This window comes from Bos indicus, chromosome 9, assembly GCF_029378745.1.
Source record: "Bos indicus isolate NIAB-ARS_2022 breed Sahiwal x Tharparkar chromosome 9, NIAB-ARS_B.indTharparkar_mat_pri_1.0, whole genome shotgun sequence".
Classification (NCBI taxonomy): domain Eukaryota; kingdom Metazoa; phylum Chordata; class Mammalia; order Artiodactyla; family Bovidae; genus Bos; species Bos indicus.
Window position 1 is genome coordinate 73,208,725 of NC_091768.1, and position 144,179 is coordinate 73,352,903.

General features: G+C 36.3%; 1 protein-coding gene across 7 annotated transcripts; it reads right to left on the bottom strand.

Moving 5' to 3' along the window:
* Window positions 1-5,134: 5,134 nt before the first annotated feature.
* Window positions 5,135-90,272, bottom strand: HBS1L (HBS1 like translational GTPase). Of its 7 annotated transcripts, none has more exons than XM_070796209.1 (18): window positions 90,090-90,266; window positions 84,498-84,563; window positions 74,313-74,441; window positions 71,321-71,515; window positions 35,140-35,236; window positions 28,263-28,525; window positions 27,631-27,796; window positions 25,672-25,789; window positions 24,616-24,762; window positions 22,679-22,753; window positions 21,870-21,987; window positions 21,413-21,481; window positions 17,971-18,075; window positions 14,917-15,007; window positions 14,392-14,500; window positions 10,363-10,463; window positions 7,665-7,809; window positions 5,135-5,803 (listed from the first exon to the last, which is right to left on the bottom strand). In XM_070796209.1, the coding sequence occupies exons 1-18, from the start codon at window positions 90,130-90,132 to the stop codon at window positions 5,792-5,794; spliced, it is 2,049 nt and encodes a 682-aa protein (XP_070652310.1). In that variant the 5' UTR covers window positions 90,133-90,266; the 3' UTR covers window positions 5,135-5,791. The 7 variants fall into 7 exon arrangements, with proteins under 7 accessions (XP_070652310.1, XP_019823030.1, XP_070652314.1 ...); XM_019967471.2 differs by having other exon boundaries at window positions 35,140-35,248; window positions 90,090-90,265; XM_070796210.1 differs by lacking the exon at window positions 5,135-5,803 and having other exon boundaries at window positions 7,662-7,809; window positions 14,917-15,024; window positions 35,140-35,248.
* Window positions 90,273-144,179: the final 53,907 nt, after the last annotated feature.

Sequence of the window (144,179 nt, forward strand, 5' to 3'; positions counted from 1 at the left end):
CCTCCTAATTACCTACATGTGCTCAGTTCTTTACACCCTCTTATTGTGAAGTACCTAGACTCCACGTTGTGTGGTCTCTGTGACAAGTGTCAATAAAATAATTTTGACTGTAGTTGTGTCCTGTGGCCTTTGATGACATCCATAAATGATGGGCATCAACACATGCTTGCTAAGGAATTGTCTACCATAATATCCCCAATCTAAGTTGTGAGGTACTTCTTTATGATCTCAGCATTTTAAATCCTGCCTCCCCAATCCCTTACCCCTCTCCCAGGACATCTTTTGAGATTCTTACCCGAACCTATAAATAATGTCATAGCTGAATAATCAATGTGGGGGTTACAGTCCCTTTAGTTTTATGTCTTTAGCTTCTGTGTCCTTTTTTATTTTGGAATTTAGTATTGTAGGAAAATCTAAGGCTAATTTTTTGTTTCTTTGAAGATGAATTTTGGGAGAATTTTGTATTGTTCCCAAGGCTTGTTTAATCTGGTTGTAATTCTTTTGTGATGTTTTACATAAAATATGGTGCAATCTTGGGTTTCTCTGTTCATTATTTTCACTATCTGCATTCTAGGAGTGGTTTTCAAGGACAACTTCTGTACTGTCAATTTTCCTGCAACTGTTATCTATTTTACAGCCTTTGTTGAATATTTAAATTTTACTATTATGATTTAGGCTCCATGTAGTCTCTTCTAACCTGTCCTGATCCTTTTCTCAACTCATCAATATCTCCTTACATCTTATAGACACCATGTACCAGTTACTGAAATAAAACTTTTGGGTCCTGCAATCCACCCGAAAGGTTTTTGTCTGCATGTGCTCAGTTACTACAGATTTTAACTGCAGGTCTGTTATATATTAAGCATGATTTTCGAACCATCTTTAAATAGAAATATACCCAAGCCCAGAATTGCAAAGTACTAACCTGTCGGTTACCCACACCACCTCACAGTCCCCCTGAGAGCTAGGAGAATCCCCAGCAGCCAGTTGATTGCTCATTATTACCTTTCTGAAATGCAAGCACATTAGAATCTTCCAGGCTCAAGAGGGTCACCCCAGTTTAGGAAAGGCATCAAATTTGGGCTGTGGTTCACCAGACAAGACGGCAGACAAGAGCAGCTTTAAAGTTTGCTTCTAACAGATTTTCTTTTTCCTTCACTATAAAAAAAAGCCCCTTCACACACAGCATTATAATAGAAATAAAAGCTTGTAATCCTCTGACAATACAGATGCAAAGAAATGAGAATCATTGACAACATTACCACCAGGATTAATTCTTTCATTCATTTAACAATTGCACATAAGAAGCACCACACCAGTTGCTGAAACAATCAGAAGGAAAACAGGTCTATTTCCTCTTGGAACTTACATTTCAGTGGAAAGAGAAAACAATACCTAATCATACAAACCAATATACAATTGAACCCTGAAAGTATCCTGAAAAGACAGGTCCCATGGAAGCACATATTAATAGTAACCCATCTTCCTTACACTAGTCAGAGGCCAGGGGCTCCCTGAGAAAGAGGTGATGAGGGGCAACACAGGATCAGGACCTAATGTTCCACAGTGCTCTGATTAATTATTATCACATATGGTTACATGGCTCATCTCATTCCTAGTGAGTCTATATATTTTTCCTTTTAAAAGTTTTGAATACCTTTGGAATTTTCAAAGAACCCGGCTATAAATTACTTGATCCATTCTACTTTTGCTCTGCAAGCAAGATCCCAGGCCCTCTAAGAAGGGCTTTAAGTATCTTCAACGAGGGTCATTGCTGGCCTCCTCGTCTTCCCACTTGGACCGTCCCTCACGTCAGTGTGGTTCTGCTGACCTGTGCCAGCTGTGGCCCCACTGTTAAGATTCTCACTGGCATGGCTCTTGTTCCTGGACGTGGGTGGGTTCTAAAGGATGGTTTTCAGTGTTGGTGGGATCTTAAGTTGCTGCTGTGTGTTTAAAAGCTGCATTCTTGGATGATTTTGCCAATGCAAAACATGACCTGTTTCCCTCCACTAATTGTGAACTGGTCAGAGATTGTGATTTACAGGTTGGATTACTTTAACACAAGAGGCTCTCTTATGTTAAGTACAATCTTACTTCAACGTTAACGGGCTCCCCTCTTCACCTAGTCCCTCCTGCATTGTCCTTAGGGTGCATTCCTCTTAAATGCCTTCATACATTAATTCTCACTTGCAGTTTGTAGTACCAAGACCCCCTGGCTGAACTGTCAGCCCCACAAAGACCTAAGCTGCAGAGCTCTCTTCTGTGCCTGGAATAAGACAAACTGACACCAGGGAGGAAAGAAGGAATGTTTTTGTATTTACAGATTTTTCTGGATGTTTTAGAGGGAAGTTGGAAAACAGTGACCCAGTGATTTTTATCGAGTCTTCTTATCTAGAAGCTTTTTATAACTTTTGACTGTTGCTGAAGCTCCAATACTTTGGCCACCTGATGTGAAGAGCTTCCTCATTGGAAAAGACCCTGATGTTGGGAAAGACTGAGGGAAGAAGTGGGTGGCAGAGGATGAGATAGTTAGATAGCCTTAGCAACTGAACGGACATGAATTTGAGCAAACTCTGGGAGATAGTGGAGAACAGAGGAGCCTGGCATGCTACAGTCTATGAGGTTGCAAAGAATCAGACATGACTTAGTAACTGAACAAGACCATAATCTTGACTACCTATACATTGATGTTTGTAATTTTATATTTTTAAATAATTTTTAAAGTTATATTTCTATCAAAAAAAATCTTGATTATAAAATGAAAAAAGCCTGACTAATGATCACAACTCCAAAAAAAATATGCATGAGAGACAGAAAAGAAATACATCAAAACGTTACCAGCAGTAGTATTTAGGCAATACTTATGGAGAAGGCAATGGCACCCCACTCCAGTACTCTTGCCTGGAAAATCCCATGGAAGGAGGAGCCTGGTAGGCTGCAGTCCCTGGGGTCGAGAAGAGTCGGACATGACTGAGCGACTTCACTTTCAACTTTTCACTTTCATGCATTGGAGAAGGAAATGGCAACTCACTCCAGTGTTCTTGCCTGGAGAATCCCTGGGACAGCAGAGCCTGGTGGGCTGCCATCTATGGGGTCGCATAGAGTCAGACACGACTGAAGTGACTTAGCAGTAGCAGTAGCAACTATGGGTCAATTTTATTCTTTCTTCTACTTTTCTTTATTTTCCAAATTTTCCAGAGTGAATGATTACATTTTAGCAATGGTTAAAATTACTAGTTTGTGTATTCACAGGAGAAAAAAAGGACTATGTCCAGAAGTTGTTTTCTAAACCAATATTCGAGTTTCTAAAATTCAAGAATGAATGTGTAGAAAAACACTATCAAGTCAAACTGTGGATCCGAAATCTTTTCAAGCCCGGTTACCAAACAGGCAACTGATCCAGTGGAGACCCATGAAGAGTTGAGATAAGAGGACAAAGCCACTTATGTGAAGAAAGAGTGAAGGAGATAAATAGGAAGGAGAAGCAGAGACAAGAAGTACCTGAAGCAAAATGACCCAAAATGAACATACTATTTTGTATGGGTAAATCTCAGGGGAAGGATTTCAGACCAAACCAAGCTTGGGCATGCTTGCTGGACACCCTGTCACTAACCTGCCACAGTGGGTCCTCTTAATATCACCACCCCCTCAACAACAATTCATATAAACACAATGTAAATAAAAGGATCACTCTATCACAATTGAATGAAGAAATAAACTCATTTCTACTACTGCTACGATTACTTGTTTTATGCTAAATTTTTACTTAGAATTCTTAATGCTATACTATCGTGCCCTTGTATGTGATACAGAGCGGATGTCTGTTTTTGCATCCCACCCCTCCCCCCGCTCCCCAATCCATTTCCCCTTCCTCACAGCATCCTGAATTTCCTTCCACCCCTTCCACAGTCCTCAGCTATGTGCTTTGGATGAAATTTACATCATATCCAAAGGATGCTCCAAGGAAAGAAATTAAACATAATTACAGTCAATGGGAAGATGTTTTTAGGTCTTCTGGGAAAGACATGTTTTAGCCCGTCTGTGTGCTTGGAGGGTCTGAGGATCTACATGTGGAACTACAGGGGTTCCGTATGGAGTCTGAGGGTAAAACCCACACTGGAAAAGGGAGAGTACAGATAAGTTTTTGTATGACTCTGTGACTCAAACAAGGCCAGGGATGAAAGCCAGGGCTACTGCTGAAAAACCAGGGCTCTGCTAGTCTTTCTTTTTCGCTTGATTCACTTAAAGTCAGGTTTCCATCCGACTATCCATACGGTGCTTAGTCACTCAGTTGTCTGACTCTCGGCGACCCTTTGGACTGTAGCTTGCCACGTTCCTCTGTCATGGGATTTTTCAGGCAAGAATACTGGAGTGGATAGAAATTTCCTTCTCTAGGGGATCTTTCCAACCCAGGGATCAAACCCACGTCTCTGGTGTCTCCTACACTGCAGGCAGATGCTTTACCTGCTGAGCCATTCTGTCAGATGTATCTGTTAAATGTCTGATTAACATAGTGTAGAAACAAAATACTTTCTTGCCTTAGTTAAGTTTACTCTCGTCACAGCTATACATATATTTTTCAGTAAAAAAATGTGCTCATCTTATGATGGTCCACCAAGCAGCACATTTATGGTCTGTACATCTTACCAGACTTACTCTTCAATTACGAAGAAATGCTATTGAATATGGCAAGCCATCGATATACAAATTACATCATTTCCCAGTTAAAAAAAAAAAAAAAATTCTATCATATTGTCCATCAGATCAGGGTCCCAGGCTCAGCTGAGGACAAAATCTACTCCAAAGCAATTGTACCCAGGAGGGAGCTCAACGAATACTTGCTCACTAAATATATCTCGGAGTCTGCTCAAACTTTAAAGAAAAACATGACTCTTACTCATAGGGGACTTATGATCTATAACATATACAAGATGAAGTCATTATACATGGAATTATGGAAGTGAGAATGGGAAAAATAAAGTTATGGTTAGAAATGGATGAGATTAAATTTGCTCTGTTAGGATAAAAAGCAAGAATTCACATGAAAGAGTTGGGAAACTCGTAGGCGAAAAAGATCCCAAGAAACCTAAGCCCTACTTGGAAATCTCATAAACATCAATGAAACCAGAACACGTTTTGTTGTTATGCTTAAACTAAGACATTTTATTAGCTAGCTTTACATCTTAAATATTATTTCTGTTACCAAAGGAACAATTTCCACTAATTCCAAACTAAGCTTTCAAATGGTTGCTTGCTGAAGGAAGAATACTCTTATGCTCAACACCAAATACCTTAATTATAACCTTCAACAAATCTTTTCTTAGAGTTAACTAAAAAACTATTCAGTTCAAATATTAACTACCTCAAGAATCCATTTTAGCTATTTGTCCTTAAAAACATGTCTTGTAGAGTTGAAATCAGAAGAGAAAACTGTAAACATTTGTAGTTGGGCTGAAAGTAGAGTTCACTTCATGATGATTCAATGTCTTCTAACATACTTCTGATGGCTTCCATAAATCTCAGTAAGGTAAATCCATTACTAATATTTCAAAGGAAAAAGCTAGTTTTTAAAATCAAAGTGCAGTATTAGCCTTTCTTTGTCAGTTGGCAACTTGAAATTTTTGTAGGGCTGATGAATACTTCTTTGTGGTTGATCATAGCTCTAATTTTCTCTCTCACTTTAAAAAAAATATCAATTGCACATTGTTGCTTTAACTGAGTAACTGGATTCTTTCAAAACGGAGGTTAGCTATCTCATTAAATTTAGAAACATGGTAGAAATTCTGACCCATCAATCTTTTATCTGTAAAAGAAAAAAAAGTATTTGCTATAATTTAACCAATCACATTACATCAAAGGAACCATCAACAACAAAACAAAAGGAAAACGGCAGTGGAGTAATCATTATATCAGATAGAACTTTTGTTTTTCCTGCAACTTTTCTCCTTTCCTAGTCATGTTATTTGAGATTTTCTATCTCTCCATTATTTTCCACAAGAAACTGCATCTTATTTTTAGAATGCTCTTTTATAAAGAATGTTTTGACAAATTAAATGACAAAGATATTAGGTAACATTTACTGAATTCTTTCTAAATGCCAATCACTGTGCCAAGTGTTTTATACAGATCATTTCATTTCACAACTCCAGAAAGTAGATTCTATTACCCTGTTTTCATAGATGAATCAATGACAGGAGAAATGCTATGCTTCTGCAGCTAGGAATTAGTAGAGCAATAACTCAATTTGGGCTTATGTTTAACTCCAGAGCCTTCTATATGACACAGGTATGTATAACTGAATTTTGATGCAACATGAAGCCCATGTCAAAAGTATCCATCCAGTTAAATGAGGTGAGTTAATTTTTATGCAGAAAACAATCATATGAAGTAATGAAGCCCCTTTTAAAAATACATGCGTACCTCAGAGATATTGTGGGTTTGATCTCAGACCACTTCAATAAAGTGAGAATCACAATAAAGTGAGTCATAGGAATTTTTTTTGGTTTCCCACTGCATAGAAAAGTTACATTTATACTATGCTATGGTCTATTAAGAGTGTAATAGCATTATGTTTATAAAAAAAATCTACATACCTTAACTTAAAAACACTTCATTGCTAAAAATTGCTAATCATCATCTGAGCCTTGGGTGAGTCATAATTTTTTTTTTTGTAACAGCAACATCACAGGCACCCATAACAAATATAATGCGAGTGAGTGTCGAAGTCACTGTTGTGTCCAACTCTTTGTGATTCCATGGACTGCAGCCCACCAGGCTTGTCTGTCCGTGGAATTCTCCAGGCAAGAATACTGGAGTGGGTGGCCATTTCCTTCTCCAGAGGATCTTCCCAACCTAGGGACTGAATTCAGGTCTCCTGCATTAAGGCAGATTCTTAACCATCTGAGCCACCAGGGAAGCTCAACAAAGATAACAAATAATGCAAAAGTCTGAAACAAGAATTACCAAAATGTGAAACAGAGACATGAAGTGAGCAAATGCTGTTGGGAAAATTGTGCCTATAGACTTGCTTGAGGCAAAGTTGCCATAAACCTTTATTTCTAAAAGAATGCAATATCTGCAAAGTGTAATAAAATGAGGCACGCTCATATTCATAAGATCCATATTAACATACCATACTGTGGAAGAAAATTAAAGTTAATGAAATTCTGGTTCATTTCTGGCTATCTTCTCCAAAACTCAGCTGTACTTACCTTATCCTTACAGATTAGGTATGTTTCAGAAACACTACTGGTATGTTAACTGAACTTCCTGAATGAATGCATTAAGAGCTAGTTATTTAAAGAAAAAAGTAAGGAGGGTGCTTCTGTTAAACAAACCACTACCCCCAATTAACTGACTCTTAAAGTCTATATTTTCATGATTTGTATTGCATACTTACAGATCTATTTTTCAATGGATTTCCTTTAATATTGAGCAATAATTTTACTGGTGGAGAAGACAATCTGGAAGTCTTATTATGAGAAAATCTAAGACCAAACATTTTCTTCTCATCATTCTTTTAATTTTTAATATAATTTTTAAAATGCTGTTCTAATATATCATAACTGTTCCCCTTAGGCCATAAAATCTCAGGAATCATTCTTAAAAGTAGAAAAAGAATAGACATAATAACCATGGACACATAATCAGTCACTTTAAAATACCTCAGTCACTACACCAGCAGCTATGGTAGAACCACTGTAGCGCAGCATAAATCTCCCCAGCTCTTTAAAGTCTTTGTAGAGCTCAAGAGCCACTGGTCTTTGTGTCTGTAGCTCCACTAATGCATTCTGGCCTTTGGTCAACAATCTATCATGAAAAATAAAAGAAACCAATGGATATCTAATAGAGGTAAAAAATGTAATTAAAATCTGCAAAATAAACATTTCACATTCCATCTATAAATCAACTTAGTTTTTTAAAAAACTTAAAAAGGAAAAAGGGATTTTCTTTAAATGAAAATATATGCTTTTCAATTTGGGGTGGTTAGTTGAAAAAAATGAGAAGAGTAGTTCTAGATTTAAGAATTATTAGCTAGTTCATACATGTGTATGCACATATATATACACACATACATACATATACACACATTTTTTATAAACAATCCTCCAAATACAACTCTCTACCCCTTCAAGGATCCTATAATCTAAAATGCTCAGGACCTCTGCACAAAAGCCTTCTCTTTCATTCCCTTATGAAACTAAAGAAAATGATGCATTTGCATTTTAAAAGTGGAATGCAATGTCCTATGTCTTCCCCAGTAAAGTCCTAAATGGTAGATTATGTGTTAAAAAGTTATCTTTAAAGAGGACACTTTCCTAGTGCCACCACACTACCTGAGGGTTCTCTCTCCTTCCCTCTTCTCTCTTTTCTCACCTGGGAAGAGTGGTTCTTTAACAGAGGTTCAAGATAAAAACACATAAGATTTTCCCACAACATGCTGTTTGTAGGAAATGAAGGCAGATGAGGCATGGGCCTGACCGTAAACAGCTCCACACAAATAAGCAAACAAATAAAAATCCTTGTGTGCAAGGGCCCCATCAGCTTACTAAAAGAAGTAGAACCCAAAGGGGACATTTTGAAACATTCTCTAATTCAATTTCTAGAATACTAGAAGGCTAGAGGACAGCAATCAAAAACTCCCCTTCTGAAAGACTACTTTAGGGACAGAAAGATAGAATAAACCAAGGTTTCCAAAAAAGTATGCAAAAAATTCTAAATACTGGTTTTGGGCAATTTCAGCTTAAGGTCCCATTTGTTAGGATGGTGAACATTTAACATATTCATAATTTGCAGTTAAGTTTGGTTCTAGAAAGTCTGGCTCCATCCCATGTAAGTCAATTGAGTCTACAACATGCCTGAAGTGGAAGAAAAGCAGAAAGCCTAAATGATGTTGGTGCAAAATAAAAGGACAAAGCTACAGATATGGTGATTGGAAAAACTAGCATGATAATATATTAAGACCTAGTGTCAGCATCACTGAGCTAGGACTCTGCAGCAGGAGCAGGGAGAGGAAAATTCAGGATTAGATCTGATGAGTCAGTATCAGATTGAGAACTTTCCAAATCACTTATATCTCAGTCCAACAGCCTGGTTCCTGCCAAAAAATATAATTTATGTGAACAAACTGACTGGATTAGAATCTTGAGCCTGCCACTTGCTAGCTTTATGATCTTGAACACGTTATACAATCTCTCTAGGCCTCAGTTTCCTTATCTGAAAAATGGGAAACATAGTAATACTTGATTCATACTGTAGCTGAGAATGTAAACCATACAAAAGCACTTATGACAGAACCAAGAAAAAAGAGGTCCTCAAGAAACATCAGTCATGATTAGTTCTATGACAATTCTCAGTACGTTATGGCAGGCGCTCATGCTAGAAGCTAGAGACTCAGGTTAAAAATAAAGAACTATCTTTAAAAGAGGCGTTAAGTAGGCTCCTTTTTCTAACTAATGGAGAACAAACATGGGTGTTAGAGTAGTGTGAAGTTCTATCTTCTACTTGCAACCAACCCTAAATTAACCCTCTAACCACCTTGGCCTCTTACACAGGTGCAAATGAGGAGGAATACCCCAGGACTTAAAAAAGGGGATTTTCGGTGGGACTCCCCATAGGGCTGAAGTAAGGAAAACCCCAGTGCTGAACCAGCCAAGCCAAACTGTGGTCAGTCTTTAGTTGAATTAGAGTAAGAAACTCAAGGTTCTCAGGAAGCACGTCTTCTGAAAAATCCCAAGCCTATCCCAGCCAAAGGGGAATTGTCCACACGTAGACACAGATACTAACGGTAATCAGAGGGGACCGACTTGTGATCACCTCAGCCCAAGGCACTAGGCGACTTTAAGGAGGAAAAAAGGATACTTCCCAGGTGGGAAAAAAACAGTGTGTAGGTCACTCTCTCCTTGAGGTATTCTTAGCACAGGGCATGATTCTCACGAGGGGGTAACAAGATAGTATAGAAGAACAATGAAGTTGGAATTTGGGACAAGTGGCTAGGCATAAATCAAACTCATCTTCAAAAATGTAAGACTGATTTTTTTTAATGCCTTCATTTTTACATCATCGGTATCTAAGGCTTGATAGTTAAATAAAAACTTATATTTACATTTTTATTTATAATTCACACCCATCACTATCATATGTAACAGAAATTATATCAAGCATTCCTACCTAAAATAGGAGCTTAAATATTTGTTTTTGTGTTTTCATCCAGTCCTTTAAAAAAATGATTTCTAGAACAAGTTAAAATAGACTTATCATAAAGAGAATTCACTTATCACAGAGAGAAATATTATACAAATGAATTCACCTGTAAGAAATGTACTTATATTGTGTTTGTTATTTACACATTAAAACACTTACTTAGGCTTTTTCTTTGTGACTTCACCAGTGCTTTTGTTTAAAACACTAATCAATCTTTTAATAACAGCGGGTTCACTGACGGTTTGGTAGTGTAACAGCACCTAAAAAAAGAATTGTAACACAAAAAAGTTGTTGGCTGCAGCATCTCTGGCCTTCTACTCTTGCACTCACACTGTATCACATCAGCCTCAGAACTACTGCCTGGAGTCACAGGATCTCCAGCTGCTTCCTTGAAGCCCTACCACTCTCATCAGGCTGTCCCTTAGCTCACGAGGGGTAAGGTCATGGGAAGCGGTTCCAATCGCTCCTCCACCACTATGGTGGAAACCTGGGTAAATTACATAACCTTCCTTACATGGTTATAACGAGAATGAAATAATATCAGAGACAGTGCCTGGTACAGTGGATGTTCAGCAAATGTGAACTATTTCATCATAAAAACAAGGGAAGGGAAACTGTGTAACATTCAGCAGTAATATCATTCATTGTTGGATAATGAGACTAAAGTATTAAATGGATGTTTAGACAGGCTTTGAAGTCAGGCAGACATGAATTTGAATCCTTACTCCATGCTTTCTAGGCATGTAAGCTGGGGCAAGTCCTGTAATAACCCTTCCCACCCTTCTACCCCCAATATCCCCAGCCTCAGGTCCCTTGTCACTAAGTGAGGAAAACCAGACAATGTTATTTCAAAGTGGTGCCCAATACATGGTAAAGCTGAAGTTAACTGATGACCTTATATATTAGCTATTATTTCTCATGTTTCACATGTAAGGAAATTAGTATCAAATAGGTTAAGCAGCAATAATGGTGCCAAAACCACTAACAGAAAAGAACAGTCTTTTCAACAAATAGAGCTAGGAAAATGGGATATCGAGATCCAACAGAATGAAGATGAAGCTTTATACCATATACAAAAATTAACTCAAAATGGTGCAAAGGTCTAAATAAAAGGACTAGAACTATGAGACTCTTAGAAGAAAACAGAAGGGGAGATCTTAGTGTTGGATCTGGCAATGACTTTTTGGATATGACACCAAAAGTAAAGCAAAAAAAGAAAAAGAGAATGTTAATAAACTGGACATCAGCAAAGTTTAAGGTTCTTGTCAATCAAAGGATATAAGAGTAAAAAGTAAACCCACAGAATGGAAGAGGGTATCTGCAAATGATACACTGATATGGAATTAAAACCTAAAATATATTTTTAAAAAATGAAAAGATGCTCAACATCAATAGCCATCAGGGAAAGACAAATCAAACACCACAATGATACAACCCTTCAAAATCATTAGTTTACCTATTATAAACAACAAACAAAAAGTCGTCCCCCCACACACAAGAAAGGAAAATAAATGTTGATGAGGCAGAAGAGAAATTAGAACCCCTGTGTACTGCTGGGTAGGAATGCAAAATTGGTACAGCTGCTGTGGAAAAGTTTAGTGGCTCCTCAAGAGTTAAACACAGAATTTCCACATGATCGAGCAACTCCACTCCTAGATTTATACCCAAAAGAATTGAAAGCAGGGGCTCAAACAGATACTTGTATGCTGATGTTCATAGAAGCATCATTTACATCTGTCAAAAGATGGAAACAGACCAAACATCCATCAACAGATGAATGGATAAACAAAAAGTGGTATATACTTACAATGAAATATTATTCAGTCTTAAAAAGAAACAAAACTCTGATACATGCTACAGCATGGATGAACCTTAAAAGCATTATGTTAAGTGAAACAAGTCAGACACAAAAGGACAAATATTGTATAATTCCACTTACACGAGGGATGTAGAACAGGCAAATTCACAGAGAAACAAAATAGAACTGTGGTTACCAGAGGATGGGAGAAAGCATAATAGCAGGAGTGACTGTTTAATGGGTCCAGAGTTTGGGAAAGGAAACAGTTCTGGGGGTGGATAATGTCAATGGTTATACAACAAGGTGAATGTACTCTAATGACACTGGACTGTATTAAAAATGGTTAAAATGGCAAATTTTCCATTATAAATATTTTACCACAATAAAAAAATAAAAATAAAAACATTAAGATTTAAAGTCTAATCCATTCGTATGTTTTTTCCTTCTTAAATATATAGAGTTTACCATATAAACAAGAGGAACAAAAAATATGTATTAAAGAACTAGTCCCTAAACAGTGATATTTTAATTGCTCAGGAAGCCTTTTCTTGGTTAAACTTAAAATTGTGAGTTTCTTCCCACAGAGAATGGATTATATGACAAAACATGACCATTGTTTTGTGAGACAAATTTCATCCTGGTATTCGTGAATCAACATATGTGAGTGCAATCTCATAAAGCGGCACTGAAAAACGTTTAATTCATAAAAAAAACTACAGCACACAGGAAGACAGTATTACTATTCAGAGTGATTACTGACTTCCTGACCGCTCTGCCTCTCCATTGGCAAAGATTATTGCTGCATGAGTAAAAACACAGGAACCAACCTCTCCAGCTTCTCCTCACTGGGCACGCTGCTTTCTAAGAATGAGTACAAGTCACTCATAGCCATTTCTTTCCTATCAACGCGTGAATTCTGAATATTTAAAAATCAAGTATTTGGAAGGAAACTTTTGCCTATTTTTTTTTAGCATGGCGAATTGAAATATGATTATAAAAGTAAAATGCTTAAATGATACCTTACAAATATACTTTCATAAGATCAAATTTACAAAAAAATCATTATAAAGAATTATAGCAAAGCATATATTTATCTCAAATAAAGGTGCAGAGGTATAAAATAGATTTAAATGAGCTAAATAAATTTATTCCCAATCTTTAAAATACTATCACTAATTTAAATAAAGTTTAAAGGTCAATTACTATTACTGCCTTACTTTTATTTCAGAGATGCATCAAATGGAGAAAATGATCTGTCTACATTTTCAAAGGCAAGCCATTTAATTCCACCGAGAAACATTTTTTATTGTCGTGGAGAACCTGTACTATATAAGCTGATCGAGAAAAGAAAGATAAGTCTAGTGGGAAAAATGCCCATTTGTTAAACAGCAAAAGAAAGGTACCAAACTATAAACAGAGCATGGTCCCAAATATCTGAAAAAAAAAAAAAAATTACACATAAAACAAAGACCTTTCCTGGATAAGTAACAATATAGTATCTTGATTCATGGTTTATATGCACACACACATGAGTGAGTGAAAGTCGCTCAGTCATGTCTGACTCTTTGCGACCCCATGGAAACCCTATATATACATACACACACATATATAGATCCATCTATACATATAAGATCCATATATACATAATTTATAGATCCATCAATATAATATATAAATCCATAGTAAGATCTGATTTTGGAGAAAGAAATGGCAACCTACTCCAGTATTCTTGCCTGGAGAATCCCATGGACAGAGGAGCCTGACAGGCCACAGCCTAGGGGGTCGCAAGAGTTGGACACAACTTAGCGACTACACCAACACCACCATCCCTCTTCCCATAAACGTGTATGTTCAAATGGTGCTAGTCAATGATGACCCTGCAAACCAACCTCACAGCTTCAGCATAAAGTTTACCTTATGTCAAGTATCCCCAGAATATACCAGATACCAATGTACACAAAAAAAAATACTCTGAAATGTAGAGAGTAGATATTTATAGGTTATGCAATTATAGAATGTTATTGTTTTTATTTTTGTGTTTTCCAAAATTTCAAAAAAACAAAGATGCAATCTAAGAAGTAATCTTTAGAACTCAGCAAAAAAGTATCTACTAATTTCCTTAAATGAATTTTTTTACTATCATCAGTTTGTATCCTATTGATTATTAAATTTCTTCTCACTGCCTCTTTGAAAATAAATGCCAGACCTATGGATCAAAATAAAAAGCAAGACATGATTTTCAAATTCTAATTTCATGTTTTTCTGGATTAGAGTAATACAATGGTAGCTGGAAATAACAATAGCATCATCAGTTATAAAGACAGTTACCACTTCTTAGGACAAAGTTACAGTGAATTTATAAAAACAGTAACAAATATTTTGAAACTTACGGGAAATCCTTTAGTGATAGGAATTTCAATATTAAAGATGAGGATTCGGGCTCTGAAACGAGTGCAAACCTTAATGGGTTCTTTGGGGACACAAAATATGCAGCCAACACTGTAACAACAACAAAACAAAACAAAAAAAGGAGAGTAGGTAGTTGGGAGGAATAATTAAATACATATCGAATACCTCTAAAACCATTTACAAAGTAAAACAATCAAGTAAATTAGGGACTGTTAAATATTCTCTTCTAGGTTAAAGCATGGCTTTACACCATTATTAACCTTATATCATTTTCACACACTACAGTTTTCCCTCAAAGGACATGTCAGGTATACATGCTGATGTATATTAATTTAAATTTTAGTAAATTTTACTTATTCTTATACCTCCGCAAGTGCCTGTTTTTGGCCAAAGGAGATTCAGAATTAACACTCATTCTTTCATTTGAGCTGGTGAACTGCAAACTTTACGTGTTTTGAGGTTCTATATCCAAAACAATGGCTGCTTAAACTCATTTTGTCACTCACTTGATTTTGATGATATCCATTCCAACCAATGTAAGACTAACATGATCTCCTGCTGCCGCCCAGTCGACAGGTTCATCGTGCAGAGTGATTCCTGGAAATGAGTAAAAACTAAAGCATACAGTGAAACACCTCAATATCAAACCATAACAACCAAAGGAGTCTGGCTGATCTGTACCTCATCAGTCACTACTCATCATTTTCAATATGAATGGATTGAGATTGAGAAGTGTTAACTGTGAGCGTTGAGGAAAACACACTTCCTCCAGACTTGACTCTTCTGGACCACCACCCTAAACATAGAGTGACTTGCATTTGTCCATAAAAGGCTGATTTCTACTTATTTAACCAAAATTTTAAAACTCATTTACACAACTAGTATACTCATTACATAGGCCCCACTGCAATACATTAATGGATACAGGCATAAAAGTACAGTTCCAATTATTTTTAATAACAAAAGATGAGACTGGGGGAGATGCTTAACAGTATTTTATTCTCCTGAGCACTGCTTTAGACAACCACGTCAACAATCTCCTGTGTTCTCTGAGTTACCTACAGGGTGTCAGCACTCAGTCAGATGGTGCCCTTAGCACGCCCCTTCACTATTCCCAGCTCAAGAGAACTGCTTCTCAGAGAAAGATCCACAGCAATAAACAGTTATATGAAAAGGAGATTCATAGTGTAAAAAATTTTTTTAATGATCCCAGTTGTGGCTATATGCCTTTATTACCTAGGGAAAATCCTGGAGTACAAATGCAAAGGGCAATAATACTCAGGTATTTAAATAAAGGCTTTTAAAAAGTTGTTCATATTTTCTGATTCTGTGGGGTAAATTCCTTTCCATTGTAACTTGAGTCTTCTGCGGAAAAAAGTATGTAGGCCAACCACTGGGGAATAGTTCTTGACTGACGTGTTTTTAGTAAATTACAATTCACCCATCTATTCCTCAAAGTACTTACTTTTCCCATGTAGCATCCTCTTAAGTGAGTTTCTTTGAGACTCTCTGGGAGTTCAAGGAGAACTTTAAGGGCTCTGAGACAACCTAAAGCTTTATTCAAAATTTAATGTAGGTGTACATCTGCATTAATCTGAGAAGAGGGGCCATAACTTTCATCAAGGTATCAAAGAGGTTCCTGACTCCAAAAATGTTAACAATTATTATATTTTTAAATGTTGGTTACAATTTAATTAAATTTAGTTTTTTTTCATGTAAATTTAAAATGACCATATGTAATTTTTGGTTTGAAATGTGGAATTGAAATCAGGAGCTACTCACATAGACTAAAGATTGCCTTCAGCTTAAGAGTTTTCATACTAGAAGTTCAATTATAAAATTTTCTCAAGATTATGTATTATCTGATTTCCTTCCCCCAAACATGTTATACTGTCCTATACCGTGATATTTACTTTCTTAAGAACATTTTTCATAGTTCTTTTTTAACTCTCTAAGTGAAAATGTAATTTAGAATTTCCATTTGTTAGTAGCAGATTCAGTCAGTTCTCTTTTTTAGAATATTACTGGTTAGTGAGCCACAGCTGTACCTAAAGTGTTCAGATAGAAGGTGCATTAAACAATCAAGTAAATCAAGCAAAAGCATTAGAGTGAGAAATTGGGTGAGAAGTGTGATTTTCACAAAGTGAAGTGGTGCTTCTGACATGGCTTCCCTTTAAGAACCACTGGATTAAAGATAAGTGGTTGGAAGTTTTCTGGTGGGGTAGAAATAGGATGGAAAGAACCAAAGAACATGGAACTCTCAGAAGTGATCAAATTATAATTTTGGAGTTCACAAAGGAGCCAATCTTTAAGGTCCATGACCATGGTTTATGACCATGGTTTGAATTCATGTCTAAATGATTATACAAAAAAAATTCCCATTCTTAAAAAGCTCCTTAACATATAAAGAAATCAGTATTTCAAAAGTATTTCAGCTCTTGATCACTTTAAGAGACAAAAGCAGAGATTTAAACTTGCAAATAACAGGATTATAAAAAATGATTCCTTTTTAAAAAGTGTAAAATAACTTTGGCTTTCATTCTCTTATTCATCTTTAAATTTAGATTAAACTCTGTTACCTAGCAGATATTCATTAATTTATTCTAATCCTTAAGGAAGCAGTTTTTAAACAGAGCAATTCAAAAAATATACATTTGAATTCATAAGCTAGTTAAGTACAACTCTGGTTATAAACTATAAATAAGAGTAACAGAAGGACATGAGCAACTGAACAACAACAAACAGAAGGAAAAGTAGAAAATTTTAAATTTTAACATTACCAGTAGGTTATAATTAGCTTAAAATTGTTACAAATATTTACAGTATAAAGATCTTCAGTTTAATGTTGAAGTCAGAGATTTAGTTGGAAGCTAGATTAAGGTAAGAACAGAATTATAAACTTAAAAGCAGAATTCAAAAAAGAAGAATATGTACATATGGTCAAATGATTAGAAGAAAAGAAACAGTTATTAGCTATCATGAAAGGTCATGTGTGCAAAAGCAATAATTATAGCATTTAAAACTAGCTCAATTTCTCTTTACAACATCAGGATTCTCTGTATTTGCATCTTATTTTCTTACTTAGGTCTTCCTGTAAAAAAATTTGGGGGGTATAAACATGATATAGGTTGATAACATAGTAATTCTGAAATACACATTTCAAAACAACAGACTGTAGCAGTCTGCTTTGCCACTGACTGTTCAGTGCCAGGATGGGGTCAGACTTAATTTCTGCTACTGAATACTACTTTAAACGTATCTGACAGGTGTCTATACATCTGGGTTCAGTCTTATCCAGGCTTCTCAAATCAATGTTAAGAAAAAAGAAAAATGCTACCACAGTAAGAATGTTATATGTACATTTATACACACACAGTCACAACTGAAAAAAAATCGTTTAATGTTTTCACATTTTTATCTTCAACAGTTAGTATCATTCTGACAGTCAGTTACAATTTCAGTAAGAGGTTATTTACTCTGGAGTTAATAACTAAACTACTTTTAAAAATCTGCTGTCTCAATATAGGGTTGTTTAACAAAAGAATTTTGCAGAGGAATACCTTTTGCAGTACAAGTTTCATTAGGAGGCATTGCTAGGAGTCGGTCACCAGTTTGGATATAACCAGCTTCAATTTTACCAGTTACACAAAATCCAGATCCTTGATCTGCAAAACATGCCAAAATTTTGTTATGGTTTACTTAACAGTATCATCTGATGCTTAACACTGCTAGCTATACTTAGTTCCCTGTATGCTGTGCTAAGTCACTTCAGTTGTGTCTGCTTCTTTGTGACCCTATGAACTGTAGCCCAGCAGGCTCCTCAGTCCATGGGATTCTCCAGGCAAGCATACTGGAGTGGGTTGCCATGCCCTCCTCCGGGGGATCTTCCTGACCCAAGGGTTGAATCTACCTCTTTTACATCTCCTGCATTGGCAAGTGGGTTCTTTACCACTAGTGCCACCATTTCCTACTAGTTATATGAAAGCAGTAGTTCAATGAACATTAAGCAATGATCGTTTCAGAATTTTTAATGTATCTACTAAATATACACCACATTCTATTTTCTTATAAATAAAAATATATTAGAAAAAGTAGGAATTCCTTCTTCAAATATTTATTAATGCTTACTAAATACCAGGCATTGTGCTAAACTCTGGGAATAAAGAGATGAAAATATAAGCCTCTACCTAGAAGGAGTTTACACCAGTGAAGAGAAAGGCAAAAACAATTACACTGTCCCAAGACAAAGTTATTTATAATGTGCAACAGAAACAAAACAAGGCACATCAAAGAATCCATGATAATGGGCAAAGACTACACTTACGCCAGGCACTTAGAAGAAAAAGAATCAGGAGTTTACCAGGCAGCCTGTATGCAAGTGCAAAGGCATAGTCATAAACGAATGTGGGCTGTGCTAAGACCCATGTGTCATTTATATGGAATTTCTAAGGGACCATATGGAATAATGAGGGAAAGCCAAGAGAGGAAGCAAAGGATGCAGACACGGAACAAATAATATTGGTGCCTCATAAATCATGCTTAGGGTTTGAATTTCATCCTCAGTTAAGTAACTGGAAACTAGTAAAGAATTATGAAATGGAGAAGTGACATGATGGTATTTCTGTGTCAGAGTGGAGAGGTTGACTGAAATGCATATGTTGACTGAAAAAAGAGAAGAAACTCAAGAATCTGAGAATAAGGTATGACAGATTTAAGGTGATAAGGTAAGTGGGGAATAATGGCAAAAATAAGAGAAATCTGAGATGATCTGTATTAACCATGAGATAGAAAATTAAACAAGATTCATTTTAGCCTTGGTGAATTTGAAGTGTCTGCAAGGCAGACAGGTGAAGAAGATGCATTCAAGGGGGCCCCAATCATACCAAATCCACAAGAATGGAACCCTGGGAGCACACTCCCTGTGGAGATGCCCAGCAGCAGTTAGCAGATGTATCTTCAGGGTGAGAATAGGTTTGGGTTGAAGATCTGGGGTGCATCAAGATGTAGGAGATAGAAGAAATCATGGCTGCTGGTCAAAAAGAAGCGTGTAGAATAAGAGAAGTGAAGCAACAGAACCCAAGCGAAAGGACAGAGGAAGAGGAGGCCCGAGGAGATGGAGAGAGGTGAGACAGCAGAGCAGGAGAGAGTGGGTCACAGAGACCGAGGGGGAAAAGTTTCAGGGTGGATGTGGCTAGCAGCCTCAGAAGAAACGCCAACTTCAGGTAGATGGGACTAAGACAGAACTGAAAAATGCATACTGATGTTGGCAACCAAGAAGTCATTTGATAATCTCAGTGGGAACACTGAGGAGAGCAATACAGGCAGAAACCAGGAAGCAGCCTGAAGAAAGAAGAGGAGGTAAAAAAGTAGAGTCAGCAAATGCTGTTAGTCAAAAAAAGAATTAAGCACATCTTATTTTTAAAATAGATAACAGTAGCATTTTGAAAAGCATTACCATCATTTCTCTTCTACTAGAATGCTGGAAGATGATAATAATAAATTTCAATTTCATTGAATGATTTTTGTGAAGCACCTTCATTTACTCATTTATTAAACACTTATTAAGTATGTGTTACGTGCCAACCACTGAGCTAGGTCCTGCAAATACTGAAATAGAAGTGACACTACTTGCTCTCGAGGAGTTCACAATCTAAAGGAAATAAACAGCATAGACAGGTATAACACTGCATGCAACGAGAGCACATAGAGAGACCATGGAGGAACACCTCAGGGTATGTGTGTGGATGACCTCACTTATCACCTCCAGATTATCAATTTATTGCTGGGACTTCCCTGTTGGCTCAGATGGTCTACTCTTTACTGCCCACACTGTGGTAATGAAAATTTGGGCAACAGCTGACATCTTTACCATACTGATTATTCCAACATATTAAGTACATTATATTCTTTTATTTATTAAGGCCTTTTATATCATCTCCATGTTATATTTTTTTATGTAAGGCCTTGTAAACATTAAATTAGATGTATTCTTAGATATTTAATACAATATCTCCTCTAACACCTCTTCTAAGTTTGTCCTTCCTTGGGTTCACTTCATCAGTCCTAGGGTGCCATATAGTCCCTGGTATCTTATAGTCACTCTTTTTTATCATATTAATAATTCTCTATATTAAACTTCCTATTTTACCTATTTGTCATATCTATTTCCTGACCGAAACTGCTACATATGGGTAGGAAATGAACAAGTGAAGAGAGAGAAGAACACAAGATGGGTAGACACAGTGGCAATAAAAACCCTGTATGATTAAGAAACACTGAATGATCCAGTTTGGCTGAAGGATACAGAAACTAAAGCAATCTAATGGGAGAAAAAACAAAACTACAAGGCTAGAAAGATAAAAGACTAGGTTTTTTTTACACTTGGAAGATGAGTAAAATATAAAAGTGAAAGTGAAAGTTACTCAGTCATGTCTGACTCTTTGCAACCCCATGGACTTATAAAGTCCATGGAATTATCCAGGCCAGAAGACTGGAGTGGGCAGCCCTTCCCTTCTCCAGGGGATCTTCCCAAACCAGGGACCGAACCCAAGTCTCCCGCATTGCAGGCAGATTCTTTACCAGCTGAGCCACAAGGGAAGCCTGAGTAAGATATGAGGAAATGGTAAGTAAATTGAAGATTTTTCTGGGTAGGGGCATTAAGTAACTAGAATTATGTACCACTAGTCCATGGGGTCGCTAAGAGTTGGACACGACTGAGCGACTTCCCTTTCACTTTTCACTTTCATGCTTTGGAGAAGGAAATGGCAACCCACTCCAGTGTTCTTGCCTGGAGAATCCCAGGGACGGGGGAGCCTGGTGGGCTGCCGTCCATGGGGTTGCACAGAGTCGGACACGACTGAAGCGACTTAGCAGCCGCAGCAGTAGCAGCATAAAGAAGGGAGAATCTGAAGACAAAATAATAATTTTGTCCAACAACAGAGGTCAAGAGAAAACGAAAAGGCAGGGGCTATACTAAAGAAGACCAACAGAGGTAGCACTTACCTTTGAAAACATCAGATACACATAGTCTAAAAGGCTTATCTATAGATCTTTGAGGAGGCTTGAAGGAGTCTGGGAAAAAATGGTAAAAATAGAAAGGTTTAATTTAAAAGTAATTTTTGATTCATGTCCAATGAGTCCACTATACTCCTATGTCTCCTAGAAAATACTAATAGCAAATTGACTGTGATTCATATAACACTTTGTAGTTTATGAAATGTTTTCACATGTTTCTTATTTAATGTCACAACAGTCTGTGAGGTAAGTGGAGTAGGCATTAATTAAACAAGAAAAATTTGGCACCAATTTGAATATTCATATAATTCTAAAACTGGTAATCTCACTCCTGAGTGTAAACGCTATCCATTTTCACATAAATCACTGCCCTCTATAAAGAACTCTAAATAATAATTACTATCAAGTTTATAATGTATTAAAATTAATATGATAGTAGTCTTACCAATTTGTTCTAATAAACATAGTCCTTTATACCATTTTGTTAGTTCACTTGATTGAGATCTTGTGATTAGATTTTCACCACTGAGACCACTTGTTGGGATAAAAGCTACATCACTTTCCTATAAAAAAAGGATTGAACACATGAAACTCAACACAACACTGTTTCTCCTTTTTTTGTTTGGCTGTGCCACAGGCATGTGGGATCTTAGTTTCACAACCAAGGATTGAACTCATGTCCCCTGCACTGGAAGCAAGGAGTTCTAACCACCAGACAGCCAGAGAATTCCCAATACAACACTATTTTTAAAAAGCTAAAAGGTTCACTATTACCGTAACTGTACCAAGTATGCAAAAGTAACAATGTACTTTTCAAAAAGTAACTTAAATCACAGAACTACTGCCCTGATGTTATCTGTTTCAACAGTTTCCAACCTTTTTTATTTTGTGGGAAACTTACAAGTCTGTTCCAAAACACTCAAGCATTTTTACCTAGTAACATAGGTATAGTTCATACTTTTGCTGGAGGAATTTCTCTCTACTAGTTTCTATACTCCTTGGTAACCTCCCTAAATCTATACATCTAATAAGTGGAGAAAAAGTCTTCTACTTATACTAAATCCAAGCCAATTTATGCAATTTTCTAAAACAAAGTAATCCAAAGAACATAAGATACATTTAAGACCAGGGAGAAATAAAAACAAAAAGAATTAAACATACTGAACAAGACAAGAATACCAAAGTAGCTTTTTCTCTCATATCAGTAAGATGAGACTTACGAAAAGTAACCAAATAAATTTAAAATGATCTTACCTTAAAACCTGCTTGCTTAAGAAAGTGCCCAAGTTTTCCAGTAATCTCTTGAAACCTTTCTTGTTGCCAATTAACCTGACAAAGATCCAATTTATTTTTAAAACTGTGCTTAAGACCATGCTATTTATAAAAATTTTTAATTTCTGAAATAAAATATAAATTAAGACTATGAAATATAATTATAACATCTATGAAAATATGAAATCTATTTAAAATTAAAGCTCAGAATGTCAGATCTCACTATTAAAATGATCTAAAAGTAGCTTTTCCTACAACAGAAAGCCTGGAAACAAACACCAAAACATAGAATTTTTTGTGTATGCTAATTTTGTTTTTGTTTTTCAGTTACTAAGCCATGTCCAACTCTGTAACCTATGGACTGTAGCCCAACAGGCTCCAGTGTCCATGAGATATTCTAGGCAAGAATACTGGAGTGGGTTGCCTCTAAAAGTAAATTCAAAAGTGAGGAGAAAAAGTGAGATACTTATTAAATTTGTGCTTGGACCAACTGCTTGACCAACTGAAATAAGATAAAATTATTGACACCTACTCAAGTCAACTAGACTTCTTAGTATATGTAATGTTCATATGTGATATGAATTCTAGATAACTATTCCCATGCTATAGTATTCAGGGGTAAATGTAAAAATAACTATAACTTGTAAGTTACATAGAAAGTCGTGTCAAAATAAGATGGATTAATGGATGGATACAGGGGTAGACAGACAAAAATGAGATCAAGCAAGGGGAAGAATATTATGTAGGAGGTATAATTTGGGTGTCTACTATAAAATTCTTCCATCTTTGCTTTATGTCTGAATATTTTCATACTAAAATGTTGGGGGGAAAATAAAAGGTATATGTAATGATGATACCATAAAAGAACCATGTAGAAAATTTAGGTGAATATGTATTTGATCCCAGGATAAGAAAATACCTAAGCATAAAGAAAGAAATTAAAAGGAAATGATAATGTCTTTATTTTGCTTACAAATTACTCAGTTTTAAAACTTAAAAAAATCAAATTATATAAATTCAAAAAAATACAAATGATAAATAAATACACAAAGAATGTGCGTTCATGTGTGTGTACTAAGTCACTTCAGTCATATCCAACTTTTTGCAACCATGAGGATTGTAGCCTGCCACGCTCCTCTGTCCATGGGATTCCCCAGGGAAGAAAACTGGAGTGGGCTGCCATGCCCTCTTCCAGGGGATCTTCCAGACACAGGGATCAAACTCACATCTCCTATGTCTCCTGCATGGACAGGCGGGTTCTTTAGCACTAGCACCACCTGGGAACCCCTTCTGATCATGTACAGCAAGACTTAAAAAACATATATATCCTTAGGCCCGGAAATTTCCACAGAATAAACTATTTCTAAATACACGCACAAAACTGAAAATATTCTAAAGTAGTGGGCTGTTGAATAAAGTATATCTTCAAAATATACTAGAATAAAGCTGTAAAAATCTCTTTACATAAAAATTATTAGTTACTTGGAAATAAAAACAAGAATATTGCCAATTTTTTGAAAAAAGTAAATAATGAAGCAGACGAGAACCCAATGTTATAAAGAAAAAGATTTTTATGTGCAAAAATAAACTGAATGGAAGTACAAAATGAAAAGTTAAAAATCTTCAGGAGGGGGAAGCTGGAAATATAGTTTATTTCAAGTTTTCCTCATACCAGAATAAATAAGAATTTTTATAACTAAAAATGATTTTAAGATTTATAAGTTAATTCTGAAAGTAAAAATTTATCTTCTTGCCTAATACTACTAATATCTCATTTAATATCAGCATCATGTATTTATTCTTTAAAATATGACAACTGGGCCAAGAAAATGTATACTAGTCACATCTGAGGTCATCAATATGGCAGAACATCATCTTAATCAGCATCTAAAATGAATACTCAAAAAGCTTTTAAATACCTGATCCATCTTATTGACTGCAACTGCGAGTTGGGTCACTCCAAGAGAACGAACCAAGAGTCCATGCTCTCGTGTTTGTCCCCCAGTCTCAAATCCAGCTTCAAACTCTCCCCTGCTGGCATCTACAACTAAAACAGCTACATCTGCCTAAAAAATGAAAAGAAAAAAAAAATCTAAGCTAGAAACAATGTCACAGCATTTTAATTCAAAGGACAGACTACTGAAGTAATTGTGTAGGTCAGATTTTAAAGGAAGACTAACTTGACACCAAACACAAGCAAATCAAAGGAGTCACACAGATGGATTAAAATTTTAAATAGAAGAAAGTACTAGCATGTGGTCAAAAAAACAATGACATAAAGAACAAAACCTTCCCATATTTGATTACATAACAATTATGATAACTGGGCAAAGGAACAAAAACATAAAGTTAAAACGTAAGTAAACAGGGACAAATAATTGTGTTATGAACTCTCCATATTTTCTAATCATCATCTATTATAGAAGAAATCAATGTTCCATATGTCTAATGCTATTTTCATTGTTTTAATTAGTTAAAGTTATTATCTTTGAATTTTTTTTTTAGTATCCTTATTAAGAATCATGTACATTTACAAACTACAATTGTTTTTTAATCCCATTAAGACCACAGGGGGAAAACTCCCAAGGTTCCCTATTTCTGTATAAATAAGCTCTTTAAAAAGATACAGGACTCGAATACGAATATAAATGCAACAAAAAGGCTTATGTTGAAATATTCACTCCAATTTATTAATAAATGAAATACAAAGCTATGCCTTATCAAGTCCCTACCATTATTTTTACTAAAGAAACTCGTGGCTTTTATACATTTGCTACTTTGTAATAAATTAGAATTCTAAGGTTTTATAAAGTACCAATAAATAGACAATGAAAAATATAGTATTTCTCTATTTTTTTAAATTTTTTACAAGGCTAGAACTTTAATATTTTAAGTTATAATCCTAGGATTATAACCTCAGCATCAGGAAATTTTATTTACATTCACTGTACTTTGGTTAAGGAAATATCTGGTACCTGGGCTGCTCCTGTAATCATATTTGGAATGAAATCCTTATGGCCTGGAGCATCCATTAATGTAATAACTTTGGTTTTGGTCTCAAACTTGGTCATACCAACATCCATTGTTACCCCCCTTAAAGAAAACATAAAATGGTTAGAACTATAGAAATAATCAAGTTTTAGAGATTAAGTTATTTAATAATATAGGAAAAATAACAGTCTAAATTCTTAATTAAAATTATTAATTATTCTAAGAAAGAGAAAAATTATTACCTCAATTGTCTGCTCAACTCACATATGAAATAAATTAAAACAAGCCACTTCTCACTTAAATGATACAATTCTCAATCTCTCTACCTAGTTGACAGATGGTATAAAGAAAACTAAAAAGCTATCTATATACTTCAATAATCTACTTGATATGCTGACAGGTAAAAATTATTTAGTCTCCTAAAGCAGATATCATACAAAATTCTACTGTTTTCCAATATTCATTTTTCCAAAAATCTATAACTGTCCAACTATTTTTTCTAAGTTGAAAAACAAGCTTGTCATACCGTAAAGAATAAAAAAGACAACAAGAAAAAACAAAACAAAATTCAAACCACTATGATGTAAAATTCTACTTATCAGAAGAGGTAAGGAATATTGTGACCAGCTTTATTGAAAATTATTTTATATATTATAATGTAGATTACCCAATACTCCAAGAAAATAAACACACATATTTTTAATACTTTCTAATCATATTCAAAATGAAGACATCACAGGACACGGAGTAATTTCTTAGTTGATTTATGACTTTCAGAAGGCTGTAGAATATTAGTGTGAGATGGTAGGTATAATTGCCATTTCACTTAATTATTAGGTATCCTCTTTCTTTCCAGACAAAGGTGCCATTGGGTCCCTCATCCTTAACAGTTCTAACATGAAATATATTACCACTCTAAAAAGACTTCAAAAGAAATACTTTGATCAGAGGGATATGAGTGGCCATATTCTCCTAGAATCTTCCCAAAGTTAGCATTAAACACAGTTACACATTCAGGAGCAATCCACTGGATTAGATCTGCATAGCAGGAGATAGGTTTAACTAACTGTTTGTTGACTGTGTCTCATAAAAACATAGTAAGAAAGTATAAAGATGAATTAAATCTTGTAATTGAATTTACTAGTCATTTTGATTTCAGACAGAAGATAGTATACTACAAAAAGTTACTTTTCCTTTATAAACTGATATTATAATAACTCTGCTGCTGCTGCTGCTAAGTCACTTCAGTCGTGTCCAACTCTGTGCGACCCCAGAGATGGCAGCCCACCAGGCTCCCCCATCCCTGGGATTCTCCAGGCAAGAACATTGGAGTGGGTTGCCATTTCCTTCTCCAATGCATGAAAGTGAAAAGTCAAAGTGAAGTCGCTCAGTCGTGTCCAACTCCTAGCGACCCCATGGACTTGAGCCTACCAGGCTCCTCCGTCCATGGGATTTTCCAAGCAAGAGTACTGGTGTGGGGTGTCACTGCCTTCTCCAGTAATAACTCTACATATATATAAAGAATATATATATATATATATATAACACTATATATACTAATTTTAAATTAAGAGTCTTTCTCATAATGTTAATTCAAAATCAAGACAATTGACATATACTCAGGGAGGTAACAAGCAAAACTTCTCCCACAGAATAATTAACTAAGAGATTTTACTGCCTTTTGCTGTGTATATATGTTTTTCTTTCAGTTTCTTTTAATAAACATACTTTTAAACTATTTCCATAGAATTTAAAGGAGTAAAACATTGTATGTAGATTACAACGAAAACTACAATAAAAATATTTCCCTGATAACTGAAAGTTTTCTAAAAATAGTGTCTAAAATATTTCATGATTTGTTTCATGCATACTCAACACATATTACACAATTTTTTAAAGACTATATACAATTTCAGAATGAAAATTTTATATATAATGACTACCTTTCCCTTTCTTCGCCAGTCTCATCCAAGACCCATGCATATGCAAACGAAGCTTTGCCAGCCTTTTTAGACTCTTGTTCATACTTATGCATAGTTCTTTTGTTTACATCACCCAGAAGATAAAGCAAATGTCCCATCAGAGTACTTTTCCCAGCATCAACATGACCTAAGGAAAATTGATTCAAGATTTAATACTAGGTACATTTTCCAGATGTTGTTCACATTGAGGCATAGCATGAATTTGTAATTCAATAGTTTAGAGCAATAAACACCAATTTTTATCAAATAATAGTTTGCCAAGTAAGTTGTTAAAATGGAAAAAAGAGCATATCTCTTTAGAAGGGAGGAAGTTTCCTTGATTTCTGGAAATCAAAATGATCAACAAGACATGCCATTTTCCAATATTCACAGAATGAAAAGGCCACAACCAAGTCTAAAGACCTCTTTGGCAACTTGGCATTATTTCACCCCAAGTGACCCTGACAACTCAACGTTATGGTACAATGCCCTCTTGCTTCATGTCTATTTACACACACACAAAAACTCAGAGTGGAGTGTATTCCCATGCTGCCACGAGACAATTATTGGGCTTGAGCAGCTGACTGACAATCCAGAAGAACAAAAGGCATTACCAATGACCACTAGGTTGAGGAGCTGCTTTCCTCCTTGCCGCTTCTCCAGTTCCGCTTTAATATCTATTTGTTGCCTCAGCTTGCCAGACTTTTTCACTGGTGTTGGTGTTGAACTCTGCTCTTCTGATGCTTGAATGGTGTGGGATGGAAGAGCTGATTTAGAAGCACTCTCAAGTGCATCAGAAGAAACAAGGCTGGTATCTTCACTAGAATGTCCTTTTTGAGGTGTATGGAAACTATGACCATTTTCTTCAGCAGTTACTCTACAGAAGGCAGAGACAGGAATAAAAAATATTTAAACCGAGTCTGGCAACCACCCTTGAAGAGCTGCTGCTTTCCCAGAGGTACTAGGATATTTCTTGGGAGTGTTGGCAGAGAATCTAAGTAGTGAAGTCACACGCCAACATAGAGAATAATCTGAGATCAAGCCCTGAGCCTTCGGAGTGGGAGCACTGATTCCAAGACCCCAGACTACCAGAGAACTAACCCTAAGGAGTATCAAATAGTGAGAACTCACAAAAAGGAAACCACTTGAATACAAGACCTGGCATCCCCCACCCACCAGTAGCACCTTGAAATCATCCCCCTAAGACCAGGGACAAGGCAAGGTGTCCACTTCTGCCACTGTTATTCAACATAGTCCTGGAAGTCCTAGCTACAGCAATCAGAGAAGAAAAGAAATAAAAGGAATCCAGGTTGAAAAAGAAGAAGTAAAGCGCTCACTGTTTGCAGATGACATGATACTGTACATGGAAAACCCTAAAGATAGTATCAGAAAATTACTAGAGCTAATCAGTGAATTTAGCAAAGTTGCAGGATACAAAATCAACACACAGAAATCACTTGCATTTCTATATACTAACAATGAAAATTCAGAAAGAGAAACTAAGGAATCAATCCCATTCATCACTGCAACAAAAAGAACTAAATATCTAGGAATAAACTTACCAAAGGAGACAAAAGAACTGTACACAGAAAATTATAAGACACTGATGAAAGAAATCAAAGATGACATAAACAGATGGAGAAATATTCCATGTTCCTGGGTAGGAATAATCAGTATTGTGAAAATGACTATACTACCAAATGCAATCTACAGATTCAATGCAATTCCTATCAAATTACCAGTGGCATTTTTCACAGAACTAGAACTAAAAATTTCACAATTCATATGGAAATACAAAAGACCCCAAACAGCCAAAGCAGTCTTGAGAAAGAAGAACGGAGCTGGAGAAACCAACCTTCCTGACTTCAGATTATCCTACAAAGCTACAGTCATCAAGACAGCATGCTACTGACACAAAAACAGAAATATTGACCAATGAAACAAGATAGAAAGCACAGAAATAAACCCAGGCACCTATGGGTACCTTATTTTTGGGGCAAAGACAGCCTCTTCAATAAATGGTGCTGGGAAAACTGGACAGCAACATGTAAAAGAATGAAATTAGAATACTTCCTAACACCATACACAAAGATAAACTCAAAATGGATGAAAGACCTACATGTAAGACCAGAAACTATAAAACTCTTAGAGAAAAACATAAGCAGAACACTCGATGACACAAATCAAAGTAAGATCCTCTATGACCCACCTCCTAGAGTAACGGAAATAAAAACAAAAGTAAACAAGTGGGACCTGATTAAACTTAAAAACTTTTGCACAGCAAAGGAAACTATAAGCAAGGTGAAAAGACAACCCTCGGAATGGGAGAAAATAGCAAATGAAACAACTGACAAAGGATTCATTTCCAAAATATACAAGTGGCTCATATAACTCAATGCCAGAAAAACAAACAACCCAATCAAAAAGTGGGAAAAAGACCTAAACAGACATTTCTCCAAAGAAGACATACAGATGGCTAACAAATACATGAAAAGATACTCAACATCACTCATTTTTAGAAAAACGCAAATCAAAACCACAGTGAGATATCACCTCACACTGGTCAGAATGCCCATCATCAAAAAGTCTACAGTCAGTCAGTGCTGGGGAGGATGTGGAGAAAAGGGAATGCTCTTGCACTGTTGAGAGTGTAAACTGATACAGCCACTATGGAAGGTGGTATGGAGATTCCTTAAAAAACTAGGAATAAAACCACTGTATGACCCAGCAATCCCACTCCTAGGCATATACCCTGAGGAAATCAGGGTTGAAAAAGACACATGTATCCCAATGTTCACTGCAGCACTATTTACAATAGTTAGAAGATGGAAGCAATCTAGATGTCTACTGACAGATGAATGGATAAAGAAGTTGTGGTACACAATGTAATATTACTCAGCCATAAAAAAGGAACACATTTGAGTCAGTTCTGATGAGGTAGATGACCCTAGAACCTGTTATACAGAGTGAAGTGAGTCAGAAAGAAAGATAAATATCATATTCTAATGCACATATATGGAATCTAGAAAAATGGTACTCAAGAATTTATTTACAGGGCAGCAATGGAGAAACAGACATAGTGAACAGACTTATGGACATGGGGAGAGGGGAGCAGAGGGTGAGATGTATGTAAATAGTAACATGGAAACTTACATTACCATATGTGAAATAGAGAGCCAATGGGAATTTGCTGTATGGCTCAGGGAACTCAAACGGGGGCTGTTTCAACCTAGAGGGGTAGGATGGGGAGGGAGATGGGAGGGAGGTTCAAAAGCGAGGGGATATATATATATGTATACCTATGACTGATTCATGTTGAGGTTTGACAGAAAACAACAAAATTCTGTAAAGCAATTATCCTTCAGCAAAAAAATAAATTAAAAAAAAAAAAGAATATTTAAACCAATTTGACTGACATTCTATAATGTCAGAAGGGCAGAGACATCTCTTTACATTCTTACATCTGCAGACCAAAAAATGATCTCCGCTAAGTGGCTAGAGTCTGTTAAGGTGGAAATGATAAGCAGTTAGGCCCAAACCACACAAATACAGACTTAGAAGATTCCAGGAGAAAAACAGACTGCTAAAAACTAAGATAAGAAGAAAATATCCCATAAAGTAACTGAAACTCAATGTCTAAACCCATAGCTTAGCCATACAGTCCTATCAAAACAGGTGGCATAAAGGAGATATTTTGTAAAAATTGGTACCAAATGTGTTCCAGCAGATAAATTCATAAAAAAAAAAAACAATAGCTTTATCAGTTTTTAATCCCTAACTCATTCCTCCAACAGCACAGAGACTTACAATCTTTTTTTGCTCAAACACTGTCCTTAAAGGAAGAATCTCTAAATGTCTACATTTTTACTACTTTTGGCAAAGGAGTTTTAATTCATTAATTCAATAAATACTTGATCCACTAAAAACTGTAACATACACTAGTCACTGCTGCTGAGAAGAAAAGATATAGAAATGAAAAAGTTATCAACTGATCCCAAAAGTTTACAATCTAGTGAGGAACTCAGATATGTAAAACAGAAATAAAACCATCTGGCTTTTTTCCTCCTTGACAATGACAGTGCCTCCAAAAGTAAACACTGATCTTACTTAGTTCTTCCTTAGCTCTTTGACTGTGCTCCATGGAAATCATACCAGTGCTATCCTGTGGATAGCTACGAAAGATGTAATGTAATCAAACAGACTATGATGTGCCTTACCTTTCCTTCAATGACACAAATAAACAGACTTAGGACAAAGAACAGGTTATTGCAAGTTATTAGAATGGACTTCCCTGGTGACTCAGACGGTAAAGCGTCTGTCTACAATGCAGGAGACCCGGGTTCGATCCCTGGGTTGGGAAAATCCCCTGGAGAAGGAAATGGCAATCCACTCCAGTACTATTGCCTGGAAAATCCCATGGACAGAGGAGCCTGGTAGGCTACAGTCCATGGGGTCGCAAAGAGTCAGAATGAAACCAATTATACCCATCTTAATGTGGAGGTGGCAGAAAAGAATTACATATAGAAAGAAGTTTACAAACATCACTTAAGGATTGTAGTGTGATGGAGATGTGTACGAACAGTAAATCTCTTTTCTTCCTGCCCAGAGTAACAAAAACAGATTCACTGTTCTTTCTCTTGGTATTTTTTAAATGCTCAACACTGATTCTCATCCTTCGCCTCAGGAAAGAATCACATTAGTTATATTTTCAACTTTATTATAAGCCTCTTATCCATTCCTGTTTTATTTTGCTTTAGCAAATCTCCACTAACCAACTTGAGCACTCACTGCTTAGACAGATTGGCTTCATTTCAAACTACAGGGAAAAAATTTAAGTATGTGGAAACTGTTCCCACTCTTAAAAGAGTCCAACAAACCAAGCTAAGTAAATCAAATTTAAACTGAAATTTTCAAACATGTATTTGAATGTCCACAATTAGTTCTCAAAAACAAAAACATGACAACTCTGTATTTAGAGGAGTAAAGAAAAAAAACAAACCCTACAAATTACAGTCAAAGTATTCAACCAGAATAACTAGTCATAGGCTCTAGTTCTGATCAGACCTGGGAAAAAAATCACAATCTCTGGCTTCAGATCCTTCTGTTTTTAGTGAGGCTTTTCTTCAAAGGAAAACTCATGGTAACTCCAACACAGAAAACAGACAAAAGCAGAACAGCTATGACTGACACAGTGGGCTCAGGGCTGAAGTTGGGCTCACCCACAAATTAGGCAGCCCTATTCAGGATAGGAAGAGCAACACAAAACACGGTCTGTCTTGATTATTTCATTTAAAGTTCAGTAACATGGAAGATTTGCTTTTCTCTAACTTTCACAACATTCTCTTCAAGTAAATTTTAGAAAAACTGCATTTTAATTCACTAACCCGTGCAGTGTTAGAGGAAAGGGCCAAAGTAGTTAGAAAAGCATTCTAGGTAAGTCGGTCCTTAGTAAAAACTTCTGCATATTATAAAGAAAAAGTTAATGTTTAATTAAGATTTTGAAAAATCTCTTAAGATGAGGTAAAGTAACTTTAGAAGTTCAGAGCTATAATTACTGACTGAAAGAAACAAAGTATAGAAGAATAAGTTTGTGAATATTTTTTCAGGTGCTTTATCATATAATTGTGCAACCGTATCTATTACTATAAAATGACTGGTCTGCTTTTTTAAACCATCTTTCCAAAATTGGGAATATTTCCACATGTATTGAGAGGCTTCATGTTTCTTTGCAAGTTTTTTAAATGATACTGGAAAGTTAATAATTTAGATTGAAGAGATTAACCACAGAGTTATTTGTTCTCTACGCAACGTTCTAATGACTTTTACTTAATTTTATTTCTCTGTGCTTTCTTGAGACAAAAACAACAGCCTAAATATTATCCTTATTATAAATTTCCCCAAAACCCTAAAAAAAGTATTTGATGTAAATATAGCTTGGTCCCTGAGCAGTATTTACGCATTTCTGAGTACTTTCCATCTGTACCTGTAGGCCTTTCACATTCTGATGACTTCTCCTACAGAGCCACATCAAAATACCGGCTCACAGGTCTGCTTTTTACTATTTACAGGTGTTTTTTTTTTTTTTAATGTATTTTCCCAAGGACTCTGACCAATAAATATTTAAACATCTATTCTATGAAAAGAAAATAATGATTAACATTAATGGTCCCTGTCCTCATGAAGCATATAGTCTTATAAATTCTGAAAAGCATTATACTTATAAAGCATAAAGGTAGTATTCTAAGAATTACTACTTGAATTAAGCATTTTTTCTTGATCATTAATTACTATATTAATAATTTCAATTAACAATAATTTAACAATAATTTTAATTAATTATTGAGTATTACTGTTATAAATACTCACAAACATAACTATGTATTTACTTCTAATATATAGTACCCCATGGGCTGTAATATATACACAAATATACATAGACAAATCTAGAATCAAGCCCATTTTCTCATTCTCTTTTCTTTCTACTAGGCTCATTTGCATGTTGCTTTCTAAGCCTCTAAAACCTTTTGCATAAGATTTTAAAATCCTTAGAACAAGGAACTGCATAGTCTATTTATTTTTTCCTTGCTCAATGGAAATAATTCCATAATAGGATTAAATGGCACTTAAGACAGGAGAATAAAAAGGTATTTATGATTCTGACAACCCAAATATTTTATTTATAAAATAAAAAATAAAATAAATAAAATGAACAAAATAATCATTAACATTCGTCCCAACACTCATGGATATTTCTATTAATTTATATAAAGAAATGCTATAAAGGAGAAAATAATGGCTGCTGAGTTTGTATTTCCTGAAATTGAAAAAAATATATATTGTTTACATTTGATAAGTGTTTCTTGTCTAACTGGTAGACAAAATATATATAGTTAAAGTTATGACTCTGCTGTTATGTCTCAAGTAACCCACTTTCCTCATCTATAGAAACTCTTGACAGAATTCTAAAGATTATGCAAAGAAAGAATAAATGAGTAATACCTACGTATGACTTATTATCGTTTCTCATTAGATATCTGCGAGTCTAGGAATGCTTTATTTTATATTTTGTCTTTGTTATACCGATCCATGTTATTCAGTATCAAAGTCTAAAAGAGTTTAATGATAATAGTAAAAAAATTTAATTAATGATTGCATGATTCACCAGCTACATTTAATTCCCAAACACTGCTTGTTTATGCCATCTAGTGGCATAAGGATGCCCTACCTCACAGTGCTAGATTTCACAAAATCATAGGCTTTTTACATTAAAGTAGCTATAATTTGTATGAGGAAATTGACAATGAGGGCGATTAACATACATATGAGTTCACAATCAAGCCTAATTTCTCATCCCCTTTTCTTTGCATTATGCCATACTGAGGACCTATTGTACTTCAATGATTATATTATGCAAAATTCAAATAGATTCTTATAGTCTAACAAGGAGACAATACTTATTCAAAAAAAAGGAGGAAGGGTTAAAAACCTTACCTGGGCACTTCAAATCCCATAGTTTGCTTCTTTCCAGATACAGTCATCTTAGTAACTTTTGGCACAATTTCAGATTCACTTTGAGATGACTGGGAATCTATTGATTTTCCTAATTAAAGAGTAAAATATAAAAAGCTCATTAATTCAAGTTGATTCCTAGAAACATTTATTGTATATTAAATATGTATTATGACAATTTTCACAGAATCACATCTTTAAACATATTTTTTTCCCTCTAAAAAAATTCAGTGAAATATTAAAATGCTGAAAGAAATTCTTCTGTCACCCTGTTCTGGGAAATCCCCTCTTGTCAGGACTCTTCTACGCTTAACCCTCCACCAAATCTCTTCCTAATTTTGAACTGACTCTTAAGTTTCAATATTAAGAGGTCACAAGGTGGTTTCTGCACTGAGCCTCGTTCTGACATTATACCTAGACCATCTCTTTCTCTCTCCTACCACACCCTTTCACAATACTAAAATTGTTCAGTCAGTTAGCAGATGGTTAAACTATTTTTAATCATGATACCTACAAACTGATGAGCAAGTTGAGAGTCTGCTGAATTGTACTACACACTGCATATATTTTACTTGGTCATTATACTAGACTTAGTAAGATACTTGATTTGTTGTTCAGTTACTCAGTCGTGTCCGACTCTTTGCAACCCCATGGACTGCAGCACGCAAGTATAGATACTTGATATCTATATAGAATACGGGGGAAGAGGTCAAAATTGAAAAATTAAGAACATGAAGGAAGATAAAATTATGAGCTAGGTCAAAGTAAGACTTTTATGCATCTGAACCTTTAAATATATATATATTTAATTCATGGAATTCTTTAGAATGAACTTTTGTTATTTTCAGTAAGAGTACCATTAGGATTTTGTCCACATAAAACTATAGAAACTGCACTGCTGCACTGGTAAGTGTATATACATAAATTCTGTTTAAAAGTTAGAAAAGGTAAATTAATGTATATAATTCATTCAAAACATTTGTTATCTACCTACTGTATGCCAAGCATTATGCTAGAAATATAATGTTGAACAAAAGCAGACACAATCCTTGTACTGAGAAAGCTTATAGTGGAGAAAATGTACTAACTGATCACAAAAATATAAGTAAAATTAAAACTGTCACTAGTGTTATAATCCATATATGATTTGGTGACAAGGCACATGAAAACAAGAGTTAAGATGCAAAAAAAAATGAATAGGAATAAACTACAAAGAAGAACATTTCAAACAGAGAGAGCAGCTTATATATAAAGGCCCTACTGTAGGAGGCACCGTGGTCTTCAGAGAGTGAGAGTAGAGGGGAGAGGGAGCAGAGTAAAATGAAGCTGAAGAAGGAGGCGATGGTCAGGCAATGCAGGGCCTTTAAGTCACAGCAAAGATCCCAATGTTCGTCCTAACACAACTGGAAGCCCAGAAAATGATGTAAGAACGTGAGGGGGAAGGGAAATAGAGGAAAAGATAAATGGTCACTCTCAAAGAAGTCTGGGCTGGAGTATATATTTGTGACTCATCAGCACATAATTAGTTGCTGAAGGCACTGACATAAGTGAGATTACCACAGCAGAGAATACTGAGGAAGAAAACAAGTGCTCTGAGGACAAAGCCATGGAAGAAATGCAACCTTTAATCATTGAAAGAGACAGTAAGAAAGAGGAAGGACAAGGCCTGCAAAAAGGTGACAGAGGAAGGCTAGGGGAGAATGGTGCCCAAAGCTAAGGGGATTTGGCATCACCAGAGTCTGAGGCTGCTGTTCAATCAAGTGAGACGAATGAAAACATTCACTAGTGACGCAAGCCCTTTAGATAAAGGTCATTAGTAGAGTTAGCAAGAATCATTTGAGAGACATGAGGGGAGGAAATGTTAGAATGGGTTAAAAAGAAAATGAAGGTAAGAAAACAGAAGTAGCTGCAAGTGCATGTCCACTATCTCTTACGCATGATTCCAAAGTCCAAAAGCTCTAAAAAAAAAAAAAAAAAAAAACAAGGTGTTTTTTTTTTTTAACTCGTTTGGAAGTAAAACCTGACCTGGACTGAAGTGAAGCTTTTTGCAGCCCTTACTTACTCCACTTAAAGTGAAAAGCCACACAGTCCAGTGCAGAAATAACAATGTGATGATCATAGGGTGCTGCCCCAAATCCCATCGGGGTATCACACCACAGGTGTTAATGCTTTCTGAAATCCAAAAACTTCTGATTTCTGAGTCAAATCTGGTCCCAAGGGCTTAGATAAGCAATTGTGTAGATATATGGACCAATGACTCTTAAAAAAAATCTGACTGGCAACAGGAGGAATGTGGTAGAATGGTAGCAAAAATGTTATATGGGATCATCTGATGGAGAAAGCAAAACTGAGAAAGCCTGGTTCAAAGTATCAAGAAGAAAAAAGATCATGTCAGGTGTTTTAGAATTTCTGACAATGCAGAAAGAGATGGGTCATAAAGCACAGGTAGAAACTGAACTAAAATAGGAGAAAGGCACTCTTACTACAATAGAAACCAGACTGGTATGTTGAGAAGCTAGAAGATGAAAACTCCTAATAGTTAGTTCCTATTTTCTCCATAACATAGCAACTAGTTATCTGGTGAGACTGAGGGTGACTGAGAAAAGTTAAAAGACTAGTGAAGCGAATAAGGCTTTCAATTTTTGCACAAAGGATGAGTTGAACACACACCAAAATGGGGGAACTGTTGGACAGTACTGAGATTTACAGTATTTAAAATTGAGATTTGCCCATTTAAGATTTGTAATAATGAATGTGCAGTGGAATCAATCTGCCTGTCCATATGACTTTTTCTAGCAATGTTCAGTCATTCAGGAAGAGGCACAAAGAAGATACTGACTGCATCATTCAGAGGTAGGTTTCTACTCAACAGATACAAAAAACAAGCAAAGAAAAAAAGGTGGTTGAATGGCAACAAAAGGGGGGAGTTACTGAAATTATAAATCACGAACTCTAAACTGGATTAAACAAAATGATAAAGGAAGAGTGCTGATGCACTCAAAGTTGGGGTCCAAAGGTCAAGAAAAGTTCATGACAAGAAATACAACGAAGTGGTTGTGGTCAGAATGGGACACGTGATTTCATGATTTGAAGGGAGAGGAAGTTGAAGGGAGGGAATTCATCAGTGAATTTCTGATGGAAGGTGAAGGTCACTGGAAATGAGCTGGTCAAGGAACTGCCAAGTTCAGAGCACTGGACTTGTTTTCCCACGTGGATACACAAGCTATGATCATGAAGAGCTCAGGGCATAAAAGAAAACTGTAAATCAGCTGCCAAAGTCTTAGTGATCAAGGAACAGTAACTATGACATTGTTCAGGAGATGACATCAGTGAAGGCTGGTTAGGGCAAAAGACAGAAGCTTCAAAGGAGCCGGGATTTAAGGGGGGAAAGAGAGTGAAGGAATATGGTTGGAAATGGCAGAAAAGAAAAGAAAGTTGACTTTCTAGACCTTGGAGTTTGAGAGGATATACATGAACACAGGAAAACAGGTTGAGAATTCTGGAGGGGTTTGATTTCCATGATAAAAGCAGTTTCAAAATTCTAGCAAACTTAGAAAGGGGTGAGTGAATTAAAAGGGAGGAAACTGAGAGCATGATGATGATGATAATGGGGGGGCGGGGGGAGGGGGAATGAGGGAGTGGTGTGTGTAGGTGGGGAGAACACTCTGACTGATAAAGAGGCACAGCAGATTTTGGACTCTGTCAAAATAGAGTAAAAGACTCAGAATACATAAAAATGTCTCAATCCAAGTAAGACAAGGTTAATTCCCACTTCTGCCTTTTTTTTTTCCCTGATTATAAAATACTTATTAAGGTATACTTTAGGGAATATAGTGAATATAAAACTTAAGATAATTAAAACTAATTTTAATACCTTCTATTTTGTGTATAAAAAAATCCCTTGACTCACTTACACATTTAGTACATTAAAATACTTTAATGGTGACTTTTATAAAAATTAGTTGGCTCATAAAGCAAAAGGTCTTTAAGCATAAAGAAAAGTCACAATATGAACTCATACTATTTCTGGCTGTGCTTAGTCACTCAGTCATGTCCAACTCTTTGCGACCCCATGGACTGTAGCCTGCCAGACTCTTCTATCCATAGGGATTCTCCAGGTAAGAATACTGGAGTGGGTTTCCATTCCCTCCTGCAGGGGATCTTCCCAACCAGGGATCAAATCCAGGTCTCCTGCATTGCACATAGATTCTTTACTATCTGAGCTACCAGGACTATTTCTAGGAATGCAGTAAATATTTTTCATTTCTGGCGATTTCTATCTACAGGATATCAAACCTCAAACCAAAGATGCAGTATTTCAAAAATTTGGTTATATAAATGAAAGTCTTATTTAGGGGAAAAAAAAAAACATGAATCTGAATATCAACCATTAAAGCAATGGTTCATAAACCTTTTTATTTTGGTCAGATACCCCTTTGAAAAAGCTAATGAGAATGGGACACTTTTGACAGAAAAATACACAGCACAGAAAATTCTGCATGCTATTTCAGCGGGTTCAGTAATTCCAACCCTAGAACTCTCCCCTTGAGAACCTTGCTTCCGCCTATTTTGGAAATACGCTAATTCAATTTTATGTTATCCGTAACCGATAAAAGCATATGCTCAATACATTTTCTATTAAGCTGTTATTAACAGCAGTGTGATGTGGTTCCATTTATCCAACCACATTACACAGTTCCCTTCATAACTAGCATCAAGCTGATGACAAGTAAAATCTACTGACACAGGTCAGAAATGAACTAATAACTAAAATAACCAGTCATGGAACAAGAAGAGATAACATATATCCATCACATATAAATGTAAAATGTTTACTGTATTCCCTCATCTTCCCCTTGAGGGTTTAAAATTTCAAACCATGAGTTCCTCCCCACTGCTTTTGCAAGTGATCTTAGTTCTCTTCTTCAGGCAATAACCTCAGTTTACTTTCTACCTACCTCTTGCACGTAACACCAGCCACCTCCTAATGCTTAGAGATCTGGGCTCTAGAAGCCATTCTGACTCTTGCTACGTGTGCTCATGTAGGCTCTTCTGCCAGAGGTTGTATATTCTCTTTTACCTTCACAGCAACCATGCAAAGTGAGTATAATTATTCCTACTTTAGAGAAACTAAGGTTCAAAACAGTTGCTTTGTCAAAATTATAGAACCTTGGGCAGTGACACAGCTAGATTAAAAAAAAAAGGATATGTATCACATGGTGATTAAAGAGCTTATACACTAGTCTGAGACAATTATAAAAGCTGTGGAGATTAAGTTGTAGAAACAATAAGCAACAGAATTCTAAGTATGCATCTGAGTAATTAGGAACAACTTAACAAATGAAATGCGATTTGACTGAACCTGGAAAATAACACAAGAAAAGTCATTTTTAAGTGTTAATGGGGCAAAAGTTCTGAAAAAGAATGGGCAGTGACAAAAGACATTTTTAAAGACTATATAACACTGAAGCTTTGAAGGAAAGAGTTCTTTAAAAAAAAAAGATCTTTCATAGATTTATTTTCAAGGGCTATTTTCTCATGCAATAAGGAGAGAGTAAAACAAATAAATATATTAAATTAGGGAGGATAATTACTGTTTAAAATGGGAAAAGCTAAATTAAGAAGAGGTAAAACAAAAACCATAAAAACATATGTAATAATGATTTCTCCATAAAATATGCTGCCATGTCTCATCTGTTTATAATCCCTTAACTTTCCCCTAGCCATTAATAAGGCATTCTCTTCTTCATTCCTAGGACACTTTAAACTCTATAGGTATCTTCCACCTTGCAGTAATCAATTCTAGTTAGTCTAGCATGGCTAGAAATCTAAGGCTCTGCCACCAGAAAATTTATGAACTTGAGCCTAGACTGAGTCATCAAATACTCCACAGACTGAGTTTATCCCATGGGCAAAACAAGGATATCATTACCTAAACCCTCTGCTGCTGCTGCTGCTAAGTCGCTTCAGTCGTGTCCGACTCTGTGCGACCCCATAGACAGCAGCTCACCAGGCTCCCCCATCCCTGGGATTCTCCAGGCACGAACACTGGAGTGGGTTGCCATTTCCTTCTCCAATGCATGAAAGTGAAAAGGGAAAGTGAAGTCGCTCAGTCCTGTTCCGACTCTTCGAGACCCCATGGACTGCAGCCTACCAGGCTCCTCCGTCCATGGGATTTTCCAGGCAAGAGCACTGGAGTGGACTGCCATTACCTTCTCCCACCTAAACCCTCTACCTGACAACAATTTTGTAATAAATATTGTATTTGTAAAAGCATACCAACTATTTTAAAATACTGTCAACTAAAAAAAAAATGTCACATCTTCTTCTTTGGAATTATGTCATCATCGTTCATAGAACATCCTTGCCAGAAAATTTCTACATCAAAAATAACTGCTGAAATTCGTGGTCAATACATATTTACTGTCAAGTATCTTTAGTTTCACTGGATACTGCTGTACCCATTAACCTCTTTTATTTTTTTAAGTGATTTTAGTCAATTGTAAGGTCAGAAAGTGCTGGAATAAACATGTACCTAGTCATAAACAGGAACACAAAAATTATACCTCAACTTGGCTTGAACCTAGTGTTTTTTTTAATTTGCTTAATTGTCTTCCCAGGTGGTGCCATTGGTAAAGAACCCACCTGCCAATGCAGGAGACATAAGAGACCTGGGTTCGATCCCTGGGTCTGCACGATCCCCTGGAGGATTGCATGGCAACTGATTCCAGTGTTCTTGCCTAGAGAACCCCATGGACAGAGAAGCCTGAATGGCTACAGTCCATAGGACTGCAAAGAGTCAGAAACGACTGAAGTGACTTAGCACATAACACATACAAGTCAGTCTAAAGAGTACATTAAAAAAAAAAAGACATGGTATTACAAAATCCAATGGGACTACTGTGGGGGAAAACATGCTAAGCTAATGTTCACCTCAAAGAGTAATGTGAGAGAATGACCAATAAAATTTTTTAAAGATGATGATAGTTGACTGGAACTACCAGGTATCAATCATTAAGCTGAAATAATTAAAATGTGGTAATGGCACAAAAACAGCCTGATGAATTAGAATAAAGCACCTGCAAATGAACCAATAGGAATATATTTATGTTCGAGATACATAAAAATAAGAATTAAATGTATGGAAAAATACATAGGAATATATAGGTTACAAGGGGCTTCCCTCATGGCTCAGCAGTAAAGAATCCAGCTGCCAATGCAGGAGACACAGGTTTGATCCCTAGGTCAGTAAGATCCCTTGGAGAAGGAAATGGAAACATGCTCCAGCATTTCTGCCTTGAAAAATCCCATGGATAGTGGAGACTGGTGGACTATAGTCCATGGGGTCACAAGTCAGACATGACTTAAGTAACTCAACAACAAAAATACAGGTTATACACAGTCCTCTAAAAAAGTAGGAATTTAACATATGCAAAGAAATGTTTCAAATCAGCAGGAAAAGAATGGGTTATATCCAATATTGTATTGGGAATACTGGCTATCCATTTGGAAAAAAGACCCTATCATAGGTTTACAGTGTATCATATATAAATTCCTTAATGACTAAAGATATGAACATAAAGAAAATAAAAAAATATATTTAATTTTCAGGTAAGGAAGACTGACAAATTTTACATTAAAATTTTAAAATGTTTCCAAAAGATACCACAAGCAAACATAGTGTATGTGAGGAAATACACAGAAGGGGTTAATATACATAAAGAGCTCCTAGAAACCAATAAATGAAAGTGAAAGTGAAGTCGTGTCCGACTCTTTTCGACCCCGTGGACTGTAGCCCACCACGCTCCTCTGTCCATGGGATTTTCCAGGCAAGAGTACTGGAGTGGGTTGCCATTTCCTTCTCCAAAGGATCTTCCCAACCCAGGGATTGAATCCAGGTCTCCCGCATTGTAAGCAAGACACTTTACTGTCTGACCCACCAGACAAACCAATAAATAGACCAGTTCAAAATACACAACACAAAGAAAGGTGTAGCAGAGGAAATGGAGTAGGGAGGGATGAGCAGAAGGGAGAGGAGGACTGAAAAGAGGAGATGGTAAAAGAAGGGGAGCATACGGTTAAAGGGAGCAGAGGAATAAGTAGGATTTCTACTTTTTTTATTAGCATCCAGCATTGCAAAGGAAAATGGGAAAAGAGCACTATCTGACACCATTGGCAAGAGTACAACCTTTGGCAGGGTTATTTGATAAAAATAAAAAAGTTTACTATATACATTGTATTTCTGGAAATGTGTCCTACAGAAATACGAACGCTACTGTGCAAACAATATATAAACAAGATTATTTACTGTGGTGCTGTTTGTAATGGCAAAATGATTGTAGATGTACCTCAATGAGGAAATGGTTAACAAATTATGATGCATCCAAACAAAGAAAAAATTTGCTTCAGAAAAAATAGTAAACCTACATGTACGGAAAGAAAACCATGAGGCTTTCCGTACAATGGGAAAAGCAACTGCAATATTATACAGCAAAGATGCTATACCATTGTGCTATTGGCATTAAAATGTCTACAAGAATGTAAATGAACTTTTAAAGTGATTACTTCGAGAGACGATATTAGGAAAGAGGAAGGACTTTTCATCTCAAAATTTATATACATCTATGCTACAATGACTACATATACCTTTTATAATTAAAAATGTTTAAGTGAAAACCATATATATCAAAACATTCAAAACATTAAAAATTCATTTCTATACTATTCTTCAGAGATGCTCTTGATTTCTATTTCATGTTTTGAAACAAAGGTACAAAGTTCACTCAATCAATCATCCAATGATTACTTTATATTCAGAATGCTCCAGTAAGGTTGAAAGTAACATTCTCAAGAGTTTTGTCTTTTCGTGTTAAGTAACCCCTTGTTAGGTTCCAAGGCTTCCTGAGGGCAAGGACTGAATCTTTTGAATTTTTCTATTTCTACAACTGAAGTATTTGATACAATGCATATCACTTATACATGTTTGCTGAATGCTGAAGTGAACAAACAAAATCATTTCCTAGTAAATTCCTAAAAGGAATGAAGGTGAAAACTAAAGGGAATTATAAATGGAACATCTTTGAACGTGGAATCTTTTATTGCTGAAAAAAAAAATCATGGTAAAATCTATCCTACACTCTTACATTTTCTAAAGCAGGATTTCTCACTCTTAACTACTGACATTTTGGACAGGATATTTTTTTGTTGAAGGTGAAGCGGTGTATTACAGAATGCTTAACAGCATCCCCCAAATGTCTACAGAGCCAAATGTCTGCTGTGGGACAAAATCACCTCCGGTTGAGTACTGCTCTAAAGAGTTACTAGCAAAAGAATTAAATACTTATGATACAGCCAATAACCATCCCATGTCAAAATCCTCCAGTCGACTCTCACTTGAGAGTATAGTAAAGGAGGAAGTCTACCTGCTGCCAGGTAGTCTGGGTTGAATCCAGGCCCTGAAACTTTACTGACTGACTTCAAGTGAATCACTTCACTTCTCTCTGTGCCTAGTTTCCTTGTCTATAAAGTGGTAACAATATTAAAACCTATCTAATAGATTAAGAGAATTTAATGAGTTAACACATGTAAAGGGTTTAGAGCAATACCTGGCATATATTAAGTACTCAATGATTCATACCACACTGAATCTATAGACACAAATTAATCTCTTAACAATCATGTATTAATTCATGACAGAAAGGAGGGAAATGTTGGGTGACTCTCTCTACTAGGTACTAGAATAGAGAGATCAAAGACATGATACTTAGGCGGCGCTAGTGTCAAGAACCTGCCTGTTAATGCAGGCACATGTAAGAGAGGTGAGTATGATCCTTGTGTTGGGAAGATCCCCTGGAGAAGGGCATGGCAGCCCACTCCACTGGGTCCACAGGGTCGCAAAAAGTCGCCGACTGAAGTGACTTAGCATGCACACACGCATAGCCTCAAGAAACTTTATGTCTAACAGAGATACCACACAAACATTATTACAATATGAACTGCTATAAGAGACACAAAGACAATGCATAGGAAAGGTCCTAACCCACTATATTGGAAGAATTAGACAAGTTTCCTTCAAAAGATTCCTAGTGAATCTTGGAGAGAAAAATAAGGAATAGGGACTCAGAACCTGACACAATGCATACGACTGACAGCAGATCAGCATGGTTGGGAAATAAGAGATTAACTGGGTGAGAAGGACAGAAAAACTGGCAACTCATTAAGACCACATGTAATATTTAGGTATTTAACTTGATTTTGAAATATAAGAGCCACTAAAAGAATTTCAACATTGGTAAGACATACCATATTGTGAATTAAAATGAATTGTGGAGGAAAGACTGAGGAAGAGCAGTTAGAAAACTGCTGTACTGACATGCGTAAGAAATTCTATTAACTGACCTAAGAATGATGGAGATGGAGAAAGGGTTATTTAAAAGCTATTACAAGATAAAATTAGGGACATTTGCTGCCTGAATGTATGTAAGAAAGTAAGAGAAAGAACAGCTGCCAAATTTTCTAGCAAGGAAAAGTAGATTGCTATTACCAAATAAATATATGACAGAGAACTAAAAGAAGTCTACTAGTCAGGATCTTGCTTCTCTTGGATGGTCTCTTATTCAAGTGCAAAATTAAGAGCAGTCCATTCTAAATGGACTACCTCCTAAATAGACAGATTGCCTATTTCATGTTTTTTTTAAAAACTGCTTAGACACCATCTCAGGTCTTTTTTCCAAGTTAAATTGTATCATGTACGTGGCACTGGAGACACAAAGATGATTACCAGTCTCTGTTTTCAGGTAGCTTTCATTCTAGATGTGATGGACCTGTAAAATGACAAGGCTGACAGAAAATATAAACAAAGAAAAGAGAATACTGCAGGTGATCACAAGTGCTATGACTATAGCTGAGTACCAGAGCACATGAAATAAGAGGGGACAAGCATGAAAGATAATACATTAACAAAATATGGTGATGAATTAAATGTTAGGGAGGCAGAAAATACACGTTAATCCCTATGACTCCAAATTAGATATGAATATAGAACACACTGGATCTGATTATTTTCTTTCAAGACAAATAGAAATTGGATAGAAAGCTCGATAATCAAGTTTGCAAAGCCGAATGAGAGCGCTATTAAAACACAAGTAAATTGAGATCTGGGAATGGATGAAATAACTTACAGAAAGTGAAATGAGAAGGTAGTGAAGGTCCAATGAATGTACGCTAATAAAGGGAGAAAAGAAGCACTCACATTCCTTGTACAGTCCTTACATGAACTAAGGTTCATACAATTACGCAAATTTGCTGGTTGTATTATTAGAGATAATTTGGTGCTGTCCATCATGTTATAGGTGAAAACTTAAGTGGATTTCGAAAGATCATATGCCTGATAAATGAATTTTTCTCCAGGATATTTCACAGGCACCCTCTCCTTTCCACCCTGTTTCTGACTGCACATCCTCAGAACTTCATGGAAGTACATTTCCCAAGGTAACCAAATCAGATCTGTTTTGAAGTTAATAAATATACAAAACTTGCTAAGTCAAGCACCTCTGTAAAATCTTAATGCTCTGTCTCAGTTCAGTTCAGTCGCTCAGTCGTGTCCGACTCTTTGCGACCCCATGAATCGCAGCACGCCAGGCCTCCCTATCCATCACCAACTCTCAGAGTTCACTCAGACCCACATCCATCAAGTCAGTGATGCCATCCAGCCATCTAATCCTCTGTCATCCCCTTCTCCTCCTGCCCCCAATCCCTCCCAGCATCAGAGTCTTTTCCAGTGAGTCAACTCTTCGCATGAGATGGCCAAAGTACTGGAGTTTCAGCTTTAGCATCATTCCTTCCAAAGAAATCCCAGGGCTGACCTCCTTCAGAATGGACTGGTTGGATCTCCTTGCAGTCCAAGGGACTCTCAAGAGTCTTCTCCAACACCACAGTTCAAAGGCATCAATTCTTCGGTGCTCAGCTTTCTTCACAGTCCAACTCTCACATCCATACATGACCACAGGAAAAACCATAGCCTTGACTAGACCAACCTTTGTTGGCAAAGTAATGTCTCTGCTTTTGAATATGCTATCTAGGTTGGTCATAACTTTTCTTCCAAGGAGTAAGCGTCTTTTAATTTCATGGCTACAGTCACCATCTGCAGTGATTTGGGAGCCCAAAAAAATAAAGTCTGACACTGTTTCCACTGTTTCCCATCTATTTCTCATGAAGTGATGGGACCAGATGCCATGATCTTCATTTTCTAAATGTTGAGTTTTAAGCCAACTTTTTCATTCTTCTCTTTCACCTTCATCAAGAGGCTTTTCAGTTCCTCTTCACTTTCTGCCATAAGGGTGGTGTCATCTGCATATCTGAGGTTATTGATATTTCTCCCAGCAATCTTGATTCCAGCTTGTGCTTCTTCCAGCCCAGTGTTTCTCATGATGTACTCTGCATATAGGTTACATAAGCAGGGTGACAATATACAGCCTTGATGTACTCCTTTTCCTATTTGGAACCAGTCTATTGTTCCATGTCCAGTTCTAACTGTTGCTTCCTGACCTGCATACAAATTTCTCAAGAGGCAGGTCAGGTGGTCTGGTATTCCCATCTCTTTCAGAATTTTCCACAGTTTACTGTGATCCACACAGTCAAAGGTTTGGGCATAGTCAACAAAGCAGAAATAGATGTTTTTCTGGAACTCTCTTGCTTTTTTGATGATCCAGCGGATGTTGGCAATTTGGTCTCTGGTTCCTCTGCCTTTTCTAAAACCAGCTTGAACATCTGGAAGTTCACGGTTCACATATTGCTGAAGCCTGGCTTGGAGAATTTTGAGCATTACTAGCATGTGAGATGAGTGCAAATGTGCGGTAGTTTACAATTTTCTGATTTTAGTTGTCTACTTAGATACTTCTGATCATGTTAAATTAGTAATTCTGATTTCATTTAATATTTGCCGTTTCAAAATCTAATATAGAGCCTAGAATTTAAATCTTTCTCAGCTTAACATAGATGTTTCCAATTAGTAGAATTTTAATTTTCAGTGGGAAACTAGAAGGGTACGCTAGTCTGCCTCTAATAACAAACATCTGGATACAATCTTCTTAACCTTTTGCTTATGCTCATTTTAGGTGGGGAATGGGATATTTAGGGTCTAAAACATACATTATAGCATAATGCTATCAAATTTAGGTCACACACAATAATCCCAAATTCTTAAAAATGATAATTCCAGACCAAAGTGATATGACTTGAAATAAAAAACCTTTATTGTAAATCTTCATGTAGCATATATCATTTCTCATCTATCAGTATAAGTATGTGCCTTACCTCTGCAACTAACCTCTGAGCTCCAGAAGGATATTTTTAAATTTCTTTTCCACAAGAGCAAGTCCAGTGGCCTAATATATACTAAGCACTCGAATATTCACTAAGATTACATAATCTTATGTATGGAAAGAAGTAATAGGTTCCCTGACTCAGTGATTCTCAGCTTGCGAGGAGAAGGTAGGTGCAAGCACATTCTTGCCCTCTTCCCCTTTGAAAAGTATTGTCACTGACAGGTACCGATCCTGACAAGAAAGTGGTACATCTCAGGTGTCCTGGGGCAAAAAAAAAGAAAAATTACTGTGAATGACTTGTTTAGTGTAAAACTAATTTTATAGATGAAGAAGTGAGGTTCACAATTTGTCCAGCCCTGGTTAACATTCTTTGCAGATTATATCAATCTACCTTTTGTTGACTGGTTTCAGGTTCATAACTAAAAATGTTTGAAGATGTCTCAAGTCAGGAAATTAGTTCAGATGACCTTTTACTGTTGCCCTCATACAATTTTTAAAAATAACTACTTAGCCTGTTCAGTGAGAATCTCTTCCCCACATATGCCGCTGCTGCTAAGTCGCTTCAGTCATGTGCGACCCCAGAGACGACAGCCCACCAGATTCCCCCGTCCCTGGGATTCTCCAGGCAAGAACACTGGAGTGGGTTGCCATTTCCTTCTCCAATGCATGAAAGTGAAAAGTGAAAGTGAAGTCGCTCAGTCGTGTTCGACTCTTAGGGACCCCATGGACTGCAGCCTACCAGGCTCCTCCGTCCATGGGATTTTCCAAGCAAGAGTACTGGAGTGGGATGCCATTGCCTTCTCCACTTCCCCACATATATATATCATTAAACCTCTAAAATGTTTGAACATTTTAATACTATTAACCACATCAAATAGGATACTAGGTAATGAAAAACTGTTCTCTAGGAAGTAATATTCTTAAATTCAATTAAAAACAACCCAGGTTTGTTTGTTTCATATAAAATCTATAACTAAACATGAGAGGTATTACCAGGGACATTTTAAGAAAATAAGCTTATTTATCTGCTGATTGTGTTAAGTAATTTCAAATTTAAACAGGACCTACAAAGATGTGAAAACACTGTAACATTAATTTGTTTTAAAGTTTATAATTTTTAATAAACATTTTTAAAGTATTCTCTGAATCAAACTGGGATTAAAAATTGACTCCACTTTTAAAGATGTGTGCAAGTAGGCAGAAAATGAAGACAGGGAAAACACAGCATACAAAATTGTATGTAAACTTGTCTGCACAAACCCTACTAACATAAAGAATAAAAATGCATAAGGAAAATCCTAAAAGGATGTGGCAAAACACAAGATTTTGTCTTTGGGTAAGAAAATCATAAGTGACTTTTTCCCCTTTTACTACATTAAATATTTAGGAAAATAAGTTAATGGAGATTCGAGAAACTTTAAAAGGAAGAAATTATTTTTCATATTTATATGATTAAGACAGAAATTTACAATTTAAAATCATTCAAATCAAAACATCTCGAGTTTTAAAATATATATTTTTTAGGTTTTTTTTTAAACTGAGGTTTTCCAGGTAAATACATTTTTTGCCATGAATCATTATAGTTCCTATAAGTGTTTCAATACAGAAACACATGCAAAAAAAAAGATTTTCAAAGAAAAGTGTGTTAAATTTTCAATGAAAAATTACTTCAAATAGAAAATCATTTCATTGAATCTGGGTACACATATAAATTCTAGTTACTAGATATACATTTAGAAAGCACAACTAAGCTACAGAGAATAAATCACTTTCTTCAATATTACAACCACACTGTGATTTGTTCAGTATAAATTATTTTTTCATTTTAAGATATCCTTCATATAGCATAACCTGCCTCATCAAATCCATCACTCTGTATCCATCTCCTATGATACAGAAGAAAAAAATGTTTTATCCTAAAAAATATTCATTGGGATCAGCTTTCGATTTTCTATAAGTATCATTGAGCCAGTAATCTTAAAAATTAAAAACTTTTGATGAACAGATTTCAACTTTATATTAGGCTGGATTATATGCTTTGAAGTAGTATTCACAAAATTTTATAATCTAATATATGCAATTAATTTAAATTATATTAGGAGCAATAAGAGTTCTATCCCCTAGAAGAGCAAATGGCAACCCACTCCAGTATTCTTGCCTAGTACATCACTGTACAGTACAGGGAACTATACTCAGTATCTTGTAATAATCTACAAGGAAAAATAATCTGAAAATGAATATATATATACATATATATATATATATATAAAAAACTGAATTGCTTCGCTGTACACCTGAAACCAATGCAACATTGTAAATTAACTATAATTTTTTTTTAAAAAGATACGCAATGAGTCATAACCATCTCCAAACATCATCATGAATCCAAAAGTGGGGCAGTCATTCCTAAATAAGAAAACTTGGTAAAATCCAATATTATCCAATATCCAAAAATGACTCCATAATAACAAATGTAATGAACTTTCAAGCAATTAGCAAAGGAAAGGAAAGGGAAACTAATGTTTTAAGAGACTGCTACATGGAACAAGCTGGGTTAAAGATGAATCATCTTAATACTTCAAGACAGAGAATATTTTTACCATTTCAAAGAAAAATTCAAGTCTCAGAGAAATCCAGTAATTTTACTAAGGTCATGCAGATACCAAATGAAAGACCTAGGTTACAAAACAGTATTAATTTAATTCAAGCCCTATCACCCTTTTCTGCTATATCCCATGCTACCAGTCAGAGCATACAATCTGATGAATCTTTTCAATTCTAATGAAAATCTGAAAGAAAATACAAGTTCGACTATTTTTTTACACTTCACACAAAGACAAATTTTAGAGGAATTAAGTCTTAAACTCATATAATTTTCCCGAAAGAAAACAGAATATATACAACTTAGGCTTGATTTTTTTTTTTAATCCAAGACTGCAACCTGTTTAAACAGAACCATATGAAGTTTTAAATTTTTCTGTAGAAAGAGACCATAAATAAAGAAAATGAAAAGACTGGAAACATTTACAATGTATATGCTAATAAAAGATTAATATCTGTAATATAAAAATATTTTAATAAGAAAAAGACAACCTAATTAAAAATGGGTAAAATATACAAAACTAGCAATTCACAGAACAAGTTTAACGGCAAGTGAATATATGAAAACATATTCAACTTCATTAACGAAGCAATGAGACATTAATTTCTTACCTGTCAGACTGTCCAAAATCAAGATAAATAATGACACTAACTGCTGAGGGGAGGGATGAACCATACCACCACTCATTTAGCAAAGGCTGTATCTATTGGAAAGCAAGCAGTATACCTTTAAACCCAGCAATTCCACCACAGGGATCTCTCACAGAATCAAGAGCCCCAGTTTCTAAGGATATGTACACAGATGTTCTATAAACAGAATAGTTCACAGAAACAAAAACTGGAAATAAAACTAATATCCTTCAGTATGCAATATACTGACTAAATGATAGCATAGCCATCCCACAGAATATGACGTAATTACCAAAAGAATGGGCTTCCCTGGTGGCTTAGTGGTAAAGAATCCACCTGCCGATGCAGGAGACCCAGGTTTGATCCCTAAGTAGGGAAGAAACCCTGGAGAAGGAAATGTCAACCCACTCTCATATTATTGCCTGGGAAATCCCAAGAACAAGCAAGCTTGAAGGGCTACAGTCTATGGAGTCACAAAAGAGTCTGACATGACTTGGCGACTAAACAACAACAACAACAAAAGACTACATTGGAAATACTCCAGTTAATAGTGCATGACAAGGAAAATGAAAAGTATAGTACTTCTTTTCTTTTTTATAACAGTAATGAAAAATCCCTCTATGTATGTGTTTATTTTTATATATGATTATGTGAAAATAAAGAAATACATGGAAGAATTTATATCAGGCTGTTAAAAATGGCTAAGAGAGAAGATAAGTCATCTCCCAAAAAGGGCTTACATAAAAAGTAAGGGCTTTACATAAAGTCATGAATGACTTTAAAAAACCAAAAAACTCAGCGGAAGTAAATATAAGTCCCTAATGAATTAGACTTTACTATATAATCACTTTTTAAGGCACTTGTTCCTTAGATAGTAGTAACACTTTATTTCTTTGAACCAAGTTCAATTATCACTTGTTGAGCATTCTTTATGTGCCAGACACTGTGCCAATTTTATTACATGGGTTATTTTACTTATGAGTGTGTGCTCGCTCAGTCATGTCTGACTCTTTGCGGCCCAATGCACTGTGACCCACCAGGCTCCTCTGCCTGTGGAACTTTCCAGGCAAGAATACTGGAGTGGAGTGCCATTTCCTACTCCAGGGGGTCTTCCCGAACCAAGGATTGTACCTGTGTCTCTTGCATCTCCTCCACTGGCAAGCAGATTCTCTACCACTGGCACCATCTGAACTTCTAAAGTTAGGTACTATCTTCTTATGAGTGAAAGTGAAGTACAAGTGTTAGTCACTTAGTCGTGTCTGACTCTTTGTGACCCCATGGACTGTAGCCCGCCAGGCTCCTCTGGAATTCTCCAGACAAGAATACTGAAGTTCCTTCTCCAGGGGATGATCCTGACTCAGGGATCAAACCCAGCTCTCCTGCATTGCAGGCAGATCCTTTACCGTCTGAGCCAACAGGGAATAAATGACATTTTAGACACAGGCACCATGGATACAATTTTTAGGGACACAAAAATGACTCTCATCATAGCTCCTCCCTCCCACCAAAGGAATAATCTCTCTCTCTTATCTACTCTATTAATGAATGAAAACATCAATAAGAATATAAAATCCTTCCTTTATACAATAATGCTATCAATGCTATTATGATTAACAATTAAATGAAAGAAATAAATTAGTATAATCTTCCTGAAAGTAACTTCACAATATGTACTAAAGCATTGAAACTGTCTATACCTTTTTATCTAGCAATATTATTCTTAAAAAACCTTTTATAAAATAATTGAAAAAAAATGCACAAAAATGTTTACTGAAGTATTTTTGGTAAAATTACATTGAAAAACTTAAGTCCTACAATAGCTGTTTAGTTAGATAAAATAATAATATTATGCAGCCTAAATTTATTGGCATACCAACAAAGGTCTGAGTAGTTGCTAGGGACTTGAGAAGGGGAAAATGTAGAGTTGTTAAATGAGTACTGAGTTTCAGTTTATAAGACGGAAAAGTTCTGGAGACTGGTGGCATAATAATGTGAATATACTTAATACTACTGAACTATATGCTTAAAAACAGTGAATAAATTTCATGCTATCTGTATTTTACCACAATTGAAAACAGAATTTACCAAAGTAAAGAAAATTTTTAAGTCTGTAGTACATGATTAAGTTAAATGGGTTAAAAAATGAAGTGGCCCCATTTTTTAAAAAAAGAACTAATATGTCCTATATGAAGAAAAACATACACAAACTATAAAAGAGGACTTTAGTATATTAGAAGCATTTTATTCTGAATTTTGGCTCCACCATTCACTAGTTTTATGGCCCTGGGTACGGTGTTTAGCCATTTTCAGCCTCAGAGCCTCCTGGTGACACTAGGATTAAAAAAAAAAGAACACCCCTACTCGACATGATTTATTAAAAATTGAGTACATTAAATGTGATAAATGAATCAGTATAAAGAGTTTAGTACAATATTTGGTGTGTAGTAAGTGTTTTTCAGTGGTCCTATATGGATGTGAGAGTTGGACTCTAAAGAAAGCTGAGCACAGAACTATGCTTTTGAACTGTGGTTTTGGAGAAGACTCTTGAGAGTCCCTTGGACTGCAAGGAGATCCAACCAGTCCATCCTAAAGGAGACCAGTCCTGGGTGTTCATTGGAAGGACTGATGTTGAAGCTGAAACTCCAATACTTTGGCCACCTGATGCGAAGAGCTGACTCACTGGAAAAGACCCTGATGCTGGGAGGGATTGAGGGCAGAAGGAGAAGGGGACAACAGAGAATGAGATGGTTGGATGGCATCATCGACTCGATGGGCATGGGTTTAGGTAGACTCCAGGAGTTGGTGATGGACAGGGAGGCCTGGCATGCTGTGGTTCATGAGGTTACAAAGAGTCGGACACAACTGAGCGACTGAATTGAACTGAAGTGCTCATCGATATTGCCCACCATTACTGTGTAAATGCATCAAAATACGAATAGTTCTGAATTCTGAATAAAGGGATTAAGTATCCACTGGCTCATTTGGACTTTCTAGTTTTACTCAATAAACACTATCATGTATTATTTAAGCATGTGCTTAAAGATGGCACCAAGCTAACAACTATTTAAAAAATAAAATTCTTCAGGATTTTTAAATCAAACAGAATTGTTGGTTTGCTTAAGGAATCAAAGACAACACAGTGACTTAAAATTTAATGAACTACAAAAGGACTTCATATTATATGACCACTAATTTACAAGGATTTAGAAACTGTTATCAATTCTCTATATAGCTATGCCAAAACCTCTAAGTAATATAGTAGAAAAATAGTTGAAAATGATTTTGAAGTACCTCACTGATGATAAAGCTGATTCCCCCAACAAGAGATTTAATTTTATTAAGTTACACAAAGAACCACAAAACAAGATTAAATTTACAATATAAAAACTTGTTGCAAGTAATATATAACAATGAAAAGTGTGTTCAACTAACACAACACTGTAAATTAACTATACTTCAATTTTAAATAAATCAAAATAAAAAAAATTTTTAAAGGATGTCCAAGTCCGAAAGAACTCAATTTGAGTTACAATTTGCTCTTAATAGCTGTGAAGTATGGCAAATTATTTATTTCATAGAAGCCTCAGTTTCTTCCACCTACCTCACAGATTCTTATAAAAACCAAATAAAATATATACAAAGCCTGACACAAAGTTTACCTTCAATGCATTAATTCACTTCCCTATCTCCCCTTGAGAAGTGGCAGTTTCCAGAACAGAACACTTTCAAACACAGCCACGGGAAAACACCTTGGCTATATCTGGTGCTTCTATTAAATCAGACTTAGCTCCTGAGGGACTACTATAAAATTCTAAGGAAAAGTCTAGGGTATAAATCTATGTCCCCAGTGGCTACCATATTTTTCTGCCAAAAAGTGAACATGCAATAAATGCTAGCTAAATTGAACTGTATTTATCAGTTCCCATTCTAATCCATCCTAATCCCTAGCTAAATACTTAGCAATTCTTTCTCCGAAAAAAATATTTAAAAGGATTTATAATTGCCTTGGAATGAAACAAGAAAGTATATACAAATATATGTAATCTGATTATAATTTCTATGGTTTAAAAAAAACAAGGTAATTAGGATGAAAAGAAAACTCTATTTAACATTCATGCAATTCTTACATGGTACTGGCTATACAAAGAAGACAGGCTGTTTTGAGAGTCTAAAGCAAATTATTTTTAAATTAAGCAATTAGTGCTTCAGTTTTTCCAGTGTAGGTGTATACACAAAGAGAATCTTAAGACATATCTGAGAACATTCTGAACTACTTAAGTTTTTAACTGAAATAAACCACTTCCTTTAGAAGCCCACATAATTTTAAAGCAGAAAGCCAATTAGTTCTGAAGCTTTCTGTGCAAGTATAAAATTCTTCTAACTGCTTCAATAAAATTACTCAGTGAAAAATTAATGAGAAGACTCTTCAAAGAAAAATATACTTAAAAGATGAAATCAAAAAATTCCAGCTAAATATAACTCCCTATAAAAAGATTAAAGCAAAATAAAATATATATTTAAGTACATTCATGAAAAGTTCATATAGATTCAGAACTGTTCATAACATGCTGTATTAGTAATTTTTCTTTGTAAAAGAAAGATACACTTTTCAAGTTAATCATAGTCTTTACTTCAAGGATTAAAATCTCATAATATATTTGACCTGAGAAGGGAGAAAAAGAGGTTACATATCCTCCTAAAAATTTAATGTCACTATTATGTCTATTTAGTTACTTAGGTTATGCTGAAGAAAGAGACAAATAAAGCGCAGTAAGTTTAAAAAAAAAAAAAAAAGGCCTCATTGCAAGGGTCTACAGCTTTGCTTTATCTTTAATTTCTTGTAATCTTCTCTAGGGAACAATTTGCCACTTAGAAGCAAGGCTAGACTATGCTAATCATCATCTGAGTACAGTTACAAATAATACTTTATAGATATTCAAATAGTAATACACACTATAGTAGATATACACTATATGACATTTGTTTAAGAGACTATTAATACTATAAAACTAGCAAAACAATGCCTGCAAATTAACTATATCCTCATGTAAAATTAGGCTCTATTTTGTAAATGAAAACTTCACTTGAAAGGTAAAACCAGAATAAATTCAAAAGGGAAAGGAAAATGATACATAAGAGGTTTCTAAACAGTATGAGCAAACCAATTCTACTCAAGACACATTTTAGTATTCAAGTATATTTCTCCAAATAAGGAAATCAAATATATTTCTCCAAACCCTCCAACACTTGTAAACAATGACTTTTCTTAAAGCTATGATTAATGCAATGGACATACCAATTCTAAGAACCATATAAATGCTAAACATATTTTTTTGGCCACACCACATGGCATGTAGGCTCTTACGTAAGTCTGTGACCAGGAATCAAACCTGTGCCCCTGCAGTGGAAATGTGGAGTCTTAACCACTGCTTGGCCAGGGAAGTACCTAAAATGTTAAATTTAAATTATGCGTGATTCCCTCCTATTTGTGGACCAACTACTTTTTCTTTAATGTTTACTTATTTTTAGACCAAGTATTTTTCTAAAATAATCTAAATAAACCCAGTGTTAGAAAAAGCCTCAACAGCAATCAAAAGAGTTAAAATGCTTAATTTTACAAAGAAGCGTTCATTGTGTCGAAAACTTTCTCTTCTAAGTTGGTTGACTAATTATAAAATTTTAGAGCATAAATAGTAAGATTCTTCTGCCCAGAATTTTCCTTTCAAACAATAATAATACGTACATTTCAATTTCTGGATTTCTTTATGGAAAAAAAAATGCTACTTAGTTTTATAGTTTGGTAGTGAATCCCTCCCCTCCTGGTAGGTTTAAGGTGACAAAAAACTATCAACAGAAAACAGACTGTCCCATGATTTTAATCCCTAAATATATACTCCTTTGGCAGTTCACCCATACAAATGTATAGCAAAATTATATGATAACCTAATCTAAGGTTATTTATACTTGCTATAATGGTTCAATATTACATATGCTTATAAAATGAACTCAAATGTTATCTAAGTTAAGGAGACACATAAATATTTAATACATCACCTTAGAAATTGAAGAGTTCTAACTTATTACAGGATAAAGGGTTAATTTTCACATAGACATTAAGTTCTCATTCCAAAATTCTAAGAATACAAATATACTGAGGGATTTCCCTGTTAGTAGAGTGGTTAAGAATCCACCTTCCAATGCAAGGGATATGGGTTTGATCCCTGATTAGGCAACTAAGCCCATCATACTCAATGCTACAACCACTGAGCCCAAGCACACTAGAGCTCAAGTGCTACAACTAGAGAAGGCCCGGTGTGCCGCAACAAAGCGCATGCACACCTCAGAGGGCCCAGTGCAGCCAAAACATATGTGTGTCTATATATACTCCCAAATAAGCGTAATAAAAAAAAGCTTTCTCCTAGACTTCAGTGGTATGTTACCACCAAGACAGGATGCTATGGTCAGGGGAATTATTATACCTAAGCATCAAAGCTTTTGGAACAAGGTCTGTCCTATCACATACCCGAAAAGAAATTATTCACAAACTTCTCAAGTTATCTAGCTTCACAGCTGTTTGGGGCATTTAATCTAATCAAGTGTTGCTGGGAAGACTGTTGTTATTTAGTTGCTAAGCCTGACTCTTCTGAGACCCCATGGACTGTAGCCCACCAGACTCCTCTGTCTACGGGATTTCCAGGCAAGAATATTGGAGTGGGTTTGTTGGAAAGATATATCCAGTTAAAAAGACAAAGTAAAGCTGTTTCTCTCACTTTTCCCCTCAAAAAACATACCCTCCCTACACATACACACACACACACACAAACACACACAATAAAAGAAAAGATGATAAAAAACAAACAGACGAAAAAAGTAAAAAATAAGCCAGCAGAGCTTACAAGAAATACAGATTGAAAAAAATCAAAACAAACAAAAAATACAACTACTTTCAGAAATTTAAAAAGCCATGCTAGAAGTATATATGATAGAAAACTGTAGAGCAATGTCTGCAAGACCCTCCAGAAAAAAAAGACAAACCAAGGACTATTATTTCTAATGCAGATATACGTCACAGTATCATTTTAATATATTCAACAACTTGGGGAAAATTTCAAATGAATATTTTGGGAAGAGGGGAAGGTGAGAGATGGAAAAGATGTCAAATAAGTGATAAATAGAGGCCTAATCACGAGAAACCAATCAAGCTTAATATAACTACAGTTGGTTAAAAACTAAGGAAAATTTGAGTACAAAATCTAAGGAAAGTGTTAAAATTTTTGGTACTACATTAAATAATATGACTAAAATCATCAGGAGATAAAAGGAGAGAAGAGGTCAAGTATGAAAAAGTATAACTCTGATGAGCTCAACTTTTAAAGTAAGGACTCATCAAAGAACTGATTAAAGTTAGTAATTCAGTTAATAAGGTTTAAAAAAGAGGTATAAATACTTCCCCTAAAAACTTAAAATATTAATAAAAATTATAAGAGGAGATGAAGTATGTGTGTCAATTTCTTCATCTTTCATGAGAGAGCAGCACATACATACATACTGTTTAAAGTTGACAAATTTTTTAGAAATGGTAACATGTTATTATTCTGTAAAATTTGAAAAGTAACAGAAATATATTTTGGATTAGAAAGACAGAATTTATTACTGACATTAACCTATGAAATAACGATAAAACTACATTGGACAACAAAGAAAAACTGAATAAACTTCAAAAAGTAAAATGTACCAACCACATTCTCTGATGACAGCACAATGAAATCAAAAATTATAACAAAAATAGCAAATAAAAATCCCACAGCAAACTGGGATTTAAGAAAAAAAGAACACTTCGATTCTTGGCTTAAAAAGAAAATCAAAATTAAAATGGGGATTATCCAGAAAATAACAATAGCTCTAAAAGAACACAGAAAATAGTAACTAAAAGAATCCACGTTACAGCAAATACAGTTTTCATAAGAAAAACAGTAGCTATAGAGACAAAAGTTAAGAAAGAGAGAATGGGAACAATGCATATCAACTTCAAGGGAGTAGGGAGAAACAAGACAAGTGCAGGACTCGGATTTCAATCTAACAATATATTTCTTAGAACAAAAACAAATACCAGAAATGTGTAATACAAAATGCTACCTTCTGTTGAATCTAAATGGCAAGTTCATAAGTACTTGATACATTATTCTCTGTGTTTGACATTTCATAAATGACTACTGGAGAAGGCAATGGCACCCCACTCCAGTACTCTTGCCTGGAAAATCCCATGGATGGAGGAGCCTGGTAGACTGAAGTCCATGGGGTTGCTAGGAGTCGGACATGACTGAGTGACTTCACTTTCACGCACTGGAGAAGGAAATGGCAACCCACTCCAGTGTTCTTGCCTGGAGAATCCCAGGGATGGGGGAGCCTGGTGGGCTGCCACCTTTGAGGTCGCACAGATTCGGACACGACTGAAGCGACTTAGCAGCAAATGACTACTAGTAGACAATGTTTGCTACAATGCAAAACAAAATCATCTGTCAACCAGATGAAATAGATCATTTTCAGAAAATTAAAACTTCCCAAGCTGACCTTAGAATATTGAGAAAGATAATTCCTATCATAAAACAAATAATTTCACTGCCCTTCAAATTATAAGAATAAAGAAAATTCTAAATTCTCTAAAAAACTATCACAAGAGAAACCAAAACATGACAAACAACACATACACACAACTGTATAATTTTATGAACATACAAAACAATTTTAAATAAAATATTTTCAAATAAAATCCATTCCATTAAAAAAAAAAATTTACCACGACCAATTAGGAATGTTCCAGTATTACAAGACTACGCCAATACTAGAAACTCCATTTAATAATGTAATGTTTAGTGCCTAATGAAGACAGATTATTTTTTTCTCACCTTTGACTGTGTGGATCACAATAAACTGTGGAAAATTCTTAAAGAGATGGGAACACCAGACCACCTTACCTGCCTCCTGTATGCAGGTCAAGAGGCAACAGTTGGAACTGGACATGAAATGAACTGGTTCAAAATTGGGAAAGGGGTATGTCAAGGCTCTATATTGTCACCCTTATTTAACTCCTATGCAGAGTACATCATGTAGGAATGCCAGGCTGGATGAATCACAAGCTGGAATCAAGATTGCTGGGAGAAATTTCAGCAACTTCAGATATGCAGATGATATCACCCTATGGCAGAAAGCAAAGAGGAACTAAAGAGCCTCTTGATGAAGGTGAAAAAGGAAGAGTGAAAAAGCTGGCTTTTATAAGTCAACACTGAAAAAAGGAATATCACAGCACCTATTCCAATCACTTCTTGGCAAACAGATGGGGAAAAAATGGAAACTGGGACAGACTTTATTTTCTTGGGCTCCAAAATCACTGAGGATGGTGACTGTGGACATGAAATTAAGGGACACTTGCTCCTTGGAAGAAAAGCGATAACAAACTAAGACAATGTATTAAAAAGCAGAGACTTCACTTTGCCAATAGAGGTCCATACGGTAAGAGGTATGGTCTCTCCAGGAGTCATGTACTGATATAAAAGTTGGACCATGAAGAAGGCTGAGTGCCCAAGAATTGATGTCTTCAAACTGTGGTGCTGGAAAAGACTCTCAAGAGTTCCTTGGACAGCAAGGAGACTAAACTAGTCAATCCTAAAAGAAATCAACCCTGAATATTTATTGGAAGGACTGATGTTGAAGTTGAATCTCCAATACTTTGGCTACATGACGTGAAGAGCCAATTCACTGGAAAAGACCCTGATGCTGGAAAAGACTGAAGGCAGGATAAGAAGGGGACAACAGAGGATGAGATGGTTGGATGGCATCACTGACTCAAAGGACATAAGTTTAAGCAAACTCTGGGAGATGGTGATGGACAGGGAAGCCTGGCACGCTGCAGTCCATGGGGTGACAAAGAGTTGGACACAACTTAGCAAATGAACAACATTAAATGAAAAAGAAGACTAAAAAACAAGACAGCTTATAGGATATTTAAAATTAACAGTAATATAAAGCTACAGTAATTGAAAATTTGATACTGGCACAGAACAAGACAAAGAAATAGAATAGCACAGAGTCTCAAAAAATGCAAAACAGATGGAGAGAGGAAAATTTAGCATCCGTCAAAGATGGTATTTCAAATCAGGTTAAAAAAGAAAAAGGACATGTAATACAACAAAAAGTAACTGTGAAAAATGGAGCTATTGAAAAAGAAAACATGTTGGAAACTATGTTTCTTCCTTACCCACTATAGCAGCTAAATCAAACACTCAAATGTTTTTTTAAAAAAAGAGAGAGAACCTGCTAAACACAGAGAAGAAGCAATTTTTTAAAAATTATCTTGTAGTAAAGTAGAACTTTCAAACAAAAACCCATAAAAGATTAGTAAACTTTAATATACTTTATTATTAATATTAAATATCTATATTATGAATATCAAATTATTTAATCGTTTATTAATTTGTTATAAATTTTAATATGAATTAGAAACTTTTAATATAAAATGTTAATATTTATATATATAAAATCAACAATTTGTCTTATAAATGATCTAAAAGATGACAAAGAAAAAATATTTTCCATGCACATAACAAAAGGATTAATTTTCTTAGAATTTAAATATAAAAATCAAATATATTAAATACACAAACACATATATTCCTAGAAGTCATTATGAAGGAGAGCCAGCAGAAAAATCGTAAAAGATTAGGAATAGGTAGTTCTAAGAAATACAAATAGATTCAAACATATGACAAAGTAGTCAGTTTCACTCATTTAAGACATATAAACAAATGATAAGAATACTTTCCAATTATCAGGTTGGCATAATACCCAAAAGAGCAATAATCCTATCTGTGAGAATTTGAACAAAACGCACTCATAAACTTGTGTGGAAAGGAAATTAGCACAGGTTCTATTAAGGACAATTAGACAATATCTATCAAAAATTTTAAAGTATATACTTATGGGCCTAGAAAATCAATCAGTAGAAACATAGGATGTTCATTCAGGAGTCAGTAGTGATAGCAAGAAAATGTTAACAGGGACTATTTAATGCATAAACATATGGAATTCTACACGGCTTTTAAAAAGAATGAGATTGATGTCTATATGCTGGTAAGGAAAAACCTGCAATATACTTAGCATGCTAAGTGACACAGATATTCAAGTGTTACAGTATCCTCCCATTTATATAATGATATGTATACAAATTTGATATGTCTAACACACAAATAGTTCCAGAGAAATATAAAATATTTTTTTACAGATTTGCTTTACAGCTTCCTCTCGGGGAATAAGATGTGGGACAGTATTTAAGAGTGAAACTCACTTTTTACTTTAAATTCTTTCCTACACGTATGTGCAAGATATATTTATTCTAAGCTGGGAATATAGCAATAAAGACGTTCCATTCATAGAAGTTGCACTGTGGTGAGGGGTTAGGGGGATTACAAAGAACAGGAGGGAAATAAAACTGTGCGGACACACAATGACAGATGATATAAGGGTTGTGAGGAACAGTAAAGCAGGGTTATCAGAGAAAGGGGCAGAGGTTATGATTTTACATGAGGTGGAAGTAAAAAGGAATACGGTGAATAATGGGTACACAAGATGGTTCCCCTATCCCAGGATTAGGAGTAAAGTGATATATAAACCACAGCCTCAAGATCTAATTGCCAGGAGGGGAAAGGGCAAAGCACTATAGAAGCAGAGGAAACTCAGGTAGGTGTTCTTGGGTGGATTTGGGTAGTGGGTGACACAAAGAGAAACCAGATGACAAAAGGTCTTACAATAAAATGAAGGGTTTAAACAGGGCAACAGAAAATTAGAACTACATTTTGGAAAATTCACTCTACCTGTATTGTAGAAAGTGTCTGAGAGAAAATTAACTGAGAAGTAAAGAAGCCAGTTAAATATTTTAGGAATTCTGCCCAAGCTAATAGTCTTTAAGAGAAAAAGCAGTAATAAGAGCAAAGAATATGGATCAAAAAATGGACAATCAATCTGTACTTGAGGATTCCATATTCATGGATTCAGCTATCACTAAAAACCATGACTTTCAGCACTTTTGCAGTCTCTTGTGGACAGTGTAGAACAGTAAAAAATTTTACTAGCCTAACATGCATGTTCCCAACTGAGGTCAAATAATATGCATTCTGCCTTCTTGTTTCAACTCTCATAAAGCAGTATCCTTTTTCATGACCTCTTAAATGCCACATTTTTCACCCTGTGATATCAGTTGGTGATTCTGCTGTTTAAAATGGTCCCCAAGAGTAGTCTGAAGCACTGTCTAGTGTTAAGCACAAAGCAGCTGTGATGCACCTTACAAATTAAAAAGATGCATATAGATAGTGTTAGGCATTAAGTTATAGTGCTACTGGCTATGAGTTCAATTTCAATGAATCAATAATATATGAATAATATATATTAAACAAAGTGTCTTTAAACATACATAAAACAAGGTCATGTATTGATTGTTTGACAAAAATGTTGTGACCAGAGGATCACAGGAACCTAACCTTGTATTTCTTATGGGAGCAATGGTTCAGTTTTTGCTAAGTCAGTGTCTGCCTTTCATTCAGTGTTCACTCATTTATGACTTTATAAAATATAACTACCACAAATAAGAACAATCCACTGTATATGTAAACACATATAATTACTTATTAGTAAAGAAGAATCAATAGGACTGGAATCAATTACAGGGCTTCCCAGGGGCCTCAGTGGTAAAGAATCTGCCTGCTAAGGCAGGAGACTTGGATTTGATCTCTGGGTCGGGAAAATTCCCCAGAAAAGGAAATGGCAACCCACTCCAGTATTCTTGCCTGGAAAATCCAATGGACAGAAGAGCCTGGCAGGCTATATAGTCCATGGGGTCACAAAAGAGTTGGACACGATTTAGCAACTAAACAACAACAATCAATTATAAGAAGTAAATGAGGGAGCAAAATCAACGATGATGCTACCCAGGTTTCTGGCTTGAGCAACTGGGAAGATGCTGATATTGCTAATAAAGAGAGGAAACAGGAGGAGGTCGCAGCTTGGATCAGGAAGACAAAGATGTCAGCTTCGGAGAGTGTAATGTCACGCATCCCATACACACTGCAATAAATATAACTATGTGTTTAAGTACCCATTTTCCCATCCCATTTGAGAATCACATCTTTGATCATCTCCAGCTATGTCCTATAACTAGAAGGATGCTTTCCTTTAAGTCATATAAACCAGGCATGTCAACATCAGAAATGTGTACTTTATCAAATGTTTTATTTTCCACTGCCACCTTTGCAATTATATTATCCATATTCACCATAATCTATACTTTAAGAATGTTTCTATGTGAGTCCTCAAAAGTAAAAATACAAATTCTACCTTTTGGAAAATAAGAATTCTAAATGACAAATATCTTCAAAGAAAGTCTGCACAACGAGGTAGTGCATTTTTCAACTTGTTTACAGAAACCTTTATCATAAATTATTAAAATATCACTCTGAAATATTAAGCTTATATAAAAAATCCTAATGGATAAATTGTGATGTTTTCACACCTGATTTTAGAAAACCCCAGAATTATAATTTATTCCGATGTGGCTTTTACAAAAATGTATACATACATTCAAAATGTGACAAATCTTTTGCATCCTAGAAATTGAAATTACAATATACAACTGCATACACTGAGCTTTATATAATTACAAAAGAAAATTAATAAAGGATTTGTATCAATCCCTCCCTATCTAGTCAGCATTACCTTCATTTATAAAATAGAAAACAATTTCTAGGGTACTACTAAACTGATTTTAAAAGTAAATATACACTTGTATGAACACCAAACAGAAACCTGATACACAGTTATTCCTCAGTGTATAACTGTGTGCTTGCTAATTTGCAATGGTCCGCATATTTAAAAGCACTGGACTAGTTTTACCCTTGGTATGGCAATTAATTGTATGATCTCCCACTGACCACAAGAAATTAAATATAGTACACTGGGAACAGTTATTACTATTTATATGAGGGGGAAAAAGGCTGAAAGAAAAGTTCAAGAAAGAAAGATTCAAAGCTAAGGCAGGGGTGGGGGTGGGAAGAGGTTAGAATACCAGTTCAGTAACTAGGAAATTGGAAAAAGATAGAACTAAGAAAGAAATGATAAGCAAAGTGTTCTGTACAGAAGTGATACCTTGTTCTTTGCAATTAATGGGAAGAACCATAACCAAAAAGACCAACCAAATGCAAGACAGAAAAACATCTGTGAACAACAGCTCTTTTAAAAAATCAAAAAAAGTGAAGAGGAAAAATGGTCATTTCAAACATCTTGTATTTTATATCATTTAGAATATAATTACAACATTATTTCTATTCTTAAAGTATACTATTAATATTTGAGCATAACACAAATAAAAATGGCTCTGCACTTGGAAAATAGACCAAAAACACTTAGCATACCTGAGCTACCAAGACAGCAGTCAATCAGTAAACAGCAGCTGGTGCAGAAGATGCACTTAGTGCAAGCAACTGTCCTCACTAGGAAAACATCCATGAATAAGCAGGCACTAGTCTCTTTACCCCCTGGAGAAGGAAATGGCAACCCACTCCAGTATTCTTGCTGGAAAATCCCATGGATGGAGAAGTCTGATAGGGTACAGTCCATGGGGTCTCTTTACCAAAGGCTAATGGCCAAAAACAGAAGGGACAGTGGGTCTTCTTGGTCCCACTCTCTGAATCTCAGAGACTGTGACACTTCCTTAGTCAATGGGGCAAGTGCCTGTCAGGTATGTGCCTGACGGACCAGTAGCCATCACAACAGAAATACAGAGACCTATTTAAAAATTGTTACCTTCCCTATCACCTTGTAATATAGAATATTTTTCCCCTAAAATCATAACATCATAAATAGAAGTCACAATCCTGATCATCCAACAAAAGGAGATCTAGTTCACGCTACAAGACCTACTATATGGCTTTAAAGTATTGTCTTTCCACTTGAAAATTAGTTTGTTATAAAAGATAATATAAAAGTAATGCTGTTCAATTTCAATATGAATTAAATATGTATTTGTGGATTTATGTGCAAAGGGACCACTTGGGCAGCATTTAATCTATCAAGAATTATTGTCAGTTCTAAACAAACACTTAGAATACAATTCACTTCTAAACTGGAGACTGCCTACAGTATATAAATCTAGTTGATGAGTCATAGACTAAGTTCAAAATTACTAAAATATCCAATTAAAGTTCAAGACTAGAAAAACAAAATCAGCAGTTGGGGTAATTCAAACTTCAAAACTGATCACAAAATATAACTTGTAATTCATATGATCTAAGCATCAGTAGGATACGCACTGAAATCTGCAGTTAGAAACAAAAAGTGAAGATGTCACAAAGTGTTTAGTCAAGAACAACAAGGACATAAGGCTGGCTTAAGCTTTCCCACCAAAACACTGGATATAAAAACATCATATACAACTAAAAATACTGGGATATTGGGATGTCATTCTGAAAATAAACAGAAACAAGAAATATTTTAAAAAATTATCAAACACAGATTAAAGTAGTAGTCAGAGAAAATATTTTTTACTGGGAAAATATAGCTATTTTGTTCTCATTAAGAAACAACATTTTATAGACTACTTTTTTCCTGCAAGAAATAACTAATAACATTATCTTCTAACAAAAAAGGTGCTAATTCCTAATCTGCAATATTCCTTGGTATTCCTAATTACTAGAAAATACAAATTAAAAATTCAAGTTGGCCAGGTGTTATTCCCAGCATTAGTAATTCCTTTCATTCTACTGATTTCTTTAAGGGACCGATTCTCAAGTAGAAGTAACCCATCAGAATTAACTGGGGACCATCCTGAAAATACACATTTCCAAATGTCATCCCTCAGAAATGACTCGCCATGTCTGGAGTGAAGTCACAATAGCTACATTTTGAAAATAATTTCCCCAGTGATTCTGACTGCTAGTTGAGGACGACTGCTTTAAGAGATGAAGTACCTACTTGTTCTGCTCACTAGAAGAGATCTTACTAGGTCAACTACTGCTGAAACTTTGTCATTATAGCACACAGAGCTGTCAGTAGCAAAGAGTTAAAGTCCACATTTCATTACTTATAGTAAAAAGAAAAACAAAACAAAACATGAAAGAGATCTGGTAGATTACTCAAGGAACATGCAACCATACTTGAAAAGACCTTCTACATATTTATTTTAAAGTGTTCATTTAGGACAAATGGTTTTGAAAATGTATAAAAATAAATTATGTATTAATCCATCTTCAATATGTACATGGTCCCTTAAAAGGATTTATATTTTATATCATGAAAAATGTTATTTCAACAACCTAACAGTATTCTTAAAAGTTAGGAATTTTAAGATTTTCTAATAGAAAAGTTTTAGTATTCACTGGCAGAAAAATAATGAAACTTGGAATGATTTCATTAATATTTCAAAATATAATACTGTCTTGGCTATGCCATGCCATATATCACAAGAAAAATCTTTATCACTAAACTATACTAATCCCAAGTGGTAGCATTTTCATTTAAGAACAAAGCACAAAAATATTTTATAAAAGAAAATGTCTCATCATAAAAATTTTCAAAGCTGAATGCTTTAAACAAAAATAGCTGAGGTTTGATTTCACAATATCAAGTTACCATAAGCACTTTGTAAACATACACCTATTACAGGCTATCAACTTAAAGCCAGTTATCACTAAAAGAAGATATAGTAAAAAGAAATTTCAGTGCAAAAGCATATATCAACTAAATTTATCAACTGACTTAAGACAATTTTAATATAAATTTCACAACTTAAATCCCGTAATATAAAGTAACCCTATAAAAGCTTAAAATTAAATTAATTTAAAAGAAAAAGCTCTACAACAGTTAGCAAGTTTTCCTTTTGTTACTATTCTCTAGTAAAAGCTTTCTTTTGATTAGCTTTCACAATGTCATCAGGAGATGCTGATTTGAAGTCAAACGGTGTTATTGCTATAAGAGGACTTATTTCTTTGTCTTTTACGTCTTGGACTTGTCTACTATAAAGAAAAGCCTTATAGAGATCAAAGGTACGTCGCTTGCAGCTTTTCAATGGGTAACGAAGACACAGGGTTGAAGCGAAAGCTGAAGGTCTGGCAGCAAGGGCTTTGGTCCAAGAGAGAGAAAAAGGTGGTTTCCTAGGCAGAGAGCTTTTACTGTTTTTCTTATTATCCTTAGCAGAATTGGAATTTTTCCCTAATTTTGAACTTAGAACTTTAGTTTCTGGTATTGGAGCAACTGATTGGTCTACTACAGGTTTGGGAACAAAATCTGGGGCTTTTATGAGGACACTAAGATCAATATTTGAGTCTATTCCAGGTGACCTCATTTCAGATAAACTGAGCATACAGGAATCTTTCCTAATCTGAGGGTTGTCTATATCAATCGTTTCTGCAATCAAATCAGAAAGTGACAAATTCTCAAGGTCTCTTGTCGGAGAAGCTTTACAAAATGCCAAAGATGATAGAGATCCTGTTAACTCTGATATTCCAGTTGAAGACTGATACCGATTTGCTAGTTGTGACAAGGGAAAAGATCCCAAACTGAGATCTGTGAAACTGGAAGATGGTTGGTGACAAAAATCAGGTAGAGTAAAGCACTCGCTTGGATTGTTTTTCTTGTGTTCCTCAAACAGTTCAGCTAGGGATGGACTTTCACACTGAGAAAACTGCAAGTTGTCACTCTTTAATATGCAATTCTTATTACTTTGTTCAACTGAAGAAACAATTCCAACTTCAGTCGTTTTACTAGCATTTAAATTATCAAGAGCCATATTTTCCAATGAAGGATTATTTAAACTTCCTAAACTGTTCTGTACTGGAATGTTTTGCAAATCAGGTACTGAATCATTCTGAATAGTTGATGAGTTATTAGGTGCTGTGTTTTTTATCATTAAGGATTTTAAATCTGGTATGCCTTTGAAGGCAGAATCATCTTTGGAAATACACTCAGACACATGAGGTCTTAACAAATCACCATCTAGACTCTTTGAAGGTAGACTCTCCACACTATCTGTGGGTGGTAATCTGACTGATGGCTGACTTTTATAAGAATCTCTTGGCATATCATTGATTAGGTCAGCTAGGGACAGCTCTTTTGTTAACTTACATGATTCTAATTTCTTTTCACTTTTAGGTCTGTCAAGTTTCTTTTTTTTATGGAGTAAATAGTGACTTGGTATAACAGAGGAATTATGATATAATCCATATTTTGCTACTGGGCCAGAAAAATCAAAGGATTTGCTGCTGCAATCCAAATGGTTTGCAGACTGAGGACAAGAGCTGTGAACATTATCAGCTGAAACTTCAGAGGAAGATAATAAGACTCCTTACCTTACAAGAGCCATTAATTTTCAGATGAATAGGTTGACATATGCAGAAGACAGTCACAGCAACCAAAAGGAAACATGAAATGAGGCATTTAATTACTAAATGTTTCTTTTTGATTATGACATGAATAAAGTGATACTTGATCATTATTTAATAAAAAGTGAACATTCTAAAAAAAAATAAAGGATTTTACCTTCCTTTAACCATCTTAAGTGACCTTCATACTTTGTTCACTGATATATACAAAGGTAATTACCAAGTTAGTAAATGTGCTAATATTTACAAATTTATGTGAGGTTTTAAGTCATTCATAATCAGAATTTCTCAAATTCAAAACATCTAAAATATCAATGGAAAGAACTAGGTTCATCTATATTTTTAATGTATTAAAAACAGGTAAACAAATAGTACCATGTAACTTCTACTGTGATCTGGGGTAACCTATTAATACAGTTGTCACATTATAGACTTATACTACAGGTCAGTTAAAACTGAATCCCGGTGCCCCCCCCCAAAATGAAAAAAAATTTTAATTTACATAAAACAACCCTTATTTCATAGTAACAGGCTGCACATAATTTCACTGTGGCAAAAATCTAGACTCCAGGTTATAAGAAATATCAAACCAGTTAACAAATCACCATGCTTCTACTGACAGATATTATACCACTTAAGATAATTAGTTCCTTTCTCAAGTGGCCTAAGTTATAAATTTAACCTCAAATTCTAAACATTTAAAATTAAAGATCTGGCTATGAAATGAAAGAGTAGTAGAATTATAATACTTAGGATATTTAAGTAAAACTAAATTATATTCATAAAATACTATAAGCATAGGAGGGATTTTTTTGACATTGCCTGGCTATTAATTTCCATCTCCCAACCCTTTAGTTAAAAAAAAAAAAAACACCAATAATCAAAAAGATCAAGACACTAACAAGAAGCAAAAAGTGTTTTGTCTTGCTTTTATCTAATTTTATTTCCCTTATATTCTGTCAGTTGCAAAAATAAGCAGGAAAATGATCAAAAAATAGGCTTTAACAGACTGAAGAGAACACAGCCAATCAGCTTAAAAATTCACAAACTGCAAAATCAATTGATAACAATCAAGAATTATTGTAACATGTAAAAATTTCTATCCATTTTTCTTAACAGTTCGATCAAAATCAAAGCCTCTTTTAAAGCATTAACTGTAAAACTAAAAGAGAACAAGTAAAAGCATACCTTTTGCTATCTTTCCTGTAGATATTGCTCCCTCACTCCTGACTTTCAAATTCTGCACTTTATCTTGCTCCAGAACCACTGACAAAGCCTTCTGCACATCAAACTTGTTCTTCAGAACTGCTTCAATCAATATGTCATCTGGCACAGCATCTCCAAGTACCTCTCTCATGTGATCAAGGCATGAATAAAGACGAGCTAGAACAGACAACAATAATTAAAAGCTATACTCAGTGGTGTCATGAAAGATTCCTGAATCTTCGAAACCGAAACAAAGGATTTGTAATTACAGTAGGATGTTCATTTCTTGTAATCTGCCTTGGCAAAAATTACAATGACTATATTTTTATCCACAGGATACCTAGCTTCCCTGATTAGAGGAACAATTTCAATAACCACTATAATAAATGTCTCCAAAGTAATACTGATTAATGCTTGAAAAAAGTGTCAATTGTGAATCTGTCTGCAATGCAGGAGACGCAGATTCGATCCCTGGGTCAGGAAGACCCCCCTGGAGGAGTGCATGGCAACTCACTCCAGTATTCTTGCCTGGAAAACCCCATAGACAGAGAAGCATGGCAGGCTACAGTCCATAGGTAGCAGAGTCAAACCTGACAGAAGCAACTGAGCATGTACCCACACACGCACAAAGTCTATTTCAGTCAATGAGGATGATGAGGTCCATACTGATGATCTTTTACATGTGTAGAAAGGGTTAATTTTGAAAATATTTCTAACTTACTAGTGAATGGACAAGATAATTTGGTACAAAAATGCCATAAAAATTAGGAAATCCAGTAGATTAATGAGGAAAATGAACATTCATTTTAAACACAAACATTTAAATCTGGGTGACTAAAATCTTTAAGGATGTTAATTTTCTGATGACTATTTTATAAAAAGTAATTACTAATAATATTCATTAATAATGGAAGTTCCATGAGAGCAAAGGCTTTATATCCCTAGATCTTAAAATAATATGTGAGACTACTGAATAAAAATGCATCAACATATTAACTTATATTTGTATAATAGGTGACAATTTTTAAAATACTTTACACACATACACATATCTTCTGTAATCCTCACAGTAACTCTATGACTTAAGATATATCAAACTACAAGTCATAAAGAGGACTGAAAATCATGGCACTACTTAGTTTAGGAGTAATCAAAATAAAACTCAAGTTTTCAGATTCCCTAATCCATGAAATCAGTCCACAGAATGCATTTTACATTACATTTTACATGCTTACATACTGAACAAGGAATCTACTGGCAATATCCTTTTTTCCCCCAAGTATATAATACTTTCTCCGCTGCTCTTTTTTAATTATTAAAAGTAAATTCTTCAAATATTTGGGTAATTCTGCTTTGCTTTAGTCCAAAATTAATTTTAGGCTAATAAGCTAAACTTGAAAAATTATGCCTATTTCATAAAAACATGAATTACTAAAACTGGAACAGAATACTTAGTATATAGCTAGCATCATGGTCTATTCTAATTAATTATAGCAACTGTTGTCCACACATACACAAAGGGTAGAGATATGAAGTCAGGCTATGTTGGTTCACATCCAAATGCCACTTACTAAGCAGTACAACTACCCCCAAGTGACTTGGTGTCTCATTTTCCTCCCGTATAAAATGAGGACAATAGCTGGCCTATCTCATAAGGCTGTCATGAAGATTAAATATGCTAATACATGAACAGCACTTAGAACAGGACCCAGAAAGCAATTAGTAGAGGCTAGTTACAATCACTACTATTGTTGCCATGCAATTTTTTTCATGCAATTATTAATACTTACATATGTCAGGTGGGAATGATTAACTTTCATTCTCAAACATAACTCTGAATTTCATACCTCCTTAATCATTCTGAGGCACAGCAGAGAAAGTATAAGACTTCTACTTTATTCCTACCTTCTCCCCCCCTACAATGACAACTGTACACACTCTTTGAAAATATAATCAAAACTATGGAAGAATTTATACAGCAGTTCGTCTATGAACTTTTATCCCACTTGTCAAATGTATCTGCAAAGTTGATATAGAAATTTTTTTAATTCTCTGTTGTTTCCCTTTCTGCTTTCTAATTTTGTCTGTCTGTGCTTTCTATTTTTCTCGGTTTGGGTTGCAGCTGACATATATTGTACCGATTTACGCAAAGATCAACTCTCAGATTTATATACTTCCCTCCTTCCTGTTTTCAAATTGTTATAAATTTTCAATTTAAAAATATTCATAGAACAAAGCCAGAGAAAGAGTACACTCCAGAGAAGGAGCAAACAAGCTGAGCCCGGCTCAGCACCAACAGAGAGCACTACTTTTATACCTGATGATTTTGGTTCTACAACCCTATTCATCAACCTATGACTGGAGCAGTATGTCTGAAACTGTCACATTTGAAATTTATTTATAAAAGATGAAAGCCAAAATATAAAATATCTTTGTTAAAATGTTTAAGAGAACTAAAAAGAAGCAAACTCAGAACCAAAGCCATTACCATTTACAAGTTCTATCTTGAAATTTAATTTATATGACTGTGACCAATCAGGACATTTGTATAGTGTTACTCTGAACTTATTATTATTTTTAATAAAAACCAGTCTTTTGGAACCTAACATTTTCCAAGGAAATGAGCTTCTGTAATCTAACCATAAGCTCTACATACAGCTTATAAAACAATAAATACTGATAAAAGAAAACGAATCACGGAAGTTTCTCTCCTAAGAAGATTTCAATCACAAATTCCAGTTACTGAATAACAGCCACACAATCAATTTTTCAACCATATAGTTAACCATATAGTCTTCACAAAACATAATTAACAAAATGTAAATTTTCCTTGAAGATACAAGATATAATGGTAGTTCATACCAATTCTACCCATGATTAATATTATGAACAATAAAACTGATAAATAACATTGGTAAATCTCAGTAAATTATTAATCATTTTCAGATAAGAAACAGACTAATTCTTACTATACCTTGATCAATTCCACTTAGCTGATGATTCACAAGAGAACTGGAGAATTCTTTCAAATCTTCATAATCATATTCTTCTACAGGTTCAACAGCTGAAGGTTTGTCACGTCGTGAGTAAATAAACTGAGCAGCTAGAATATAAAACGATGGAAGAAGGCTGTGCTATAACCATTTCCCATTAGCTTTTTTTTTTAACAATACAAAGTAAAAATTAAAGATTCTGACCTCCTACCTAAAGTCATTTGCCCACAGTCATAATACTGGATGAAAAGAGAAAAACACTAAGACAAAATATATCATACCCCAAATTCTGCCCAAATGTCCTTCTAACCATTTGCTAATCTCTTCTAATTGTCTTCATTCTTCTCTCCTATCTCATAAACACAGAGCTTACTTTCTCCACAGTTCTCAAAAATTATCTTTCCTAATATCTCATGCTTGCCTACTACTCTAGCTTCCCTGAAATTTTCTTTTCTATGGTACAAACATTTTAAACTCATATCAAAGTTGCTCATTTGCATAATTAAGAATACAAAAAACAGACTAGTTCAATTTTCACTTTCCAGGAACTACTAATTTTGCTTGAACCCAAGAGATGACCAAAATCATAGGCCTTAACTTTTAAACAATTTACACTTCAATCATACACTGACACGGTATTAGTGCCACATACCTAACTTTCAGACAGAAGTCTGTGCGACTCTACAGACTGGCAGTGTAATTACTCAACACATAACTGCACATCATATATTTCATTAAGAGGCAGAAAAACAAAATATCAAAGTGATAACATATGTTTGAATATCATATACAAAAATACAAGTGGCCAAAGGAGAAAAGCATCAAGCATGCCCAAAGTGTTCACTCTTTTACATCAACTGGATGCCCACTGAACTCAATTCTTCAAGTGTGTGTTCACAGTTGTGAAGGAATAAAATTAAAGTATTAAGTTTAAGACGGATAAAAACATCAATACAGTATTCTAAGGCAAGGTGTCATCAGAGATTTTGTATTATTTAGCTTTCTGGAAAAGCACATAACATGCATTTCCATTGCTCAGCATTCCCACATTTGACTTCTGGGCATGCCCATAAATGTAAGGGAATCTAACTACATTCAAAAGTTATAGATAATGCATATATAGACAATAGAAAATACTACAGCTTAGTATAACACCTACACTCAGAAAACTATGGTGTAAGTGCTATTTATTCATAGTATAAATCAACAATGGCCTTACAGATTAGCAGAAAAGGCAAAAAAAGAAAAGGCAGTGACATATTTTAAAAAGCCATATAAGTAGTACAGATGACAAGTGTGACAGAAGCACAAAAGATTAACTGATCATTGAAAACTGGAGCACTTACAATAAAGAAGGCAAGAACAGAATAAGAGAAATACAGAGCAGCTGAGAGAATTTAATCTATTCTGCTGTAATGCATGTTTCCTTAACATATACTGCTGCTGCTGCTGAGTTGCTTCAGTCGTGTCCGATTCCGTGCGACCCCATAGACAGCAGCCCACCAGGCTCCTGCGTCCCTGGGATTCTCCAGGCAAGAACACTGGAGTGGGTTGCCATTTCCTTCTCCAATGCATGAAAGTGAAAGTGAAGTCGCCCAGTCATGTCCGACTCTTAGCGACCCACTGGACTGCAGCCCACCAGGCTCCTCAGGGGAATGATGAAGGTTTAACATTCAAGATGCTTTGGTTCATGAGATTCTCCCCACCCGCAACACTTTGTAAGGCAAATACAAAGTTCAACCGCAGAGCATTATACTGTCATTGGAATTGTGCTGTAAAGTTAGATAGCCCCACACTTGTCCTCTTGGCTCAGTTTGGCCCTGTCCCTTTCTGTGCTTGCTTCCTGCTTGGCTCTCTAAAACCTGTCAGCATTTTGCCTTTGCAACATTATTCATTAGTTTCAACTCTTCCTACAAGTTTATCAAGCTTTCACCTTGCAAACATGTAACAAAAAGTAAACATTTATCAAAAATATTTTGTTAAATGTAAAAAAATACATTTTGTTAAATTTAAACATTTAACAAAAACATTTCCTTGAATGTAACTTTATTTGGAAATTAACATAACTTTCTAAATATGCAAGTATTTTTATTAGATGATTTTTGGTTTTATTAGTACTTTATAGGCTGAGTGATCTGTCATAACCCTGTTCTTTCCCACAGGCTTTGTTATCTTTTAGTATACAAATTTGAGGACCGCAGTTTTTCAAGAATGCACATATTATGCTGTATATATATCACCATTTCCCCCATCCTGCACAAGTAAAATACAATACTGCCATTATAAAGTCAGCATGGTTAAATGGTAGGAAAAATATCCTATTTCACAGATTTTCTAAGATGATCACTGTTTCACATAAAAATATCTCAGAATGAGGGATATGTCTTATAATCAAGTGGTATCTTGGTATTATGTAATACTTAGATTGACAGCTGATTTTTTAAGTGGTATGTAAAATAACAGTATGTCTTACAATCCATGGCACTTTAGATACAATAAAATGTGGTAGTATTAAAAAATGTAAACCAGGCCATTTTGTGCTCAATGATTTTTAAATTACTTTCCTGACTGTAAACTGTATTCAGTTTAGCCTAAAGGTAACAAATATACTTTCCTCAACTTCCTCTCATAGCTCTGAACTGTAAGGAAAAACCTAACACAAATCAAAAATTAAGTGAGAGAAGAAATCAGATACTTCCATCAACAATTTTCACTTAGAAAATACTGACAAAGAAAATGGAAGTTGTCAAAATCCAGGCTTCCACTCTACCTCCAAGGAGCTATTCTTCCTGGAAGGTTTTCCTACACTCTCCCAAACATAAATCCAACTCAGAAATCTATACTGTGGCCACTGTTTTAGAAGTAAATGATGGCTGGATTTGTTGAAGAGTGGGGAAAGAGAGTGGGCAGGAAAATTCCCCAGGGACAATAGCTACCAGGAAAAAACAAGCATTCCAGACCTCTGAAATTGAAATGAGAGTCAAAAGGCAAAAAAAAAAAAAAAAGTGAGATAAAAGCAAGAGAGAGAAAAGGATAAATATAAGATGCTCTTCTATTCTAAAAATTTAAATCACAAACTTTGACAGAAATGCTTTCTGAAAAATTGAACACCATAATGACTTGCAAATTTTTCAGGTATTCTGATAAACATAAAAATTGAAAGAATTCAAAACCTTTACAGTTTTTGAACTGTACAGTTTTGAACTGTAACTGAAAAAGTTACAGTTTTCCTGTAACTGCCTAACACTGTTTCCTAAATATAAAATAAAAATCATGTGAGGCACTCATTAAAGATACAGCTTTCTAGGCTTCTTCCCCTGGAGATTCTGGTTAAGTGGTGCTAGAACGGGGTAGGGAATCTGTAGTTTTATAATACAATTACTCAGCTGATTGGTATCATCAGAGAAGGTAGGAAACAGCCTACAAGTCTCCCCTTTCGTCCAAATGTAGTCCACTTTGCTTACCGTCATTAGTTAATTTCCTAAAACATGACCCCTTAACTCAAAAACCTTCAATAAACTGACATTACACAGCTAAAATTAAAAACTGCCTTCCACAATCTGGCTATTTCCTTTCCAAGCCCACTTTGTGCTCCAACTGCATTCACCATGTGTCTTCCCAAACACACCTCACTTAAGAGACCACTGCTCAAACACTGCTTTTCCTTTCTCTAGGATGCCGCTTACTCCCAAATTCACCAGTTCCAATTCCATCTCCTTCCAAAACCTTTCCTGCCTTCTTCAGGCAGGACTATCTCTTTACCCACCATATTATCATTTGAAGGGAATTTTTAACAAGCTTCTTTACAAGTGAAAGTGAAGTCGCTCAATTGTGTCTGACTCTTTGCGACCCCGTGGACTGTAGCCACCAGGCTCCGCCATCCATGAGATTCTCCAGGCAAGAATACTGGAGTGGGTCTGCCATTTCCTTCTCCATCTTTACAAGTTAAATGATGCTCAATAAAGGTTCTGAGTTGGAATGGACTGAATAAGGATATCTACTGTTAAAGTAATCATACAAGGAGGTCATGAGACTGAAGTGGCTCTAATGCCTTGGCTGCAAAGGGAAAACCAATCCAGAGTTAATTCCTGTAAAGGCCTCAGGATTAAGAACATCCAATCACAAAAAGCCAATTATTCTCTCACAAATAATGTGTTTTAAGCAGTAAGCCAATCAAATAATCTCCTTGCTTTGTTTCATGTCTTCTCTATAAAAACCCTGCCCCGACTTCTGTTGATGAAGTGCTCCTAACCACTTCCCATTTGGAGCTGATTCAAATTGATGTTTGCTCAAATAAACTCTGAAAAAAAAATGTCAGTATGCCTCAGTTTATCTTTTAACACTTCTAATTATATTAGTTGAAACAAGATTAATAATTGTAAAGTTCTATTTATAGGCTCTTTTTGCTATCCCTTTTTTGCTATCTTTTTGCAGCTCCCTAACGTAAGTTAAATATTCAGCATCAAAGCAATATTCAGTCAATCTTTCTAAAGAAAAAAAAAGTTATAACATTTAGAAATCATCTTACCATCAAGAAAATTGTATTTAGTAGAATTTTTAAAAATATATGATAAATTTTAGAGAAATTCCTATTAATTGATAAAGTCATTCAATTACCAGAATTCATTAGACCATGAATAAAATCATTTCTTCAATGAATGACATTAGCTGCTTCTTTAAGAACAGAAAGTATCCTTCTAAAAACTATTCCTTTTTAATTGAAAATTCCTGGGACGAATACACCACTAAAGAGGAATATTAATCGTCTGATCTGATATTACTGATTTAATTTAGTAAAATTTAGAAAATTTTAAAAACCTAAACCATGCGCTTTTGTTGAAAATACCAGTTTGTCACAGAAGAAAGTCAAAACTATTTAACTATCTCCTGCTCTAATAAAGCCGATTTCACTTCCTGGAGCATACAAAGGTAACTCTCAAATAGTCAGACTGTCCTGAATATGAACCATACACAATACACGTATCAAGAGCTGTGAGAGATAAGGGATAAACTATGACCTCAAGAAAGGTAGGTCACAAAAGCAAATCTCAGAAAAACACCTTCAGAATGCCTGATCCTTGTGTAGTGATGGCTCATTACTCAAGATTAAGCATGATTTAGTTAAACAATTCTAGATAAATGAATGCATTAATCTGCAATATGAAGATGTTTTTCAGTAGTCTCTCCCTCCATGAAGCTTTCCTGTGCAAGTCATAGTCAACCAACTTCCAAGTCCAGTAGTCTTTAGCTCCTGTAGAATCTATTTCCAAATCCACTGCTATCACCTCTATCCTAAACAAACAGTTTTCAAAGCAGTACCTGTGCCCCACTGAATATGAGATGGGGCCAAGAATTACTTTTCTAACAAATTCTCAAGTGGTGCAAATGGCACATGGACCACATTTTGAGAACACTGTCTTGAGATATTTCTTCTAGATTAGTATAATAGTCTCCTAACTAACTATTCTAAGTACACCCACTTAGGTACCACCTTTAATCCAGTCTCTACAGCATATATTAAAAAAAAACAAAAACAAAAAACTCAAATCTAATCACCACACCCATATTATCATCAGTCTCATGAACATGCCATGATCTTTACTTCATTCATAGTATTAACTAGTGCTACCAGACACTACTTCATCACCTAGACAACTGATTATGATGAACTGTAGGCACCCCAAAAGGTTAACCCACAGAGTTGTTTTTTTTTTTAACACATTGCAAATGACAAGTGCTTGTGAGACTCCTCAGAAAAACTGAAATTTCTTTCATCCCTAATCTCAACAAAATATGGCATTTTTGAATCACTGAATAATAAGGCTGACTAATCAGAGCCCTTCCTCTCTTTCTTCAGTGTTACATCATTATCAGTCACAATTTTGTTAGGAGATAGAAATTGCACTGGTTATTTTGCCAGAGAGATTTTAATATAAGAAGTTACCTAGGTATTAGAGAACACACTAATTAAGCCACCTCTCCACTTCTAAGCCAGTCTTCTTTGCTTTGTGATGCTGAGGCTGAAGTCTCTGCAAAGCACATTTCTTCAGACAGCTGGTTCCCTTTTAGGATCAGCCAACAGGGAGATAATAAAAGGAGACTAGGCCAGAAGAGGAACACAAATGTTCCTTTCCTTTTTGCTTCTTCTCTAGTTACCATCACCCCAGCAACATTTCATCTTGCCAAAATCATTTGTTCCAGTAATCATAATATCAGTTTTTCCAAAATTCCCAGAACCAATTACAACCATGACCAGACTGCTGGATAGAATGCCCTCTTTAAAGGCTGAACCTCAGCTTCCCAGTGTCCCTACAGAGTATCTCTATACCAACCACACAACATTCCCCTTCTCAGGTCTGAGCCCCAGCTCCACAGTCCCTTCTCTTAACTTCAATGGCAAAGCAACAAGGCAGAATCTTCCTGTCACACCCCTAGGTCCTAGCTCCAAGGAGCCCCCACAAGGTTCTAAAAGGTTGGTTCCAACCCTGTCTGCTGATTCCCCTAGGAACTAGAAATGATAAATGCTTCCTGAAGTTACTACCTCCTTGATCTTTTGGTTTGCATTTTGTGTTCTCTAACACCTAGTTAACTTTTTATACTAAAATCTCTCTGGCAAAATAACCAGTGCAATTTCTATCTCCTAACAAAATCGTGACTGATAACGGTATAACATTGAAGAAAGAGAGGAAGGGCTCTGATTAGTCAGCCTAAAAGAGCAAAGTACCCATAAAGAGCTAGATGCATTACAGAGTAATAAGTAACAGGACAAGAGATGTAAGGCAGAGTAGGGGTGCTTAGACAACTTCCAAGGCCCCTATCCTATGCCTTTGTGAAAAAGAAGAAATTCTAAAAAGTCAGAAGGGACATATTTAGTCTACAGAAGCTATGAAGAGGCTTAAAGCAGGGAAAGGTTTATAAGACAGTTCAACAGACTATAAGGTATAAAGACAAAGCAGACTGACAGAAATTTAAATTACTATATTAAACCTTCAATTTGTGGAAAATGAGTTCTATGAGTTTATTTATGCTGTTCCTAACTATATTTAATTGGACCCACTTTTATGACATAGTAAAATTCAGCAGAGCATTTTAACCAGTTGTTTATAGAGTAGGATAAAATTTGAAGATAAATGCACTGTTAGAAGGATTAGTAAGAAAAAGGTTTGGATCAAAGACACTGTGTCTGCCACCAACACAGGAAATGCTTTCATTATATGATTGCAAAGAAGTTTTTCAGCAAGAGACAAAAGGTGCAGCTCTGATGTAGAATCCTACAGGAATCTGAACTCTAAATCATTTTGTGGCTCCATCAGAAGTTTAAACTATGTACTGGGTTTATTTACAGTAGATAAAATACTGTATGAAGGGAAGTCTATGCATAACTTGTGTTTTAATATTCAAGATTTTCCTGGACATAAAACTGCTTTCTGTCTTTAGAAGTTTAGATTTTCATTACTGACTAAATTATCATTTTAGTCAATTTAGATTAGTTGCATACTGCAAAGAATACTGGAAAACCATAGTTTTGAGAGTTTTCTTCAAATTGTATAAAGCCTAATGAAGGAATCAAAACTTTAAATTCTATTCATAAGTAATGAAATTATTTTATGTGCTTTTAAAGTTAACAATATGCTATTTAGGTTGGTCATAACTTTTCTTCCAAGGAGTGTCTTTTAATTTCATGGCTGCATTCACCATCTGCAGTGATTTTGGAGCCCAAAAAAATAAAAGTCTGACACTATTTCCACTGTTTCCCCATCTATTTCCCATGAAGTGATAGGACCAAATGCCATGATCTTAGTTTTCTGAATGTTGAGCTTCAAGCCAACTTTTTCACTCTCCTCTTTCACTTTCATCAAGAGGCTTTTGAGTTCCTCTTCACTTTCTGCCATAAGGGTGGTGTCATCTGCACATCTGAGGTTATTGAGATTTCTCCTGGCAATCTTGATTCCAGCTTGTGCTTCTTCCAGCCCAGCGTTTCTCATGATGTACTCTACATAGAAGTTAAATAAGCAGGGTGACAATATACAGCCTTGACGGACTCCTTTTCCTATTTGGAACCAGTCTGTTGTTCCATGTCCAGTTCTAACTGTTGCTTCCTGACCTACATACAGATTTTTCAAGAGGCAGGTCAGGTGGTCTGGTATTCCCATCTCTTTCAGAATTTTCCACAGTTTATTGTGATGCACACAGTCAAAGGCTTTGGCATAGTCAATAAAGCAGAAATAGATGTTTTTCTGGAACTCTCTTGCTTTTTCCATGATCCAGTGGATGATGGCAATTTGATCTCTGGTTCCTCTGCCTTTTCTAAAACCAGCCTGAACATCTGGAAGTTCACGGTTCATGTATTGCTGAAGCCTGGCTTGAGAATTTTGAGCATTACTTTACTAGCGTGAAGATGAGTGCAGTTGTGAGGTAGTTTGAGCATTCTTTGGCATTCTTTTCTTTGGGATTGGAATGAAAACTGACCTTTTCCAGTCCTGTGGCCACTGCTGAGTTTTCCAAATTGGCTGGCATATTGAGTGCAGCACTTTCACAGCATCATCTTTCAGAATTTGAAATCGCTCAACTGGAATTCCATCACCTCCAATAGCTTTATTCGTAGTGATGCTTTCTAAGGCCCACTTGACTTCACATTCCAGGATGTCTGGCTCTAGGTGAGTGATCATACCATCGTGATTATCTTGGTCGTGAAGATCTTTTTGTACAGTTCTTCTGTGTATTCTTGCCACCTCTTCTTAATACCTTCTGCTTCTGTTAGGTCCACACTATTTCTGTCCTTTATTGAGCCCATCTTTGCATGAAATGTTCCCTTGGTATCTCTAATTTTCTTGAAGAGATCTCTAGTCTTTCCCATTCTGTTGTTTTCCTCTGTTTCTTTGCATTGATCGCTGAGGAAGGCTTTCTTATCTCTCCTTGCTATTCTTTGGAACTCTGCATTCAGATGCTTGTATCTTTCCTTTTCTCCTTTGCTTTTCGCTTCTTTTCTTTTCACAGCTATTTGTAAGGCTTCCCCAGACAGCCATTTTGCTTTTTTGCATTTCTTTTCCATGGGGATGCTCTTGATCCCTGTCTCCTGTACAATGTCATGAAATTCCGTCCATAGTTCATCAGGCACTCTATCAGATCTAGTCCCTTAAATCTATTTCTCACTTCCACTGTATAATCATAAAGAATTTGATTTAGGTCATACCTGAATGGTCTAATGGTCATCCCTACTTTCTTCAATTTAAGTCTGAATTTGGCAATAAGGAGTTCATGATCTGAGCCACAGTCAGCTCCTGGTCTTGTTTTTGCTGACTGTATAGAGCTTCTCCATGTTTGGCTGCAAAGAATATAATCAATTCTGATTTCGGTGTTGACCATCTGGTGATGTCCATGTGTAGAGTCTTCTCCTGTGTGTTTAGAAGAGGGTGTTTGCTATGACCAGTGCGTTCTCTTGGCAAAACTCTATTAGCCTTTGCCCTGCTTCATTCCGTATTCCATGAAATTAAAAGATACTTACTCCTCAGAAGGAAAGTTATGACCAACTTAGATAGCATATTAAAAAGCAGAGACATTACTCTGCCAACAAAGGTCCATCTAGTCAAAGCTATGGTTTTTCCAGTGGTCATGTATGGATGTGAGAGTTGGACTGTGAAGAAAGCTGAGCACCAAAGAATTGATGCTTTTGAACTGTGGTGTTGGAAAAGACTCTTCAGAGTCTCTTGGACTGCAAGGAGATCCAACCAGTCCATTCTAAAGGAAATCACTCCTGGGTGTTCATTGGAAGGACTGATGCTAAAGCTGAAATTCTAATACTTTGGCCACCTCATGTGAAGAGTTGACTCACTGGAAAAAACCCTGATGCTGGGAGGGTTGAGGGCAGGAGGAGAAGGGGACGACAGAGGATGAGATGGCTGGATGGCATCACCGACTTGATGAACATGAGTTTGAGTGAACTCTGGGAGGTGGTGATGGACAGGGAGGCATGGCGTGCTGCAATTCATGGGGTCACAAAGAGTCCGACACGACTGAGCAACTGAACTAAACTGAACTGAACGTTAACAATTATCTTTCTAAATGGTACATATTATAGTCTTCTGGAACACACTAGTTCTAGAATGACAATAATACTTACTTAACATCTTTAAATAATAAAAATCAAATTTTTTTTTAAAACTCACCTGTTGATGGCGAAATACAATAATCATCCTCTACAGACTGGCCATAGAGGTCATCATCTTCAAAATCTAAAATAAAAATATAAGAGATAAAAGTATTTACAAGTTTGTTTTCTATTCTTAGTTATTAATGAGGAAGCATCTGAATTCTCTCCAAAATAAATTACTGTTCACCTAAATTAAAGGAACTTACAATGTCTACTTTTCTCAAAACAATTACAAAAATTGTACCAAAAGTAGGTATTAAATGACTTTACATATTTAAAAGAGATACATGTTTTTAGATTTTTAATTGACAAAAATCTGAAATAAGCCAACCATCCATTTTTCTCACCAAGTTCCTGCTCTAAGCAAAGCATTTATTTTTCATACAACTGACTAACGCAGGGTATACAATCAGACCACAAAGGCAGTTTCTCTTCATATAAGGCTAGGCAATGTACAAAACCCAGCTTATCCTAAACTCCTCTCTGCTCTAGCTTATTGGTCTTTTTTCCTACTGATTATAATGTGGTCTTTGCCTAGGTTTTCCTAAGGCTGTTTCCTTCTCCCACTTAAGGTTCCAGTTCAAACATCAGCTATTTGTAGAAGTCTTCCCTGACCACTCTGGGTAAAGCAGCAAGCCTCTCCCCTACTGTTTTTATTCCCTAGCACTCTCCTCTAATTGAATGTCTTCAAAGAACCATACCTGGTTCACTCCATGAGACTATAAGTTCCTTCAGGGCAAGACTCTCTAGACAACTACATGACACAGGTCTGACATAAATTAATATCTGACATAAATTAATACTTGCTTTATTATAAATTAATGAATCAAATAATATATTAACTAAAAGTCCATAAGGAACATAAATATGTTTACCTAAGTGTATTTAGTCACTTGACAAATACTAACACTGTGAAGGGGCTATTAGAGACATTTGGGGTGCAAGACTGAGTGACAAGTACATTCTCAGATCTCTACAAACCTAAAATGTAAGAGGAAGACAGACAAGAAACCAGGTGATTACAAAACTGTATAACAAAGTGTTTGACACATGATAAAGAATGACTCTGAAACACACATAAGAACAACAAAAACAGAAGTGGGAGCAGGGTGGCTAGGGAAAGATCCCCAGGAATATCATGCTGTGAACCAATTCTGAAGGAAAGTTAGCTAATTTCTGAAGGTACTCATGTAGCAGCAGCAAGAACTACATGGTCAAAGGCTGAGACCAAATACTTATGACAAATAAAAATTACATAAATGTTATTATTCAATAAAAACATATAACATCCAATAACATTAATAATTTATTAAATTATTAAACAATAATCACCATCCTGAATTAATAAAAATTATTACCAAATAAATGAGAAGCCAGTCACAAAAAACTTGGATATTAAAGAAAACAATTTCTTTTTATATTGGGTCAGTTTTTTTTAACACTGAAATGGACCCTGAAATTGTTACAATTATCAAAAGATAAAGAGAATCCTTTCCTATGATCTCTGTAAAGTGGTTCTTTTCCTCAACAATATTCTGGAGTATTTACTGCATAAAAAGCACTGTGCCGGCTACTGGAGTAAATTATAAAATATAGGCTTTGCCTTCCCGGGATTTTTATTAATTAATGGGTGAGACCAGAGATCTCTTCAAGAAAATTAGAGATACCAAGGGAACATTTCATGCAAAGGTCGGCACAATTAAGGACAGAAATGGTATGGACCTAACAGAAGCAGAAGATATTAAGAAGAGGTAGCCACACAAAAAAGATCTTCATGACCCAGATAATCACAATGGTGTGATCACTCACCTAGAGCCAGACATCCTGGAATGAAGTCAAGTGGGCCTTAGAAAGCATCACTAGGAACAAAGAGGAGGTGATGGAATTCCAGTTGAGCTATTTCAAATCCTCAGATGATGGTGTTAAAGTGCTGCACTCAGTATGCCAACAAATTTGGAAAACTCAGCAGTGGCCATAGAACTGGAAAAGGTCAGTTTTCATTGCAATCCCAAAGAAGGGCAATGCCAAAGAATGTTCAAACTACCGCACAATTGCACTCATCTCACACGCTAGCAAAGTAATGCTCAAGATTCTCCAAGTCAGGCTTCAAGAGTAGGTGAACAGTGAACTTCCAGATGTTCATGCTGGATTGAGAAAAGGCAGAGGAACCAGAGATCAAATTGCCAACATCCGCTGGATCATAGAAAAAGCAAGGGAATTCCAGAAAAACATCTATTTCTGCTTTCACTATTCCAAAACATTTGATGATGTATATCACAACAAACTGTGGAAAATTCTCAAAGCGATGAGAATACCAGACCAACTGACCTGCCTCCTGAAAAATCTGTATGCAAGTCAAGAAGCAACAGTTAGAACTGGACATGGAACAACAGACTGGTTTCAAACTGGGAAGGGAGTACGTCAAGGCTGTATATCATCACCCTGCTTATTTAACTTATATGCAGAGTACATCATGCGAAATGCTGGCCTGGATATAGCACAAAAACTGGAATCAAGATTGCCGGGAGAAACATCAATAACCTCAGATATGCAGATGACACCACCCTTATGGCAGAAAGTGAGGAGGAACTAAAGAGCCTCTTGACGAAAGTCAAAGAGGAGAGTGAAACAGCTGGCTTAAAACTCAACATTCAAAAAACTAAGATCAGGGCATCCAGTCCCATCACTTCGTGGCAAACAGATGGGAAAACAATGGAAACAATGAAAGACTATTTTCTTCGGCTCCAAAATCACTGCAGATGGTGACTGCAGCCATGAAATTAAAAGACTTGCTTGCTCCTTGTATGAAAAGCTATGACCAACCTAGACAGCATATTAAAAAGTAGAGACATTACTTTGCCAACAAAAGTCCATCTAGTCAAAGCTATGGTTTTTCCAGTAGCCATGTATGGATGTGAGAGATGGACTGTGAAGAAAGCTGAGCACAGAAGAATTGATGCTTTTGAACTGTGGTGTTGGAGAAGACTCTTGAGAGTCCCTTGGACTGCAAAGAGATCAAACCAGTCCATCCTAAAGGAAATAAGTCCTGAAACTCCAACACTTTACCTGATTCAAAGAACTAATTCACTGTAAAAGACCCTGATGCTGGGAAAGACTGAAGGCAGGAGGAGAAGGAAATGACATAGGATGAGATGGTTAGATGGCATCACCAACTCAATGGACATGAGTGTGAGCAAGCTCCAGGGGTTGGCAATGGATAGGGAAGCCTGGCGTGCTGCAGTCCATGAGGTCGCAAAGAGCTGGACACGACTGAATGACTGAACTGCCTGACTGAGGCAGTCATGTAAAGTACTACCCATATAACAGAGAAGAACAAAATCAAAGTTAAGTAGAGGAACCTCTAAGTTTGGGAGCACAAAATCTCTGTAATGAAGTTACAGTACTTTTGAGAATTCTTAAATTATTATCTGAGAGAAGAGAAAGCTTAACACGGAAGATGAAAAATAAACCAGACACTTAAAGTAAGTAGAACTTTTATAAACAAAAAAGGGGATGAACCTCTGATGCTATAGGAACAGCTTGGTTATGATGTCAACAACTGTTCCAAATAATCTGACAACCAACCACCTGATCTGGGATCTCTAAGGTGAGAAGATACTTGGCACTCACTCTCTCCAGTCAAGCACCTCCTTCAGGATGCCTTCCTTCACACATAAGTTCTGCTGAACTCTTCCCATTCATTCTCAACAGTGTAATCACTTAAGTAGCTCCCACAGCACTTGATAAGCACACTGTGTAGCATTTCATAATCATCTGCTACTCGTGTATTTTCCACTTTAGACTCTCTCAAACGTCTTACTGTTGGTCCCAAAAACTCTTTAACAGTTTTCTAAGCACTCAGTTAATGTTGATTGAGGACACAATATCTATTAAAGAAATGAACAACTGTGATGACCTAGAGGGGTGGAATGGGAGGAAGGGAGAGGCTCAAGAGGGAGGGAATATATCTAATGACTGATTGGCATTGTTGTACAATAGAAACTCACACAACAGTTCAGTTCAGTCGCTCTGTCGTGTCCGACTCTTTGCGACCCCATGAACCGCAGCATCCCAGGACTCCATCATCAACTCCTGGAGTCCACCCAAACCCATGTCCATTGAGTTGGTGATGCCATCCAACCATCTCATCCTCTGTCCTCCCCTTCTCCTCCTACCCTCAATCTTTCCCAGCATCAGGGTCTTTTCAAATGAATCAGCTCTTCACATCAGGTGGCCAAAGTACTGGAGTTTCAGCTTCATCATCAGTCCTTCCAATGAACACCCAGGGCTGATCTCTTATATATAATGACTGATTGGCATTGTTGTATGATAGAAACCAACACAACACTGTAAAGCAATTTTTCACCAATTAAAAAAAATTGTAAAAAGAAATGAATAAGTAGTAATGAGGCCTATTCCTATCTTTTACAATGTATTTGCAAAAATCTCTCCCAGGCTAAAGTCATTTCTCAGGTAACAGTGCTCCACAGGCAACACTTAACATCCACTGCAATATTTAAAAAGACTTCTTAAGTGATCCCCAGGAACCTCACATGTGCCAGGTTGACTGGATCACTGTCTGGAAATGTAGCACAGGGTATTAGCCTCCCTCCACTATGATTAGCATAGTGATGTTCTAAAATAATTTGCTTGGAATGCTAATAACGATTGCCAATATACTAAGCATGCTTCACACTCTGTACTCAGCAAAGTGATTGCTCTTTATTCGTTTGCATTCCTTCATATTTATAATTTTAGCTTTTATGATGCTAGGTGATGCTGGTAACTATCCACTGCCTAGAAATGTTTGTCCCAAACTAATTATCTTTTTAAACTCCTGGACAACTTTCACATTTTTCCCCTTTACTTCACTTTTAAAATCAGCAAGTCCTTTCCAAAACCTCCTTTCTTCTAATGCTACTTTTTCCCCTCTAAAGTATATTTATATTGAGCATGACCAACCAAGAATTAAATACATGCGTCAAAATCTGATCAACTTACTCTCTGGGCCTTTTTAATACGTATTTTCTTCTACCATCTCCTAAGTTTTCAATTTAATTTGAAAAGCATAAAAAATAAGTTAGCTAACTCAAGCTAGATTCTGCACTAAGTGTATATGAACACATACACAAGATTTACCAAGTAAATCTGACAGTTACAGCAGAACAGCTGAATATAAGCATTAAGTCAATCCGGGTTCTACAAATAACAGTCTCATGGGCACTTCTGAAAGAAGGGTCGAGAGGAGCTACATAAAGCCATGTAACCGACCTGGGAGAAAACAATGGGGGTGGTGATAATGCTTACGTGTGTTAGTATCACCGAATCCCAGCCTCTTCTAATGTCCTTCCCAAATGAGGCCCAGCAGCACCTCCCCTGCCCCAAATAAAATTAATCCCAGAGGACAAAAACCACGACTTAAAAGAACGCCATGTAACAACGCCATTCGCTAGCACTCAGACGTCCTGTAACGTTCTCCAAATAAGCCTCCTCTGAACTCCAGCCTGGCACCACTGACGAGAAGCTAACATATGGAAGGTGGTGCCAACCGTCTGCGAGCCCGGCCTGAAAGGTGAAGATAACGTCCTGGCATGATCCTACCACTTACCTTCATCGTAGTTATAACCTCGGACATTCCGATGCCGGGCCATGACAGCGGAGAGGGCGTTTGCCACAGCCCCTTACAATCTACCGGCTCAGATACTGGTAACACGCCAACTGCGGCCCCAAATACACCTATACGCCATCTTGGCTTCCCGCAGGCCACAGCCCCTGCGCATGCGCGGCGTCTTATCTGAGTACGGCAACCTCTCAGGGTCAGCCGCCTCCCCGGGGCCGCGTGCGTACTACTGGAACTCAAGGGAGGGGTAGGTTTCGGCGTGGCCCCGCCCACAGATAGCTTGATTGACGGGACTTTCGAAAGAGAAGAAGTCCACCACGGATAGTTCGTTGTTTTGAACCGTGTATTTCGTCCGGGATTCTTTCACCTACACCAGCGTTCCCAATTATTTTCCAAATTTGGCTTCTGATAATCTAGTAAAAGATGACTGTGTGCTCAATAAGAGCAGAAACCTTGTCTTATCCAACTTTCATCTTTGGGGCCTATTTAGGCTCTGATAGGAGTTAACAAACTTTAGGTTTGGTATAGGAATTAGTTAAAACTTTAAAGACGAAAAAGACTCTAATTAAACGGCTGTATTTTCATTGATAAGCTAGCTATGATAGGTCACCATGCATTTGTATATGTAATTCGTGTTTTCATGTATATGCCCCAGTCTGCATTAATACTTCTTATGAACAGCTATCTGTCTTTAGCTTTGGATGGAAAGGATTATCATCAGCGTCATAAAGGATTTATTGACCGTTCATTGAACACAGTTACATGCTGAGTATTCAGTATAGCTTTAAGACACGGCACTGGCCTTAAATGGTGATGAATGTTACTAATGAACAAATCTATAACCTATTATTAAATGTCATTTCTTAGATTACAAAATGAACAATGCTATGTGAAAAACCAACCTCTTTATTATACTGAAGAACTACACTTAGTTTTTGAACTGGTGATACTTTACATTAAATTATAGAAATAAAAAGCTTATTTTCAGCTTTTTATTATCCATAACTGAAAGAGAAAAGAATGATACAAATTCAATTCATATTTGAAAGTGGCTTGAACGGTAATTTTTACATGTGTTTGACAGTGTCTATCAAATCTTTCAGTTCAGTTCAGTCGCTTAGTCGTGTCCGACTCTTTGCGACCTCATGAATCTCAGCATGCCAGGCCCCCCTGTCCATCACCAATTCCCAGAGTTCACCCAAACTCATGTCCATTGAGTTGGTGATGCCATCCAGCCATCTCATTCTCTGTGGTCCCCTTCTCCTGCCCCCAATCCCTCCCAGCATCACGGTCCTTTCCAATGAGTCAACTCTTCGCAAGAGGTGGCCGAAGTATTGGAGTTTCAGCTTTAGCATCAGTCCTTCCAAAGAACACCCAGGCCTGATCTCCTTTAGAATAGACTGGTTGGATCTCCTTGCAGTCCAAGGGACTCAAGAATCTTTTCCAACACAACAGTTCAAAAGCATCAATTCTTTGGCACTCAGCTTTCTTCACAGTCCAACTCTCATATCCATACATGACCACTGGAAAAACCATTGGTTGACTAGACGGACCTTTGTTGGCAGAGTAATGTCTCTGCTTTTGAATATGCTATCTAGGTTGGTCATAACTTTTCTTCCAAGGAGTAAGCGTCTTTTAATTTCATAGCTGCATTCACCATCTGCAGTGATTTGGGAGCCCAAAAAAATAAAGTCTGACACTGTTTCCACTGTTTCCCCATCTAATTCCCGGAAGTGATGGGACCGGATGCCATGATCTTAGTTTTCTGAATGTTGAGCTTTAAGCCAACTTTTTCACTCTTCTCTTTCACTTTCATCAAGAGGCTCTTTAGTTCTTCTTCACTTTCTGCCATAAGGGTGGTGTCATCTGCATATCTGAAGCTATTGATATTTCTCCCAGCTATCTTGATTCCAGCTTGTGCTTCCTCAGGCCCAGTGTTTCTCATGATGTACTCTGCATATAAGTTACATAAGCAGGGTGACAATATACAGCCTTGACGTACTCCTTTCCCAATTTGGAACCAGTCTGTTGTTCCATTTCCAATTCTAACTGTTGCTTCCTGACCTGCATACAGATTTCTCAAGAGGCAGGTCAGGTGGTCTGGTATTCCCATCTCTTTCAGAATTTTCCACAGTTTATTGTGATCCACACAGTCAAAGGCTTTGACATAGTTAATAAAGCAGAAATAGATGTTTTTCTGGAACTCTCTTGTTTTTCGATGATCCAGCAGATGTTGGCAATTTGATTTCTGGTTCCTCTGCCTTCTCTAAAACCAGCTTGAACATTTAGAAGTTGACGGTTCACGCATTGCTGAAGCCTAACTTGGAGAATTTTGAGCCTTACTTTACTAGCGTGTGAGATGAGTGCAATTGTGTGGTAGTTTGAGCATTCTTTGGCATTCTTTTCTTTGGGATTGAAATGAAAACTGACCTTTTCCAGTTCTGTGGCCACTGCTGAGTTTTCCAAATTTGCTGGCATATTGAGTGCAGCACTTTCACAGCATCATCTTCCAGGATTTGAAATCGCTCAACTGGAATTCCATCACCTCCACTAGCTTTGTTCATAGTGATGCTTTCTAAAGGCCCACTTGACTTCACATTCCAGGATGTCTGGCTCTAGGTGAGTGATCACACAATTGTGATTATCTAGGTCGTGAAGATCTTTTTTGTACAGTTCTTCTGTGTATTCTTGCCACCTCTACTTAATATCTTCTGCTTCTGTTAGGTCCATACCATTTTTGTCCTTTATCGAGCCCATCTTTGCATGAAATGTTCCCTTGGTATCTCTAATTTTCTTGAAGAGATCTCTAGTCTTTCCCATTCTGTTGTTTTCCTCTATTTCTTTGCATTGATCACTGAGGAAGGCTTTCTTATCTCTCCTTGCTATTCTTTGGAACTCTGCATTCAGATGCTTTTATCTTTCCTTTTCTCCTTTGCTTTTCGCGTCTCTTCTTTTTACAGCTATTTGTAAGGCCTCCCCAGACAGCCATTTTGCTTTTTTGCATTTCTTTTCCATGGGGATGTTCTTGATCCCTGTATCCTGCACAATGTCATGAACTTCCATCCATAGTTCATCAGGCACTCTATCAGATCTAGGCCCTTAAATCTATTTCTCACTTCCACTGTATAATCATAAGGGATTTGATTTAGGTCATATCTGAATGGTCTAGTGGTTTTTCCTTACTTTCTTCAATTTCAGTCTGAATTTGGCAATAAGGAGTTCATGATCTGAGCCACAGTCAGCTTCTGGTCTTGTTTTTGCTGACTGTATAGAGCTTCTCCATGTTTGGCTGAAAAGAATATAATCAATCTGATTTCGCTATTGACCATCTGATGATGTCCATGTGTAGAGTCTTCTCTTGTGTTGTTGGAAGAGGGTGTTTGCTATGACCAGTGCGTTCTCTTGACAAAACTCTATTAGCCTTTGCCCTGCTTCATTCTGTACTCCAAGGCCAAATTTCCCTGTTACCCCAGGTGTTTCTTGACTTCCTACTTTTGCATTCCAGTCCCCTATAATGAAAAGGACAGCTTTTTGGGGTATTAGTTCTTAAAGGTCTGGTAGGTCTTCAGAGAACCGTTCAAGTTCAGCTTCTTCAGCATTACTGGTTTGGGCATAGACTTGGATTACTGTGATATTGAATGGTTTGCCCTGGAAATGAACAGAGATCATTCTGTCATTTTTGAGATTGCATCCAAGTACTGCATTTCAGACTCTTTTGTTGACCATGATGGCTACTCCATTTCTTCTAAGAGATTCCTGCCCACAGTAGTAGATATAATGGTCATCTGAGTTAAATTCACCCATTCCAGTTCATTTTAGTCCACTGATTCCTAGAATGTCGACGTTCACTCTTGCCATCTCCTGTTTGACCACTTCCAATTTGCCTTGATTCATGGACCTAACATTCCAGGTTCCTATGCAATATTGCTCTTCACAGCATCGGACCTTGCTTCTATCACCAGTCACACCCACAATTGGGTATTGTTTTTGCTTTGGTTCCATCCCTTCTTTCTTTCTGGAGTTATTTGTCCACTGATCTTCAGTAGCATATTGGGCACCTACCGACCAGGGGAGTTCCTCTTTCAGTATCCTATCATTTTGCCTTTTCATATTGTTCATGGGGTTCTCAAGGCAACAATACTGAAGTGGTTTGCCTTTCCCTTCTCCAGTGGACCACATTCCGTCAGACCTCTCCACCATGACCTGCCCATCTTGGGTGTCCCCACATGGCATGGTTTAGTTTCATTGAGTTAGACAAGGTTGTGATCCATGTGATTAGATTGACAAGTTTTCTGTGATTATGGTTTGTTTGTCTGCCCTCTGATGCCTCTCGCAACACCTGCCATCTTACTTGGGTTTCTCTTACCTTGGACCTGGGGTATCTCTTCACGGCTGCTCAAGCAAAGCACAGCTGCTGCTCCTTACCTTGGACGAGGGGTATCTCCTCACAGCCACCCCTCCTGACCTTGAACGTGGAGTAGCTCCTCTCCGATGTTTCAGTAAGTTTATAAAACCCATTTCAGCATCAACTCCTGGTATGGGAAGGACTCTTTTTTCATAAGCAAATTTTATGATGTGCTTTTAAGTGGAAAGGAAAAAGTCTGAGAGCTTTTCTTGGTGTTTCTCAAGTTACTTCAACTCAAAGTAATCAATATACCAAAGAATATTTTTGGGTGACATGCTCTGAACTCCTTTGGTACTCAGTAAATGCTAGTTCTTTACACCACTAATTGGAATGCTTTATATCTGCTTCTTCAACACCCTAATGTCTGGCACTTTGAATGTTTGCCAAATAAAATTATGAATTTTGGAGAAGGCAATGGCACTCCACTCCAGTACTGTTGCCTGGAAAATTCCATGGATGGAGGAGCCTGGTGGGCTGCAGTCCATGGGGTTGCTAAGCGTCAGACACGACTGAGCGACTTCATTTTTCACTTTCATGCATTGGAGAAGGAAATGGCAACCCACTCCAGTGTTCTTGCCTGGAGAATCCCAGGGACGGGGGAGCCTGGTGGGCTGCCGTCTATGGGGTCGCACAGAGTCAGACACGACTGAAGTGACTTAGCAGCAGCAGCAGCAGCAGCAGCAGCAGGAATAAGTGCCTACTTCAAGTGTTTTAATGATGGCTTAAAATATTACATTTTTGCAAATAAAACTCAACACTGAGAGCTGCAATACTTTGTTTTATTCTTGATTGGGATCCCCCAGTTCTTAGTATGGCTTCTGATTTAGAGCAAGTGGAGGTTAATAAATGTATAAATGAATTAAGAAAAAAAAGAATTTTAAAAGACAAATATAATATCTTATTATTATATTTATATAAATATTGCTATATAAATTATATAAAATAGCTATGTAAATATAACTATATAAATTATTTATATAATAATTTGTAGCTATGAGAAATTTAACAAATACCACAAACTATACAAATGATTTAATATCAATTTTTTTTAAATTAAAAGTGAAAGTAGCATAATTACATGATAAAGTTTTTAGAACCTTTATTGAAGAGTCATTAACAAAGAATATGCTGCTTTTTTTTTTTTTTTTGGCTTCACTTTGCAGCTTGCAGTTTCTTAGGATTCATTTGGCAATACGTCAGTATTTCCTAGAGTGCAGTTTGTTTTCTGTTATCTATTCTAAACTGATCATTTTAAACTTAAATTTAAAATTTTCTCGTGTTTCTGAAACAAAACTGCTCTTGACAGCTATTGAAATACTTAAAAGGAATTTTGGAAAATACATTATGATGACTTCTGTACGCTATAATTCTTTTTTTGTTTTTTGGTTTTTTTTTTTTGGTCTACATCTTGAAGCGGTTTGCATGATCTTAGTTCCTCCACACAGATCAAACCCATTTCTCTTGCAGTGGAAAGCGCAGAGTCCTAACCACTGGACACCCAGAGAATTCCTCATAATTCTTAAAATGAATAAAGGAATTGATCTTAATCATTAAGAGAGAAACAGCTGGAAAAGAGGGAGAATCAATGTAATTCTGACAGTCGACACAGCATACAAGAAAAGTTATAGAGTTTTCTAATTAAATGCCTGTACTCCAAAGAATATAATGAGATATGTAGGTAGAGGTTCGTTTGGGGGGTCCTTTGCAGTTCTGTGATTATGATTATACATTAATAATGTACATGTATAGTCATCTTTATCATTTCTAAATATATGTAATGCCATAGACAAATGACTTAATTTTCTTCCTGAGCTTCTAAATTAGTTCTATAACCCTCTGTCTGACCTAATAAAATTCTTACACTGCTCTTTGGAATTTCCTCTGACTACCTTCATGTGTAATTCCTTTCTTTCTTTCTGTCTGTCTGTCTGTCCATCTCTCTCTCTTTCTTTTTAAAAAATCATTTAGCTGAGTGAAAACTGGCAAGATCCAATGAATAGGTTCTTAATCAAGATAGAGTTTTGCCCCCAGAGGGCTTGAGGCTGTCCAGGCGTTCCATATTCCACAGAAGCACCGACAGCATAACTAAACAAACAAGAATGTATTCAGGGAAGCTGAAACAGATCTTCAAAGGAATTCGGTAGGTGCTTTTTAGATTTCTGTGTGGTATTATAGAGCTTAATGCAGAACATATAAAAACTTTGAAAAGTCAGTGGTAGGGTCATGAACTTCATAAGGCAGAATGACTCTACAAGAACAAACTAAAAGTCAAAGTGTTCTATATTTAGATGTGAACTACACTTGATAGGGAATACCAGAAAAGTAATAATGCCTGGGCAAAACCTTCTTCCTACACAGATATATTCTTTCAACCACCAATCCTGGGCTGTCAAGCACTTTGTCATGAAATACGATTTTAAATATGGTTCAGGAATTCTTTATAAGGTTCACTTTTTCAAAGTTCATGTTATTCTAAGTGTTCTAGAAGTAACTAATCCTCCAGTTTAAAGTCTTTCAACGGAGCCACATTGCTTACAAAATAAGTTTGATCCTTGGAAAGACAGCAGCGTCCTTTGTAATTTCACTGCTGGTTGATTTCACGCCTCACCAGATACCACTCCACCACCCTGCCTGAGGCAATGTATGCCACAGTTCCTACTTTTAGTGTTTCAAACTCTTCCCGTCCCAGGACACTTGCACATGCTATCCTTTCTGCTAGAATTCCCTTCAATCTTCATGTCCCCTTTTCTTACTCAGGAGAGTCACAGTAGCATCACACATTCTGTGATGCCTTCCCTGACTCTGACGGAATAAGCACCCCTACTCTGGACATTCAGAGTACCCTTTGGTTGTTTCTGCTATATGTTAATGATATTCTAATTGTTTATGTTCTAGATATAAATTCCTTAACAGCAGAACATCCTTTAGCTTATTTTGTATCTCCAGCATCCAATATAGTAGCTAATACAAAACTCAAATAAATAATATACATTTTGTTCAATGAATTTGTAACATGTAAAATATATTTGTAAGGTAGAAGAATTTCATAACTTTGTAGACACCACTATCAATAGAATTCTGGAAAAAGAAACTGTTGGCAAGGTGAGAAAGAGAGAGTGGGTAATATGGAAATATAGGCTGTGAATAGAAATTTCTACATTACAAATCTCTGTTTTTGTATACCTCCAAAAAAACAAAACATTTGTTCACAGAAAAAGTTGTACACAGATGTTCACAGCATCATTATTCATGATAATCACAAGTCAGGATCAACTCAAATGTTCATTAACTGTGGAATGATTTTTTTTAAGTGGTAAATTTATAAAATAGAATATTATTTGACAATAAAAAGAATAAATACTGATGATATGCTACCACATGAATGAATCTTAGAAACATTAAACTAAAGAAGTCAGTAGCAAATCAAATATTGCATGACTCTATTTTTATGAAATGTCCAACGAAGCAAATCTAGAGGCAGAAAGTAGGTTAAGGACTGCATAGGGCTAGAAATGTTGGGGGCAAATGGGGAGTGACTGCTAATGGGCAGTGGGTTCATTGGAAGTGATGGGAATGTTCTAAAATTGATTGTGGTGATGGTTACACATCTCTGAAAATACACCAAAAACCACTGTAAAAAGTGTACACTTTAAATGAATAAAATGTATGATATGTTAATTTTATATCAATAAAGCTAGTTTCTTTGCAGAGTCTCTTTCAGTGAAATCCAATCTCTTTCACATATTTAGTCAATTTGAAGATGAGAATTCCATCCTGTTAAGAAACATGGGCGCACTAAAAAGTTTCTGCAACTTCTCAGCAGAGAAAGAGAAAATATTTAGCATGGTGGCAATTACTACAGTGGTTAAGAGCATCCTGCGTGAAAAGCCTTATTCTTCCATTTATCAACTATGCAATCTTGGGTCAATTGCTTGTCCTCTGATGCCATATTAACTATACTGTAAGATGGTAAATAAAACTTGAACAACCTAAAAGGAAGTAAGGATTTAAATGTCCTAATTCAAGATAACACCTGAAACAGCCCCTGATACATAGAAAGCATCCAAAAAATTATCCTAAGGTCCCCACTGACTTCCACTGCAGTGGATGGAGCACATTTGATCCTTAAATGTTATGTTGATCCCCACTGAGACGGGATTGGTCTGGTTTCGTGCCTTGGTGCTGCCATTCATCACACTGACACCCTTGAACTTTTCCACTGTCTCCAATGATATTGTCCCCATGAGACTTTTGCATCTTTACTTCCAGGTGTCTTGGTCCATCAGAACATTTAGTACTTTCTTGCCCTTTGGCAGGGCTGATGATTCTCAAATGTTTTCTCAGCTCTGTGCTGTAGCAAGAAAACTTCAGGATTTTTTTTAGGGACTTCTCCAGTGGTCCAGTCATTAAGATTTCACCTCTCAATGGAGGGGGTGCAGGTTTGATCCTTTGTCGGGGAGCTGAGATCCCACATGCCTCTTAGCCAAAAAATCAAGACATAGAATAGACATAATCTTGTAACAAATTCAATAGCCTTTAAAAATGGTCCACATTAAAAAAAAAATGTTTAGACATATCTTTATTCCACAGTGATCAATCCCTTAGCATTTAAACAAATTTTATGTGAAACTATTTTGTGGTTACACATATTCAATGGTTAATATGTGTACTTACTTCACTGCCTATGACAGACGTGATGCTTTTAATTAGACCTGTAGTAACACATATTCGGTGGTTAATATATGTACTTCATTGTGTTATGACAGAGGTGATGCTTTTAATTAGACCTGTAGAATTCTACAGCAAAGCATAAGTGCATTTGAAAGATGTACATTGAACAAAGGTGGAAAATGCCAACAAATCATAATTTAAAGTAGGTTTTCAAGAAATCTGAACTCACCAAACTATAAAAAAGATTCAAATTTGTATACCATGATGCCAGGCACATACTAGAATTTTAAGATATTTGTTGAAAATTTATATGAATAGAAAGATTGAATTATATTCCTATGCTCTCTACAGAAAATATTACAAAATTATTGTCATGGGAAGAGGTGATCAAACTGCAGGCAGGTAAAAATGTAGGAAAAAGTAAGATGGAAGTGAGATAGGCAATTCATAGATGTACTATGTTATTTTTATAGATTTTACTATAATAAAATTGTGGTATTTGTCAGCTTTTTAAATGCATTTGTCATCTTCTGAGATTATTTTTTTAATATAAATACATACTTACTTTTCAAAATAATTTTTAAATCATTTCTTATTTCTTTTCCTAGAAAAGAACTCCAAAACTGAATAACCTACAGACCCCACCAAACTTGAGTCTACTTTGATAAGCAAAGGCAAGGATAGATAAGCTGATTAATATGCTAATTTCCTCCATTTTATGCCTCTTTTTCAAGCAGTGATTAACAATTGCAGCTTAAAAGTCTATAGAGTCTTCAGTTCAGTTCAGTTGCTCATTCCTGTCCAACTCTTTGCGACCCCATGAATTGCATCACACCAGGCCCCAGGCCTCCCTGTCCATCACAAACTCCCGGAGTTCACTGAAACTCATGTTCATCGAGTCCATGATGCCATCCAGCCATCTCAACCTCTGTCGTCCCCTTCTCCTCCTGCCCCAATCCTTCCCCGCATCAGTCTTTTCCAATGAGTTAACTCTTCACACGAGGTGACCCAAGTATTGGAGTTTCAGCTTCACAATCAGTCTCTCCAATGAACACCCAGGCCTGATCTCCTTTAGAATGGACTGGTTGGATCTCCTTGCAGTCCAAGGGACTCTCAAGAGTCTTCTCCAACACCACAGTTCAAAAACACCAATTCTTCGGCACTCAGCTTTCTTCACAGTCCAACTCTCATATCCATACATGACCACTGGAAAAACCATAGCCTTGACCAGACAGACCTTTGTTGGCAAAGTAATGTCTCTGCTTTTGAATATGCTATCTAGGTTGGTCATAACTTTCCTTCCAAGGAGTAAGCGTCTTTTAATTTCATGGCTGCAATCACCATCTGCAGTGATTTGGGAGCCCAAAAAAATAAAGTCTGACACTGTTTCCACTGTTTCCCCATCTAATTCCCATGAAGTGATGGAACCAGATGCCATGATCTTCGTTTTCTGAATGTTGAGCTTTAAGCCAACTTTTTCACTCTCCTCTTTCACTTTCATCAAGAGGCTTTTTAGTTCCTCTTCACTTTCTGCCATAAGGGTGGTGTCATCTGCATATCTGAGGTTATTGATATTTCTCCCAGCAATCTTGATTCCAGCTTGTGCTTCTTCCAGCCCAGCGTTTCTCATGATGTACTCTGCATAGAAGTTACATAAGCAGGGTGACAATATACAGCCTTGACGTACTCCTTTTCCTATTTGGAACCTGTCTTTTGTTCCATGTCCAGTTCTAACTGTTGCTTCCTGACCTGCATACAGGTTTCTCAAGATGCGGGTCAAGGTGGTCTGGTATTCCCATCTCTTTCAGAATTTTCCACAGTTTATTGTGATCCACACAGTCCAAGGCTTTGGCATAGTCAATAAAGCAGAAATAGATGTTTTTCTGGAACTCTCTTGCTTTTTCGATGATCCAGTGGATGCTCTTAGATAAGGAATAAGTAGAGCCATGGGGAAGATAACCAAATAAGTAAAGAAAGATCAGGTGGTTTGATTGTTGCATTGTCTGAAAAATCATGACCAAGGTGAATGTATTAGTTCTGATTAGAAATCTGAGAAAAGTTGGATAAGAAAGATAGTTGGTTGAAAATACTTCACTGAGAAGATGAAATACTTATCTGTCCATTCTTGTCTCAATTGAGGCTTTCTGGACTTACATTGTTAGTGCACACGTAACTTCTTGGAACTACAGCCTGTCCACTTCCATGTATCATCTTGAATGCTGCCTATGTACATTTAGTTTAAGGACATATACAGTTCCTTCTGTCCATAGTTCATCAGGCACTCTGATCTAGTCCCTTAAATCTATTTCTCACTTCCACTGTATAATTGTTAGGGATTTGATTTAGGTCATACCTGAATGGTCTAGTGGTTTTCCCTACTTTCTTCAATTTCAGTCTGAATTTGGCAATAAGGAGTTCATGATCTGAGCCACAGTCAGCTCCTGGTCTTGTTTTTGCTGACTGTATAGAGCTTCACCATCTTTGGCTGCAAAGAATATAATCAATCTGATTTCGGTGTTGACCATCTGGTGATGTCCATGTGTAGTCTTCTATTGCATTGTTGGAAGAGGGTGTTTGCCATTACCAGTGCATTCTCTTGGCAGAACTCTATTAGCCTTTGCCCTGCTTCATTCTGTACCTCAAGGCCAAATTTGCCTGTTACTCCAGGTGTTTCTTGACTTCCTACATTTGCATTCCAGTCCCCTCTAATGAAAAAGACATTTTTTGGGGGTGTTAGTTCTAGAAGGCCTTGTTGCTGGGAGAAATATCAATAACCTCAGATATGCAGATGACACCACCCTTATGGCAGAAAGTGAAGAAGAACTAAAGAGCCTCTTGATGCAAGTGAAAGAGGAGAGTGAAAAAGTTGGCTTAAAGCTCAACATTCAGAAAACTAAGATCATGGCATCCAGTCCCATCACTTCATGGCAAATAGATGGAGAAACAGTGGAAAACAGTGTCAGACTTTATTTTCTTGGGCTCCAAAATCACTGCAGATGGTGACTGCAGCCATGAAATAAAAAGACGCTTACTCCTTAGAAGAAAAGTTATGACTACCTAGACAGCATGTTGAAAAGCAGAGACATTACTTTGCCAAAAAAGGTCCATCTAGTCAAGGCTATGGTTTTTCCAGTAGTCATGTACGGATGTGAGAGTTGGACTATAAAGAAAGCTAAACACAGAAGAATTGATGCTTTTGAACTGTGGTGTTGGAGAAGACTCTTGAGAGTCCTTTGGACTGCAAGGAGATCCAACCAGTCCATCCTAAAGGAGATCAGTTCTGGGTGTTCATTGGAGAGACTGATTGTGAAGCTGAAACTCCAATACTTTGGCCACCTGATGTGAAGAACTGACTCATTGGAAAAGACCCTGATGCTGGGAAAGATTGAAGGCAGGAGGAGAAGGGGATGACAGGGGATGAGATGGTTAGATGGCATCACCGACTCAATAGACATGAGTTTGAGTAAACTCCGGGAGCTGGTGATGGACAGGGAGGCCTGGCATGCTGCAATCCATGGGGTCACAAAGAGTCGGACATGACTGAGTGACTGAACTGAACTGAACAGTTCCTTAGCCATGGGAAAGGTGTGTATCCACAATACAAAATGCTCTAAGGCACCAACAGAATATTAATAACAAATCAAAGGGCAAAATATTTTTAAATCCCAAGGGAAAATTCAGAGCAAAGAAACTTTGCAAATCAAATTTAAAGGCGTAAAAAGCATAAACAAAAACGGTAGGGTCTGAAAAGGTAAAATGGGCTCTCATTAGAAGTCATTTATAACAGTGAACTGTTTTAGGAATTTCCCCATCCTTGCCTTGTCATGCTCTGTTTTCTTTGAAAAAGCAGAAGGTGAGGTATGGTGTCAGTGGGTTGTTATGGAACCTAAATCTGGAAAAACTCTGAGAAGAGAAAAGTAAAATAATCTAAATAAAAACCATTTAAGCCATTTGGGATCCTTATTCTTAGGAGGGGCAAGTTAGAAAATCATAAGGAAAATATTTTTCCCCCTCATCTCAATATGTGTGTAAGCCTGCAGGTAATTATCATCTTGGAAAACTGGGCTCTGGGACAGTCAAACGGCAGTGTTGCCTTCATATTGGGCCACTGATTTTGCACACTATCCCATAAAAATCTGTTAGCAGTTTTGAAACAATTACACTGAAAAGTCACTTGTACTGATTAACTTTTTATGTAATTTGACCAAAGATAATTTAGGAGATTTTTAGCTCCTAATTTTTACTTGAACCAGGAAAGGTTGCAATGTGATTAGTCATTTTCTCCTTTTTTTTCCTTATATACTAATTTTTGTTTCTAGGGTATAATTTAAATAAGCAAGAGTTACTTTGACTCTGGTTGAAATGCATATAATTACACTGATATGACTGAGTTTATAGCCATGTTTGTGTTTAGATAAATAATTGAATAGGCATTAATTCTTTTCAAGTAGAATGCTGAGCAACAATTAGCCCTAATGGTTTCCCATCACCACTATGGTAGATTATACTTTCCTAAAACGTCTACACCAGTATATTCCATCCAACTACTTTCCTTACCATGGAATGCTGGCACTCCTCCACTGAGAGATAGGGGGTTAAATAACCCACTTAAAACTAGGTAGACCTGTGACTACAGTGGAAGCAACATTACATGTCTTTTCTCCCCTGCCATAAGAGTTGACACAGCTTCCACCTTATCCTCTTGGGATGCTCATTCTTGGACCTTAGCCACTTACTGTATTGCTGTTGTTCAGTCGCTCAGTTGTGTCCGACTCTTTTCAGTCCCATGGACTGCAGCAGGCCAGGCTTCCCTGTTCTTCACCATCTACCGGAGCTTGCTCAAACTCATGTCGATTGAGTCAATGATCCCATCCAACCATCTCATCCTCTGTCGTCCCCTTCTCCTCCTGCCTTCAATCTTTCCCAGCAACAGTGTTTTTTCTAATGAGTCCACACTTCACATCAGTTCACCAAAGTATTGGAGCTTCAGCTTCAGCATCAGTCCATCCAATGAATATTCAGGATTGATTTCCTTTAGGATTGACTGGTTTGATCTCTTTGCAGTCCAAGGGACTCTCAAGAGTCTTCTCCAACACCACAGTTCAAAAGCATCAATTCTTTGGCACTCAGCCTTCTTTATGGCCTAACTCTCACATCCATACATGACCACTGGAAAAACCATAGCTTTAACTATACGGACCCTTTGTTGGCAAAGTAATGTCTCTGCTTTTTAATATGCTGTCTAGATTTGTCATAACTTTTTTTCCAAGGAGCAAGTGCCTTTTAATGGCTGCAGTCACCATCTGCAGTGATTTTGGAGTCCAAGAAAATAAAGTCTGCCACTGTTTCCATTGCTTCCCTATCTATTTGCCATGAAGTGATGGGACCGGATGCCATGAACTTAGTTTTTTGATTGTTGAGTTTTAAATCAGCTTTTTTACTCTCTTTTTTCACCTTCATCAAGAGGCTCTCTAGTTCCTTATTGTAGAGACGTCAAATAGCCACATGGAAAGACCATGTGTCTGAGTTCCAGCATCAGCCTTAGCTGAAGTCTCAGATGACAGCCAGCATCCACAACCATGAGGCTCCAGATGATCCTGGTCCCCAGCCTTCCAGATGCCCAGGCTGATGCTGAGTGGGATAGAGAAAACCTGTCCTCTCCAATCCTATTCATATGGCAGATTTCTGAACAAAAATAAATGATACCTTTGTTTTGAGCCAATAAATTTTGAAATGATTTGATATGTAGCAACAGATAACCAGAATAATTATCAACCTAAAAATATTTCACTGGGAGATAACAATAAATGCTTGAATGTTTTAAGACTTCCATGTACCTACAGACTGATAATTCATAAAAATGTTAATGATAAAATTAATGTTCAACACTATCAATTATGATAATTTGTATGACAAAGAATAAAAGTTTTGACGGTCTATTTTAAATAAGGTTTGGGTTTAATAAGCACCTTTTCAATAAGGTGCTTTGGGTTGATTTTTCTTATTTTTTTCTTGGTCACTAGCCACAATTCTGAAAACTGCTTCCTAGGTATTTTATGAATAATCACAAAAGATCTCTTTATTCCATTTCATTGATATTTTATGCTAAAATTACCCAGGAAGGCTAGTGTAACAAGGCCTCAGTTTTCTAATTTAAAAATATATATGATGAAATTCTGTAGTCTCCACTCTTTAATGTGTTACCCAACACATTAATTGCCTGAAAGGTATTAAGGAACAAATGTTTTATTCATCGGTGTATGTGTGTTTAAAAAAAAACACAACTCAACAAAGAAATGTTTGATGAAATGTCCCCTTCCCAAGTAATTTAATGTGAGTCATTTATGATTTTTTAAAAAATATTATTATGTTATTACATTTTAATTATGCTGATAATTGATTCAGGCTTAACTTAAAGACTTTTTATTCCTTAAGTCATTTTCTGAGTAGCAAAAGAAAAAGAGGGCAAGGAATTAAGCAAGGTGCCACTCTCCATGTCACTAAAGTAGTCTTAGTTTCAATAACACACAACATTCTCTAAAAGAAGTTTAAAATTTTAGTAAAATCTTTAAGAATGAATTGTTCCCCTCCAGGTGTTTTAGACCAGACAAAATGTTAGGCAACATTTTTCTCATACTCAGAACATATTAGTGTACACATATCTGTTTTAATGTACTGGAAAGTATAGGTAAGTCATAGCCATTGATGGTATACACAAAAAAACAATAAAAAACTTAAGAGGAAAATGATATTGGAAATTATAATTTTTAAAAACTGCAATTTGGCTGGCAAAGCCCACAGGAAGAGCCAAACATAGACTGAGCTTTATATTGGCCCCACTTTCTTCTTCTCAGCCCTGAATCCAGGGGTTTAACTTGATGGATTCTGAACTGCTTGTGCGTAAAGAGACTTCGCCTTCTGGCTGGCTCTTTCTACTTCAGGTAAATAACCTTTTGAGAGTGTACTAATGTTCAAGGAGGGAGTAGTCCCGGGGGAGAGATATTTAAAAGCAGTTTTTTGCACTTTACAATAGGCATCCTAGAAAGGTGGTAACTGGGGAATATTGAAAGAATCTAGATTGTTATGAGCTATGGTCGGACTGAATTCTGGAGTCCTTCATGTCACAGCAAACTTACAGCATTTAACTTGTGTATCAGAGAAACTAAGTATAGTGGTTCATTTATCAATAGAAGCCGTGGCTAGAGAAAACTTAGTCAAGGAGAAATGCATGGAAAGACTCCTTTGCAAAGTACTGCAAGAGAAAAAATAACTGTCACGTAGGAAGGCGCTCTGGGTCTTGTCCAGCTCACTAATCAAGAGTAACTGTGAGTCTTACGCTAACTCACTTTACCCTTGTTTGTTTTAAGCATTTACTACATGACCTCTAAGTTTCCTTCCAGTTTTACACTTCCGTGATTTTTGATTAACAATACCAGAATCTGTCTATTTTCTTTTGGCCACACGGCATGGCTTGCAGGATCTTAGTTCCCTGACCAGAGATCAAACCCAGGCCCTGGCAGTGAAAGTCCTAACCACTGGACCACCACAGAATTCCCAGCATCTGTCATTCTGCCATCTTTGAATGTAAAAGAAGGAAGTACATATACAGTGTTCTTCACTAGATTTGACAATAAGAGCAAGATTCTAGCTTTAATGCTGATATGATCTGTTCCCTCCTTAAGGAACTCCTTATAGATTATAGCATATTATAACTATATTATAGATGCTGACTTCCATGTGTAGGAAGCTGTTTGAAACGTCTCATCCTGACATCTACCTTGATGATTATTTCATTTTTATGACCTCAACATGTGACTTGCAGGATCTCAGTCAGTGAAAGTTCAGAATCCTTCTTTAGAGAATTAGAACAAATAACTTCACAATTTGTATGGAAATACAAAAAAACCCTCTAATAGCCAAAGCAACCTTGAGAAAGAAGAATGGAACTGGAGGAATCAACCTGCCTGACTTCAGGTTCTACTACAAAGTAACAGTCATCAAGACAGTATGGTACTGGCACAAAAACAGAAACATAGATCAATAGAACGAAATAGAAAGCCCAGAGATAAATCCATGCACATATGGACACCTTATCTTTAACAAAGGAGGCAAGACTATACAATGGAGAAAAGACAATCTCTTTAACAAGTGGTGCTGGGAAAACTGGTCAACCACTTGTAAAAGAATGAAACTAGAACACTTTCTAACAACATACACAAAAATAAAATCAAAATGGATTAAAGATCTAAATGTAAGACCGGAAACTATAAAACTCCTAGAGGAAAACATACGCAAAACACTCTCTGACGTAAATCATAGCAGCATCCTCTATGACCCACCTCCCAGAGTAATGGAAATAAAAGCAAAAATAAATGGGACCTAATTAAACTTAAAAGCTTTTGCACAATGAAGGAAACTATAAGCAAGGTGAAAAGACAGCCTTCAGAATGGAAGAAAATAATAGCAAATGAAGCAACTGACAAAGAATTAATCTCAAAAATATACAAGCAACTTCTGCAGCTCAATTCCAGAAAAATAAGCGACCCAATCAAAAAATGGGCCAAAGAAGTAAACAGACATTTCTCCAAAGAAGACATACAGATGGCTAACAAACACATGAAAAGATGCTCAATATCACTCATTATCAGAGAAATGCAAATCAAAACCACAATGAGGTACCATCTCACACCGGTCAGAATGGCTGCTATCCAAATGTCTACAAATAATAAATACTGGAGAGGGTGTGGAGAAAAAGGTACCCTCTCACCCTGTTGGTGGGAATGCAAACTAGTACAGCCACTATGGAGAACAGTGTGAAGATTCTTTAAAAAACTGGAAATAGAACTGCCATATGACCCAGCAATCCCACTGCTGGGCATACACACTGAGGAAACCAGAATTGAAAGAGACACGTGTACCCCAATGTTCATCGCAACAGTGTTTACAATAGCCAGGACATGGAAGCAACCTAGATGTCCATCAGCAGATGAATGGATAAGAAAGCAGTGGTACATATACACAATGGAGTATTACTTGGCCATTAAAAAGAATGCATTTGAATCAGTTCTAATGAGGTGGATAAAACTGGAGCCTACTATACAGAGTAAGTCAGTCAGAAAGAAAAACACCAATACAGTATATTAATGCATATATATGGAATTTAGAAAGATGGTAACGATGACCCTATATGTGAGACAGCAAAAGAGACACAAATGTAAAGAACAGACTTTTGGACTCTGTGGGAGAAAGCAAGGGTGGGATGATCTGAGAGAATAGCACTGAAACATGTACATTATCATATGTAAAATAGATCACCCATCCAGGTTCAATGCATGAGACAGGGTGCTCAGGGCTGGTGCACTGGGATGACCCTGAGGGATGGGATGGGGAGGGAGGTGGGTGGGGGGTCAGGATGGGGAACACATGTACACCAATGGCTGATTCATGTCAATGTATGGCCAAAACCACCACAATATTGTAAAGTAATTAGCCTCCAATTAAAATTTTTTAAAAAAAGTTCAGAATCCTAACCAACAGACCACCAGGGAATTCCCTGATAATGATTTTAGAATAAAAAAATTTGCCCATTTCTCTCTGCCTTTTAATATGTGTTATACAAATGCGATGTAAGAAACAACATAGTCTCTGTTCTAAAATTGCTTATAAGCAATGTATACCAGTCTGGACATTAGACAGAATACTAAAATTATGCCAAATAATCAAATAACTGTAAATATTGAAATAAATGCTTTCTCAGAAGTCAATGAAAGGGAACCATGGGATTAGGATGACTTTGTCTGGAGGGCATAAAGACTGAGAGAGAAAGAGAGAGACAGAGACAGACAGACACACACAGACACACACACACACACACAGAGTTATGGACCAAGATAATGTAAGAGAATGAATACCACACCACAGGGGGAAAAAATGATTAAATAGCTTGGAATTGATTAGCCTAGAGAAGAGAAGACAAAAGGAAGGTATAAATGCTATTATAAAATATATCAAGAACTTCCCTATGGGTAATGGAATCAATTTATTTGGGGTTGCCCCAGAAGGGTAGACTTCACAAGGAGGAAAGTTTCAGTTGAATGCAAAGACAATTTTTTTGGATTCTCTTTTCTAATTTTTAATTTTATATTGGAGTATAGCCAATCAACAATGCTGTAATAGTTTAAGGTGCACAGCAAAGCAACCTAGCCATACATATACATGTATCCCATGAGGACAATTTAAACAGTATTTCAGGAATAGAATGAAAGGCCTTAAGAGATAGTGAATTTCCTATTATAGAGAATATCTTATTGGAAAAATTATAAAATATTTCTTCATATTGGAAGAGATTGCACTAGTTGTGTTTTCAAAAGCTCATGCAACTCTGGTTTGTGATTCAATTTTTAATCAAATAGCAAGCTAAAGTAAGAAATATTTTAAGCAAATAATAGAGATTGAAAGAAAGTAATAGAGATGTAAATGGGGAATTAAATAGAAGAGAAACTACAGAATAAGAAAAAACAGAATCAGTAAAGAAATTTAGCCAGACATAATAAAGCATTTTGACCTTCAGGAAGATGTTTGGGACCTTGAACCAGAAATGCAACTGGAAGTTGACAGATTAACCAGAAGAGAAAGGGGAAGAATCAGAAAGTCGATGTGATGCTTTAGAGGAGGGCTGTTAAGACCCAGTGCTAAAGGTACTTCAGGCACTCAATAACTTTGAAATGATAACAATTGAGTGGGAAAATTCTAAATGGGCTCAATTCTTGACCATATATTTTTGCATAACATTGCAATACATACCCAAGGGTCACGTGGGAGGGCGTAGTGGGAGGTGAGAAGTTGGAAGAAATGGATAGAAAAGGAGATGTGAAGAATTTGTGTGGAGGTGAGGGAGAGAACTTTCCAAAGGGCCACAGATATACATAATGGTTTTATTTTTCCACCAAGAAAAAGAGAGTTATTTTCTGAAAAATAAGTAAAATCTAAGCCACCTACACATTTTTATTTGCTAAAGATTACATACCACTTAAAGAGGAAGGTGTGCTCACATCTCCACATCCTGGTCAAACTCCACGTCAAATCATTTCATTTTCTTTATCTGAACCCTCTGATGCTTACTTGAGGGAAGTCATACTTCACTTCCTTAAAAATTCATAAAACATGTCTGGAGTTTTTCACACCATTATACTATAAGGTAGAATGTGACCCTTAGATTTCTAGAAGTCCATAAATTCTTTATATCCCTTAGAAACACTCATTAGATATAGGTTGTCAACATTTTTTCCCAGCAATAACATTTGGATCTTTATTTAGTTACATATGACTTTATTATGTTAGTAATACATGTTTTGAAGGACTGATGCTGACAGAGGATGAGATGGTTGGATGGCATCACTGACTCACTGGACATGAGTTTGAGCAAACTCCAGGATATAACGACGGACAGGGAAATCTGGTGTGCTGCAGTTCATGGGGTCGCAAAGAGTCGGACATGACTTAGCAACTGAACAACAACAGTAAATGCTTGTGGAACATCATGGTTAGGAATTTAATTTAATATGATTATTTTCATATAGCAAGATGGCATATTTCCTAAAATTACATGATAAAAAGCAACTTTCAACTTTTCTTGTATTTTTTCATGGTTTTCTTTGGAAGGTTTTTTATACTTGCCATAGAAATGCAAGAAAGCATCAACTTCTGCTTGCTTCTTCACTTTACCTCTCAGTTGTCAGCTTTTCTGAATTCTCTTTCATATTAAGGCAAGATCTAACTTGGTTTGGTTATTGGAAAATCCTAGCATTAGAGGAGGGTGGAAACTTGGCCCAAATTCAATATACTTTCATGATAACACTCTTTCAGCTTCGTTTTGGTGGATTAATCTGATAACCAGAAATAAAGGAACTACTTAACAATATGACAGCTTACTATCTAGTTTGTGTCACATGTCTGAAGTGTAAAATTCTATCACCCATTGCTAGGATAAATGTCATATCTTGAAAAGACTAATCTTGTTCAACGGATGTACTTTTAAAATGCATAAATCTACTTGAAAACCAATCTGATAACAAAGACATGCCTGCAGAAGGATGATTCAGTTGTATCAATGTACTTGTCACTTAGAACTCACCCCCAGAAAAAATTATGTGATGGGGTTGGGTGGGTGTTAAAAGCATGCAAAGTCTTGATAATAGGAAAACATTAGCCACAAGATGAAAAGAAGAAACATTTAAGTTCCAGGCAAAAAAAAAAAAAAAATGTCTAAGAAGGTTTTTTAGACTTTATTACATGAGCACAAAGAGACAAACTCTCAGTTTGCCTGAAAAATTAAAAATCTTTAGAAAGGTTATATTTACTTTGACCATTATCTTTATTTTAAAATTGAGGTTAAACATATTGTCCTGACTCATTCTTAAATGATATGTTTGAAACTGGGAGTAAAATTCTTCTTTGCTTCAAACATTACAGTCAGTTTTGAATTCTAGTAAGAGGGAAAACTCTCTCAGAAAATATTCTCAGTCTCCCCACCATTTCCCAGTTTCCCCTATTTTCTTGCCCTGAATCTTTATTTATTTATTTGTAAATTTATTATAATTTTATTTGTAGAAACCATTGGCCAAGTCCAATAGCCTATAATCGAAGATAAAGATTGTTTTCTATATAGTCATTAATAATTTAATGGGGCACTTTATTTTAACTATGTACAATTTCACATGAGAAACTGTTCCTTTAAAATTTAATTAAGCAAGTTTAAGCTAGAAACATTTTTAAAATTTCACAAAGTCCAGCCCTAAAAAGCCACATTTTCCTAATAATTTCAATCTCCCCTCAACCTCAGAATGGTATCTGTGCATGCATAGTCAAATAAGGCTATTATTATTTGATGTATTCATCAGGGTTCTCTTTTATTCCCAGAAATTTTTTAAAAATATTTAACTACAGGAAATTATGATCTCTATTTTTACTTTGTGAATGGCTAATTAATTGCTCATCATCTGACTTTTTCACATCTATTTGATTTCATTTTACCATTTTACTATGATACTAGGTGTCAGGAATATAAGTTATCATTTCTTCCTTGCCTTCCTTCATTCCTTCCTTCTTTACTTTCTTCTTTCTTATTACTTACTCTAGTTAAGAACTTGGGAGTTTAACTAAATCACTTTATTTTTTTGCTTTTTAATATTTTTGTTTTGTTGGTTATTAAGTGCTTGTGCTTATTTCTTCAGTCTAATTAGAAATTTGATTATATAGATCTGTGGAAAATTCATGTTCTTCTTATTATATTTATACAGTAACATCTCACTCTGCTATTTTTAAGAATTTTATTAGAAAAGTTCACATACAGAATAATACAGCTACTTCTATGTTCATATAAAGTGCAAACATAAAAAATATTCAATGAATTAGATGCAATGTTTTTTAAATTGTATTTTAGAGAACTGAGCAAATAATATTGATATTTTATATTTGAGTTTTTTAGGTAAAGCCAAAACATCTGATTTCCCCTTTGAGATACTAAACCTCTAAATTCTTTCATGAACCCTAAAATGCTAGTATTATCTCAATTTTTTTTTTTTATTGAATGAATATGAGTCAAGATATTATTTCTTTTTAGGGCATGAGACATTAAGATTTTAAACTGGGCTTTCTAAAACCAGATGCCTAAACCTTAAGGTTTAAGTATCTAATCATTGGAATCATGGTCACCAGAAAAATCAGTGAGGTTCAGTATTTTGGGAAAAGAAAAAACACATTCACTCATATATTTTTCATTCATTTATTGAACACTTACCATTTGATAATCCTTTCATTAGAAACCAGAGATACAAAATGAATTAGGAAAAATAATATAAAACTGTAGGAGAGGTCAATCTAGAGAAAATAATATTGTCATTGAATATGAACTATTCTCAACCTGGAATCCTCTTCTCCAGTCCCCGTTTCCTCGACTCCTCACTTCGCGCACCACGCCCCACGTTCCTCCTTCATTCCATCCCACTTTTCATCTCTTTTTCAATACCAATACCTATTCCTCCTTCAGGTTTCAACTTAAACCTTGCTCCTTGGAGATGAGGAAGACCTCCTCCAACTCCATACACATAGATATGTGGGCTATAAACTCATAATTTTTCCTTATAATAGAACTCAGGCCTTAGGCCAACAGGGACCTTCCCAGACTGCTGCTGCCAGTGCCCCCATCCCTGTGGTGAGCCCCTGCCACCCCATGCCTCCACAGGAGACCCTCCAACATGAGCAGATGAATATCAGCCTAGGAGTGCTCAGAGTTATTTCATCTGAAATATATGCTTAGTTTTGGTCACTAGCTCCCAATCCAGGTTACTCTGGACACCCTTAGGCCACCCCCTCTTCCCAGAAGATGTCTCTGCAGCAGATCATTTCCGCCCTTTTCCCTTGAACCTTGGTTTTGGCCTTCGTGGAGGTCCATGATGATTGTGGCTGAGGATAACTGGAGGTGAACTTTTTCCTCAAATTATTTCTCCAAAGGGGAAGAGTCTTTTTCCTATGGCAAACTTTGGTGCAAGCTGCAGGTTAATATATTGCTAACCTCGGAACTTCCCTGGTGGTCCACTGATTGAGAATCTGCCTGCCAATGGAGGGGATACAGGTTCAATCCCTGGTCTTGGAAGATTCCACGTGCTGAGGAGCAGCTGAGCCCATGCAGCCACAACTAGTGAACCCATGCTCTAGAGCCCGTGAGCCACAACTCCTGAAGCCCTCAGGCACCTAGAGCCTGTGCTTCACAACAAGAGAAGCCACAACAGTGAGATATCTAAGTACCGCAACAAAGAGTAGACCATACTCACTGCAACTAGAGAAAGTCCATCTTGGCACAGCAACGAAGACCCAGTTCAGTCAAAAATAGATAAGATAAAATAAAAATTATAAAAAATAAAACTCAGCAGTTTTATTATATTACTTGCTTAAGGTCTATCTTTAGATGCTTAACACAGGAAACATCTGATTTTTTTTTTCTCTTGCTACTATATCCTTAACACCCTGCACTTTTTCAGGTTCATACGTACACAATAAATACTTTTTGTGTGAACAAATGAGTGAAAAGATGCAATTCAACTCTCATAAAGAAAAAAGTGTTAATTTAACAAATTGGTTGAGTAAAATAAAAAATATTTTTAAAGCAAAGATTAAAACATGATAGCATTATGACCTCAGTGCTATAACTGTGCTGTTCAGAGTTCATATGCACTTTCAAGTCTTTCCACAATATGTTAAAGCTAAGTTCTACAACTCCATTTTTACTACATTCTAATTCTTAGTTTTAGATTATAGAACTGTCAAATTATCTTGAAAAGTATATGTTCACATATAATTTTTGCTAAATGAAAGTTAGTAATGAAATAATAATGTACATTTCTGTATATTTATTCAAGATCAAAAAAAATAGTTTTTTATTTTTTATACCGTGGAATGCCTCTTGTCCTAGTGAGTGACATAATACATTGATTTCCTAATACTGTCAGAAATCCAGTTGAGGTCACTAATATTTAAAAGCAATTGTCAAAACTATGTGTACCAATTATAAAGCAATTATCTTTCAGCTCCAAATCCACCCTTTCTGCTCTGTTTTGTGATACTGGGCCGAGACTCTGCAAAGCACATTTTTCCCTGGCCATCTGGCTCCCTGCTGGGCTCAGCCAATAGATGTTAGAGGAAGGCAGCAAGGTTGGGGCTGAAAAAAGGGCTTGCTCCTTCCTGTTTGCTTCCTGTTTCATTGGTCTTGTCTCAGCAGAAGTCTCTCAAATTGGCAGAGGCAATGATTCCTGTTTCGTCAGCCTCAAGGTGTCCCCACATTGGTACAGCCAGGGGCCAGTCAGGAAAACAGAAATGACACCAAATTAATGAAATGAAAGATTGAATATATACTTGTTGTTTTTCAGTCACTAAGTGATGTCTGACTCTGCAACCCCATGGACTGCAGCACACCAGGCCTCCCTGTCCTTCACTATCTCTCAGAGTTTGCCAAAACTCATGTCCATTGAATTGGTGATGCCATCCAACCTAGAAGATTGAAAAAGCAGGAAGGAGACACTGAGATAAAACAGATAAGCACCCCCAGGAAGTAGTTGCCACCCAAAGGCTAAAAGAAAGAAGTGGTAGTTATCAGAACCTAAATGCTAGAGGAAGGACCCTGCAGAGCCTCTGCGGAGAGTCTTGCCTGGTTGGTGCTGAAATCCAGAGGAAGGGGTTCAGAGGAAGGGGTTCATGGAGCTGGGAGTTGGCCATGAAAGTTGGGCTGCTATCTGGTTGGCAGAATATATAGAGAAAAATATCTCAGTTTGAGCCTAGACTGTGTCCACTATTGTGATTCAAAAGTGTCTAGGCATCTTTACTGAGCTTTTGAGATTGGCCTAAGAGAAATTATTTCAGTTGATATATTTATTTGTTTACCTTTTTTTTTTTTTTGTCTATTTCTTTGTTTTGGCTCAAGGAAGAGGAAATAGGTTTTAATGATCAAGTGGCCAATGAGAAAGACTGGAAAATAAAGAATATGCATGCATTCAATTCTCAGCTTGGTCTCTTTGACAAATATGGAATCCTGTAAAAAGAGAGAGAGAAACTGTAAACAGGATTAAGAGATCATATTCATGAAGTCCTTGTAAAATGCAAGGCACTAGGGATACCTCTTAGATTTCCCCATGGCAGAGTATATCACAAACTGCAGGCAAGGAGTTCTTTGCCCCCCAATTTCTGGCAAAAGCAGAGCCACAGTGGTGTGATAAGAGCTAAATTGCATATGGTGAAGATCAGCACACAGTGGTGTCACTGCAATGCTGAAAATCAGAAAATGCAGGGGTCAAAGTTAAAGACGGAGCTCAGAATGGAATTTCTTCCACAAATGTTAGATTCTTCCCTCATTATTCTCTACTATACAAAGAGATTTTGAAGTAACATTTTGATTTCTCAGAGAGACATTCTTTAGACAGCTATTGGCTTTTTCAGCTTAAAGCACAAACTCTTGTATGAGGTTCAGAAACCTTTGTAGAATCCTATTGATAATATATATAGCTGGTGTGAAATTTTGATTTCAGTTCAAGTGTGCCAATTAAATTAGACATTACTAATTATGCAAATTAGAGACACGAGTCACAAATATTAATGCTAATTTAGTACCATACTTGTATGTTTTATTTTGAGGAAGGCAGTCTCTCTCTTAGAGTCTCATATAAAGAACCCCAAGAGTCAGTAGCTTCCATGCATTAAATATGTTTTTTGCTATGAAAAGTAGGATGCTAAAATGTTTGAAAAAAAACATGAAAGCTGTGCCACAAATTCTAATAATGAGTTTCCTTTAGAACCCTTTAATCTTAGATTAGATGAAATAAGCCTTTATAGATGTTTTTCATAGTCTCTTCAGAATTTTTGTTAATGTGAAGAATATTAAACATTAAATTATGCTTTGGGGTATACACAAAAAGACATCAAATGCAACGGAACATTTTAAAACATTATGAAAAAAAAAAACATTATGAAACATCACCACTCCATATGCTGAAAGGCATATTACAGAATTACAATGAATTGTTGGGGCGTGTTTCACCATAGCACTTTTTATACTAACAATGATATATAAGCAGACAATCTGTTCAAGACTTCTGCTGACCCAATTCCTTACTCTCTGAGTCTAATGTAAACATGACACATTTACTTGCTGTGAACACCAAGTATTTTGCTACAGAAAGAAGGTGTTTGTAAGCATTGCCACATTGTCCTTGAGACGTCTAAGCATAGTAAGACAGGTATTTTTAAAGAATTAGAAAGCAAAGGCAATGTATAGACTAAAAAGAAGCAGTGTTTATTTTTGCTGTTTAAAAACATCTTAAGAATTTGTACACTGCTTTCAACTTAAGACACAGAAGGTATATGGCATAAAAAGTAATTCATTTTTTACATAATAAAAACTCCCTGACTGAGGTTGAAAGTATACCTCAACCCACATGCATACACACATGTATACACACACACACACACACACACACACACACACACACACACACAGACCCTCAGTAAAGGGTAGAATATTAATTAGTTGAAGTCAGTGAAGGAAATCACTGACTAATTTCCAACTTATCACTAAGCTACCCAGAGACTTTGGTGGCCACATACAGTAAAATATATAAACCTTGTAGAATTAGTTTGGAAAGTCATTCAACAAACAGACAGCAGGAGCAACAACAATAAATCCTTGGATTTCTAGATTTCCACAGTTGCCTTATTATATTATCTTAAATGTCCATTTTCAACATCAAGATTATAATACACACAAAGAAACAGGAAAGTATGGCTCATACACAGGAAAAAAGTGGTAAGTAAAAACTGTCACTGAGGAAACACAGTGAATTGCCTAGACAAAGACTTAGATCAGCTACTGTATGTATGTTTAAAGAACTAAAGGACTAATACTAAAGGACTACAGAAAAGTATGAGAAAGATGTTTTCTCAAATAGATAATATTAATAAGGAAGTAGAAATTATAAAAAATAAACCAAAGGCTTATTCTGGAATTGAAAAGCACAATAACTAATGAAAAGTCCACCAGAAAGGCTCAATGTCAAATTTGAACTGACAGAAGAAAAAGAAAAAGAATCAGAGAAGAATCAATGGACTTGAAGATAAATAGATTGAGATTATCCAGCCTAAAGAACAGAGAGGATGAGAGAATGAAAAAAATAAAAATAAACAGAACCTCAGAGACCCGTATGACGACATCAATTTCGCCAAGAAAAATACAATGGCAGCCCCAGAAGGAAAGGAGACAGAGAAAGAAGCAGGAGGAATATTTGAGCAAATGATTGTTAAAAACTTTCCAAATTTGATGTAAAACAATCTGCACATTCAAAAAACTCAGTAAATCCCAAATATGACAAACTCAAAGATATCAAAGTCTAGACAAATCATTGTCAAACTGTAGAAAAACAAAAATAAAGAATTTTGAAAAAAGAAAAACAAGAGAAATGTGACTCAACATTTACAAAACATACTCAATAACTATTACATTCTGACCACTAATCGGAAGCTAATTAGTCCAGAAGGCAGTATGAGAATATTTTCAAAGTGTTGTGAGAAAAAGACATTCAACCAAGAATTTTACATCCAGTTAAACTATACTTCTAAAATGAAGATAAAATGAAGACATTACAAAATAAACAAAGTCCAAAAAATATTAAAGGTAGACCTTCAAGCTGAAATTAAAGAACACTAGGCAAACACTGGACTTGAAGAAACACAAGCTGGTATCAGGATTGCCGGGAAAAATATCAATAACCTGAGATATGCAGATGATACCACCCTTATGGCAGAAAGTGAAGAAGAACTAAAAAGCCTCTTGATGAAAGTGAAAGTGGAGAGTGAAAAAGTTGGCTTAAAGCTCAACATTCAGAAAACAAAGATCATGACATCTGGTCCCATCACTTCATGGGAAATAGATGGGGAAACAGTGGAAACAGTGTCAGACTTTATTTTGGGGGGCTCCAACATCACTACAGACGGTGACTGCAGCCATGAAATTAAAAGACGCTTACTCCTTGGAAGGAAAGTTATGTCCAATCTAGATAGCATATTGAAAAGCAGAGACATTACTTTGCCAACAAAGGTCTGTCTAGTCAAGGCTATGGTTTTTCCTGTGGTCACGTGTGGATGTGAGAGTTGGACTGTGAAGAAGGCTGAGCGCTGAAGAATTGATGCTTTTGAACTGTGGTGTTGGAGAAGGCTCTTGAGAGTCTCTTGGACTGCAAGGAGATCCAACCAGTCCATTCTGAAGGAGATCGGCCCTGGGATTTCTTTGGAAGGAATGATGCTAAAGCTGAAACTCCAGTACTTTGGCCACCTCGTGCGAAGAGTTGACTCATTGGAAAAGACCCTGATGCTGGGAGGGATTGGGGGCAGGAGGAGAAGGGGACGACAGAGGATGAGATGGCTGGATGGCATCACCGACTCGATGGACGTGAGTCTGTGAACTCTGGGAGTTGGTGATGGACAGGGAGGCCTGGCGTGCTGCGATTCATGGGGTCGCAGAGTCCCCATGACACGACTGAGCGACTGAACTGAACTGAACTGAACTGAGGCAAAGAGTCGGACACAACTGAGCGACTGAACTGAACTGAACTGAGACAATAATTGAATCCACATGAAGAAGTAAAAGTACCAGTAATGAAAAATATATGGTTCAATAAAGAAGATTATATACATGCATTTTTTTGTGATTCTTTTTTTCTCCTATTTGATTTAAAAAGTAACTGTATAAACAGCAATCATATAAATGTATTGATGAGCTTATAATCTCTAAAGATGTAATTTGTATGACAATAGTAACACAATGGAGAGGGAGGAAACAGAGCAATATTGGAGCAAAATTTTTGCATACTATTGAAATGGTTACTCTTAATACAAATAGATGGTTTTAAAACTTACATGCTAATAATAATCCCAAGAAAACCACTAAGAAAATAACAAATATTATATATGCATATAGGAGACCCAGGTTCAATCCCTGGGTTGAGAAGATCCCCTAGAGAAGGGAATGGCTACCCACGCCAGTATTCTTGTCTGGAGAATTCCATGGACAGAGGAGCCTGATGGGCTATAGATAATGGGGTCGCAAAGAGTCAGACAAAACTGAGAACATAACACTTCCACTTCACTTTTTATACTATATATAGTATATATGTGTACACTCACAATAGAAAACTAAAATCTTACATAAGTCTCTACCAATTTAACATAAAAGCAGGTGATTATTATTAAATTCCATTCAACATTTTTGCTTAATGTGGAAAAATTAAACCACTGAGTTCTTATTTATCAAGATGACCATAAAATTCATCATTGAAATCAAAATAGCTTTAAGAGTGACAGAGGATATTATTAATAATTATCTAAGGACAAAAGGCACAAATAGGAACTGTCTCTGGCTAACTAGTATGTAAGATCACCCTTTCTACTTTTAAGAGAAATGCTTATGTATTTTAAGCAATCAGTTTAATTGTCCTGTATCAAACATCATTTGATATTCATGTTTGACTACTAACTTATAAGGCAAATTGAATCTATTTTAACATTCTAGACATCTGGTTATGATAAATTACTTTTAGTGATTTAAATATGGTTACTACCACCAAATAATTGTTTTGCTTTGGGTTGTACTGGTTATAGATCAGTTTGAGAAAATACTTTTCTAAGTTTTCATTATACAGGTCTTGCAATAGATATAGCTAAACTCACCCCTAAGTAAGACTGCTATTGTAATCTGCTGTTTTCAACTTGTTTACTACTAATATAAAGGTATAGAATTGATTTTTGTATATTGACCTTTTTATTCTACAACCATGATAAATTCACTTACTTGTTCTGGTAGTTTTTAATAGATTCATTTTACCCTGTCATACAAGGCTAAAATTTTTAAATATTAATGCTTGCTACTGATAGGATGTATCCAGTAGAAAAATGGTATTTGAAGAAGCAAATTATAGACGCCTTTTTGGAAAGCATTTTGATAGCATCTATTAAAATTTAAAATAAAATATACACATATTTTTGGCTCAGCAATCTCAAAGATGTACAAAGATATGTAAAAAAGATGTTGATTGCAGCTCTCATTTATAGTGATAGGCAATTAAGTAGATGTAACCAATAGGTGAGTGGTTAAGTGGTGGTATATCCACCCCTTTCTTAAAAATTTTAAGCTAGCTTAAATGAGTTTCTCAGACGAATGGGGAAAACCTATTTCATCAAAGGACTGCAAAATACTCCAGTATTATTTCATTTCCACATCCAGTTATGTATTTACTGAAAATTTTTAAAGATCTGTTACTATTCAGTGAAAACTTTTTTATTCTTTCTGAAACCTTGCCTTGCTGTGAGAAGATATATTCACAGGTATTTATTTCTTTTGAGTTAGCATAATGGACATGTAATTTTTTTTATTCAATTGCCAGTGAATATTCCCATAAACTTATTCAGTAGAACTTACTCAAATACAGGAATATGTTTTGACCTGTTGTTAACTTAAAAAAAAAAAAAAAAAAACTTGTATTGATCACTCCTCCATCATTAATTACTTAAAAAGGAAACAAAGCAAAGAAAATTTGATTCTGTTAGATCATATGACCATGATTTCCACATACCTCCTTGTACCGCATTCTTTTATGCACACTTTTAGTGTTCCCATGCAATCTGAATTCATTCATCATATCACTGTGTATCATATTAAATGCCAGTTTTTATTGCTCCATAGACTTTATTGCCTTTTGAAGAAATAAACAAATACTTTTCAAATAAAAGTAAAAGAAGTGAAGTTAAGAGGTGTTATGGTCAGGTCTTCTGCAAGGTCATCATCAACAGCAGAACATGGTTATCTTCCCAAGGCTTGACATATGAGCGACTGATTTACAGCAGGTTCTTGGAACAACTACTATCTGGACAACCTCGCAGAGAAAATAAAATAAAAGACATGAAGAAACTAAAAAATAAGCCAGTTTTGCAAAGTCATTAACTGCAGAGAATATGGTGTGTGCTCTTATGAAGAAATTATTTGAAACATCCAATGAAGGGAGGAAGCCAGAATCAGTGGCAAATGTTTCAAAAGGGGGCTGAGAGAGGGTCACACAGAATGGATTGGGGAAAACAGGCTGACTATTTCTTTTTCTGTGTTTTAAAGATCTATAATTTTAATGAAATCCCTTTTGCTTTTGTCTTTACCTAATGTCTTCTTGCCTGAAATGTCCTTATTCTGTTATAGTATCCTGAATTTCTCCAGTTAAACTCAGCTCTCAGAAATATTATATGTCCTCATCTTTTGCCACAAACCAAAGAATTCATAAAAGAATAAACTGAAAATTAATGCTAAGTACATTTTTTAGAGATAAATAATGTAGTCAGAAATCCCAGACTCCAACATACTCTTATAAGAGCTCAAAATTGTTAGAACTTATCTGTGTGGCTAATAGTCAAGGAAATGCAGTCTAAACCAAAAATATCAGCTTGGTTCCTGCTATGAAGGAAATATACAGTAATAGTTTTATTGAGTGTTTTCCATCTTTAGAGTAGTATAGCCAACTAATTTCCATAAATATAATGGCTAAGAATGAATATTTCCTTTAATATTTTGCAGATTTTATTTATAGCTGTTCAACCTTTCATTTATTCAGAGGGAAGATCCTAAATAAATATGTACTGACAATCAATACATTTTATCTATAATGTAACAACCATGAAAACATCCTAATTAGAAGAAGTATTTACAGTATTAGTCAAATTAGGAAACTACAGTTTGATGAAGAGTGGTAAAAAGTGAATGAATAAGTGGATGAATAGATAGATAGACAGCAGTGTCTAAAATTCAGTCTTCACTCTAACCAGCCTTCTGAGAGTAGAATGCTTGTTGTAAATTTAAAGCACGGTCTGCAAAAACAAGACCAAAATTAATGAAAACTCTTGTAAACTTAGTGGAGATAATGCAATCATCAAAATAAGTAGAAGTAAAATCACCTTAACTCAAGTGAAACAAAAGTCACTCAGTCATGTCTGACTCTTTGTGGCTACATGGACTATACAGTCCATGGCGTTCTCTAGTCCAGAATACTGGAGTGGGTAGCCTTTCCTTTTTCCAGGAGATCTTCCCAACCCAGAGATCGAACCCAAGTCTCCTGTGTTGCAGACGGATTCTTTGGCAGCTGAGCCACAAGGGAAACCCAAGAATACTGGAGTGGATAGCCTATCCCTTCTCCAGAGGATCTTCCCAACCCAGGAATCAAACCGGGATCTTCTGCATTGCAGGCAGATTCTTTACCAACTAAGGTATCAGGGAAGCCCCTAACTCAAATATGCCTTCTACTAAAATTTATTTATTTTTTAATCTTTTGCCTTATTATAACTCTGGGCTCCCTGTGGCTCAGCTGGTAAAGAATTTGTCTTCAATGCTGGAGACCTGGGTTCGATCCCTGGGTTGGGAAGATCCCCTGGAGAAGGGAAAGGCTACCCACTCCAGCATTCTGGCCTGGAGAATTCCATGCACTGTACAGTCCATGTGGTCGCAAAGAGTCGGACACAACTGAGCAACTTTCACTTTCACTTATTATAACTCAAAATATAATGAGCCACATATAAACAAAACACGAGACAGTAAGCTATCTAATGCCTTTTTTGTGACCTTTTATTTTGTACTGGGGTACAGCCAATTAACAATGTTGTGATAGTTTTAGGTGAACAGCGATAAAATCTCTATGTAGGAAATATTTTGCCAAGAAAACCCTAAGAAAGAATAAGAATCTATGTGATAGACTTTGGTTTGTCAAAGTGAAAATTGTCCAGGATAAATAAGAGGTGGAGCATGATGTTTACAATCCATCTTTTAAAACTGTGACATTGGTATATATTTTTCACAAACAGATTAAGCCAGGCTTTAAAATTACTTCCAGTTAAGCTCTTGGCTTAGGCCTGGGGCTTAATTTCAGTAGATCTGATTTATCCTTCCTTGGGACCTTCAGGGGAGCTTAGCACATACCCAGAGGAGGGTGTCTGGGGTGATTTGACCTCCCTGGCTCACCTCTTGCCGAAGTTACCCATAACTACAGACAGACAGACCAAAGTGCTGCTGCGCACTGACTCTAAGGACGGCCTGATCAAAGTCACCTAATTCAGGCTGATGCCTTAATGTGTCCTGTGTCTGCAATCATATGGTAGGAAGACAACTTCAGCTGCTTTCACTTTACTTCCGCAGAGGTGGTTCTCTTAAGGCATTTTCTCTTTTTGTTATGCAACAATTTCCTCTGGGTTGGCTGGGTTCTAAATATATTTTGATTTTGGTAAAGTTTCTGAACTTTGTGTTTCTATATTACAAACCTTGTGTCTGTTACTACTGTTGTGGTTCTACGCTCTGGACTTGAATGTCTCAAAGATAATTACAGTAAGTCAATATCAGTGGCTCTGTTTAAAATATTTCATCAGCAGGAACTCAGAACAGGTAACTTTCACTTGAACATCTTAGACTCTCAGAAATCCTTAAAGATCTTTATATTTAAAAGACGTCCTTTTTTTAATGTCATCTATTTTTACTTAATTTCAGCAGCATTTGAAAGAAGATAGGAAGTTTAATATGAATCCTATCACTTGAATATTATGGTTACTTCAGTGCTAAGACTAGAAAAAAATTAGTCTGATATTTGGAGACAGCACTAAATAATTTATTCAAAATTCTTAAGCATAAAGACTAGAGTATGGGGAAAAAAAGAAATAAAAATAGTTTGAACATACTAGAAAGAGCGTAGGCTTTACAGCCACACATAGACATGAAACCCTAGGTAAGTATATCTATATATAATATAGATATATAATACATTATATATTATAATTATATTTTATTTCTTTCAGCAAAAAGTTCTGACATTCCACATACAATTGCATTCCACACTTAAGTTCCACTGCTTTAATATAATAATGATTATGTGGGGGTGTGTGGGGGTGTGTGTGTGTGGGTGTGTGTATGTGTGTGTGTGTGTGTGTGACTGTTTTTCCTTAAGGGAATTTTACCTCCATAAGCCATGTGGCAAAGGGACAAGACAGAACATGAGTCACCGTGCTCATGGAAACAAGCAGCCAGACATGAAGACAGACGGCGTCACAACAACTCAAGAAGCTGGCAGTTTTGGGACTTCTAAAGTAGAATAAATTTTTTTTTTTAACTAGGCAAACCACAGCTACTTGTGTGGTTGGTGTGTACCTAAAGGCCATGCCTCTCCTATCATATGATCTCACACAGAGCTGGGGTGCTTCCAGCAAACAGGTGCCAACGGTCCCTGAAAGCCAGTTTTTAAAAGAGACCAAAGAAGGGACAGAAAGACACCTCCAGCTGTTGTCCCAGAGTGACACGCTTTTAAAATAAAAAGAAATCCAGGTTTCCCAGGAAATTGGTATCAAGTTTGAACAGAAATTCCAGTACGCAAACAGGCAATTTATCCACCATTTACCTTTATTGAGCTCCTCCTGTGAACTGTGCACCTTTCCATGTTTGTTTATTCAAATCCCACTGTTTCTTTCAATCTCAGTGAATCATCATTTAGTAAAGACTTTCCTTCTTTCCCTGAAGAGGTCAAATCCGCCTTTTATACATGCTGGAAATGCTATTTATCTCGCCTTCACAGCTCTTACCACAGCTGAATTTTACACTTACATTCTCTTGGGTTAACATCAATTTCTTCCAACAGTTGTAAAAACCATGAGAGCAAGGGACTGTCCCTTACTTGAGTCACCTCCACAATGTGTAACAGGCGCTCAATATAAATTTGTTAACAATTGCAGATCTTTCTGTTGCCTGTAGTCTTGCACACTCTTAAGGGAATAGCTCAGTTGACCCGGCGTGGGGTCAGTTGGGATAACGCAAGTAAAAATTGAGGAACTCTGTGTGTTTCTTCCTTTGGGAGACAGAAATCACCCACACCAGTGGTGAGCTGATAAGCCAGCTCCAAATAAGTAAATAAACAAACAAACCTGATTTGCATTGTTTGCCAATTTCCACAATATAAAGAATCCTACCATATCCAGTTTCAGGTTACCAACATGAACTCATAGAAGTTGAGTAGGGAAGAAATGAATGCAAGCAGTTCTCATGAGCCAGTTTGAACTGGTCCCGGTCTACTTCTGCCTCACACCCAAGGACGCTCTTGATATTCTTCAATATTGCACTGTTGCTTTGGTTTATTACATCTATAGACAAAAGAGCAACCTACAAGCCTTTGTCCTCTGGCAGCATGCAATTAGAGAGCTTATGAAACAGTCACATGCAAATGATTCACCAAGAAAAGTCAACACCATTGGGAACGAAATGTTCATTTTTTTTCTTTTGAACCTTTTATTTTGTATTGGGGTATAGCCAATTAACAGTGTCGTGATAGTTTCAGGTGGACAGTGAAGGGACTCAGCCATACATACACCTGTATTCATTCTCCCCCAAACCCCTCTCCCATCCAGGCTGCCACATTAACATCCAGCAGAGTTCAGTGTGCTATACAATAGGTCCTTGTCCTTTATCCATTTTAAATATAGCAATGTGTACATAACTATCCCAAACTTCCTAACTACCTCTCCTCCCATCCCCAGTAACCATAAATTAATTTTCTAAGTCTATGAGTCTCTTTCTGTTTTGTAAGTAAGTTCATTTGTATCATTTCTTTTTAGATTCCTCATACAAGGGATGTCATACACAATTTCTCCTTCTCTATCTGACTTATTTCACTCAGTATGACATTCATACTCAGTGCTGTTGCAAATGCAATTATTTCATTCTTTTTTATACAATTTTATTTATTTATTTTTGGCTGTGCTGGGTCTTTGTTACTCTTTGGGCTTTTCTCTAGTTGCAGCAAGAAGGAGCCGCTCTAGTTGCAGTGCATGGGCTTCTCATTGTCGAGGCTTCTTTTGTTTGGAACATGTGCTCCAGGGCACATGGGCTCGGTAGGTGCAGGTCCCAGGCTCTAGAGCAGTTTCAATAGTTGTGGCACATGGATTTAGTTGCTCCACAGCATGAGGTATCTTCCTGGATCAGGGATCAATCCTGTGTCTTCTGAATTGGCAGGCAGATTCTTTATCACTGAGTCCCCAAAGAAGTCCTATTTCATTCTTCTTAATGGCTGGGTAATTAGAATGCTAATTTTTTAATTTGCATAGGATTAAAATTATAGTCAGGATCCTGTGTGATGGATATGGATTCACATTTAAACTCTGTAGACATGGTGACTTGGGAACACGGATTCTTTGTTTAGAAGGTGACTTGGGAACACGGATTCTTTGTTTATAATGTTACTAATCTAATACAAGCAAAGTAATGTTTCCTCTATAAACAGGCTTTGTTAGGGCCCCAGTAAATGGGAGCAGAAGTATTGAAAGAGAAATTGGAAATTTACATAAATGGATTCTCTTTTTCACACTCCTTATTTATTTATGCACAGTTGAACCAGCTAATTCTCCTTAGGTTTTGGCAGCACCGAATATTTTAATTTTCAGTCACATATTTATGCTAACATTTATTGAGCAATCACATGTGTTGAGAAAATCTATAAGGATTTAGATCTAAATTATGGTTTATTTTAGTTACTTGCAGCCCTCACACAAATATGACTGAAAATTGACGTTGATTTTTGCTAAATAAAAGTCCAGGAGCCAATTATCTATATAACTATTGCTTTCTTAAAAGCAGTTGTCTTGCCTATGTATCGTGATATTTCTAAAATCTACCAGAGCCATTGGAGCTTTCAATAGCCTCCACATTAGCAGGGTTGGAGGAGGATTGATTGCTGTAGTCAATAGCATGTAGAGCTAAGTCCAGACTGCTAGGAACAAATAAAGCCTAGCTTGCAGTAAGGGGATATATGCCTCCTGGACAAACTCAGGATTAGATGTGATATGCTGACACATGTTGAAGCCTCTAGCACAGTTTTGGCACAGGTAGGTACTGTGCCATTACTGTGTTAATTAAATCTTCCATTTAATTAACTATAAACCTAAATATATGAAACAAGACCTCTGTAAAAGATCTTAAGGTTGAGAATATATTTTATAACAGGCACAACATTGAAGCAGTAAAGGGGGCGATACGACAATAGAGTCTTTGATGTTGATAGAAAGTCAAACTGGAAAATATTCATCCTTCAGAAGCTCAAATCCACCCACACTGGAAATTGTCACTAACGTACTCTTGCCCAGGAATAACACATATTCTGAGATAAAGCTTGTCTTGTTCTTTCACTCTTAGATAGAAAGAGGGCAAGAAGCAAAGAGAGGACAACTTTCAGTTCTAACAAAGCCTGTTTGATATACATTTGGAACTTAACAGGGCAAGAAATGCTGAATTAATTCAGACCCCAAAACAGTGAGAATTTGCATGGCTCAGACTTTACACAGTCTAGAAAATCATTACTCTTCTGATATTTTAAATCTCTACAAGGACCATCTCTTGGCATTGCATTATTTTATATCCATTCTGATGGATTAGACAATTTCCCTTTCACCTAGTTGCATTGCTTGGCTTGTGATAAAATCTCCTGGACATATCTCAGTAATAAATCGTAATATGGCTGCATATTCCTTGTGATAATTTCCTTTTTGGGGTCCTGTAAAATACTGGTTGTTGCTTTGCAAGAAAATATGAAGCTCGGTCATTTCTCAAAAGACAAATTATTGCTTTACCCAATGTAATAAGCAGAATAATGACCCTCATGGACATCCAAGTCCTAATTCCTGGAAGCTGTGAGTATATTAGATTACATGGGAACAAAGGGGACTCCATAGATGTAAGATTAAGAAGTAAAAATGTAAAGATTAAGGGTAAGGACCTTGAGATGGGGAGATTATCCTGGATCATCTAGGCAATTCTGACTGAATCACATGAGTCTTTAAAAGCAGAGATTTCCCAGCTAAGGTCAATCTCAGAGGGAGATGTGAATATAGAAGTGTTAGAGAAGTGTGATTTGAGGAGTTAACCTGCTGTTGCTGGCGTTGAAGATGGAGGAGGAGATCCAGGAGCCAAGGAAAGCAAGCAGTCCAGGGGACCTGGAAACAGATTCTCTCTTAGAGTTTTCAGAAAGGAATGCCGCCCAACCAACATCTTCATTTCAGTCTGGTGAAACCTGTGTCAGACATACAGAATCATAAGATAATAAACATCTATTGTTTTAAGCTACAAAATTTATGTAAATTTGTTATACAAGTAATAGAAAGCTAATATGAAAAGTGGAAGTGAAAGTCACTCGGCCGTATCCAACTCTTTGCGACCACATGGACTATATAGTCCTTGGAATTCTCTAGGCCAGCATTCTGGAGTGAGTAGCCTTTCCCTTCTCCAGAGGATCTTCCCAATCCAGGGACTGAACCCTGATCTCCCACATTGCAGGCAGATTCTTTACCAGCTGAGCCACAAGGGAAGCGCAAGAATATTGGAGTGGGTAGCCTATCCTTTCTCCAGGGAATCTTCCTGACCCAGGAATCAAACCAGGGTCTCTTGCATTGCAGGTGGATTCTTTACCAACTGAGCTAATCAGGAAAGCCCAGAAAATTAATATAGCAAATATCAAAGGTATGCCCCACTGCTCTGTTTACATGCCTTTTTTTGTACAGTTACCTTCACTTTCAATGGCAAATAATTGTATACTCTTTTAAAAGACATCTTTTATGACAATTAAACTCAGTACAGTAGTATCAACATGCATGTAATTAAACTGAATTGACCATAGCATAAGCGGCTATGACAAGTTCATGCTTGCTCAGGCAAGAATAACTACATTACAACTGCTACCTCATTGATAAGGACTAACAGAATCTATACAATGTGGAAGCTAGGGATTATGCTTTCCAGGTCTTCATAGCCCCACTACTCCCACCACCAACTCCCTAGGCTCACAGGCACTGCTTGCCTGGGGCCTGGAGACCCTGGCTTAACCTCTCAATTTCCGCTTTTGTAGACAGGAAAAATGATATCCATTCCATAGGTTCATCGTAAGGGTGAAGGGTGAAATGACATTATAAATGTGGAGAGCTGTGGACATTACGGGATAACGCGCAGAAGACCAAGATGTTCTGTCTACTTGTCACCAGACCAGATCCCTTCACACCCTCTTTTCCTTTGTCTTCTCAATTTGTGTCCAATAGGCCCTCAGATCTTTCATCTATCTTTTCCTTTTTCACTGACCATTCCACATGCTAATGTTTAATTATTTTAATAGCCTCCTAATTGTTCTAACTCAAGCTGCTATTTCTTTTTTCTTTTAGTCAGTTTTACAAAAACGAAGTCTTTATCTCTGTTTTTCTTGAAGGCAATTCCAAACTTTCAGTGAGCACAAACCCTTTAGCCTGACCTCCAGGTTGTAGAGAAATAATGCTTTCCATCAAAACACACCTTTTCCCCTTGTCTCTATTGAGAGTGTTTTCCTGGCCCTTCTTTCCTCCTCTATGCATATCTAGGTTCTAAGATTTTACGAGAATTGAGCTGAAGATACAGCTCTGTCGTGAAATTTTATTAGCCAACCCAGGGCCTTGACTGCTCTCTGATCCTTCATATCATGTGTCAGATGCCTCTGAATTTTCTGACATATCCAGCACCATGCCCTAAATCATGTAAGATGGCAGATGTTAATGGTCATGAAAATCCTCCAGGTTTTTATTGTCCCTTAACTTTGTTCTGTTTACCCCTGTACTGGCAATTTACTGATGCATTTCACTTTGTCTGAAACAACTTTTCCTTACAGGTAACTAAATCCTGCCCACTTATTAAGGGCCAACTCAAAATTTCCACCTCTCCTAAGAACTTTACTGCTCTAGCTCATGCCATACACACTGTACAACTGAGTTTGTTCTGTGCCGTGTCTCTACTTATCCAGTTGATGCATGTAACTCATGGTTTTTCTTCCAACCAAATTTTATGCTCTTTAAGACAGAAACCTTTATCACACTTTTTGGATATTAAAATTCCATCCTTGCCTCTTATTTGCTGTGTGACCTTGCAAAAGTCACTCAGTCTCTAAAAGCCTCATTTGTAAACTGGAGAAAATGTATGAGAAGGGACCTATCAAAGTGCCTGACACATAGTAAGTCCTCATTAAATGTTTATTGTTTGCATAATGTTGGTTTATAGGCTTCTATCCTACTCCATTCCCCGCCATGCTGTCCACATATACATAAAGCTACTCATTAAACTAAGTATTTCATCCCTAAACTGGTGTAAGTCTAATCTTTGGGATGGTTTGTTGCTCACCACAATGACCACAACTAACGATATGCTATCAAGAGGATAGACACTCCAAGAGGTCGGGGCTTTGTTAGTGAGATATTGACGAAAAACACTGTCATCTTTTGATCCCGAACCTTATATTTTCCACCTATAATAACACTTGTCTTTTTTACAAGAGTTTTATGAGGTTCAAATGAGATAAATATGTGAAACTGTTTTACATGTTCTATAAAGTATTATTAACATACATTATTATTCCAATGTCCTTATTGATAATTTTATTTTATTCAAATTGCTTTCCCAAGTCCAATAAAAGAGGTTACAAGATGCAAACTATTATATACAGGATGAAAAAACAACAAGGTTCTACTGTAGAGCACAGGGAACTATATTCAATACCCTGTGATACATCATAATAGGAAAGAATATGAAAAAGAATATAAATATATGTATAGCTGAGTCCCTTTGCTGTAGAGTAGAAATTAAATCAACTATACTTAAATAAAATTAAAAAAAATTTTTTTTTAATTTAAAGAAGCTCCAAACCATCCTCAATGATTACTCATTTATCCATTCATTCTCTTTGTCAACAAATATTTACTGATGTCCTATTATGGACAGGATAACTGCTATAATCACAAGGAGAGGACACAAAGAAGTAATATATCCACCATCAAAAAACTTCACATTACCTTTTTTTTCCTTCTCACCTTTCACCTTAAACCATCCTGTTTATCAACTGAACATTTTACGTATCTTCACATGAGACAGGATGGGGTGAGGAAAGAAGCTGAGTAGGTGATACTGAAGGGGACTCATCTGTATAATCAACTCTGTTGTACCATGTGAACCACAAGACCTGTATTTATAGTGTAGTGAATCTTCTAGAGATGAAAAGTCTCAACCCCAGAAAGCAATGTCAAATTATGAAAAATCCGGAGGCAGGAGAAAACCACCAAAGGGTATTCTTAAAAAAAAAAGTCTACCTACTAAAGACTCTGATCACATATCATTATGACTCATAGTAAAATGGTCCTTGGTGATTCACTGCTACTTATTTTTTTTTAAGCGTGATAATTATCTTTACTGCTTAAATTAAGCTTTTCTTATTTCCAAAAACAATTTTTTAAACCCTTGAGGCTTTGTTGGATTTTTATTCCATTGTTTAATGTAAATACGATTAAATACTCTGAGTCTTTTAAGTCTACATAAGAATTGGTCATACTTTTGTAATATAGGATTATTCTGAGTTTCTATTCTAGATCATTTTTTTAAAGAATAAAAGATTTTTTCTAATTGCAAGTTAGCTATAAAGTAGAAGCTTTAAAGCTATAATATAAAATGCTATTTTAATGTATTTCAAACAGTGCAATGTTCACTCAAACAGTGAGCATTTCAAGATAAGCAAAGGAAGACAGAAACAGAGGTAGGGAAATGTCTATGGTATATTTCACTGGCTATACTTAGACAAGTATTAACCTATTTCAAAACGTATATCACTTCATAGTAAATGAGTTTTGACATGTGCATGATTATGGTTATATTTTAAGTGAAAATAGCCTGGCCTGAGGCTGAGAATTTTCCAAGATACTAACCACTTCATATATTCTCACTACTGCATTTGTTCGTTAATGAGTGAATTCATCTGATAGGCAGACTGGATGCAACTGAACTCTCAATTAAGTGATTGAGTTTATCTTTTTAATGCCTGATAATTTATGAATAAAGAAATAACCTGAAATACTCTAAGAATATCAAAAGCATATCTTCCAAAGACCAGTTCATCTACTAAATATGGTCCGTCCTTGTTCTTTGTTATTCTTTGAATTGCAATGAAGTCATAGAAAAATAAACCAAACTAAGAAAGGAAGTATGCATTTCTGCATATGCAGTTCAACAATCTCAGCTGTCTTAGCAGAAAACTGTTCTTTGCCAAGAGTTTCTTTATTTAATTAATTAGTACTGATATTAGTTTACATTGTGTGCTTAAATTAACCAAGTCACTTACTCTTTCTTCATGTTTGTTTAAATAACTCTATTATTTATGAAGTTGGACTATCTTTTCTGACTTTATCAATGTATGAATATTATATTCTTGAATATAATATTCAATTATATATTGAATATATTCAATGTATATATATATATATAATATATATTATATATATACTTGCCAATAGGCAAGGATACATATTCAGAATTTTGTATGAAATCACAAACTCATTAAAAGGCTAGTGTTCAAGCCTATTGAAATACTAAAACAGGACTTACACCTGATACCTACTCACAGAATTCTGTGAAATTTTAGAAAAACATCTATTCACAATGTCTGGCATGTCTGGAACATATTTAAAAGAAGCAGTACCTCAAACACTTAGGAACTACGGTGCTGTGAGTGTTCTTTCTAGATTTGACCCTAATTATGATTTTTAGTCAGATTTTTATCTTCTCTTAAACCTCTGTATTTAAAGAAAGTGACTGAGAAGGCAACTGACTGATCCATAGTAATAATAAGTACACATTTTGAGTATAATTTTTTTTCAAATTTCTTGTATTTAATCTAGCCAATAAACTGCTGAATTTAGTGTTATTCCTGATCTTATTTTTCAGATACGATACTCAAGCAGAGGAGCAGGTAGTAGAAAAGCATAGTTCAGTTCAATGTATGCATATATACATACAGGGCCATTGCTCAGAATTGTGAATGTGGCTTGAAGGAATTATAAATTCGAAGAAGTAAACCAGTAGCTCTATCAGTGAACACTATCAACATTATATGATTAGCCACAATAGAATACAAATTAGTACTTTAGCAAGTACCAAACACTATTCTAAGCACATTACATATAACTCTCTTAATCCTCCTAAATAAATTTCAGGTAGGTATTATCCTGGTTCTCATTTTATGGATTAGAAAAAAGCTGGGACACAGTCAAGTCCAGGGTCCACACAGATAGCAAGTGAAGGACCTGGGATCTAAACCCAGCACTCTGGGTTTTAAATTTCTACAGAGGAAGGATCATTTTCAACAATCATGTGCTTCTGCCTTAAAGAATGTAGTAGATTGTATTTAGAAGTATTTAGTAAGTATTTGCTGAATAGAATTATGACAGTAGTGAAAGTGTTTTGGTCAGGGGAATTTATTGGGTCTTTCTTTGTAAGTCACCGCCTCTAAAGTAAACCAAAGTTAATGCCTTTAATAGGTTTTTATTGGGGCAATCAGGGCTTTAGTGAATGAAACAAGCTGGAAATAATGTCACATCTTTTTCTGCAGCTAGGAAGTTGGCTAATAGCTGGCTTTCTGAACCTGAGTCTCTTCAACAGTAAAAATAAGAATACTTAATATCCTGAGAAATAAGTTGTAAAAATTAGATAATAAAGTGCTGTGGAAACTAATATACAGTTATAAAGAGGTTAATAATAATGCCTATAATTATTGTTATTTTTCTCACTAGTTCCAAAGCACATTCTAGCTGAAGAACCAAATGGAACTAGAAGCTGGATCTTCAGATTTTTAATCTAGCTTGCCCAGACACTCATTGTTATTCTTCATCTTTGTAGTTATCAGGGACAAATTAATTAATTTTCACATTCACCTAACTCCGCCATCACGTTTTCAGGATACACATTTTTAAGTTCTTTTTCAAGCCTGATGGGGAAAATAATTTTGTGACATTGCAGGAGAACAAAGCAATTTGGTCTTTCTGATTAAGGAGCTCTACTGACACTACATCAGGATTAAATTCACCCTAGAAAGCAGATGTTACTATATCAAAACCACAAAATGTTATCAGGGCGGTTCCCTCAGAAGACACTTACTGGCAAAAACTTCTGACATTTACTATCAAAAAATTTAACATTTTTCTCCTTACAAGAGTTAATGGTAGACAATTTAGAAAGTACAAACTAAAAAAAAAGAATAAAATAAAAATTTTCAGAAATGTCATCACTGAGAAAAGCACAGGCCTATTGGGGCAGAGTGCATGCAATATTTATATAATTCGCATGTTACTTCTACGATAGATATTCTTCATGTCATCAAATAGTCTTGTACAACATCACCTTAAAAGGCTATGTGGAATTCTATTCCATTGATACACAGTAATTTACTTAACTGAAGATATGATTGCTTATAATTTATTCACTATTATATGTCCTGTTGCTATAAAAATTCCTGTGCACAGATACAGTTCCATTATTAGGATAAAATTCTGGAAGTGGAATCACCTGGTCAAAGTTTTAAATACTTTGAATTCTCACCAAAGTACTTCCATCAATGAATAAACCTTGCCCCAAACAAAAAACGTCACTAAAAACAATCTTTGTCTGTCTGTTGTTGTTTTTCTTTAAATGATAAGTTTGCTAGGTTTTTAAACCCTTGTATTTTTTTGGTTACTCCTAATATCCAATTTTTAAAGTATATTTGTCTGTCTTTTATATTCTTCTTTTGTGAAATGCCTGTTCATGTTCTTTGTCACTTTTGTATTGGATATTTTTGTTATTTATTTCTGTGAACCCTTTATGCAGTAATCCTTTGTTATTGATGCAGCAATAGGTTCATCAGTCTCTTTTGATTTTGAATCTTTGATGTTTTTACCAAAAAAACTCAAGGTTTTCACTCTTAACATAATTTAATCTGTTACCTTTGGCATCAAACTTGGAAATTTTCACTCCATACAGAGATTGTAAGAATATTAGCAGTTATTCTCTAGCATTGAAAGGTTTTGATTTTAACATTTAGGAACACAATATCTCTGGCATCTGTTTTTGGACATTACTTGAGTTAGGAACACACATTTACATAGAGACTCCTGCATCAAAGGACAGGTATAATATATATTTCGTATTTTCTGCCTCAAATGATGAGCTATTTGTTACAACATCATTTATTGAATAATTTTGCTTTTACTTATTGATTTGAAATGCCACTTTGTTCACATGCTACACTCTTGTTTCCATTTGTGTCTTGTATGGATCCAGCCTCTCTACAACAGGTTGCAAATATGCTATCAGCTCCACGCCACGGAGACAGAGCACAGTCAAGATGCGTGTGTCTAGAGTCACTTTCAGTCCTGTGATTCCAGGTTGTTGTTTTTTTTAATTTCCCCAAATTATGCCATCTGTTTAATAGTAGTCATAATTTTATCACAATTTTGCACGAGTACTTAAAAGTTATAACACTTGTTTGATTAAAACTAACATGGCTTTCAGAATTAATCAGCACTGACTAGCATTGTGTTGGTGTACATCACATAGGAATTTTCATTTTGGAGGGTTTTTTTTAAGAGTTCTAGGAAAATATTGTAGAATAAAGCAGGATCACAGAATCTTCCAAGCTCCTCAAGAAAAGTGAATAAACCAGGACTACAGAATTTGAAAAGGGGTGAATAGGAGGGAAAATTTTTTGATGGGGTATAGTATGACAATTCACTTTCATGCATTGGAGAAGGAAATGGCAACCCACTCCAGTGTTTTTGCCTGGAGAGTGAGTCCCAGGGACGGGGGAGCCTGGTGGGCTGCCGTCTCTGGGGTCGCACAGAGTCGGACACAACTGAAGCGACTTAGCAGCAGCAGCAGCAGTATGACAGTTATAGCTTCCAACTCTTCCCCAGATATAATCCGTAAGGAGAAACAAGATGAGCTAAACATTTTTACAGAGCAGGCTTAAGGAGCCTCTTGTTAGCTATGGGAAAAGTCAAGAGAAATTCTTCAAGAGTAGAAGCATCTAAAATTAACTCAGAAGTTTGTCTTAGGCAGAAGGCCAGTAGTACTTACCATCTTACAGGTGCTGTGCTATCTTGGGGTAGTATGCCAAAGCCCATGGATGAGATATACCTCTGGCTAACTGGAGTGGGCCATGAGACAGTGAAACACCCCAGGAAGACTCTGCAGAACAAGATTTCCCAGCATGGACTGCACCAGGACAGGAGTCCAGGTTAAGCTCACTTTCTGTCCCTTCTTTCATCTCTGCTGTTACATTACAGAGAAAGCAAATTGAAAGAATAAAACTGCTGTGATGCATTAGCCCAGAGGGGAAAGAACAATTAGGCCCCGGAGATAAGTGGGAAGAGAATTAGGGAGAACACACCCACACTTCATTATAGAAGACAGAGTGTTTGAACTAAGCCTTCTAAGTAAATCTGGACAAAAGGAATGTCATAGCAAGTAGACAAATACACTAGAGGAAGGAAGGAAGAGAAAGAAAGAAAGGTATGATTCAGCAAATTTTTCTCTGAAATGAGGAAAAACCGATTTAACGGGTCAAATGGACACATTGTTTACTAGGAAAGATTGATATTGATTGCCAACATTGGGCATATATGGTCAAGTTATTGAGTCTCAACGTCAAAGAGAGAATTCTTCAAAATCCAGGCAGACAGAAAAGTGAAGTTATCTACAGGTGAGAGGGTGGGTATGTATCAGTGAGGCCTCATTGTTGTTGTTGCTGTTGTTCAGCCGCTCAGTCACGTCTGACTCTTTGCAACCTCTTGGACTGTAGCATGCCAGGCTTCCCTGTCCTTCACCATCTCCCAGAGCTTGCTCAAACTCATGTCCATTGAGTCAGTGATGCCATCCAACCATCTCATCCTCTGTCATCCCCTTCTCCTCCTGCCTTCACTCTTTCCCAGCATCAGGGTCTTTTCTAATATCTTCATAGCAATATTCAATGCTGTAAGACAGCAGAGCAATGCTTACGATGCTCTAGAGACATTACTTTGCAAATAAAGGTCCGTCTAGTCAAGGCTATGGTTTTTCCAGTGGTCATGTATGGATGTGCGAGTTGGACTGTGAAGAAAGCTGAGTGCCGAAGAATTGATGCTTTTGAACTGCGGTGTTGGAGAAGACTCTTGAGAGTCCCTTGGACTCCAAGGAGATCCAACCAGTCCATCCTAAAGGAAATCAGTCCTGGGTGTTTATTGGAGGGACTGATGTTGAAACTGAAACTCCAATACTTTGGCCACCTGATGTGAAGAGCTGACTCATTGGAAAAGACCCTGATGCTGGGAAAGATTGAGGTCAGGAGGAGAAGGGGACGACAGAGGATGAGATGGTTGGATGGCATCACTGACTCGATGGACATGGGTTTGGGTAAACTCCGGGAGTTGGTGATAGACAGGGAGGCCTGGGGTGCTGCGGTTCACGGGGTCACAAAGAGTCGGACACAACTGAGTGACTGAAATGAACTGAACTGAAAGGAGAGAAAATATGACTCAAGAATATCGTTCCCTGCCAAGTAGACATTCAGGTGCACAGGTGCATGCATTCTTCAGTGTGAAAGCATTCAGGGAAAAGAACTCTTCTTAAAAAACACTTTTAACAATGAAAGCTAACCAACTTGGACGGGACTCAAAACTAAAGTTTCAGCAAAAGAGACTATAGGGGAAAAGACTGATGATGGTCATTAAATCTGTTTAAATACATAAATTAAGACTAAAAAATTTGGGAGACTGTATTTTCAGAATAGAATATAAATACTATAAATTCTAACAAAGTGAAAACAGTATAAGGAACAAAAATTGCAAGACTGGCGTGAAAGAGGTGAAAGTGTAGGAGTACTAATCACCTTTCTTTCATTGCATGGAAGTCAATCCATACATTGTCAAAAATTGAAAAATGTAGCTTAAAAATAAAATTCCATCCTCTTTTCTTAACCAATGTCTTCCTGAAATAAAAAGAAACATTTTTCTTAATTTCAGTAATTTCTTCAGTTTCATTTTCATTTTTTTCTTGCCTTATATTTTCAGTCCATGGGGTCACAAGGAGTCGGACACGACTGAGCGACTTCACTTTCTTTCTTTCTATAGTTCCTTTTGGAGAAGGAAATGGCAATCCACTCCAGTGTTCTTGCCTAGAGAGTCCCATGGATGGAGGGGCCTGGTGGGCTGCCATCTATGGGGTCGCACAGAGTCGGACACGACTGAAGCGACTTAGCAGCAGCAGCAGTAAAGTCACTACCTTTTTCTGATTGAATGATTTCTTTTCTTTCTGTGTTTGTGTTAAAATATACATAAAACAAAATCCATTGTTTCAACCATGCCTAAGTGTACAGCTTTGTGGTATTAATTACATTCACAATGTTATGCAACCATAAATATCACCCATACCCAGAATTTTTCATCATTCCAAATGGAAACTTTGAGCACATTAAACAATTAACTCCCTATTCTGCACTCCTCCTGCCCATAATAACCACTGTTTTCCTTTCTGTCTCTATGAATTTGCCTATTCTAGGTCCCTCTTTTAAGGGGAATCATACAGTATTTGTCCTTTTATATCAGGCTTATTTCACTTAGCATAATGTTTTCAAAGTTCATCCATGTTGTGGCATATGTCAACTTCATTCCTTTTTAATGTCAAATCATATTCCATTGTATACATGTGGGTGCATATGTATACATATATATGTATAATATAATATATGTATTACATTTCATTTATCCATTTTTCTGTTCATGGACATTTGGATAGTTTTCACCTTTTGGAAATTGTGAATAATGTAACCGTGAACTTTGGCACACAAATACTTTGTTAGAGTGCCTGTTTTCAATTTTTGTGAGCATGTACTCAGAAGTAGAAATGCTGGATTATATGATAATTTTGCTTAATTTTTTCAGGAACTGCCATAATGTTTTCCACAGTTGGCTATACCATTTTGCATTCCCACCAGTAATACACAATTCCAAATTGTCCAGTTCCTTGACAAAGCTTGCTTTTTTTTTTAAATAGCCATCCTAATGGGTATAAAGATCTCATGGTGGAGATCTCATTTGATCTCCATTTCCCTAATGACTATTATGCTGAATGTTTTTTCATGTGTTTGTTGGCCATTTACACATCTTTGGAGAACTATCTGTTCAAGTCTTTTGCCCATTTTTAATTGAGTTTGTTTATTCATTGCTGTTGTGTTGGAGGAATTCTCTATATATTCTGGATATTAATCTCTATATGGATTGCAAATGTTTTCTCTAACCTGTGGGTTGCCTTTTCAATCTGTTGTGTCCTTCGATGGATAAAACTTTGCAATTTTGATGATATCTAATTTATCTATTTTTTTTTCCTTTGTAGCCTATGTTTTTGGTGTCTTATCTAAGAAATCATTGGCAAGGCAGTGTCATGAAGTTTTTCCTCATTTTCTTCTAGGAGTTTTATGTTTTATCTCTCACATTTAGACCTGTCATCTATGTTTAGCTAGTTGTTGTATGCAACGTAAAGTAAGAGTCCAACATCATTCTTTTGCATGTATAGTCATTACTTTTTAATAAATGCTATCATCCAGCAATATAGCTTCTGACTTTGAAGGCTCACTCAGGAGAAAGTACAATGAGAACCTAAGTGCCCTGATGTACCTTCCTGACATAGTGACCCAGAGCTGCTGCTGAGCTAGGTTTCCCATTGCTCCCACTCATCACTTCCTGAAGCTGCTACAGACTGGTACAAGAGCTGCTTTTTCTTTTTTAAACATCTAGAGGCACCTGTTCTTTGAAGTGGGTGTCAGCTGCAAATGTAACACCCATCATCACATGACATCTGTTTTTAGTTAGTGGAAAATGCTACAATACTTTACTCTCTCGCCACTCTGCTTGAAAATCCACAAACCAAATTTCCTATAAGGGATCATTGTTTTTTTCTCGAGCATGTTTCTCTTTTACATGTCAAAAGACATCTTTTTTAGTATTTCAGTGTACCATTTAAAATCTTCAGTGTTTTAGCTGGAAACAAACAAAATAGTATATCTTAAAAAATAACATCTTACATGCCAGTTGTCAGCTTGGAAATACCAAAAATTCTTGGCAAAACTGGAATGTCAGATGAATGATCAATTAAAAAGTCACTACAGCAAATAAGTCACATTCCGCAAAAACAGAATATAACAGGTCAATGAAGGTGAGAAATGTGGCTTTTTTGTAACTGTTCCATCATAGTTTTTTCAATTGCATTTTTGTAGTAGTTTGTATCAATTGCATTCTTTTCTCTGAATAAATCAAACTGTAAACTTAAGAATACATATCACATCCATCCAAAAATGGATCACTTATTTCTGCTTCTAAGACAGCTATAATTATCTGAAATAAGAAACAAGCACTCTTCAAGTAGACTATAGGAAGAATCTTAGTGATTTTTAGTGACCTACCATCTAGTACTAAAGTATCTATTTCTTTTGTTCCAAATTCTTTATATTCTATACATCTTCCTCAACTGCAATGAGAAAATATGACATGCCTAAGGTTGGCTAGATTATTTGTGGGACCCAGTACAAAATGAAAATGCAAGGCTCCTTGATTAAAAAAAAAATATATATATATATATATATATATTATTAAGAATTTCAAGACAGCAACAGCAGAGCATTAAGCTAAGTCAGGGTCATTCACAGAGTCGGACACAACTTAGTGACTGAATGACAACAAGGGTCATTCTGAACGTGTGGCCCTGTGCAACTCCCCAGGTTTCACACGAGAAGTTAGTGTTGAGTGTCCATGTTTCTGTATTCAGCTTTATAGATTTCTTTTTTTTTTTTTCAGCTTTATAGATTTCTGAAGATTCCGTTGCAGAAACTGATTTCCAGATGTTGCCAAGAGTTCATTTTCATTTTTCTCATATTCTAACCATCTTATCTCCCCCCTAGGTTGCGCTAGCCTCATCCCCTGGCTGCTGAACAAACTTTCCACCTTGTACATAGTTTCTGTGAAACTACGCTGCACCGTCTCCTCTTCAGCCTTTTTTCTAAACATGTATCTAGAATCCACTGAACTGAGTAGTCCATTCAACAATAACAAAATCTTGATTAGATTGGTTTGGGTGGCCCCAAACAGATCCTGAGATGAGAGTTTGAGGCAAAATGTTTACTTGAGAGGTGCAAGTTGGTAGGGGACTGGAGAACTGATACTGAGAAGAGATGGTCGTTGTTTAGTCGCTAAGTTGTGTCGGACTCTTTTGTGACCCATGGACTGTAGTCGACCAGGCTCCTCTATCCATGGGATTCTCCAAGCAAGAATACTGGAGTGGGTTGCCATTTCCTTCTCCAGGGGATCTTCCTGATCCAGGGACTGAACCCACATCTCCTACATTGGCAGGAGGATTCTTTACCATTGAGCCACCAGGAAAGTCCACTGGGAGGGGATGCTAGCCAATAAACGGTGTGTGGTTAAGACAGCTACTTCAGTCTCAGAAGTACTCCTTCTCCCTCAATTCAAGGACTATAGAACTGTGGTATTTATGCAGCAAATGTGGAGAATCATCAACTGAAAGTAGCACTTTGGTGTTTGGGGAGAGATATCAATCCTCAAGTCAGATGCACAGGTGGACAAAATAGCCTACAGTTTCTGGAAAGCATCCTCAAACTTGGAGGTGCAGAAGTTAGAAGCCAGAATTTGGCAAAAGCACACTTAAATGGTACATTCCAAGGGAGGGGCACTGATGGTGGTAACTTTTTGGTTTGTCCTGAGTATTGTTGTAAGTGCTAGGAATATGGACCATGAACAGAATCTAAGTTCAGAAGTTAGTATTCCAATCTGGGAGACAGACCATAAACAAAATATAACAAAAGATGGTAAGTGCTATAAAAATAAAATAAAACTGGTTATGGGAATAGGAAAGGGGAACTGGTTTAGAAAGGATGGTTGGGGAAAGCCTTTCTTTAAAGTGATGTCTGAGCAGCAATCTTTGTAAGAAAGCCTAGGGGCAGGGAGATCCAGGCAAAGGGAAGAGTAAGTGGAAAGACTCTGAGATAAGCCTATAACAGCATGTTCAGGAAAGAGCAAGAAAGTCAATGTCGACTAGATTCTTGAGAGAAACAGTATGGCAGCTAGAAGAGTCAGAATAGTAAGTAGGGGTGATCATGTAGGGTTTTGGAGACCACAGTAAGGACCTGTTATTTCTTCATGTTGTGTTATGAGATGGAAAGAAAGTAGAGTCTTTCACACAGAGATGTGAATTGATCTGCAGTGTCACCAATAAAAATCGATGGTCATATTTTTTGTTGTTGTTTTCCAGATTATATAGTAATGAGCAACAAACTCTGGAGGCCAAGCCTGCCCAGCTTTTTTATGCTTCCTATAATCTAACTTCAGAAAACACTAAAAATAGTAAAGTAAACACATGGTCACCCATCCATTCATCCATACATTGAGAAAGCCTTTCAGACTTGAGTAGTTCCTACTCCCTAGGCCCCAGTGCCATCTGGGACAAGCTGCTGTGGGGTTTGCGGCAGCTGGAAGAGAGCACGTGTGAAGGGGCATAAGGCAAAATGTCAAAGACAAAGGTGTTGTCCAACTTCATCTCCACTGCCTTTCTTTTTTTTCTCTCTCTCTTTTTCTTTTCTTTCCTTTTCCTTTTCTTTGAATAATCTACCATAAAGCATGCCAATACAACACACCACAGTCCTTAACACATACACAGTAGTCGCTTAATGTTGATGAATTACAAAAGTCTACATTAATATGAGGGAAAAGGACTTCCCTGGTGGTTCAGTGGTTACAAATCCACCTGCTAGGGAATGCAGGGAACATCTGTTTGATCTCTGGTCTGGGAACATCCAACATGCCCCAGGGCAACTAAGCCCATGTGCCACAACTACTGAGCCTGTGCTCTAGAGCCTGGGAGCTGCAACTACCGAGCCAGCGCTCTGCAACAAGCGAAGCCACTGCGATGAAAAGCCCCTGCACCACACCTAAAGAATAGCCCCAGCTCATTGCAACTAGAGAAAACTCGCACGCATCAGTGAAGACCCAGCAGAGCCTAAAATAAATAAATAATTTTTAAATACATGGGAGAAAAAAGCAGTAATTACATCAAATGCACATTAGCATAAGCACTCAGTTCAGTTCAGTTCAGTCACTCAGTCGTGTCCGACTCTTCGGGACCCCATGAACGGCAGCATGCCAGGCCTTCCTGTCCATCACCAACTCCCAGAGTTTACCCAAACCCGTGTCCATCAAGTCGGTGATGCCATCCAACCATCTCGTCCTCTGTCATCCCCTTCTCCTCCTGCCCTCAATCTTTCCCTGCATCAGGGTCTTTGCAAATGAGTCAGCTCTTCGCATCAGGTGGGCAAAGTATTGGAGTTTCAGCTTCAACATCAGTCCCTCCAATGAACACCCAGGGCTGGTCTCCTTCAGAATGGACTGGTTGGATCTCCTTGCAGTCCAAGGGACTCTCAAGAGTCTTCTCCAACACCACAGTTCAAAAGCATCAATTCTTCAGTGTTCAGCTTTCTTCACAGTCCAACTCTCACATCCATACATGA

Coding starts and splice junctions, on each gene's coding strand:
- HBS1L (XM_019967471.2), bottom strand. CDS start 90,132: ATGGCCCGGCATCGGAATGTCCGAGGTTATAACTACGATGAAG. Junction 35,249..71,320: donor TACAGGAAAGATAGCAAAAG/GTATGCTTTTAC, acceptor CTCTTTAATTAG/GAAAATCAATAGATTCCCAG. Junction 27,797..28,262: donor CCTCAACCTAGTGGTCATTG/GTAATGCCTTTT, acceptor AATTTTCCTTAG/GTCATGTTGATGCTGGGAAA.